At 36.7% G+C, this 135998-nt stretch overlaps 2 protein-coding genes and 1 long non-coding RNA gene across 9 annotated transcripts; 1 reads left to right on the forward strand and 2 right to left on the reverse strand.

Moving 5' to 3' along the window:
• Nucleotides 1-18108: 18108 nt before the first annotated feature.
• LOC134741881 (uncharacterized) lies at nucleotides 18109-20686 on the forward strand. The gene is made up of 3 exons (XR_010127909.1): nucleotides 18109-18170; nucleotides 19474-19539; nucleotides 20227-20686. It is a non-coding gene; the product is annotated as an uncharacterized LOC134741881 (long non-coding RNA).
• Nucleotides 20687-29352: 8666 nt separating this feature from the next.
• On the reverse strand, nucleotides 29353-85490 carry LOC134741612 (vascular endothelial growth factor receptor 1). 6 transcript variants are annotated; one of them, XM_063674458.1, is made up of 25 exons: nucleotides 85021-85490; nucleotides 70457-70804; nucleotides 70234-70349; nucleotides 67385-67553; nucleotides 64498-64646; nucleotides 63526-63685; nucleotides 62612-62723; nucleotides 61589-61773; nucleotides 60337-60491; nucleotides 59181-59463; nucleotides 58414-58569; nucleotides 57775-57899; nucleotides 56692-56863; nucleotides 55315-55575; nucleotides 53779-54003; nucleotides 51940-52096; nucleotides 49658-49749; nucleotides 48961-48993; nucleotides 48086-48240; nucleotides 44762-44884; nucleotides 42348-42517; nucleotides 41389-41533; nucleotides 39921-40110; nucleotides 37323-37573; nucleotides 29353-29685 (listed from the first exon to the last, which is right to left on the reverse strand). In XM_063674458.1, the coding sequence occupies exons 1-25, from the start codon at nucleotides 85070-85072 to the stop codon at nucleotides 29644-29646; spliced, it is 4026 nt and encodes a 1341-aa protein (XP_063530528.1). In that variant the 5' UTR covers nucleotides 85073-85490; the 3' UTR covers nucleotides 29353-29643. The 6 variants fall into 6 exon arrangements, with proteins under 6 accessions (XP_063530528.1, XP_063530525.1, XP_063530526.1 ...); XM_063674455.1 differs by lacking the exon at nucleotides 29353-29685 and having other exon boundaries at nucleotides 33478-37573; XM_063674456.1 differs by lacking the exons at nucleotides 29353-29685; nucleotides 67385-67553 and adding an exon at nucleotides 68309-68453 and having other exon boundaries at nucleotides 33478-37573.
• Nucleotides 85491-109536: 24046 nt separating this feature from the next.
• On the reverse strand, nucleotides 109537-130330 carry LOC134741592 (uncharacterized). Of its 2 annotated transcripts, XM_063674430.1 has the most exons (8): nucleotides 130190-130330; nucleotides 127630-127764; nucleotides 119677-119856; nucleotides 116733-116992; nucleotides 112384-115000; nucleotides 112087-112293; nucleotides 111691-111815; nucleotides 109537-110725 (listed from the first exon to the last, which is right to left on the reverse strand). In XM_063674430.1, the coding sequence occupies exons 1-8, from the start codon at nucleotides 130293-130295 to the stop codon at nucleotides 109919-109921; spliced, it is 4437 nt and encodes a 1478-aa protein (XP_063530500.1). In that variant the 5' UTR covers nucleotides 130296-130330; the 3' UTR covers nucleotides 109537-109918. The 2 variants fall into 2 exon arrangements, with proteins under 2 accessions (XP_063530500.1, XP_063530501.1); XM_063674431.1 differs by lacking the exon at nucleotides 119677-119856 and having other exon boundaries at nucleotides 130190-130327.
• Nucleotides 130331-135998: the final 5668 nt, after the last annotated feature.

Genomic DNA, 135998 nt, shown 5'->3' on the forward strand with positions numbered 1-135998 from the left:
CGTGTGAGAAGTTCAATTTCTCGAACTAGTGCTTTTTACTTTTTAGTTCCAAACTATACTTTCGAAACGCAGTAAAAATGTAATTTAGCGCGGAGCAGGTACCAGGGCCTCATGAGTTACTCGGAGGTGTCGTTGACCAACCCGCGCCGGGCCCGCGGCGGCCGCGGCCGGGGCGCGCACGAGTATGAAGGTATCGCGGGCTGCGGCAGCTCGCGTATCTCAGCTGTATAGGTACTTTTGGTTTTGGTTTGGTTTGGTGGTATGATTCTACTAATGATATATTAATTTATTATTTTTTCGCAATTGTATTAAAAAACGTCGTTTACAACACGTGTGAAATGTACTATTTTTGTCCATTTAGTTTATTTATTTTTTCCTAAATGACTGAGCCATGGGGTTTACTAGTATAACCTATTCAGGTTCATGTTGGTTGAGTTGGGTAAAAATATAATAAAGCTAACAAACTACTAGCGTAATTAGGTTGTTCGGCGAGTTCGTCGATTGTATTAATTAGGTGAGCATTCTAAATCAATGGAGCAACAAAGTAAACTTTCCAACGGATTACCTTTTTATTGAAACTTCCAATGAAATTAAAACGCTCCGCAATTCTTGGGTGTTCTAATTAAATTGGCAGCTAGTTCTCGGAGCGTCTGCTTAATTTGATAGTGTCGTTGATGCTCGTACCTGACCTAAAAGTTTATTTTCACCCTCAAAGGAGCGCGCTCCACAGTGTTACATTAAGAGAATTGTTTTCATCCTCGCTAGAGCCACTCGCTACGTGTACCGAAACACGGCTACATATTCTAAAAGACAATGTTTTTACGTAATATATTCAATGAGATTACATAGGTATTCATGTTTATTTTCAAATATTAAGCTGTTTACGTTCACTTTTTACCATATCGCTAAAGATAATTAATTATTACTACTATTACTATTACTATTATTATTAGTATTACTTTATATCATTTGAAACCTTACCGATTTAAATTAGGCGATACCTTACCTACACGCCGCCTCCGTAGCACTTAGACTCCAATGAGAACATCTTATTGAAACATATAAAAATAAATAGTCCTCAACAAATATTTATTAAATTCTAATTATATCACTAGAAATTAAGTCAATTTAATCAAATAGATACGATATTTTCCATGAATGATGCATGATGAATGATCAAAGAAAAGTTAAGTCAATTAGGTCAGGTACATATCGCTCAGCTAAGGGTAATCGAAATTAAACTATCGTGAGAAATATTTCAAAATATTTAGATCAATATGGTTTCACTCACTATTATATTTAGTCGCTTTTGGCGACATGTTTCGCCAAACCCAACATGAACAAACATGAATCCGAAACGTGTCGCCAAAAGCGAGTAAAAATAATAGTACTTATTGATCGAAATATTTCAGTTAAGGGTAAATGCATATATGTATTGCATATTCAGTCGTCAAGTCCTGTCGGTCCGAGTTCCATTCCATACAAAGCAGGTACCCTGTAGGAAACGGAAGTGTGAATTTAAAGCAGGGCTCAGTTTGCAACGCCTGCAGCGTGAATAATTTTAAACTTCCATTGTGATTTTGGAGCATGTTATCCTCTTGTAGTTTGTAGGCAATTTCATGACGTGGATATGAATTACCCAACTAACATTAAGCGCTAATTTTAAGGGATAGAAGAGACTTATATAAGCGAATATTTACTCTTTAGGTGTTCTTAGTGCTCTAAAAATAGGAGTTATAGCCGGCTATAGCCCCGTTTTAACCCCGGATTGAACATAAATTTTTATCACCATAAGATTTATAACAGTACAGTAGGGTTAGCGGATAAAAAAAAGAGACATAAGAGCGGTATAGTATAGTGAAGTTACAATAGTGGTAATTAATTCTTTAGGAGCTAGATGGGTTACATATAGGTGACTACAAACAGTTTGAGTTGTAGGGTGGTTCTAGAAAAACGATACTTTCGGCTTTACGCGGTACATCAGGGTTTCATTTTTACATAATTTTTTCCAGAATCAGTAAACAATCATGTAACACATATATTGATTTCAGGCAAAAAGAAAAAATCATGAAAAGGGTTGGTTTTGGTTAGTCTGCTCTTGCAAACATAGTCTTGGTTCCGTGTAATTTTTTTCATGGCATTACACCTGATTAAAAATTTGAATAAGTAGATTAAAATTGTGGCAAAGATGGATGGAGCAGTCTGTACTTTTGTATCAGGCAACACCATTTGGCACGATTGTTCCATGGGTCAAGTTAAACTTATCACACCTTACCCAAACGCCTTAGACCCAAAAATTACACCTTCCTACCCCTTGTACGCCGAGCACATGATAGGCGCGATAGTATCTCGCCGCGAGATCTACCCGTCTTCTAATCTTTTTTTTTTTTTGAAGCTGACTTGGGCTCTATTGCAATAGGGCAATTAGAGCGGTAGGACTGTGTGGGGGGATGGTAGCCTGGGGAAAATCCAGGACCCTTCCGCATCACACAAAACGGTTTTGCTACGCTGAAATACTCCTAAAGAGTTTTCACTCCAGCGCAGATCGGTTGAGCGGTCTCAATCCTGATCTGAGGCTGTAAAGAGAATACTAACTGTATGAATAAGGGAGGGACGGGTAGTCTATGTCGCTGCGAGATACTCTCGCGAGTCTCGCGCCAATCATGTGCTAGCCCGGCAGAAAGGGAAGGAAAAAATACTGCTCCGACGGCCCAGTCCACTCCCTAATTCTAACTGCTTGTATGTTATCATTTTCATATAAACTAATACGGGAAAACGTATGTTTACCTTACGTACCTCATCGTACTTAATGAAAAGGCTATTTTAGTCTATTTACTCCCGCTTTTGTAATAGGCTTTCGGCGGTGATAAATGTGAATTTAGCCTTCGCAAACTGTAAATTCCAATTTTCGTTCCTAATAGATAAAGTACATAAGTACAGTCACACATTACAGTCAACGGCAGATGAAGATTTTGTCAGATAATTTTGAAGATACCTACCTTACTCACGTACCTTCTGCAGCTGCCTTAAGCATATACCTAGTCATGTAAATATATCTAATTACGAGAATAAGGAAAAACGTACGCATAAAGGCAAGTTTATTTATCGACATTACGAGTATATTATTATAGGTAGGTACTTCGTCTATTTGGGTTTTTACGAAAGCTAATTAAGATAGCCATCTGATGTTTCAGCCCACAGGGTGAAATAATACCTCATTAGGATTGTTTTTATTTTCTCACGAGGTTTTCTTTACCTAAAAGCAAATGATAAAAATTATACAGGGCGGCTAAAAAATAAGTGCATTCCCGTTGCCAGGGAGGTTTTGGGATTATACTGCGCAACTTTTATCCTCCCATAGAAAATTGACCAGCCAAAATGTAAGAAAAAACCAAATTTTTTTTCGCGATTTCGGGGATGGTCCCATAGTAAAAGGTGCTCAGTATAATTCCAAAACCTCCCTGACAACGGGCATGCATTTATTTTTTAGCCACCGTGTACATTTCTTTAAATTGATCTGTCCCCGTCCCCGTGCTCGTGGGCTATTTTTTGTTGAGCTATCTGCCATAGGTTATCTGAAAAACTGATATAAAATCACATTTTATCAAAGAACCCAAAATGTTACGTACCTACATTGAAACTCAATATACTTGTGTTTTTCTATTACCCTTACGGAGTAGTCGGATAATTTAGGAGTATGCAGCACCTGGTGGACCTGACCGCGGGGCCGACACCGTCCTTCCAATCCCGGTCCTTTATCAGCAGCCGGTATCTAGAAAATATACCGCTTTCAGTTTGGTAAAATACAAGCTCAGTAATTCCAAACCTCGCTGAGTCAGCTACACACATTCCGCGTTGTTCTTGCTGTATATCCCAGGAATACGTAATTCCGTTAAACCTAAGCTTTTTTTTTCTAGAGAATATCTCCTAAATACCTTGCAAAATGCATTCAAAGAAAACCACGAATTGAAATAAGTTAGTAAGAGTCAGCATGTCTGTGAGCCGTTAGGCTGCGACTACAGGAGCCAGATTAGTTTAGTGTAGGTTGGTTATTAAATACCACGGCCAAATAATGTGCTAAACTACTAAAGATATTTTCTAAACGGTCATAAGATTTAATTTAGTTAAGTCCGCCATTTGTACTCTTTTTTTTTTGTGCAATAAAGTTTAAATAAATAAATTAAATTCACAGAAATACAAAATCAAACATGATTTAAGCTTTCAATTATTTTAAAACCGTAAAAAATTTCTCTCTTTAATTAAAAGGAGGTAGATTCATTGTGACAGTCTATTAGTACGCTAATAGTACCGTGCACAACTACAGCGTCACACAGTATTTTTTTACGAAGTAAGTAACTCGTAATAATTTCAGTGAAAACTACTGAACGTATTTTTATGCAGTTTTTACCTATGAATAGAGTTATTCTTGAGGAAGGTTTAGGTGCATAATTTGTTAAGGTTTTGTGTAAATTTGATAAAATATAACGATATTTGCTAATAAAGACAGAAAAAATATCACGCTGGCTAAGAGCTAATCGAAAACGCTGCCCACTCCGTTTTAAATAGATATATAACAACACAATGTATGGTGGAATTGTCTCTCTTTCATTGGTCTACAAAAAAGTCCGCGATGGTGTATGTATGTCTATCTTTTAAGGATTACTATACCCATTCTTATCTTCTACCAAAATATTTCATAATATTAATAAGTATTTCCAAAGTTATTTACATGGATACAGTATTACTAATTATCAAATACAAGTTCAATACTTTATTGATAAAATAACGTAATATACGTTAAATACGTTAGTTATATTAAGCATTTCATACAATGATACCATACACCATACAATTTAAATGAATATCTCAGGAGTAATCGTAAATTAAAGTTCCATTTTGAGCCATATAACTTGTATGAAATGTTAATGACACTAACTTCCGTTAGTTGCCTATTTTTACCACTGCATGCGCTGCGATCGCTTTACTTACCCCCACCATGCACTTAGCACGGTGCGAATAATAAATAGGCTACCTTATAACCATAGAGGAATTAGTAAGGATCTAAAGATAGAGTGCGGTACTGATAAATCAACTACTTGACGCTAGATGTCAACTACGAAATTTGCAAAACCCGCATTTTGGTAGGAAAACTGATGTATGGAGTTAGCTAGAGTGCTTCTTACTTATTTCGCTATGCTTATAACAATTAGGTATCAAAATACCTTATGACCATAGAGGAATAAGTAAGGATCTAAAGATAGAGTGCGGTACTGATAAATCAACTACTTGACGCTAGATGTCAACTACGAAATTTGCGAAACCCGCGTTTTGGTAGGAAAACTGATGTATGGAGTTAGCACTATATCCTTACTTATTTCGCTATGCTTATAACAATTAGGTATCAAAATACCTTATAACCATAGAGGAATAAGTAAGGATCTAAAGATAGAGTGCGGTACTGATAAATCAACTACTTGACGCTAGATGTCAACTGCGAAATTTGCGAAACCCGCGTTTTGGTAGGAAAACTGATGTATGGAGTTAGCTAGAGTGCTTCTTACTTATTTCGCTATGCTTATAACAATTAGGTATCAAAATACCTTATGACCATAGAGGAATAAGTAAGGATCTAAAGATAGAGTGCGGTACTGATAAATCAACTACTTGACGCTAGATGTCAACTACGAAATTTGCGAAACCCGCGTTTTGGTAGGAAAACTGATGTATGGAGTTAGCTAGAGTGCTTCTTACTTATTTCGCTATGCTTATAACAATTAGGTATCAAAATACCTTATAACCATAGAGGAATAAGTAAGGATCTAAAGATAGAGTGCGGTACTGATAAATCAACTACTTGACGCTAGATGTCAACTACGAAATTTGCGAAACCCGCGTTTTGGTAGGAAAACTGATGTATGGAGTTAGCTAGAGTGCTTCTTACTTATTTCGCTATGCTTATAACAATTAGGTATCAAAATACCTTATAACCATAGAAGAATAAGTAAGGATCTAAAGATAGAGTGCGGTACTGATAAATCAACTATTTGACGCTAGATGTCAACTACGAAATTCGTGAAACCCGCGTTTTGGTAGGAAAACTGATGTATGGAGTAAGCACTCTATCCTTACTTATTTCGCTATGCTTATAACAATTAGGTATCAAAATACCTAATACAAATATGCAAATATCTTAAAACTACGAGTATGGTGTACCTAATCATAGGGCCCAAAGTTTTGTTAAACATTAAATATAGCCTTTGTTTTCAAACTAACTAAACCAACTGACAAACTATCTATTTTCGTCAGAACTTGTCACCCCGTCCCGGAACCCGTCCGGTTTGGATCAATAAGGAATTTAGTGGCAGGAAGTGTGTTTTTAACTTTCATTACTTATTTAACTTGTTTGGAAACGGAATACGAACCCGGGCTTCCTGATGCTAATTAACTTGTAACTTGTAATCTTCTGTGAAAAACAGCTGTATTGGTCTTTATAAATTTGTTCACAAATAAATCAAAAGGCTGCTAAAAATAGTGACTATGCCATCGTACCTATGTAACTTTACTTTTGAGTGGCATTAACTTGAGACACTTCTAGTCTCGAAAAGTCTTTAGAAATCGATTTTCGCTCATGTCATCTCAGATATGGGTGAATATGGCATTCAGTTTGATGTCCTGAACACAAATATTATTAGATGACAAGCGCGAAAGTGGTAAGGGTAGTTGCTGTGATGTCATAATTTTTATTGCAATTTTTTTTTACGTATTTAAGTTAACAAAAACGCAGTCAAGACTTCAACCGTAGTTAATCACAATAACTTCTAAAGTTAGGAGTGGGGGCAAGCTCGGCTGAATTTCAACTTCCCATAAAACGGAGTTTCATTCTCATTTTAAAACTACGTGTTGGATTGTAATGAACATCAATTTATCAAGGAGATTGACAGTGACACCGCACGCTATACGGCAACGTTTTCGCAACATAATATTCTTATCCATGAAATAGACCCCAACAAACGACAGAAACTAATTCCAGAATGTTCGCAATTCGTGTGGCCGTATCCTAAGAATTAAATGTACCGTCGGATCCGGAATCGCTGAGTTAGTGCCCGCAGCCGGAACCAGGTGCCGCTGCTCTTACAACTCACTAATTTTGTAATGTTACGCTCAATTCCAAGTATTCCAACCCTACAAAAATGTGGTCGTGTCTTGACTATCACACTTTCTACATACCATACGGCGGTATTAATAACAAAACTTCCGTGAGGCACTGACATATTAAATATATAAAACCAAAGATAGATATAACTCCGTAATAGATGGATACAGTCTAAGGAAAAAACGTGCCTCGAAAGTCAAGAAAATTTGATTCTCGTTCAGAGGGCGCTACTAGCTTTGGCCTACTGTCGTATAGATGGCGTTGACGGTTTCGTTTAATATTTAACAATTTTAACGCATATCAGTGAAAGAACATGGGTCTAAATCATAAAAATAGTTAATGCAAATAAAAAAAATCATTTATCCATATTTAAATACATTTTATCGTATTTTTATAAATCTTCATTTTTAGTTTTAAAGTGTGTCGACAGATGGCAGTGAATTTACTGGGGTTACAAAATTTACCTACTACTCTAGTATAAGTTACTCTATGATAAAACTAAACGTGAGTGACCCGGTTAAATATATTTACCATATTATACTTTTGAACACTTAGCCAAAGATCATCGATTTTATTAAGCGATGGCACCAAAAAATTTATAGAGAAACGTAGACAGCTGTTATTTTTAGACTATTTCCATACATTATTAAAGTTTCGATTTTCGTTTTTTATCGACGATTGTCATCTAGGCCCCCTGACTTGCGTTATACAGGCTAATTCGAACGTGCACCTGACGTGCAACCGATATTAGAATGATATTGGAATCATATAGAGTTAGAACAAGAAAAGCGCAACGATTTTGATAGCACACGCAGTACACGTGTTATTTATGTCATAATTTCATAGAAGTTTGACGTTTAAAATAACACTTGCACTGCGTATGCTATCAAAATCGTTGCAGACTTATCTAACTCTAAGTTAGCTGTCATTCGTACGTTCATTTCCCTCAGACTTGTCTGAACAAGTAGGTACTTTTGTAGAATAACTGGTATAATTCCAATATTATTCTAATCAGTTTGATGTCAGGTTTACGTTCGAATTGGCCTGATACGCGTAAAGCCCGATAGCAGAGCGACATGACCTGCCGCAACGTTTCCAATGAGTTTATGCAGCGATGCGTTATTTTAATGACCGGCAAAATTGTTTGTACGCAGCTCTCTCGTTTAAAGACAACTGTGTGGCTACTACGAGTTTGGCACTGACATAAACTAACTTACTTTCTATGTATCTTGCTCGTACTCGCATATTAGTGAGAGCGAGATGTATAGAAAGTAAATTACGTAGACGTCAAGGGCCTGACACTCTTTGATAGAGAAAGATAATCTTATTGCGATTCCTATAAGAGGAAAGAGAAAATAGTGCCATGCTTTGTCCTTATCACCGACCGGTTTTTTTTTCATGGTCGGGTTATAGCAGCATAGGTAAGAGGCGATGGCGAAATACCGAAATGTATAAGAGTGAAAGAGAAAAAGGATTATGCTGCCATACATTAACCTGTCAATCAAGGGCCTGACACTCTTTGATAGAGAAAGATAGTCTAATTGCGATTCCTATAAGAGGAAAGAGAAAATAGTGCCATGCTTTGTCCTTATCACCGACCGGGTTTTTTTCATGGTCGGGTTATGGCAGCATAGGTAGGAGGCGATGGTGAAATACCGAAATTTATAAGAGTGAAAGAGAAAAAGGATTATGCTGTCATACATTAACCTGTCAATACATGAATATGTCTTTCTCTTACCCCTGGTCGCTCGGTTTCATGTCTATAACCACTATACACAACTATTATACTATGTCTATGGTAGACGTTAGCGTGTATGTCAGTTTTGACACTGTCAGTGACTCATGGTACGGGTTATATTATACTACTCTTTGGTACGGGTACTGTTTTAGAGTCGGAACATACTAACGCATGGCATTTGCAAATTTTCGTTAAAATAGGGGATGAAACTTCAAACTTCGTTTAAAGATATTTTATTGTAAAACAAGATGTAATTTTTGCGTTTTTTTTTAATTCATCCCCTAAGGTGGTGAAAAGGGTGTGGGGCTAAAAGTTTGTATCGGAAATTTTTTGAGTAAGAAATTTGAAACTTCGCAGACAGACACGATATTGGAAGATAAGTCATTTCAGCGTTTTAAAAAAATCATCCCCTGAGGTGTTGAAAACGGGGTTGAAGTTTGTATCGGGAAATAATATTTTTTTGAGTAGGTACCTCGGATACAATGAGTCTTCGTAGAAAATTCACCCTGGGTTAGTTAGTTTGTAAGGGACTTGAAATTTCGTGGGTAAAAACTTTATAAAACAAGTAAATGTATTTCATCGTTTTTGAAAATTCATCCCATAGGGAAGTTAAAAACGGATTGTAATTTGAATCAGAAACGATATTTTTTTGGTGAGGAACTTGAAGTTTCGTAGGTACGTAAACACAACAAGTTATAAGTAGGTAAACAAGAAAATTGAGTTCAGCGTTTTGAAGATGCATTTCCTTAGGGGGTTTAAATAGGGGGTTATAAATATCCTGGTATAGCACCATGCACGTATCCTGAGAGGTTTCATAATGGCAGCCATTAAATGTCTGCCTTTATGTAGGTCGGTGGCTATCGAATTTTTATTTGGCTGAGGCAGTGGATAATGGACGCTTTTATGCAAATGCAGATTTCGCAGTGCATTATATACCAACGAGATAAGCTGCATAAGCAAAAAGACTAGTACCACCAGTAAGACCAGTACTTTGGTTCTTAAAAGTAGTAATCCGCCCTGTAAACTCGCCATTTGCCAAAAATGTCCAAAAAAGCTAGTCTTTTGACCAAAGATTTATACAGCTTCGTAAGTCGTGAGGCTCCGTGTATATATGCGAAAATTTATCGCTAAAAAGAAGGTTCCAGAAATCACAAACGGCACGGTTGACGGTCGTTGTCGTTACTTTTATTAGAATCCTCAAATATCCATTTTTAACATGATCCATCCAAAAATGAAGAAATTCAATATGGCGGCCATTTGTTCCAATTTTGACTACGGATTCATATTAAGCCGCCTTTCGGGTCCTAAAATATATTTTCTATCATGGTCAGACCAAAAATGAAGATATTAAAGATGGCGGCCATTTATTTCAGTTTTGACTTCGAATTCATAATAAGCGGCCTTTCGGGGTTCTCAGATATAATTTTTCATTACGATAAGTAAGACCAAAATTTAACAAATCAGTTGGTGAACTATGTCCATTCTTGACCCCCGTTTTGTATTAAAAATTATTCCACACACTCTCAGATCTAGTAGTATATACCGACTAATGTTTGATAATTGCCACCTAATTAGCCCGGTTCTCTCGTGCATATCATCATTCACCAGACAACGGTCCGCCTACTCTATACCTACAGCACAGCTACGCTTTGGCCACGCATTGTTTTATTGCAAACGACCAGTAAGTATAAGAAGACAACTCATCAAATAGCTTTTGGTCCATAAACTGAAATATCACAAATTAAAATGTTTTCATAGAAAATAATTTAATTTGTTCTTAGAGCTTTTGGTCCTTCTAGCTACACCCCCTAGCTAGCCCCTTGATCGCTCCTGCTCATGTTAGAACTAAAAAAATATTATCCCCTAAACTACGCTTTTACCTGATTTCATTTAATTTAGAACAAATCAATCAAACTAAAATTATCGCAGAACAAACTATTTCGCTGCGCTCGCTCTTTCGATTAATCAATTGTCAACTATAAGTACTACGTCTTTTTATGATTAGAAATTTACCACCCTCAAAAGTAGTGTTAAATAACCTTTTCTTCCGAAATGCTAGGGTTCCTATGATACCTAATATTGCGGTACAATTATATGTAAACGACACTATAATTCAGTACATAGTTACTCAGATTTAATTTTAGAGTAAAAAGTTACCACTACTTTTGAGGTTATAAAATAACTAATCTGCAAAAAAAACGGGACAGAGGATTAGCTAAAATACCCTAAGTATAAAGCTTGCTCTAATTCATTCTTTCATTTTCAGTTTCAGCATAGAGTAACTTATACTAGAGCGGTACTGTCATAGTAAATTTTGTAACCCCAGTAAATTCACTGCCATCTGTCGACACACTTTAAAACTAAAAATAAATATTTATAAAAATACGATAAAATGTATTTAAATATCGATAAATGATTTTTTTTATTTGCAATAATTATTTTTATGATTTTGACCCATGTTCTTTCACTGATATGCGTTAAAATTGTTAAATAACAAACGAAACCGTCCACGCCATCTATACGACAGTTGGCCAAAGCTAGTAGCGCCCTCTGAACGAGAATCAAATTTTCTTGATTTTCGAGGCACGTTTTTTTCTTAGACTGTATCCATCTATTACGGAGTTATATCTATCTTTGGTTTCAGGTTGTATGATTATGTATGTATGTGCAACACGAGATCAAAGCAAGTGCAAGTGCAAAGGTTAACATCAATTACAACCTCCGCCAGTAATAGGCACCATAATAGGCTAGTCACCGAAGCACACAGACTTGCCAAGTCAGAGCGGTCCGTGTACATTTTAGGCCCCTCGATTTACAACCGCCTGCCTGACACTGTAAGAAATGCAACTTCCATCGCGGCGTTTAAAGCTAGACTAAAAAAGTGGCTGTCGCAAGAATTATTTTATAATTATTAAGATTTTTTTGATCAACCTATAATTTTGTAAATGCAATTAATTTATATACTTAATATTGTATAAATGTTATTAATATTGTGATATTTAAAATGTTGACGTGTAACTCTGTTATTAATAATAAATTTCATTTCATTTCAAAGTGTTTTGAGTGCCTCGCTACACTCAATGATTATATGAAATATTGAAGAAATTTTAACTTATTCAATACTTTTAAATAAGCTCTCGAAGCAATAACTAACTTTGCTCTCTTGAAGCAAAAAGTATCCTTCCTATATAGCACTAAAAGCAATTCAGATAAAATAGTTATTTAACCTGTTTTATTCAATTCTCAGATAAAAAGCGTCTTTGTTCCGGTACACAATGTCCTAACCTATTTATGAGGGAAACTCATGACAATGAACAACTATCTAGAAAGGTATGTCAATTGGAAATATCTTAAGCGTGTTCAAGTTATAAGCGCGTTTCCACATTGTTCGATCCGATATCAGTTGTTGGATGACCTTTGACCTTGAGAAAAGTTTTTTCTCTGTTCTTTTGAACAACAAACAATAAATAAATGAACACATTTAGTAGTAGCGCGAGCTACGCGCTAACGGCCCGGCCACGACATCGCGCGGCGGCGGCATCGGCAGCGGCGAGCGGCGGCCATAGGTAGGAACGAAAGGTCCGATCGCTGTATCTAGCTCGAACCTATGGCCGCCGCTCGCCGCTGCCGCCGCCGCGCGATGTCGTGGCCGGGCGGTAAGAGCGTAGCTGATAATACAGGAAAACCCGTATGTAGCGAAAAGCGCCGAAGAACCCGCCTAGCATGTGTTTATAGTAGGTATAAAAATATAAAAGGCTCTTTACAGTTTTCTTCTTTGTTTTCTTATCCGACATCCGATCGGACAGTGTGAAAACGCTCAAGAGCTTGACTAATTAAATAAGTATTGTTTTAAAAGGAGGATTTACGAGGGACCGCGGGAGGGGTAATAAAGAGCGACAACCATCAAGCAACCTTTGTTTTATTAATACTGTTACAACCTCCTTTAAGAGCCGCTGGCGACAATTAGACTATCTATCAACTTGATTGTATTTCATTTCATTGAAAGTTATTTTAATTATGTACAATTGGATATAGTTAGCAAAACGGGCATTGCGGGCGGCTAACGAGGAATTCAATTATGGTAGGAATAAGTACATATTGAAAGAAGGTACGAAACCCTCCATTTTGCATGGCCCGACATGCACATAGCTTTCGTTTAAAACCGCACTAATTTAGGAAATTCTTCGAAAAAATTGCGACTACCATCTGGCAGCAGTGTATTCCACAGGAGCGGCGGCGCGCGGTACAGCATCCAATAATGATGACCGCTTATGCGCTGTGTGTGTTGCACTATTGAGTAGGTATATATAATGTGTAACAAACAGGGCCTGATTTACCCACAGGCTAATAAGGCTAAAGCCTAGGGCGCAAGGACCAAGGGGGCGCGCAAGGGGGCGCGGCGGCGGCTCTGAGTTGAGACAAGCGGGGGGCGGATTATACATTGTCAGCCTAGGGCGGTCAGAACTCTGTCAGGCTCTGGTAACAAAATTAGTGGGAATCCGTTTAAGGGTATATTCGGTATCGTGTTCTGACTTCCGATTAGAAAAAAATAGATAAAAAAAAATTGACGTAAAAAAATTATGGCCTTTGAATGTAGACTTAGACGACCTGACCCATAGAAAAAAAAATTTTTTTCGGTCAATAAATGTTTTCTTCAACTTTTTCTTAATCAGATCACGATACCGAATATGCCCTTAAACGGTTCCCCACTATTTTTGTTACATCCTGTATACACATGTATTCTGAATTTACGATGGTATTACCCATCCTAACGCTCGACGGCCTCCTATAATAGCTTACCATATAATAGCCTAATAATAACGAAACAGGGAGGTCCCGGATTCGAATCCTGTCGTGCCTATTTTAATTTGTCATATTAAGACGATAGTGGATGACCGCTTCTCCCATTTTCCTCCCTGGATATTGTCATTATGGAAAAAATCTTACAGAATTTGATGTATATTAACCATAGGCTTATTTATACCCTTTCGTTTGACTTTTTTTTGATAATTACCTACCTATAATAATTATGAGCGAAACTTTTTTTAAAAAAGCTCCGGACTGTATCATACATATCGCTCATCAAACTGTGTAAAAATATTTTTAATGTTTAATGTCCAGAGAGGAACATGAGGACTAAGTTTGTATTATGAAGAAGATGTCGTCCCCTTTCCTCTTAAGAACAAAAACGTTCATATTGTGTAACAAAGAAGCCGACCATTTATATTATTCCTAGCTCCCATTCCTAATAGCTGGGCATCGGGCATGAGTAATTATCCGAGTTGAAAGTCAGTGAGACCGTAGATCAACTGCCAAAGCCAAACCCACAGCCCACGGATATTACCGTGAGACATTTAATTTTCTACGTGAAAGGATAAGGCGAGGAGAATTTCCCGAGCATCCTGAGGCATGCTCAAATTGTGTTTCGGCTCGCCATAAATAGAAGCTCTCGCGGAGTGCCTAAGCAAGCATGACATCGAATTGTTACTGGATAATTTTCTAACTCGACATGTAGCAGATTCAATTTCGTTTGAAATAGTTTGAATCATTCAAACTATTTCAAACGAAACTTCTTCATACACAATTACAAATCGTTTAGATCCATGTATATCATGTTTTAGCGTTAGCATGAAACAGTAACAAGCGTTGTCAAATCAAATCCGAGGCAACCATTTTTGATCGCGCTACGTCAATTGTGGTCACAGACGGTAAAGCTAGTCGCAGTGACAAAACATTTACTACACATACAAACAGTCACAATTTGGTTGCTATGTGCTGTAGCATTGTGAACACTTTGTGTCAAAATACGATATGGTTGTTTTGTTACGGAACTTATTCTAGATTATTGTAAAAGCAAGCATATCAAATGGTTAAAGATATATGTCCATTTCCATATAAACAGATATGTTATGCGGGCTATACTCACTCGTCGAGAGACCCCGAGACAGGCCGAGAACGAGTGTGTACATGCTGCTCCCTTCTCGTCTCGCGCTTGTCCGATTGGATCGGAGCCGTGCCGAGACTTTCGGCGAGAGGCTCTCGAAGAGTGTGTACAGCCGACATTACCGATCAAATTAGGCGGGGAAAAAAAAAAAAAAACAACAAACAAATTAGGAGGCGCGAACACGAAAATGCCAAATTTCGATGTTAGTAGGTATGTAGGTTTGGGGGCAAGTTGTTTATTTCGAGCTCGATTGTCACATATCTAAAATTGGTGATTTAATTACATAGCATTGTGATTTACATAGCATTAACACAATCGTTGCTTACTTATTGCATACCGGTGTGGGGCGGTGCTGCTAAATCCCACTTGCTTCCATTAGAACGTGTACAAAGAGCGATCCTAAAAGTTATGTTCTTTAAACCAATTAGATTTTGCACTAGAACACTTTACTCCATAGCTCGGGTCCTATCAGTCCGTCAACTTTATATTGAACGAGTATGTCTAAGACAGCACAGGTATGTCTCTAATCAAAGCGCACGTCGCCTAGGTGGACGTAGAAAACATAAGGTGTTCGACTCTGTTGCACACAACACGGCTTTTCATCGTCGTCAATTTACCTTCCTTGCACCCTTTCTGTATAACAAAGCCAACGAACGCTTAGACATCCAAAATAGTAATAAACACTACTTGATAAAAAATATCCGCAATTGGTTACTGACCCTAAACTACGCTGAAACTGAAAAACTCCTTGAAATTGTTAGGTGATTGGCTAGAATAATTGCATTTAATAATATATCATGGTATAGTTCATCGTACAAGCACGCACGTATACACACACACACACACACACTCACACACACACACACACTTTTAAGTAATTATCTTAGCAGTATAATAAATAATTGTAATAGACAAATAGTAAACATATATAATACAGATGAATATACTATAGCTGATAATGTCATATCATATCATCCTTGCTAAACTTTAAAATTGTATAAGTAACAGCGATCTGACCATCTGTATCTGTTTTTAACTTGTGTTCACAACCAACCTTTGCTGCATTGCTAGAACTGGCGGTGGTTTATTCCCTGATCCCTATAAGACAGGTTTACCTAGTTTAGGGCTCAGGACACTATTCCTAGGCTGTCTAACAATAGAATAGAATACTCCTAAAAATGTAATTCTACTTTGTAATAAGCTGCATTTTTGATACACAAATAAATCATTTTTCATTTTTCATTTTTTTTTTTTTTTTTCAATTTTGTCCTTGTGGCCGGCAGGTGAGATTGACTGATATTTAAATTATGACCAAATTGTCAAATTGATTGTCCAGTTTGGGGACTGGTTTTTACAATCGAAGCAATAGGGATCACCGAGACTATTTAATTTTTGCATCCACACCACACAATGTAATTGAGAAATTCATCAGATTGTGCGAAAAATTGCCCCGTTATTTTTTAAGGTTAAGGCCAGCCCAGGCTGGCCCTATTTGTACTTTGACAATCACGTTGACAATTTCGTCAGAATTTAAATATGCGTCGATCTCATCTACCGGCCACATGTACAAAATTAAATAACCAATTTTAGATTTATGGCGACAACCGAGCTCTCGAAATAAACAACTTGCCCCCAAACCAGCATACTAACATCGAAATCTGGCATTTTCGCGACCGCACCTCCTAATTCATCTTACTTATCGACATCATTTTATCGACATATACTCGTGACCATTTTTGATTTGCTATTCCTGGTATCATTTTATCTGTCAATCTCATGCCAATTTAGTTCGCCTGATTCTGGAGGCAAGATTCCTACTTAAAGTTGAAAGGCAGTAACTCTGTATGCATCGCATACCTGGGTACCACATTTTTCTTTTAAGTGAATTCTCGCGATATTCTCTAAGTCAAACTTATTTGAAAATATCGATATGAACAGCACTGGCCTAACTGTGCATTTTTTTTTTTCAATTTAGTTCGCCTAATTGTGGAGGCAACTTTTAACTAATATGATTGAAATAAAACTATGAATACGGATTATATCGCGTATATTGAATTTATAATACATCGCCGATCCGGTGTACGATCCCGATGTATTATAAATTCAATATACGCGATATAATCCGTTTTCATAGTTTTATTTCATAATATGATTCCATTATCATCACTATCATCAGCCTGTCAATTAAAATGTTGAGTGAAAACCATTAAAGCGACGATCCGATTTACGATGCACATTTGCATAGGGTAACTCGATGTACCTACTACATATATACAATATGAAAAACGAAACGCTAAAAAGCACTCAGCTACAGTTTTTTGCCCCAAATGGAAGGTAATCCTATTTTGGCGCCAACCTGGAGTACTATTCGAATGTATAACAGGACTTATTTAACCCCCAACGCAAAAAGAGGGGTGTTATATGTTTGACGCCAATGACTGTCTGTCTGTGGCATCGTAGCTCTCAAACGGATGAACCGATTTCGATGCGTTTTTTTTACATGAAAGCGAGTTTCCTTGCGGTGGAAATCGATCCAGCAGTTTGAAGAGTATCAGCTCTTTTCCAAAATTATTAATCTTTAAGTAATAAATATTCAAACCCTAATTATCTGCAAGCTGAACATGTAGATCATATATATAACTTTTCGCGGTTTTAGAATTGGTTCAGTAATACCTACCTAGTTCTTCAGTAGATATGCCCTAACCAGTAGGATCGGCAAACCGCAGCTCGCGAGCTACAAGCGGCTCTTTGGATTTGCAATTGGCTCTCCAAGACACTCAAAATCTTAGACATTTACGAGTCAAGTTTTATGGCTTTTTGAGATTCCTAAAACTAATGATTTCTACAGCACTTGGCTCTTGTCTTGAAACGTTTGGCGGCCCCTGTCCTAACCTGTACAATTTTTTAACAAATAAAATCTTAATGGGATTTTACCGAATAATTAAACAAGACAAGATGGCATTAATGAAAGAATAACAACCATCTTAAGATCATCTTATTTACCTTCGTTTTCAATCCTGCTGAATATTCATTAACTTAGAAGCGAAAACATGGCCTTTAAATCTTCACGTCCAGTTCACAACCATTGATGTTTGTTTGTTATAGTGAAGGCTGAAAAGCGTTACGGTCATCACATGGATGTATTTAAAAAGGTGGGTAGGTCGTAGTCAGATCAGTTGCTGGATAGGATAGTAATGATGTGTGCTGTAGACCAAAAGGTGTTGCTCGTTATGTTGGCGATGTTGGCACTAGCGTCGTGCGCCGACAATGGAACGACCACTGGCGCGGCTAGCGCCCCGACCACTCCCGCTGCGCCCACCACGAAAAGGCCACCCGTATGTATAGTTCGGACTATTTTAAGATTATGCTGTATAAATGTTATATAACATCGTGTGACAGGGACAGCATGATAGTATTGATAGTGTTTTGTCATGTTGTTGTCCCCAGTCACACGATGTTTATAAAATTTTATAACTGCCAATGTGGGAGCACCATTACAATTTTACTAACCTCAAAAGAAGTCGTAATTAACATTTTCTTCCAAACTGCTAGGGTCCCTATGATATCTAATATTGCGGTACAATAATACGTAAACGACACTATAATTAAAGATAGATATAACTCCGTAATAGATAGATACAGTCTAAGGAAAAAACGTGCCTCGAAAATCAAGAAAATTTGATTCTCGTTCAGAGGGCGCTACTAGTTTTGGCCTACAGTCGTATAGATGGCGTTGACGATTTCGTTTGTTATTTAACAATTTTAACGCATATCAGTGAAAGAACATGGGTCAAAATCATAAAAATAATTAATGCAAATAAAAAAAATCATTTATCTATATTTAAATACATTCTATCGTATTTTTATAAATCTTCATTTTTAGTTTTAAAGTGTGTCGACAGATGGCAGTGAATTTACTGGGGTTACAAAATTTACTATGACAGTACCGCTCTAGTATAAGTTACCCTATGCTATAATTGAGTGCATAATTACTCAAATTTAATTTTGGAGGTAAAATTTACCACTACTTTTGAGGTTATAAAATTTCTAATGTGAAAACAGAACACAACGTACCTACATTTTTGCTTGATACAATACTAATTTTTTTCTTAAATTTGAGAATCTTGATGTTATTTCTACTCATGCAGAATTATGAGCTCTAGGAAAATAAAAGCGTCCCAAGATTTTCATTTCCATTCCGGTACCATTTTTATAGACATTTCTATAGAAGTAACAAAAAAGGTAATATTTTGGGACAATTTTTTCCTCCTATTACGCAGCGTCTTACGTAAACGAACAACTCGCAAACGCCTTGCGCGACGCGGCGCGTCGGGCCCATGGCGTACGCGTTCGCAACGAGATCACCCACGTAGGACACTTCTATAGGTATCAAAGGATTGATTCACCCCGCGCCGCATCGCTTCGCTTTTCATTCGCGTGTTGTCTGCCTACGTAGTACGCTGCGTTAGGATCTTACCTCGTGATTTTGAGTACCTATAAATAACAAAAAATCCAACTAAATAAAAGTACAACTAAATAAAATGGCGTACCTACGGTATTGTGAAAGAGTTTTAATTGCGAAACATACCTTGAGACTTATGTTATTAATAATGTTTATGTGATTTTTTTATTATGCAGGTACTACAGCAACTTGCCCAGAGTGTTATCGATATACCCTTGGGGGTGGCGAAAGCGTGTAAAGACGTAAGTCATATACCTTCTACAATCTAGTTACTATAATTTTCAGTGTGTTAAAACGTCAGCGGCCCTGACGGGCACGGATACACTTTCTCCTGGGGAGGCACCGGGATGACATTATTTTAATGAGGTATACCTATTAATCGTACCTACAGAACCATCTACAGGCTGACCCAAAAATATGTTGACTAAGTTTTTTCTAATTATTTTAGATCAAAGATAGATATAACTCCGTAATAGATGGATACAGTCTAAGGAAAAAACGTGCCTCGAAAATCACGAAAATTTGATTCTCGTTCAGAGGGCGCTACTAGCTTTGGCCTACTGTCGTATAGATGGCGTTGACGGTTTCGTTTGTTATTTAACAATTTTAACGCATATCAGTGAAAGAACATGGGTCAAAATCATAAAAATAATTAATGCAAATAAAAAAAAAAACATTTATCCATATTTAAATACATTTTATCGTATTTTTATAAATCTTCATTTTTAGTTTTAAAGTGTGTCGTCAGATGGCAGTGAATTTACTGGGGTTACAAAATTTACTATGACAGTACCGCTCTTTTTAGATTGACCACAAACTATAATCCATTGGAATTAGATCAAGCGAGTAGGGTGGCTGTACTCTTGTGTGCTCGATACTTTATTACTTTATTTACCTATTTTATTATATGAACTCTTTTTTTTCAACAGGGAGCAGAAGCTTTTGAATCATTCTTGGACATCTTTGGATAAATCAAGATTCTAATCACTAAACAAAAAAAATGGTTGTCTGTAAATTCGGTTTACGGGCGATAATTTTGCGTGATAACGTCATAAGAAAACATTGATGAAAAGGCCGTAATGTTACCATGGAGATCTGTCCACAACGTTACCATGGAGATCTGTCCACAACGTTACCATGGAGATCTGTCCACAACTTTACCATGGAGATCTGTCCACAACTTTACCATGGAGATCTGTCCACAACGTTACCATGGAGATTTGTCCACAACGTGACACTTTTTCGTGCATTCTACCGGTGTTCATCGATTTATTTATAATAAGACGTTATCACGTCAATACATAACTGTTACATGTTTGCGTTTTATTTTATTATGTCTTTATTAATAATATGGTGTACCGCCTTTGCACTTGTTTTAAGCAAATACATTATTTATGACTATGCAAGGTGTTTATATTTTTTGTAATTTTTACTCTATTTTTATCGGTTGCTACTTTTGTGCCTTTACCTCTTGGAGGACATAACCAAACCAAACGGAGACGCCATGTCTGTAAATTTCTGTACAAAACAGTCTGCCGATTTTTGCGGGGGAGGTGCACGTCAAATGTATACGTAACATAAAAATATCCATACTAGATGTAAATTTCCATCACATACTTTCGAGTTATTTTATGTTCAAATTTTGAAAATGTATGCACAAAAAGTAAAATGTTAGTATCAAAATATTGTCTTCGGTTACCGCGATAGTTACTCATGAGATAAAACTATGAAATATATTGCGTATATTGAATTTAGTATACATCCCGACGTTTCTAACCCGTTTACGTTTAGTTATATGTATAACTAGCCTTAATATGAACCGATTTTGCACGTATTTATAACCAGCCTTAAAGTTTATAGTTTATTATGGTGTTATTTTTGTATGTACAAAGTGTTAGAACAATATACCTCCACCAATCCGAATATTAAAAAGTAAACCTCAATTTAAAAAAAATAGGCCAATACTTATTAGAAACCCAAAAACAAAGTGCTTAAACTTAACCCCACCTCTCACACCATTGCCTACCGTTACCTACCATGCTGCCTACCTATCGCTGCTTGTCCACTTGCGCTCACATCACATCTTATTATACTAAATTATTATCAAGTAAGTATAGCGAGCGGCACAGGATCAGTCGGAGTGGCGAGCCTTAGGGGAGGCCTATGTCCAGCAGTGGACGTCTATCGGCTGACATGATGATGATGATGATGATAATAAAATAACTATGTGTCATACTTTTGTACTCACATCGTTACTCGAATAATATGATCTAAATTCTATTTTTGCAAATATTTATAGTACCCACTTACACTACAAATATATATAAATATATACATACTATTTAAAAATCTTAAATCTATGAATACAAATAATTACATCAGGTAACTATTAGTCAACCCCGTTCGTTATCGCTCCCGGTGCAAAAGTGCCCATAATGCTCACGGCATTACCCCGCTGACATATATTGTATATATGTATATTCATACATACATTGACTAGCGCTACTCTAATCGTTCATTACTGTAGGTTTATTTAAGGTTCTGACGGAAGATCAGCGCTGCGGTCTCCGCAGTATTTATGCTGAGTCAGCGCCTATTCTTTACCACAACACATGAACCTCTACTAATATAAAATACGTACATTGTTAATTCGTTATTACTGCTATTAGTGTCAAATTGTATGTTGCCTTTTTTTGTCTTTAGTCAACTTTCTTTTTGTCTCTTGTTATTGTTTGTGTCACAAAAGCATGTAAGTTGTGGTTGAATAAAGTTTTATTTATCTATCTATGTATGTACGTTGCACATTGTAGTCTTTCCAAAAGTCGGGATGTAGTATACTAAATTCAATATAATCCGATTTCATAGTTTTATTTCATATTAGTATAAAATTACATACCTGATACACATTTATTATCCCGCGTTTTAATCAATATCTTCGCAGTAAAATCCTCCTGAATACAGCTTGAAAGTCAAACGTTTTCGTAAAGGGCGCGTAACGGCGAACCCGCGAATTAAAATTTGAAATGTCAAAATTCTGAGAAAGCGAAGTCGTATAATGTATTGCATCCCATAAATACATTTTAGGCCTTCCTCTTTCAAGACAGACTCTATTTTTCTCAACTACTTCCATTTCATGCTGTACTGTTGTTGAAAGTTGTCAGTCTTAAAAATAAATATCAATCACCTCCAAAAGTACCTTTAATTAATAGGACAATGTTATGATGGAAATTTCCATCACCGTGCAAAGTAGGGTTAAAAAGAACTCTTCATACCTATACTTACCTACGCATGTAATAGTTATGTAGTAGAAAGAATAGTGCATCGAAAACATCGTCTATAATACAAAAAAATATATTACTCTCATTGTTTGTCATGCTTGTTTGACGCCACGTTACGGTATTTACTGAAATCTATAAATGCGATGATGCTTGAGAAACACCCATTCAGTTGCAAAAAACACGATGTATTATATAGACCTGAAATTGTTGGTGGTTTTGCTGACATTGCTGGCAGTGGTGTCGTGTGCTGACAACGCGACCACGGCCTCCGCCACTAGCCCTACCACTGCCGCCACTCCGAGATCCTCTACGAGAAAACCCTCCGTAAGTATACAATACACCACATTGGTTATCTGTTGTATTGACTGGAATAGTTATTTGTGCAACAAGAGAGGAAAGTTGGTTTTTCTTGCGAGTGTTTATTTTGAGTCCCGAGAAAGCGAAAGATTCTAAGGTAGAATCTTGAGCGTAGCGAGGGACTCAAAAACACGAGATGTAAAATAATGTTGCTCTCGTGTTGCACACATAATTTTTCACCTCAGTAGTGAGAACATATTAAAGGTTAAAATGTATTTCGAATTACACAGAATAAACAGAAAAAAAAAGTATTATAATATTTTATTTTTTATTTTATTTATTTGGGGCATCAACAGCAATACGTACGATACGATACGATACGATACGATACGGGACGGGACCGGACCGGACCGGACCGTACCGTACCGTACCGTACCGTACCGTACCATACCATAAAAAAATGTAATAAAAGTATGAAGTTCATGGCCTTCACTAAATTAAAAAGCTACACTGTTTCACTCCCTGGAGCGAGGAAAGTCGCACTTTCCTCACTCCAGGGAGTGACGAAAGTAGGCTTGTTCGAGCTGCTAAGGTGAAAAATAAATACCATGTCGGCATAATACAATATTTTTATTTTTGCTGGCCTGTTCTTCTTACTTCCACCGAAGAGCAGCAGGGCTATAACCGCGAAAATCGAAGTTCGCAAATTGCGGGCATTTTTCTTTGTCACTCAAATTACGCCTTCATTGGAGTAAAAGAGAAAGATCCCCGTAATTCGCGAATTTCGGTTTTCGCGGTAGCCCCTCAGGCGCCTAGATCCAGTAATAAGGACAGCATAGCAAGCTACCTGCAAAGTTCCGTTAGCGCCAAAAATAGATATAACTCCGTAATAGATGTATACAGTCTAAGGAAAAAACGTGCCTCGAAAATCAAGAAAATTTGATTCTCGTTCAGAGGGCGCTACTAGCTTTGGCTTACTGTCGTATAGATGGCGTTGACGATTTCGTTTGTTATTTAACAATTTTAACGCATATCAGTGAAAGAACATGGGTCGAAATCATAAAAATAATTAATGCATTTAAAAAAATCATTTATCTATATTTAAATACATTTTATCGTATTTTTATAAATCTTAATTTTTATTTTTAAAGTGTGTCGACAGATGGCAGTGAATTTACTGGGGTTACAAAATTTACTATGACAGTACCGCTCTAGTATAAGTAACTCTATGGGGTAGATAGTGCTTTCAATATTTACTTGTCGATAGATCTCCTTGGCAAAGTTTCAATTGGATTAGTAGGTATACAATAATTATTATGAAGAAAAGATATGACAGCAATCAGATATAAATAATATCATGGTTTAAATATTGAGTTAATTGAATAGATATTATGTATTTATATTTTCAGGTTTTAGCCGATTTGGGCGAGAGTCTTATTGCCATACCTTTTGGTATATTAGAGGCAGTTAAATTTGTAAGTTATTTGTTATATTGTATATATTATATTTTGTTAAAATATGAATAAAAAAGTAGGTATGTAACAAATCCAAAATTCGTAGCTAATATCGATCGATTAAATATGACTTCAGCTACATTATACCTATACATATACAATCGACAATTATTGATGCTCGGAGTTCTGATCAAATAGAATACATTAGAAATGCCATTTTTAGTTATTAATGTAGTATGACATAGCTATACATATATGTACACTGTATATTATAATAGGTAATCCAGCAGTAATGATTAATATCACAAGCCCGACTCCTCAGTAATTACAAGTTACAATTTAATGTGTGTTAACAAAGTAGTAATTAATATTTTTATTTACAGGGTGCCAAAGCATGTCATGACTTCTGGGACTCTTTGTTAAATTGATAAAACATTAAGTTTTAAACTGTATTTTTATTTTTCTTTCCTCCAACGTATCAATATGGGGCTTTTCATCACAGAAGGGTCCTTCAAAGGTGAAGGGTGCTTCATGCGTTATAAGGTCCCTTTCATCTGAAATTCCAACAAACATTCTGATATAAAAGACCTTATTGCACATAAATCATAAGGACCTTTCTCTGATGGAAAGCCACATATAATACAGGGTAAATTTTTTACCCTTTGTCATATTTTGCGAGGTGATAATAGGTCATTGAGCGACTTTTATTTACTATGGGACCAAACTAACAAAGGTTGTCTGGAAGAGATCGCTTTTTAGCGATAAGACCGCCTGTTGTTACCTGGTTCTATTTTTCTTTAAATATTTCTTTGTAGTTTTACATGTATGTTAAATGTATAATTTTGGTGCAATAAAGAATATTTACTTACTTACTTACTTACTAACCCCGCAATCACGAAAAAACTAGCTGTTTCGATACATTTTGGCTGACCAGGGGGCCTGCCAAGATGCCAATCGTTTGTAGAAAACGAAACGAAACGCTACTGTCTCTATCACTCTTCCATATTAATGCGATAGAGACAGACCGAGTTTCGTTTCGTTTCTCTGCGAACGAGTGTCATCTTGGCTAGGCTCCCAGACAAGATATATACGATTTCTATGGGAGAGCTACATTTTTTTGCCATTTCGAAGCTGGTCCCATAGCAAAAGTTGCTAATGACCTAATTATTCATCTAGAAATTTTTTATTGGTATCTAGGGAAATGCCTAAGCCGAACACGCTCGTGGGCAAATAATAAATAGGTACCTAATATTTTCTGCCTACGTATTCGTCTGCATGGATTAATTTATGTTAATCACAGATATGTGGTTCTGAACCCGGGTCTGTCCTTAAATTGGACCCGGGTATGCCCTTAACTACGTCCATAACAGAGGTAGGGGCACTGTGAATGTCATATCGCGTTGTGTGGTAGGGCACAGCACAGCGGATAATATAATTCTAGATCTAGAGCAGGCCCCAACTGGGGAAGGACCTCCACCTTACAGAAAACCGCAGCCAAATAACACTAGACCCTATTCATATAGTGTTGTTTTCCTTCCGGTGATTAAGGTTGCCAGAGCTCAACGAGGGTGCGGGGTGTTAGGGTCGTCAACGCGCATGTTGCAGTTGTATGGAGTTGTAGGCGTCTATAGGCTACGGTGACCGCTTACCATCAAGCGGGCCGTATGCTTGTTTGCCACCGACGTACTATTTAAAAAAATGTATGAATGGTCAGCCTTTCATCTGAATCCGTTCAGCTATTCCACGTGGAACATACAAACGTTGATTAAAATAAATATTATTTCACTTATTTCATGCGATAGAATCTCGAGATGATAGCTGTGACATGAATAAGATCAACGCACTAAGAAAAATTAAGCGTGTTAAGGAAGCGAGACCCGGATTACTTGATATCCGGTCAAGTGCGGTTATTATTTTGCTACCGAAGTTGTGATCAGTAACTGACAACTGTTGTCCTTAGGTATAGGTACGCGACTTATGCGAGTGATGGATCTTTGTCATTCATTTTCTTTGTGAATTTCATTGCCATCTGATCTTTAGTATTCATGGTACAGTCGCCATCAGATATATCGGAGCGGCCAAGGTGCTCACAAATATCTGTGGCTTTCCATCACACAAGGGTTCATATGCTTCATGTGCAATAAGGTCTTTATATCAGAACGTTTGTTGGAATTTCAGATGAACAGGACCTTATTGCGCGTGAAGCTTAAGGACCCTTCTGTAATGGAAAGCCACATCTCAACACGCCTCTATTGTCAAGGCTAAAGTGCGTGTTCAGATTTTTAAACCCCTCGGCCGCTTATATATATCTGATGGCGACTGTACAATCAAAATGGTGTTTTAGGAACACAACATAGCACCGTGTAAAAAGTAAAATCGAAAAACTCAGAGCATATTTGTGCTAGCTCCTACTTCAAAATTAGAACAATTTTTTTAATTGTTACTCAGTTTATTAATGTGTTTCTGTACTAAACGACCTTAGACCTAAAGCGTTCAATAGGCTTGAACCGTTACTAAAGCTCTGTTTAGAATTCTCGTGAATAATTCATCAATCGAATCCAGAAATAGTTTTGTATAGTTTAATAAACTAGTAGTTCGCCCCGAAATATATTAAAATTTTTAGACACACGGAGTTAATGTAAACAAAGTTGTTACCGGTGACAAAAAGCTTTTGCAGCATTCAAGGTACTTATACTGTTCATATTTTCCATATTTATTATAAATCGTTTTATATTCTACTACAGGAATAATGACTTTGTTAAAAGGAAAATAAATTTTAACATAAAACATTTTGGAATATTAATGGAAAATAAAAAGCTACTTTTGCCGGGTAGTTTATTTATTGCACTGGTATCACTATGGAGATTCACCCGGGCGACCAAGTAGCGGGCCGCAAAACATTATTTTTCACTGACTTTCGAGATTGAGTGCTGCCGTAATCGCTTTTGATGGCTTTAATACAAACAATTTTAAACAAAGATAGAGTATGTTTTGTAAGTATATTGTAGTTTCAAAAAACTCCGTAATCTTTGGACCGATTTAGAAAATTATTATTAATTTGTATGAAATCATATAGGTAGTTTGAAGTTGGTTCTATTTTTGTCAGAATCCAGTTCTGATGATTGAATCCACGAGGAATTGAGGGAACTTCTCAAATTTAAAGCTGAAGATTCGACAGGCTCCTTAATAACATCCAAATTAAAAATTAAATAGAAGTCTACATATCCACTCTATATATTCTGTGGTCAAAGAGTTTTTCAATGAGGGCTATCGTTTTTTGCTCACCAGTTGGCGCCTCTGTTGATGGTGGTCCAAAAGACTAAAGAACAGCTGTCAGTCATTGAAGTGACAAGTGACATTTGACATTTTGAACTATGGAAAAGACCACCATCTACACTAGCGCCCCTAGCTGCGAATTCATACGTGTTAGCCCTCATTGCACGTTTTTGGCGAATCGCGAGTGCTCAGTTCGGGGCGACCTACTAGCATAATTAAATGTAAAGCTGTTTTACATTGAATTCAGATCAGTATGCCGCTCCAGTGTGCACCCGGGACATCGCTTTACGTGTTTAACGCTCTCTCGCTCTCACACCGGAGTCGCATCAGTGCAACCATATGTAAACGCTTCAAAAGTTTAAGAAAAGGTTTACTTTAAATAATTTCACGGTTTAGACTCACTTGTTTTAGTCACTCGCGTGACATGTGACAAACACACAACAACACAACAAACAAGTGAGTCTAAACCGTGAAATTATTTAATGTTAGTATGTCTCCCAACAGTTTAAATTCGATTAAGGTTTACTTTCTTTAACCTTTTCGACGCCAATGACGGATATATCGGCACTGCAAGTCCAACGCCAAAGACTGATTAATCCGTCACAGACCACAGAGCAACATAGACCTACGTGCATGTGCATAAAGTTAAATTTCAGTTTTGACAGTCCTAGTGACAGCTTTTGTGTTTGACACGGCGTCGAAAAGGTTGTTACTCGCAATGACCATATTGACCGCAATAATTATAAAGTAAAAAAAAACCGGCTAAGTGCGAGTCGGACTCGCGCACGAAGGGTTCCGTACCATTACGCAAAAAACGGCAAAAAAGTCACGTTTTTTGTATGGGAGCCCTACTTAATTTGTGTATTGATTTTATACTTAAGTGGGGATCCCATACTTAAGTGGGGATCCCATACTTAAGTGGGGCTCCCATACTTAAGTGGGGCTCCCATACTTAAGTGGGGATCCCATACTTAAGTGGGGCTCCCATTAACTCTTTTATTTGGTTTAATATACCTAAGCTCACATAAAATTAATATTCTTTCCTACCTTGAATTCATGTTCATGATTATTTATAAAAAAATCGTTCATAATTCATGATTCTTCATAAAAACTGTTTATTTATTTATATTTAACACACGGTTGTGATTTGGACACATGGAAAGAATGAGTGAAAGGAGGCTAACAAAGAGAGTGTATAAGGGAGAGGTAGAAACGGGAGTGGGAAGGGGCAGACCTCGGCGGACTTTCTCTGATCAGATCGGGGAAGTCCTGAAGAAAGGCCAGGTCAAGAGGAGGAGAAGGAATGTTATGAAAGTGAAGGAAGCGAAAGAGGTATGTCAGGATCGTAGCAAGTGGAAATCCGTGGTCTCTGCCTACCCCTCCGGGAAATAGGCGTGATTATATGTATATGTATGTATGTATGTATGTATGTATTTATATTTAAAATATTTAAATTGACTATCTTCCGCTGTAATGAACATAAGAAACTTAACATACCTACCAAATTAAAATACATATTAAATTTTATAAAAACCATGATTTCAAGAACAAATTGTCAAATTGATTGTTACTTCAGCAAGTACATAAATTGAAGTTGAAGTAATAACTAGGATTATTAAATATATATGAACTAATACGCACCCGTTTTATTTCTATTGTAAAAATAAACAACAAGCAACAACAAATTAGCAACCTATGAGTTGAAACAAATTCTTATTTAACTTTAACATAATATAATATTATAAAAACAAAATATAAACATCACTACGCCCTCAGTCAAAAGATCCTTTTGACTAGTCATTGAATATTCATTAACGACAACTCAAACGGCCTTTTGAACTACCAAGACGAATTACAATTTGTTCATGTACACGTCTGGGATCTCCTAACTCGTCATGGTCGGCCATTTCAAATATAGCGTCGTCACGGGTGTCAGGTGGTCCATATAAGAATAACCGCCGCGTCGATTGCGGCAGTATTACGGCTATGTATGTAGACCTGAAGATTCTGATCGTGGTGCTGGGGCTTATGGTGGCGGAGATCAAGTGTGCCGATAACGCCACCGCTGCCGCCGCGCCCGCCGCTGCGAGGCCGCCACCGGCAACAATCAAACACGAATCAGGAGTCAGTATATCATACGGCTATTTTTGTATTAAAATTGTATATTATTATCAATCATTATAATCCTGCTCATCTGTTAAGCACATAATTTTATCTACACACATCATAAATCCTCTATGATGTTGTCGAAAACCTCAAATTACGGCTGGCATAAAAATAAACTGTTTTGTTAGAACAAAGTTTTTATCCGTGAAAATGTTATTATTACAGAATAATAACGTCGATATTGATTTGACACTGGCATTAAAATTTAGAACATCTCTGAAAAACAAAGGAATTCAAATGCCGCAATGGCGGTCGTAGCACGCGTTTCCTGGACACATCATAGAGAGCTTATATTATATGTGTAGATAAAGCAGTGTCATGTAACTGTACATAATTAGGCTTTAAAACACACGTGTGATGTTTTTATGAAACTCGCTTTCGGCTCGTTTTATAAACCCATGCTCGTATTTTAATGCCTTCCATTATGTAACAGTCACATAAACTACTATTAGGTGTTAGTATGAAAATGGAAAATGTTAGTTTACTACTTACCTTTCTACGAGACCGCATGCGAAATAGCAAAATGCCCATACTTTTTCACTAAAACCACATCATCATAGCATCTTCATAATATTTTTTTTCGTAAGTACCTACTTAACATCATTAACTTTCTATTAACAGGCACTCGCAAGCTTTGGAAAAATGTTACTAGACATACCTTTAGGATTTGTGGAGGCATGCAAAGATGTAAGTAAAGTTTATCGAAACTTCTATGAAGAGAAAATATTTTAATACTTATTAGGTATTTCGTTTATAATATTCTTTTATAATAATTAAGTTTTTACAAATATCAATAATGTTCTCGTAAATCGTTTCAGGGAGTGGCGGCGATAGAAAAAACCTTTCTTGCTATAGTGAGAGGAATACTGTAAAACATTTAAAACTAGTCTGAAATATAAACAAATAAATTAATTTAATTCTAGGCATTGTGTTTCACTTGCTTTGGCAAGTTTCAATGAAAACGAATGAAAATACCAGAAGTGTTAAAAGCTTTTTTTATGCAAATGCCAGTTAACCAAAGTGAGACCGAAATTATCATAACAAACAAGTCGCCATAACAGCTGTAGATCAAATTGTCGCCATATTGTTTCGTCGTTGCTTCGAAGTCATACTGGATTTGTGTAATAAAATAATGTTAGAACATTTAACTTGTTTTGTGTTGTGTTACCCAGGTAGCAAAATGACGTAAAATGACGTCAGCGACGTCATAATGACGGCATTATTACGTCATTACGACGTCGCTGACGTCATTTGACGTCATTTTACTACCTGGGTAGTACTTTATGTCTTCTGCGATGACACGGTTAACGAAAAGCTACATAACAACAACAACACTGAAAAATCACAAACTGTAAATCAAACAAATAATGACAGACCAAGCGCACAAAATTCCAGTAATAATAATATCATCAACTCAGCGAGTGAGGTAAGTAATCAAAATTGCCTATCGACCTTTCATTGCTGTAATCTTTCAATCGTCTTATTAGGTCATTTCTCATAATTATACAGGATCTGATTTGCCTTTTCTGTATAGTATGAATTTTCTCAAATGATTTTTAGGCCTCAGACTCCAATCCGTTAAACAAAAGCCTTTGTTTCTTTTATAGAGAGGCGCCTTAGTCGCGTGCCGAGCGCGTGCCAAAACATCCATGTCGTTAAAAAGCAACTATCGTGATAGTATTAAGGTTCAAAATGTAACAGCTCGTTCTGAGATAACGAGTTTGGGAAATGAAAGACGATCCTGCCTGTGTGGCCTCAGAATACAGAGCTGCTACATACATTTGAACCATTTTACACGGTGAAATTTCATTTTAAACGAGTTTGTTTCCGTTCAGCCAGTAGCGGTAGCATTGGTAACCGCTGAACAAAAAAAACAAAGGCTTTTGTTTAACAGATTAGGGTGTGAGGCGTAAAAGTCATCTATGATACTTCATACTATATCCAGAAGTTAAGAAACCAAAGGGTACCAAATGAGAGTTAACATTCCGAATAGTTTTGTCAAATGTCCACAATCTTGAATAGTCAGGGTGCCTAGCCAAAGTGCCAATCGTATACGCTCCGTAGCGTAGCGTAGTCATCGCTCTCTATCACTTCTATATTAGTGCGACAGAGACAGTTGCGTTTTGTTCGCTACTTCGTTTCGTTGGCTAGGCACCCAGAACAGGTTTTAGGCGTTACCTATATTGCTGTCCTGAAATTAGGTTCTCTGACTAATTATCCTTTGTTTTTCTACGTGTGTTATGGGTTATGTCCTTATTCATAAACACGCTACAAGCCTCATTTTGGTTTTTATTAATTTCATTCTGACATACACGTACCTATTTGTAAGAAAGGGATACAACATAAAATAACATTAAGGCTTGTAAAATTTTATGAATAAGAGGATAAATTATTTATAGGCTCGATAGTGACACTTCGATGAAAACTATTAGTACTTAATATATAATACTTTATGACAATTATAATAAACACATATACCTACCAAAGATAAGACTTTTATTTATTAAAGGTAAGTATATTTTAGTTCTATTTTCAGGGACTAAAAGCTGTGACCGATGGAGCAAAACAAATTATAACCGGCGTCATAGAGGTTAGTCAAAACAAGGACCATTCACATTCATTTAAACTTGACACTAGTTATGAATGTTATGATCCTTTTGTTGTGTTGGGTAACTTAGGTATTGGTAAAAATTTATAATCTACATTAACTTATATACCGGGTGTTTCCTGTAACAGGAGCATTAAATTAAACTGGAAGCTGTACTCCTCAAACTGAACAACAACATCTTCGTCCACCCGTGAACAAGATGCATGTATAACTGCGTCGAAAAATCGGGAGCTCAAAAATAATACAAAAGGTAATCACGATCCTTATCCCGGTCAATATAGGTCTAGTGAAACTAACCGTGAATCATTCAAAGCTCTTACAAAACGTAATGTTTCATCTCATTGGCCGAAAGACAATGTGTTTTTAGGCAGTACATAATAAAGTTTGCACTTCAGTGCAGCTGTTAGATTACATACATAGGTTAGTTCTTTTAAAATAATAGATATAAAACTGAATTTAATATCACATTAAATTTATTTGAGTTCAGCAATTTCAGCATGGAATATTTTTATTTAGTTTTTCCTAAGACAATATTTAAATTTAACGATGGATATTTAAAAAAGGGGGCCGCTTTTACCTGTATTTTGTATTTAAGTACCTTTTGAATACATCAAACTAATTTGTATGGATTCGTCGATATATGAACTCAAACCAAAAACGGCCGTTTTAACTTCGGACGCATAGATTGACGAAACCATAGCCGTAACGTAAAAACTATTATAATGTAAGGTAGTAAAGGTACTTAAATACAAAATACAGTACCTAGCGACCCCCTTTTTTAAATATCTATCGTTAAAATTAAATAATTACAATTATTTAGCAGTGGCGCTAGTGAGCACGTCGTTGGGCTCTTAAATTATAAGAACATTATTTATAGCACTGAATGGTGGTCACAATACAGGATGGTCCTTATTGGCATAAATATATCATTGTATTATTAAAAAATAAATAATATTAAGGTCAATGTTAGGAACAGACCGTCTACATCCTCTTTCGTTGCTTCTAACTCAGTTTTGTACACACTTATACTAATTATCAGTCCGCCGGACGATATCAGCATGTCAGTTAGAACAAAAACTTATCGTCCGGCGGACTGGTAATCAGTGAGCCCTTTACAGAAGATCGGTACAGCAGATGGAGCAAAGCTCTTCCTTTCTGACTGTTTCTGAGGTATGTAACTATATAAATACGGTTCTTGCCTTATGACGGTCTCCCCATGATGACAAAATAAACATTTTACGTGTTATTTTGTAGCAATGTTTTAAAAATACAGGCTTGGTATTATATATAATAAAATATTTTGTAAATGGTTTTCTAAATTTAATATAGCTCTGTCAAAAAAAATACAGTATTAGACCTCCCTTATACCACATTAATTACGCAAAACACATACCTAAACACATCAATAATATGGCGCCCTATTAGTACAGGTTGTATTTAAAATTTAATAGTAAATGTATCTTAAGTAGGGTTAAGAAGTTTAATTCACCCACAATTCAAGTAATTCCATTCTGTGACGAAAATTACCCATATAAAATGTATGACTCATATTCATTGCACAGAGAAATAAATTACATTGTAGCTGAATTAACGTTCTATTAAGGCTTATACGAAGTAAGTCGCCATCAGATATATCAGACCTCACAAATATCTGAGCAATGACCAAGGGTGCGTGTTCCGATATTTTCGCCGAGGCGCGGGCCGCACCCATATATGTGGTATTTTCTATAAAAAGGGACCTTATTGTCGATGGCGCTTACGCCATTATAAACGATGCTCCGATATAAATATAATGCCGCGCGACGCTGTGCGGCGTAAACGCCATCGACAATAAGGTCCCTTTGCATAGAAAATGCCCCATATCTGATGGTGACTGTACAAAAAGATAATAAAGTCATCACAAAGTTGTCAGTTGAACAGTACAATTATTAATATTCTTCGAGCAACACCGGGAAGGGAGTCGGCATTCGCACTATTTCCCCTCTGCCGAAGCACATGCCCATGGCATGCACACAACTAGCGCGGTGCGTGTTGTGACTCATCCGTACACAACAAGAGATCGAGGTGTGCAAGATTTGTCTTTGACGTATGACGTAATTTTCTATGTATTTGTGTCGTCATTACAGATTGCATTTTGTGTGTAGTGAGTGAGAAGTGCGACTGTGTGCATGTTTCGCCCTACAGAATGGCAGAACGATTTGTACGGTAAGATATCGCTTGGGCTCCTCTCTTCCGACGTGTCGGAAGCCGGTGTTGCTTGAAGTTAATATCCAATATGGCGCATGAGATGAAGGGCCCAATAAACTATTACTTTCAATAAGCGTGGTGGATTTGGTTAATAATGACTACCATTGACTGTACCTAACGACTAGACTATGTCCTTAAATATAACAAGAGTGCTTTATCAATATCAATAACAACTTAATTATAATAAAATATGAAAATCTGTAACGTAAATTAAAAAAAAATTGTACATTTAATAAGTACTGCTACGCTTGAAGTTTGAGCGGACGTTGTTTATTTTTAATCTCACTTGTTACTATAGTTTGAATCTTCTCAAATGATTTTTCCGCCAGACCCTAATCTGTTAAACAAAAGCCATTGTTTCTATTGTGCGAGCGCGTAGCATTTGTGGTTGAGCTCGTGGCCATTGTGTCTGAGCGCGTGCCACGCGCTGAGATACAATGGCGTAAAAATCATTTGAGAAGATTCAAACTATAAATTAATACCGGCATCACACATGGATTCTAGGAGGCAAGTTGGACTTTGGCTGTACAGAAGAGATATAAAAATATAACAGTGCAGGATATTGGTCAAGTTCATGATCATGACCTGTTATTCTGACCATATCCACGCCTCTATGTAGGAAAATAAAAATTAAATAAAAGAGAGCCATAGATCGGAGGGCCTACCGCCAGCATAGAAAATTCTAAAAACTTTTTCTGCCTTTCTGTCGAACTTGCATATTGGAGCGATAGAGAAGCAGATAATAAAATATCGAATTTCGTTTCTCGCGGTAGGACCTCAGGGTACGAAATGTAATGACGACGGCGAAGTTAACGTTCTTATAATCATTATAACAATTATTAATTCAGTTCCATGCTCAGAAACTTAAGCACCTAAGCATGTCAATTTGTTCCATGCATTTCAAGTCAAACCCTTGTACTTACATTCAAATTATCCTATTTATTAAATAATACAAAAATATGTACTTTATTTTAAAGTATGGCGTAAGTAATGCAGACAAAGTCATAATTATAATTATGTACATACTTTGCAATACAGTTCCTTTAAAATTAATTTTAATAACAAAACTTCCATGAGACACTGACATATGAATAATTATATTAAACCGGGTCACTTGCGCGTATAAAGTGGGTGTTGTGTGCAACCCATCATCTGACAATAATGCCGAATACGAGGGTAGTTTCTCGTCTTCCCTGTTGCCGCCGCCGCCGCCGAGTACCGAGTAATCATCGAATTTATATGTTTATATACGTGAGTAACCCGGGTTAATATATTTAATTTAATATTTCCTTCAAAATTAAATTTAACTTTGGTTCATAAACAAAAATAGTTAGGTACAATAAGCCTAAAACATACGATTTTTGTATAATATATTAAGTCGAAATTAGATAAAACTTTAAAGGCAGACAAAAAGGTCAAGGCACTGAAAATAAGATTGCTAAAAAAGAAAAACTTGTTTCTAGAATACAACTTTTAAGAAAAAAGAAAAAGAAAGTTAAGTACATGCAATATTACCGATAGAACTTGTTAAGGCAGTCATAAACCTTGTGCACATTCGACAGCGGCCCATAAGAAAAATACTGGCCACCAATATGTAGGAATAATTGACTTATATCAGTTATATCTAAGGACAGGCCACGAATTCGAGCCAATCGTGCAGTCTAACACAACTACTTGCGACCAATCACGCGCGTGATGCGAACTCATCAACCAATCGCGTTGGGGCGTTACACTGTCACTGTACCGGCCCCATTCTTATTGCCCGTAAAGCCCGTCCTTAGATACATGTCAATGGTACGAATAGAAAACAATAGTTGGTATGACGTTTTCATTTACAAGTAGGTAAGTGAAAACTTTATTAGTGGTAGATCCATTTTATGAATTTCTATCCTCATCTGTTATTTGATTCATACCATAAATAACTAACTAGCTGACCTTCACGAGGGTTCATCATACATAGCCGTTAACCACTATACGAGTTTTCGCCCGGGAGGCGATTGGTCATGGAAATCTGTTCCTGGCCCGCGGTCTAAGAGATTGCTAAGAAAAAATATTTTTTAACCCGTTTTGATTACGTACATAGCCCATTTAGGAACACATTAGGCAACCCACTTGCAATATCTGTAACTAACATAAAATATGTTTAGTCTAAATCAAATCAAATAACAAATGAGTAGAAATGAATTGATCGCATCTTAGGCTATAATCTACTTTTTTTAATTGGGCGCTGATAGCAAGTACAGTCAGCACCAAATAAATTGTTACGGCCAAAGCGATATTCAACGCTGACTATACAAAGTGTTACTCCGAGCCGGTGGGATTTGGATTATAAATTTACACAATTCATCACTTGGGAATTGCATTAAGAGGAAAGTGGACCACCTAGAAGCGGTCCTCCACTATTACTCTTAAGGTTACATTTCAATTGCGATAGTACCTATTGTAGCGCAGCTTTACTGCACTGAAATTCTGTCGCAACCGGAATGTAATCTTTAAGAAAAAAAACTACTTACTGTTCTCATTAATGGTAAATAATGAGTTAAACTTCACTTGACTAGGCCATTTCCATTAACATTAACGTAATTGTTAGAAGCTATCGGTTTCTTATCTAGCGATGGGAAAGTGATGTACGTCGGATTAGTCACAGCGTTGTTCTGTGAGTTTTTGAGGTTATTCTTTTTAGTTTCTAATTCAAATACCTCATCGGTTTCCTCCTCGATGCGGGGGATCATATTGAGGTAGGGGGAAGCGGCGCCCTCGTGGTCGGAGTCGGAGCCGCTGCGCGCGCTGAGGTGGTTGAGGGAGAGCATGGGCGTCAGCTCCGAGCCCGCGCTGGCGGCGGAGGAGCGCCCGTCAAGCTTCCGTGCGTCGAAGTCGAACGTAGCGCCGATCCGAGGACTAAATATGCTCTGGTTAGATGCCGGTGTCATCGCTAGGTAACCCTCGTCATCTGAAATTTATGTTGGCTATTAAGAATTTCGTGGTCTGTCATTGGGGCATAAAACAATGTAGGTATTAATGGTGACACAAAAAAAATTAAAAGAGGTTATTTTATTTGTTAAATTAGGTACTCATGAAACTCAGCATAAAAATTCAGCACAGTGTAAATATTAATTAAAACGTATGGTTATTAAAACTTTCTGGTTTTCCATACTTCAAGACGGCTTCATCAGGGGCCCATTTCTCGAACGATATTAGACTAATATTATTAGTGTGTTGCTATGGAAACTCATACGATTTGACTGTTCGTGGACTAATAATATTAGTAATACCTTCCGAGAAATGGGCCCCAGGTGATCGTACCGTTTAGTAAGGAGCGTTTCGTGCTTAAAGTACCTACAATTGTCATTTCTGACTTCTGTATTGCTTTAATTAATGCAATGAATCCCATATAGAGCAAATGTAGACATGTGATCCAAAATAAACCAGACCGACTGGCCTGATGACCCATTAATAAAACGGGTCATCTAGCCTATTCAAATACCATAAACCACAAAACATTATAACGTCATGCAGCTTACTGTACTTCAGCGATTCAACTCGGGGACAAGAATTTTTCTTATGCATTAAGTAGGTACCTATATCTCCTCTACTATCAATTACATTTTGGATAGATAAAGCTGCATTGCGCTGCTCTTTCGTCATAAAACTAATATAATACTTTAGTAAATAGGTATTATTGTCTTTAGGGTTCCGTATTGTTAAGTAAGACTGGTCGTAGATAAACAAATACCTATGTTTTGTTTAACTATATTGTTATCTAGTCACTTATCTTAATTTGGGAAACCTATCCTATATTTGAGTTACTTTTTGATAGCACAATCACTTGTTAGCGGGCAAATATTATGATTTCAAAGACATTACATCGAAAACAAAAGTTATATTTATTATCAATTGTTAAGTAAGCTTGATAATGCTTTAATTTCATTATATTAATTGATTATAAAACTCTTGCAGCATTTGTTTCAAGTTATTTAGCAAAGTCAACAACCATGCGTCACACATCATTTACCCATCCTAATTGGTGCAGCTTATTCAGAACTCGGTATTTTCCGTATTTTCTAAAGAAAATTAAAAGGAAAAAATAAGTCTAATGATATCACAGTTGTTTTAGTCATGCCTGACGCTGGAAATAATTATTAGTTACGATAAAAGCTCAGATTACACAATACATATGAATTGCAAACGCTACTAAACATGTGGATAAAATATTAGTTGTTATCCTATCCCTGCACATATATTACTTTCTCGTTAATGATTAGCGAAATATTACTCAATGGAACAATCAAGTCATTAAACGTATTAAAAATTAAAGATATCTAATATTGATGTCGTTTTGACACCCCCTGGCACTCACTAAAATAACCGACTGGGTATCATATTACATCTCTAAACTTTTTTTTAGTAGAAGTATTGCGTTGCGAGACGGGCATCTTTTTACATGTAATGTTTTTGGTGGGATTTATTTGACTATAATAGCTAGAATGCTCTGAAACTTTGTACTTACAATACAATAAGGTATATCTAGGTCTGTAATTAGTTTATGTAGCTTCAGATATAATAGTTAAAAAAGTACAGCGAATTTAAGTTTTTCATACAAAATTTGTTTTTGCTCTTTTTTGTTTGTTTTATATACTAGAGCTATATAAACTAATTTCGGACCTAGATATACCTCACGTCATTGTATGTGCAAAGTTTCATTACAATCCAACACGTAGTTTTAAAATGAGAACGAAATTCCGTTTGCATGGGAAGGTGAAATCCGGCCGAGCTTGCCGGGGACTTAAGGTGCAAAGACTCGTGTAGTTCAATATTTAAACGGAGAATGAATTACTAGTACGTAAATATAGTCAAATAATTTAATTTCCTACCCATTTTGTACTTTATCACAGTGAAAGTAGTATGAGGTCTCTAGCTACTTTCATATTGCTTGTCACTGTGACCAGGTCGGAAATTAATTTTTTTGACTGTACTTATTTATTTAAGGTGGAATCACATCTATCAGCATGAAACCATATTTTAGCCGCATTCGAGCGGGTTCATGCTGATAGATGTGATTCCACCCTTAATTTCAGTTGATAGGCGTTGAAAAACAATGACTGCCTAAGCACTTAGTGTGACCTAGTTAGTCATAACTACGAACGCAAGTCAAGGTTCTGTTTTGTGGTACCCAGAGATTTTTTTAAATTTCACATTGTACATATCGACCCTATCAAGTCCGCTTCTTATGTCTACAGTGTATTAGACTCATTCTAAATAAATACGTAATAACGTACGTAGATAAGGCTATAACGTACCATGTTGCAACTGCACCGGGGTCGGCGACGGAGTGACGCCAAAGAAGAAGCCACTGGCGTCATTGGCGTAGTGGTGGGGGCTCGGCGTCACCTGGTTGTTGTAGTCGGGCGCGCACACTTGCACCAAGTAGTTTTCGCCGACGCGGTTCTCGTTCGTTTCGGCACACACCTGGTTCAGCTCTACGTAGTGCTGGAATAAACAACCCGGAATTCAGCATTGCAATAATGATGTTTTAAGAATTAATATCTGGGAGACCAAGCTTTGCTCGGAAAACATATAAAAACCTAAAAAATGCGCGTTTTCCAAGAAGTAAGACCTATAAGCTAGATCGATTTGTTGCCCCCGAAAACCCCCATATAGCAAATTTCATCGAATTCGTTAGAGCCGTTTCCGAGATCCCCGAAATATAAAAATATATATACATGAATTGCTCGTTTAAAGGTATAAGATTAGAGATCAATATGATCCCTGGCTCATTAGTCGATTTTATCGCGATGCAGTAAGGTTAAGGAATGGTTCAGTTTTCATCAGTGATCTAAAATTCGGCTTAGTTTTTCCGAATTGGAGGGTAGTGTCATTATTATCCCTCCGAACCTACCATTTTCCTACATTGATGCATGATTTTTGCTTTCTGCAAGTGCGTAAATATAAGTAGTTATAGTTCTAGGAATGAAAACAAGTTAGATCTTTCTTATCCACTAAGAATGACCTGATGGTCTCCTTTTGGTGGGCCGTTGTTCCCAACACGACCTCATCACACGATACAGACGATCATCAGATCTATTTATCATCTTCGTAAGCCCATTTATTGTAAACTTTTACCGAAATCTTTAGATCCAATTTCGGGCACAGATTTACACACATACCTAATATGTACATTCAAATATTGCTAGATAGAATTAGGAACAGTGTGATAAGGGAAAAGTGTGGACTGAGCGAAGATGTAGTGACAAAAATTGAGAAAGGTATGTTGAGATGGTTTGGACACGTGGAAAGAATGAGTGAAAGGAGGCTAACAAAGAGAGTATATAAGGGAGAGGTAGAAACGGGAGTTGGAAGGGGCAGACCTTGGCGGACTTTCTCTGATCAGATCGGGGAAATCCTGAAGAAAGGCCAGGTCAAGAGCACCCTAAACCGGCGAGCGTGTATGAGGAATGTTATGAAAGTGAAGGAAGCGAAAGAGTTATGTCAGGATCGTAGCAAGTGGAAATCCGTGGTCTCTGCCTACCCCTCCGGGAAATAGGCGTGATTATATGTATGTATGTAAATATTGCTATTCAATAGTATACTCCACTGTAGTAAATTTATTAAAACACAGTCATTCCATTTAACCTATGCTAAAACCTATGCTACCTATGCTATCTAACTTATGCTAAAAAACAAAACCTAAACCTTAAATATAAAAGACTTCCCAAGAGATAGTATACTTATTTTAATAATATGTTAGGGAGTTTATATGATACTTACATTACGCACGTTATCCTCTAAGAATGACCCGATGGTCTCCTGCAGTGCAGTGAAGGTAGGTCTTTTGGTGGGCCGTTGATCCCAACACGACCTCATCACACGATAAAGACGATCATCTGCGTATTGCGGCTTGCTGAGGCGATGGCTGTAAATATAATACATAATAAAAATTACTCTCCTTGGTACTTCTGTGTCGTCACTTGTAGGGTATGAAGGCCACTTAAAATTAACGACGTTTGGATGGGAAGGTGCAATTCGGCCGAGCTTGGCCGGGACTCTTAAATGCAGACAGGTTATGGCGTTAGCCTATTTGGTACATTATTGGTGAAGTTTTCCTGTTTACTGGAATGGGAATCATTTGTGGTTTGGAATTACAAATCGTAAGAGAAACCGCAGACCTAAATATTCGTACCCTTTCTACTCAGTCTATTATTGAAAGTGCAAATTCCTCTTACTTCCTCAAAGTTTTATTTGAATGTTTGTTCAGACTGTTCAGTCAACAATTGTTAAGAGCCTACTAATTCGCTTTAACTCAATTCTAATTGAATGACTTCTGAAGTACTGTGTGTTTCGTTAATGAATAAACAGGTTTCATTTTGGAACAGGAAGTGTATTGTCCCAACACAGACATAGAGTTTTTGACAGTGGTCAAAAACGGAACTTAACCTTTCGTATGCGCATGTCAACAAATTGCCATATAAATAGCAATCGTGACAACTTTTTAAGTTGAATATATATTTAGCAGATCTGCTCCTAAGCATACGAAAGGTTAAAAATGATTCAGACCGCAGTCACGTTTTCTCCAAAAAGTAACACTAACCACCAGCAACCAATCTTAACATTATATGGCAACAACTTAGCATGCTTAACTTTGGGGACATGCAGGTCCCCAAAGTTAAAAAAAACTGTACTTGCGTCTTACGCACTCCTTTAGTGTAAATAAAGCCAAAAGCCCTCACCCTTCCTGCAGCCGCTGCAGCAGGTCCTGTGGGTTGATCTCAGGATACGGAGTCTTGGCGAGAGAAAACAACTCCCATAGCACGATGCCGAACGACCACACGTCCGACTGCGTCGAGAATATGCGGTCCATCATGCACTCTATGGCTAGCCACTTCACTGGCAAGGGGCTCTGAAAAATGTTAATTACATCTTATTTTCCTTTTTACACACTTATTCCAGCAAGTCCAGCAGTATAATCTTGTAACAATAAGCAAGTTGAGAACATCTTAACCCTTAAATTTGCAAATGGACACAGCAGGCAAATTTACTAACCAGAACCAGAATCATTAGCACTATTGAGCTCCGAGGCGGTTTGAACTCACAACTTTCTACATTTTATGCCAATTTGCTAAGGGTAAAGGATCCCGAAGTACTCCCATCACAAATATAAATTAATTTGTGTTTTGCGATATTTAGTGCCCTCTACTGAGGAAGAGAGATGCAATATAGTATCCCATATTTACTTCAAAGTTCATTATCTTCAAAGTTCATCATTTAGGATCAAAGTTGAACAATTTTAGGCCAAAAAACTGGTTTTCTGGCCATAACTTATGTGCTAATTAGTTTAAAATTAAAACCTCTGACCAGTTTTTAGAGACGTCAAAGACGAACCTAAATATGTAGATTTCGTATATGTAAGATACACAGCAAACGAGATACCTACTTACGAAAAAAGTGTTTTTTTTTTAGACAAAGTATAAAAATCATAAAATAATAAAAACCCATTCATTTCTTTCAAAATCCGGTAGACAAAACTGGAGATATAATATTGAAGAATTGATAGCCGTTTGTCTTATAATTATATCTGTAGTGCAAAAGTAGGAGATACGATTCAAAACGGCAAAAATCGATAACCTCGCGGGGTAAATAAATATAATCATGAGCTCAATTATATTTTTGATTTCTCATGCGATTAAATCCCGTGTTAGTTTAAAATTATGAGTGAAAATCGTGTTAGTTTAAATCAATAATCACACATAAACACGCACACACAAACAATTAGGTATAAAACAATAAATTATCTAAGTGTGCCAGCAAAAGCATCTATAAAAACTTTAATGCTAAAGACTCAAGAATTAATACTGAGTCCATCACAATCTGCGATACTCATTTTCTTACTATTTGATATACCTACGCGTAGAGGATCCGCCGAAATTGTGTAATTACTTGAATCCAAAGTTCCGCTAGATAAATTTTTATTCAACTATTACAAGGTGATCATGAATTTACTCGAGTTATGGCTGGTCGTAACTCCCTTCGTAAACAAGCGGTGCGATAAAATTGAATCACGTTTAGAGCACGAGCACGACAATACCAGCGGTTAAGCAATAAATAACTCTATCGCCTGCTAGACACGATCAAATTAACCGGTACACAAAGATACTAAAACGTTATTGGCTTGTATTTATGAGGAACGCGAAACAAACATCATTTGCTGCCATGACGACAGTGAAAAAGCCCGATTCTAGTTTCACGTTTTGTTACGGTTTTTGTCTTGTCAGAGTTTCATACCCAAAGGGTAAAAACGGGACCCTATTAATTAAGACTTCGCTGTGTGTCTGTCCGTCTGTCACCAGGCTTGACTTTCACAGATGATGTATTTCTTTTGCCGCTATAACAACTAATACTAAAAACCATAGAGTAACTTATACTAGAGCGGTACTGTCATAGTAAATTTTGTAGCCCCAGTAAATTCACTGCCATCTGTCGACACACTTTAAAACTAAAAATTAAGATTTATAAAAATACGATAAAATGTATTTAAATATGGATAAATGATTTTTTTTATTTGCATTTATTATTTTTATGATTTTGACCCATGTTCTTTCACTGATATGCTTTAAAATTGTTAAATAACAAACGAAACCGTCTATGCCATCTATACGACAGTAGGCCAAAGCTAGTAGCGCCCTCTGAACGAGAATCAAATTTTCTTGATTCTCGAGGCACGTTTTTTCCTTAGACTGTATCCATCTATTACAGAGTTATATCTATCTTTGCTAAAAATAGAATAAAATAAATATCAAGTGGGGCTCCCATACAACAAACGTGATTTTTGCCGTTTTTTGCGTAAAGGCACGAAACCCTTAGTGCGCGAGTCCGACTCGCACTTAGCCGATATTCAAACCGTTTTAAAAACAGTTATGATACCTATACATATTTGCCCGGCCTTAATAATACAGCGTTGTGGACTGTAGAGTTATTTTTCGCTGAATGAACTGAACTGAAACTGGTGTCATTAGACATCCCGCACGCACTTATTGGTGCGCGTGAGATGCACTGTCAAGGTCGTATCATAACAAGATCAAAACCATAACAAATTAATGAATCAGAATTGGCCTCAAGATGAGGAGAACGGGAACTAACTACTTACGTTTTCTTTCTTCTGGTATTCGTCATTCTTGTAAATGCTTCTAGCTAAGCCGAAATCGCAAATCTTGACGACGTTATCTTCAGCTAGTAATATGTTCCTTGCAGCTAAGTCCCCGTGGAGAATCTGTAAACATGTCGGAGTAGATTTTATGTATGTGTGTATGTAATACATACATTATACACCGTGTACTTCAATAGTCAGACATACTTTAACATTACTTTATGGGTACCATTTTTTCATTACAATTTGGTTATTTTCTGGATCAAACTAAATTTATATCAATTTATTTTAGTAGCTTTTCGTATACATATAACGCCCTAGAAAACGCTACGGTATAACTTATAACTGACAATGAGTGGTGTTATATATTCTATTTATAAGTATGAATTTGCCTAGAGACTTTATGACGGGTATATTTAAAAAATATACCTATATAGTAAAGTAAGCATTACAAACATAATTAATCCTGTGTGTATTGCTTATAACTCCATTAGCTATATTCAGCGTTATTGTATGATGTGCCTAACCCATGAATTGTACCTACATGAAGAAAATGCATTTTTAGGGTTCCGTACCTCAAAAAGAAAAAACGGAACCCTTATAGGATCACTCGTGCGTCTGTCTGTCTGTCTGTCCGTCTGTCACAGCCTATTTTCTCCGAATTTACTGGACCAATTAAGTTGAAATTTGGTACACATATGTAAGTTTGTGACCCAAAGATGGACATGTAACGTAAACATATTAATTTTAAACACGGGGGTCACTTTTGGGGGGTAAATGAGAAAATTAAAAAATAATGTTTGTCAAACTATATCGTGTTATATACTAAATGAAAGAGCTCATTGTGAGAATCTCAAATATATTTTTTTTATAATTTTAAAATAAATAGTTTAGAAGTTATTCAAGAAAATAGGCAAAAAATGACATTCCCCCCCCCTTTATCTCCGAAACTAATGGGTCGAAAATTTTGAAAAAATACACAAAATAGATCTTTACCTATAGATCACCGGAAAACCTATTAGAAATGTGCAGTCCAGCGTGAGTCGGACTTAATTACTTACTTTTTGATCCGACCCCTACGGGTTTTTTAAAGACATTTCACATAAAAAATACATTGTTTAAATTGTGTAATGTACGGAGCCCTTGGAACGCGAGTCCGACTCGCACTTGGCCGGTTTTTTTGTAATAAATGAGAGTTCTGTGAAAAGCCTCTACAACAGTTTCGATTTAATTATAAGTTTAAAAAACTGACCATTTAATTATAAGTTTAAAAAACTGACCAACACTTATAGGTACACTTGTAGGTTTCATCTATATATGTACATAATACACGTCATATGCGCGTGTAATACGTATGTATAGCATCCAATTACATTGCGCTAGATATCCCAGCTCCACCAAACAAGCTGTAATAACATTTGCTACATAAATATTGTACGTAAGTAAACATTCATCCGTCTGAGATATTTGTATGTATGTTATAGTCAAATCTCAAGTCGCTGGCAATTCTAGACATGACCAGTGGCCTGTGGCCTTATTAACTTGGGCTTTGAATAAGGCCCCTGGCCACTGGTCATGTGGTTTAAGAAAGTACTAGTCAAAAGCCGAAATATGTTATTAATTTGGGCTTTGAACATATTTCGGCTTTTGACTAGTAATTTCTAAGAATAAGGTAAGACTTCTACTTGGGCAGTCCCCCTCTTTTTTATGTTCATGGCAAATGTCATGTTATTTTAACAAGTCGTTTTAAACTGAGCATAACTTCGATTGAAAGCCGCCACCGGCTATATTTCTGTGACTCATAATCATAAACAAACAAAAAAAAAACAAATCAGGCCGCGTAGCCAACATGCCAATCGCCTACGCTCCGTAGCGATCGAAACGCAACTGTCATTGTCGCACTAATACGGAAGAGTGATAAAAAGACACAAAGCGTTTCGTTGTCAAAGCGATAGCGATTGTCACCTTGGCTAGGCCGGCAGAGCTTCAATCTGCAAATTAGTTTACGTAGGTACGGTAAATGTTACGAAACACTCATCATCATTTCATCTTTCATCGGTACCTTACCTTAAGTTTAAACCTAATGTGTCCTCTGAAACTAATAACGGCTCACAAAATCCCGATTCAAGCTTTTTATTTTCTTGGGTTTGACTGCCCAAGTTGATTACTTAAAATTGAGTTGCATTTAGGCTTTGCCTGAGACCACTCGTCAAATATGAGATTTAACTAGTTAAACCTAGCAGCGTCGGAAATTAAGGGTTTGACTACGACACGTGTGTGTATAACTGTATACCTACCTATCAATGTAAGTAAACATTTATCTGCCTGAGACATTTGAAAGTGGGCTTAAAAAGTGCTAATAAATTCTTAAGAGGTCCTAACAGTATAATTCAGTGTTGAATAAAACATTGAAATTGTTCTACGCGTTTTACGAGAAACATTACGGCAGAGGTCGTTACAATAAAAGATAGTGTTTATTATTCTGAACCTTTTTCATGATTGAAAACGACAAAATATCTTCTAGAATTATATGCTCATTGCCAAGGTATAGATGATCAATGTTGCTTATTGTTGAAATAAATTTAATATGTTCATGTTAAATTTAAGATGATTGAGTTGATTGAATTTTAATTTTAATATTTTAATGTAATTTAGTACTATAGTTTTAATGTATATAAGATTGTATCTTATTTATTTATTTTAAACTTTATTGCACATAAAAAGTGTACAACAGGCGGACTTAATGCCATTATAGGCATTCTCTACCAGTCAACCATAGGGCTAAACAGAAACGCGTCAAGGTGGGTGCACTGAGAGAAAAAAAAACAATAAAGAAACGTAACTTTTGAGCGAAGTAAAACTTCAAAATATTTATCAGTACGGGTTTTACTCACTATTATGACATGTTTCGGATTCTTTGGGAATCCATCCTCAGGCACGAGTGTCCGCGGCGGTTGTACGTCGTCCACCGTGAGTAAAAACCGGACTGATAAATATTTTGAAATATGTCTCACGATAGTTTAAGTGCGAAGTAAAACTTCTACATGCATAATATAATATATCATCTTATATGTGATATATGGATTCCGAATTGTCCGAAATAAATGTTTTTTTTTATATATTTAAATAGGCAGGTGATTATTTACTAAGCAGTAGGTATGACAGTGTAAAGTAAACAATAAACTACTCGAAGGTTAGCTGGAAGAGATCCCTTATAGGGATAAGTTCGCCTTTGTACTTCCATTACTGTAATTTATTTTTGTAAACCTGTGTTGTGTACAATAAAGTGATTACTACTAGTACTAAACAAGGTTTGAAACTCACTTTCATGTTAGCAAGGTACTCCATGCCCCTCGCGATCTGGAAGGCCCAGGCCAGGAGGTCGCGCGAAGTAAGCGGCCGCGGCTTGCGCCCCTCGTACACGTAGTCGCTCTCGTAGTTCGACCGCCACTCTGGCTGCACGTAGCCCGACTCCGATACTGAATGCCGATAATTTAATAATTCATAGCTCCTTTTCACGGAAATTGAACAAATCGGAAAAGAAAACAGAGTAAGTAGAGTAACAGACAGGCGGACAGCAAATTGTAAAAGTTTCGTGTTTATCTGTGGATTTCATTTTTATTTTATGCATGCTAAGCAACCGTAGCTTTTCTTTAATTCAGAGACAAACTAGAGTCGGCGCCAACTGCCATATCATTCGATATCAAGTAACTTGCGATACTTGTCATACTTAATACTTCATTTAGAATAAAACGTCATCTCGACTGATATTAGAATAGAGATCAAAACAATTTTTTTTGTTTTTCAGATGTTTGGAATTTGAATGTTATTATACAATCGATTTTGTTGTAATAATGAAGCAATATAATATTGTCTTCGGTTACCGCGATAGTTACTCATGAAATAAAACTATGAAAACGGATTATATCGCGTATATTGAATTTTTTTTTTTGTAATTTTTCCTCAGTCACCCGTTGACCACGAACGCTGTAAAGGGTTCGAAACGTCGGGATGTATTATAAATTCAATATACACGATATAATCCGTTTTCATAGTTTTATTTCATGAGTAACTATCGCGGTAACCGAAGATAATATTATAAAAGAGAATATATAAACATTGATGATGTCACCATATCATAAAGGAATATAATATAAGGAAAGTTGGTGCTACACCGTTTAAACAAGTTCACAATTTACCTTTTTCAAATTCCGACTGTGGTTTAGGCTTGTCTGATAAGAAATAATTAAAACAGTTAATATTAGGTAAATCATCTTAACATAGTTAAAGAAATCCGTCCAGTATCCTGGGCTTCAGGGTGTAGAGAATCATCAGTACTGATTTCCTATACCATACCCTAATTTCTAGTTAAGTCGCAGTCGAGTAAAATGTTGATATTAGGGTAGATTAGATCATATACAAATGTATGGACATAAGTGGAATCCCTATTCATCCAAGTTTCATATCAAGAGAATGTCCCCTGGAAAAGTATAAGCGCACAATCTGCATTCAGCAAGTATTTTCTACAAGAATATTAAAAATTTTCGCAAAGGTATGTAGGACTTTTTGTGTAGAATTTAATAAGCTTGAATGTTGGCTTACACCATATATTCATATAATACGTAAATTCAGAGTAAAATACGAATTTTTCCAGGAAGGCACACATTTTCCAAGATGGCTGCGGTTCCTCGCGGTCCCCAAATGTCAAATGGTGTGGATATGAAACAGGGACCTTTAATTAGCACAATCGTAATAGGACAAACTGCGAAATGTCCAAGAGATTTCGCAGTCCAATTTGCAATTTGGCAATTTGTCCTAGTCCAATTATGCTATTAACTAACTATAACTAATGCGTGTAGAAATATAATTATAAACGTATAAATAATTATATATTACCTAGTCTTCCTGAGCGATTACTGGCAGCAGTGTTAAGGAACGTGTGGTCTGTTTGTTGTGTCTGATTCGTATTCAAACAATCCGAAGTCATACTAAAACAAAAACATAAATTAAATTAATTTCAATTAAATAATACAGTTTTATATATCAAATATCGAATATAACACCTTAAAACTCTCGCGTTTTGTACACATAATTAATGTCATTAACCGGTCTAACGCGATTAAATTTCATTATTTTACCTTTTTTCCGACGTTTTAGCTAGGTTGCACTAGCTGTGGTCACGGAAGACTGACGTCCCAGCAAAATGTCAATTGAGATATTAGTAAACAACACTAAACTACCCGACATCAAAATCGCGTTAGCACCGTTAATGCAATTAATTAAATATCGAATACTTTATTTTGGCTTTCATTTCCTAGGTATTTTTAACCAGTTACCTAAATTTTTACCGCATTAATATTTTCAGTTTTACCGCAGGAAAGACGAATGTACTCGTAAATGACGTACAAAAACTTAATGGTGGGAATATCTTAGAAAGAAAACTAAGCTTAATTAGTTGAGACAATCCTAAGTATTAACCGAACCTTATACAATTTTAAACAATTTCTTGTATTTAGCAGAACCGTCTACCTACTAACGATCTGGCAATGCTTGAAAATCTTGAAATCAATGAAAACTGCCTGGTGCTAACCCACCTCTCTACCAACGAAAATACGGAAGCTTACCCCAATAAAGAGAAGAACTTTAATTAAAACGTTTTTATACTGCTCAGAAAACAAATAGAGATTTTTCTAGTTAAAATAAATGGTTACACGACTAGGAAAAGTTATCTCTATAGAAACCCGAATCGAAAATGAAACAAATCATCCTGCATACCTTGCAGGGGCGTAGCTAGAGGATATGGCGCCCGGGGCAGTCACCAAATTTGCGCCCCCTGACGACTGACAAAAGTTTCCCTGGTGTTGCCTTTTGCCCATTTTGCCCCCCCCCCCCCCTCCTACCCTTTGGATGGCGCCCGGAGCACTTGCGCCCTCTGCCCCCCCCCCCCCCTAGTTACGCCACTGATACCTTGTGATACCGGATTTTGGAAACGTCTAAATCCGAATCTCGTACTGGAAGTAGGTATCAAATGTACCAATTAAAAGCGTTGACGTCGATTTTAATACTACAGGTGTTTTCTTTCCTGCTGTTTTTGTTCAAGCCTCCACACTATAAATATAAAGTTAATATTAAACTTTATCTAGCAAAGCTTCCTTCCTTCCTACGTCCTAGTTTATAACTCTTATCTAATAATTAGTCACTACCTATTATGTCATTTGTATTGTGCAGGAAATTGTTGGAATTTACATCGTATTTTCAGTAAAGGAAAAAAATCATCAAAATTATGCATTATCCGGATTACAAGGAAGCAGAGATAGAATAGAGATACCCAATCTTAAGAAGAAAGAGGACGACCGCTTCTCTTCGATTTTTTAAATTTCGAGTAGCATAATAAAGGACTCTCATTATCTCTGCCTATGCTCTACTGACAAACGGCTCTTGCCTAACTATAGTGTTATTTGATGATGCTGAACCAAAGGAAAATAAAACAATATTTACGACATAGGTCGACAGATAATTAGACATTAGGTACATATATGTATTTACAAAAACGGGACTTTATCGCGTAAAGTTAAATTTTAAAAATACCTCCGACGTTTCGAGGACGACATTGTACCCGTGGTCTCGGAGAAGAGAAGACTGACTAAAGTTGACATCAACATCTTCTATCTGCGCGAGTTTTACGAACTAGCCGCACTTGCTCTTGTTTATCAAATTGAACGTTTTGTACACTAGGGATGTCACTCGGTCGACAAACAACACTCACTATTATTGGTTTTCAACCGGCGATATTCGTTTTCGCTTACATTTGCTAATGACTGACTTCCATGTGGTTGAGATCCTAAAACCATCGTCCCGATTGATATGACTGTTTTTTTATTTCAATTGTTTCCCGATTTTTTCGGCTCAAAGTTCCCCATTATTCCTGCTGGGTTTCCCCGCTGCACTGCAATGGAAACCTGCTGGACCAGATACGACCCAAAGCGAGGACCGCAGCCCCACTCGCGCAAACGACGCCCTAATTCTTTAAAGAAGGCGCGAGCCGCTGAGCCCCAGGGCCCTGCCGTCTCAATAGCTACAGGCAAGTCAATAAGCTGATTCTAACGCGGAGTACTTCGCGTGCCGCGGACTCCGCTGCTAACAAAGTGAAAACATAACATTATAATATCATATCATACCCGCTGTCGCCCCCGCTGCAGGAGAAGGCGCGGTTGACGTTGCCCTGAGCCTTCTCCTTGTTGTCAGTGAGCTGGTCGATGAACACGTCCCGGTGCCGCTGCATGTAGTTGTGGATGTTTCCGAACTTGCAGAACTCCACGATCACGATCAGCTCACCTTACATAGTCATAAAAAGGTAAGTTGGACTTTGGATGTTCATTGGGGATATTACTTAAGTGCACGCAAAATGGTTCAGTTGTCGATAAATAATTTACCAGGCCGCGTAGCCAACACGCTAATCGCTAACGCTCCGTAGCGATCTCAACGCAACTGTCACTGTCGCACTAATATGGAAGAGTGATAGAGAGACACAAAGCGTTTCGTTGTCGAAGCGATAGCGATTGTCACCTTGGCTAGGCCGGCAGTTTCTTGAACAACTTGTGTAGTGAATTGGCGCAAATTATATTTCGTCAACTAACAGAATGAAGTCGTGTACACAGAGTCCAAGTCGTGTACACGATTCACACAGATACACAGTGTGTACGCGATTTTGAAAATTTGCTTATATTTGATATGGATGTCCACGAATCTGTCCAATTCCTAAATTAATTAAGGGCCGTACGGAACTCCGAAGAGACCGATTCAAAGTCATAAATTGATCTCAATTTAAGGCGGTTCCCTGAGCCAGAAGGTGAAAAATCTCCTTATATGATCATGTTTTTCTAAGAGGCGTTGATATTCGTAGACGTGAAAAAAAACAGTTTTTGTCATCACACGTCAGCACATCTCAATCTTGCGTATTTATTGCTGCGGGCACCATGTGCAGCTAGTAATAACTTATTCATAACAACCATAACACATTTTAAGAATCTGAATAGGTACCAGTTCAGGCAAGTTTATCTACTCGTATCACATACTTCTCAATCGCACCGGAAATTAAGCTTCACTATTCCAAACTTCCGGGTACAGCAGAGGCATTTTTTCGTTATTTTTTTAACTAGTCTTTGTTTAAAACAAAGTAGGTACATGGTTCGATAAAATAAATGAGATAGAAAACAAAAAAGAATCTTTTTCCAATCTCAACTAGGTACAAGTACAATGTACCTAACTATAAAACTAAATACCTATACCTGTCGCCTCGAATGATGGTAAGTGCCTATAACAGTTCCTTTAAGTCTCTTTTGGTAAAAAAATATTGGTTAAAAAAAGTTGAAGTAATATGATTTTACCGTATTTTTACTGCTTATAAATTTCTAAAATATAAATAATATATATTTCTAAATAAATTAATGTGCCAAACTTCCAAGAAAATACGACAGACATCAGAATAAATTCCGGGTTCATTTGTTTTTTAGTAACTTTAATCTCAACTAGCGTGAATAAAACAACGGATTGCACTCCGGGAGTGCCGGCAGAAGTGAAAACTTGAATATTGTATTTTACTACATAAATTATAGTACTTTTATACTGATCATTAAAGCAATTCGTGCAAAATTATTCCCTAACCATTCCAAAATATCAATCACTTCAACAATATATTCATTTATTGCGCTATCGTACACAAACATAACAATTCATATTACATTAAAAATTTAACACTTCAGAACTTTTACAATTATTTAACATTAAAAAGATTATCTCACATAAAAATCTACTTCCATCCATAATTTCGATCAGGTCACGTGTCCGGCTTACGAATTTTCAATATGTCGGCGAGGACAATAGAAGAGAGTCTCTTCTATTGTCCTTGATGTCGGTCACGTCACCTGTCGCGAGTGCACAAAAAGTGCACAGCGGCGCTGAAGAAGAACTCACTTCAAAATTTGCAAGTACCTAATGTATGTACCTCTGCAACTTACGTTTTCCAACATTTTTGGTGCACGCGCCCAACAAATTGACAATGTTGATATGCTTCCCCAGGTGCACCATAATTTTGAGTTCGGAAGCGAGTGCCTTGATGTAGATATTGTCGGCAGTTTTCTTAACCATTTTCACCGCGACAGTGGTACTGTCTTCCGCGTTGATAATGCCGCGCGCATCCGCCTTGTATACCACACCGAATGCGCCTGCACCTAACTGGGGTCCTATAAAATAAAAGCACGTATAGTTCACAAGATTTAAATTTGATTGGCTAATTTTCGTCAATATAAGTAAATTGGTTCTAAATATATACTTGAACTATAATGGACGCAGGGACATAGAAAGCTAGATAGGTCTACACAACGTCGGGTGAGATACGTTTGTGCCCTACGCCATTTACTTTAGTTTGCAGGAGAGCGAAAAGAAGAAAAAAAATATTCTTCGAAAAGTTTTACATTTAGTAAATATTGAACGCATTTATCATTTAGACACATATGTTTACTATTTATAGTACCATACAAATATTTTGAATATAGTAACGTAGTAATCATGAAATAAAAGCATTTTTATTATTGCCATATCCGTTTTGATGAGTAAATCTTAAACGTACAATGACATGACACAGAAGTTTTGGATATGTCACACTTGTGATAATTTTCCGTTAACAGAGTATAAATTTTCCTATAAGTAGTAATATGCAGATATGGCACAAGATTTTTGAAAAATAAGTTTTTTAAAAAACCGATTACTGTCAATTATAGCATATTTTTTGTTATCTTAGGAATAATTAAAAATCGATTTTGCTCAAAAATGGATATGGCACAAACGTATTCTCAGCCGACAGCATTGCGTACGGATGTTGTAAGTCTTATGTGTTTACTAACTGCTTTTAATTAATATGTGAGTACGTTCCTAAGTTTTTGCTTGTGTAGGTATAAAAAGACCAACAATAGATTGCAAAATGTTGAGGATGGTGAATTTGATTAGTAGGTATCAAATATTTAATATCTTGTTACGTCTTAACATGACGTCTAATCCTTACCCAAAATGAAATATTTGATGTCTTGTTACGTCTTAACATGACGTCTACTCCTTACCCAAACCATTTATACCCTTTTTTACGCAAATAAACTATTCTATTCTATTCTATTCAAAATCAAATATTTGATATCTTGTTACGTCTTAACATGACGCCTACTCCTTACCCAAAATTAAATATTTAATATCTTGTTACGTCTTAACATGACGTCTAATCCTTACCCAAAATCAAATATTTGATATCTTGTTACATCTTAACATGATATCTACTCCTTACCCAAAATCATATATTTAATATCTTGTTACGTCTTAACATGGCGTTTACTCCTTACCCAAAATCATATATTTAATATCTTGTTACGTCTTAACATGGCGTTTACTCCTTACCCAAAATCATATATTTAATATCTTGTTACGTCTTAACATGGCGTTTACTCCTTACCCAAAATCATATATTTAATATCTTGTTACGTCTTAACATGACGTCTACTCCTTACCCAAAATCAATTTTTCCACTGGGAACTCAAATTTGTCGTCGTAAGGCAGTAACTCAGCCTGTTCGTCGATGCCAAGCTCTGGGTTGAGCGACTTGGGCGCCCCTTCCTTGAAGTACAGCAGGCCAGCGGCTGCCAATTCTTTTCTGAATCGCTTCTCTTTCTTTATCTTCCAGCATAGGTACAATACCAGTAGTACCAGTGCCAACATTATGGCTACTAGGATGCTCAGGTATTCCCATTTGAACCGTGACTTGAGCATCGCTGTATGAAAAATACAAGAAAACGTTAAAAAAAAATATTCGACCACGGTGTTTAGTGTTCCGTGCAAAACTTTGTTTTGCCAAACGGAACACTTATTTTTAAATAAAAACCGCAACCGGCTAAAAGTTTAACCTTTATTACCATTTCCAAAAAATCTGCCAATCGGTACTTATGACGTTTAAATGAACACGACGCGATACAATATTATGTACAGTTAGCAATACTATTAGCTTAGCACCTTTGCGTACAAATTTATATGCAGGGGGGGTACTTTTTATCTGCAGGTGACTGTACCAAAATAATACCGGGAAGAAAATGTGCTGTTTTTCGTCACTTTATTTATTTTATACACTGTGTGTGGTTTTTTAACTCAGAGTACAAACCTGGGTGTAACCTCGTCCTGACCACCATACTCAGTTTAAGCCATTAAAATTTAAACAAAAAAAATTGAAAAAAGAGTTGATTTTTCTTTGTTTCACGTTTACGTTTCACATTTTCAGTATAACCTCAACCTATCCAGGCTTTTCATTAATAACTTACTAAAAATAGAATATCAATGTCCCTTTATTTATTTATTGAGGAGATAACACAGAAAACATACAAGGGATGAACATAAAAAAACGAACGAGGTATTCTAGCGAACTCTGTTTAGAAGATATTCAGTAATTAATTTAGAAGATATTCAGTAATTAATTTAGAAGCTATTACGTATGTTATTGGGTACGGTACGGCAAGTATAGTAAAATTAACAAACCATGATACTAACATTACATTAAAATACATCATCTGTGAAAATCTCAATTGTTCTAGCTATCACGGTTCATGAGATACAGCCTGGTGACAGACGGACAGACAGACGGACAGCGGAGTCTTAGTAATAGGCTCCCGTTTTTACCCTTTGGGTACAGTGGGTTGGGTAAAGTGTTAATCTAAGTTTTTATTTTATTTTATTTATAAAATTATTTTGCAGTCACGTTTTAACAGGCACTGGTATTTTATATAATACACATTCCGATATTCCGGCGTTTCCCTTGAGATTCGTACTATCGAGGTTCCACTGCAAATATAAAATTTGCATACAATATAATTAAGTGTGACTTGTGTAGATATACTTACTTACAGTAACCTGGTACATTTTTGAAACCCTAGATGTACCACTTGTAGCCACACATTCGTAAACTGAATCATCGGTACCATTTTGCTTGAATGTATAGGTTGAATTTACTGTGCTATAATTCAAAGAACGTGTGATAACATTATTATTATTGCTTCCTATCTCAATGTCGTCCTGCAAAAAAGGAGAGAAATGTGTTTCAAATTATAATTATGTGAAGTTTTGCATTATAACTCCAATATGTAACTTATACCACTTTGAATATGACTCAAGAAAAACTATAGTTCTGAGCAAATGTCACAGATAACATAACAGAGCGAAATTAATGCTCCACGATTTTCAGCTAAAATTGACTATTAGATTTTGATGCCATAAACATCTTCCAGATAAACGAAAACGTTTATAACATTTATAAATAAATTCTGTTCACTAAATTTGTTTAGAACACACGCTCAAATAACGACCAATGTTTTGTTAACAAAGTAAAGATTGTTTAAAATCGCGCTTATCGCTACAAAACAGGAGCCCAATTTCAATTGAATAAGAAACAGCAGGTGACATGGCTTTAGACGTGACAAATGTAGGGGTCTATACCTAAAAACTCCTGTCACTTTCTCAAATCAAATTGGTCCCAAGACGTACTGCTCAGCGAGCTTAGCCATGCCATGCCATTCGTACATCGACAATCACCAAACAAAAAATAATAAAATTAATCTTTAAAAAAAAGTAAAACCGACTTCAAAAATGATAAAATAAAATATTATCCCTTTTTATATATGCTAGCAACTGAAACGTTTAAATTCGGTCGAAGCCAAATAGTTAAAATACTGGTTATATACTTACTGGTTCTTTCTATCAAACTACACCAGGGGTGGCATCCGAGTTTACGGTTGACTATTTTAAAATTTCGCTTGGCACCGACTTCAAACGTTTCAGTTGCTGGCGTATATAAAACGGGATAATATTTTATTTTATCCTTTTTGAAGTCGGTTTTACTTTTTTTAAAGATATTTTATTATTTTTCGTTTGGCGTTTGTCGATGACAGAACAGCTAGATAAAGCTATGTGAAAATATAACAACTTACTTTATACCACGTAATAACAGGCGGAGGAATAGCTACTGCTATACATGTGAGTGTCACATCATTAAATGGTATCACCTCTTTCACGGTATCTTCAGCAGGAATTTTTATTGATGCTGCGCGAAGGCCTGTTCAAATTTAAATTGGATACACGAATTAATGGCAAATGTTTTGTACTTATAAAAGTTTTTATGTAAATATGAAATTAGTGCCTAATCAATTCAATCAAGGACAACAAAATATATGTATTGTATACGTACGTACGAGTATAATTGTAAAATAAAAGAAGAGATTGTAAATAATTTATTATGAGAAGGATATGTATATTATGTATTGTACATATGACAACTTAAATAACAACCTTATAAGCTAGTTGAGTAATATAGTGAGAGACTAAGTACTGCTATTTTTTTTTTCTGTAATTTTAAAATTAACTTTAGCATTCATTTAAAAAGTCAGTAAAATAAAACCGACCGGCGCGGCGCGGCATGTCGGCATGTGCAATAAATGTATAAAATTGTTCACATTTACCCTACTCGAGTAACTCACTTAATAGCAAAGTACCTAGGAGTGCTCGAAAAGCGCGGAATCGGCACATGTAAACATAAAACTAAAAATAAAATTACGTTTATTTTACTTCACCTGCAACTACAACGGAGATGGTTTCTGTGCGTTCTTCGCCAGTTACATTGTTATATCCAACGCATGAGTAATTGCCAGTGTGACTTATTAATGCGTCATTTATTTCCATTTTTGCGACAAGAGACATTGCGTTAGTTGAATGTTCAAAGACGGCTCCTATGTTACATGGAAAAAATAAAACAATGTATAAATGTGACGTTTTCAAGCAAAAGGGGAGGTACTACATTGTCGCTTACCATAAGGACGAAATTGGATTGTATCTTTATACGAATAACCTGTCAGAGCGTCCTTATGGCAAGCGATAATGTGGTACCTTTTGATTGAAAACGACACAAAATAACTAAAGAACATATAATAACACATATCAGAAAGCTTTCAGGATGCATATAGAGTTCCTGCGTTTCAATTTTGAGTAGCAGGTGCGAGATACGAGATTTTTTCAAAGTAGTCACGATATATAAAAACCGGCCAAGTGCGAGTCGGACTCGCGCACCGAGGGTTCCGTACTTTTTAGTATTTGTTGTTATAGCGGCAACAGAAATACATCATCTGTGAAAATTTCAACTGTCTAGCTATCACGGTTCATAAGATATAGCCTGGTGACAGACAGACAGACGGACAGACGGACGGACAGACGGACAGCGGAGTCTTAGTAATAGGGTCCCGTTTTTGTTTTTACCCTTTGGGTACGGAACCCTAAAAAACTGTTGGAGCACAAGTAGTCACATTTTACGGTACACTATAAAAGAATAAAAAACAACTCCAACCTGGTATTTCTTCGTCGTTCGGTCCCTTCCATTGGACACTCGTGAAGTCATACCTGGAGGCTAGACATCTTAAAATTATAATATCCCCTTCAGAGACTTCCTTTTTTTCTCTTCCCTCATTTTCAATACCAAAACCACCTTCTATCTCGTCAACAAGAAGGGTTTTAGTTTTCTGGTCATCCCCTTGGGTATTCGAGGCTCTGCAAATGATTGTGCCCGGTGACTGAACTGGTAAATCAAGTGTTGAAGATATTTTATATTCGGATTCTTCTTTTACGGAACCCTGAAAATATGCATAGGTACTTTTAGGGGCCGCGGCAAGGTGAGTAAAAGATACCTTAAGGGCTTAGTGCTTACATAGAGTGGCGATATCTTAATACTACATTCTAAATCTACGCTATACAAACATTATCCTAACTGGATCAGCAAGTGCACCAACGTATGTCTAGTTATCGCCACGCGCTTATAATATTCTGCTAACCGTAACAGCCGGCCTAGCGAAGGTGACAATCGCTATCGCTTCGACAACGAAACGCTTTGTGTCTCTATCACTCTTCCATATTAGTGAGACAGTGACAGTTGCGTTTTGATCGGTACGGAGCGTAAGAGATTGACGTGTTGGCTACGCGGCCTGTACTATGTTCGTTTTTGGATGCGCTTTCATTTAATGGCTCATGGCCCAGCGCTGGACCAGCGAGATGGCCATGCGATGGTTATGGCTCCTCAACACGAGGGCCCAGCGCTGGATCAGCGAGATAGCCATGCGATGATTGAGAGCACGCACTATGGAATGGGGCGCGTGTAGATGCGTACGCACTATCGCTGGCCCACTACCTTTGATGTGCGGACGAAAAACCGACACCGTGGCCATCCCATCGCCATCCCGCCGCGCCATAAGCCATCCAACACCACTACCCTCTCTACACGCTGGCAGGCGTGGCTCACTCCGCGATTTCGTCGCGTCGGTACAAGTACATGCGGCCCACACCAATTTTGGTGTCTAGCCATAGTAATTGCCGCGCACCGCTACGGAACGGACGCCTGCTAGCGCTTGCGCCACCTTGCTTAGAGAGTGAACCTTCTGTACCTAGTACTATTATTTATTTTGCGGCTCTGGCCCATCTTAGTGGGCCAGTATGTATAATGTCAAACTTACTTTTAAAGGAGTGTCGAGTTCTCTGTTTGATTGACTGTCTATAAAAGACCACTCGACGTTTGGTAATGGATAGCCGGTCACTTCGCACACTAATTTAATTTGTTGTCCTTTTAGTTTTCTTCCTTCACTTAGATGGAATGTGACTCGGGGAACATCTGCAATATATAATATACATTTTATTTTTTATTTTTAGTCCTCGATTGCTTACCTACTGCGGCTACTGCAGCCAGCCCAGTTCTCCAATAGTTGCCTACTCGACTACTTCGCATTTTGTTTTTTTTATCAACCTCATCCTCCATTTTATATCCGGTCATGTATATTTTGACGACCGGTCTGGCCTAGTGACCTTAGTGAGTGAGTACCTTGCCTGTGAAGCCGATGGTCCTGGGTTCGAATCCCGGTAAGGGCATTTATTTGTGTGATGAGCACAGATATTTGCTCCTGAGTCATGGGTGTTTTCTATGTATTTAAGTATTTATATATTATATATATCGTTGTCTGAGTACCCATAACACAAGCCTCATTGGGCTTACTTAATCAATCTGTGTAAGAATGTCCTATAATATTTAACATTTATTTATTTATATCCAATTATCATATGGGATGTCTTTTTCAGAACATAAAAATAATTAAGTTGTTAAAATACACAAACACTGACAGACTCCAAATTTTGATGCCTCAGCAATCTGCTATCCTTTTATACTAGCCCCGGGAAACTGTATTAGCTTATAAATATGATGCGTCAGTTGCGTGATTACTTTTTTCTATAAGCACTATCCATACTACTAGATCCTAGATCCATACATAGAATATTACAGGGTTCTATGTTACCTACATTTTCAAGATAGTTGAATTTCGACTTAATGTCACTATGATGAACTTCAAATTTCATTTCGATAAAAGTGAAACATAGAACCATGTAATATTGGGGCACCGATTTGACAGCTTCGGTGGAGGCCAGTGTGGCGGATCAAGCGATAAAAGCTTAGAAAGTTATATCAGTTCTCTGTCACGGAAGTTATTATTCTTGATTACCTACAAATAGTTTATTTTACAAATACAAATATTTTATTTTGGTTTAACATTATGATTCACTTTACATAAAAGGCTGGAGTCTCCCATTAAGTATAACAATACTTGTGACGGGAGAGCCCGCTCTTCCATTAGGAAATAGGGTACTTAACAAACTGTACTTAACTTAATTAATATAATTAATGTACTTAACTAAATTACCTATATCTCAACTACTTACCCATCACATTTAAATGGTTGGTCAGTCTTTGAGTACCGTTAGCATTAGTTGCTTCCACTGTATAATCTCCTGTGTCAGTAATGTCCACATCATTAACAATTAACACGTGTAACATTTTTATTCTTTTATTTTGTTCTATTTTGTACTTAGTGCCATTATTAATTCTCGTGTTGTTATTCTTAATACTGAAATTAAAATAACATGTAAAATACAAACTAAGAAATAGAATTTTCATATAATTATAATTAACTCATAATAGGCATGGGTGGATACAATTATGTAGGTTGAAAGGGATATAAAGAAAATTAGAAATAGGTAACAAAAAAATTATGATTTGTGACTAAGACATAATAATTAAATTGAATTAGTGTTAGTGTCGTTTCCACAACTTTTCTCACAAAGCGGCTTCCATATAATCAAAGTTTCGCTCTCGTATGACTCTAATAGAGCGAGTAGAAGTGTTGTATGTATAACTTCTAATAGCTACATAGCTAGTAGGTAATTATAACATGAAGTTTATATTTGAACGAAATATATTTTATTCGGATGTTTGTTACCGTTATATCATGTTACAAATTTCCGTTATTAAAGTATCATGTAATTGCTTAGAATAATAAATAAAAAGTACAAAAATTTGCTCGCGTAAAGCTAGTGAGCGAAACGCGCGAAACGTCACGCGTTCGACAGATTAGTTCACATAAGTGTCATTAGTAGCAAACGTCAGTTGGACCGTCCAACGTGTGACGTCATCACGTTCTGTCGAATTCGCGCCAAAAATTATGAGCGTTATAACCGACACTGATTATTTTTTAATAAAATAATGTGATGGTTTACAAAGGTATTTTTATTTTTTTTGCGGTGTTCAAACGATACAAATTATGATTACAAAAATTAAAAAAATCATGCATGGAGCTAATTGTTTTGTATAACAATTTTCATGTCTCATGTTACTTGAAAATGTCGTTTTAAAACTTATTGCCTGGCAACGGCAAAGTTCTTGGGACTTAAGCTATAGGTACTTACAATTTGTATTCTGGTGCAGGGTACCCATCGATTTGAAAAGCAAAGTTAAACTGTGGATTTGATGTGGTCGCCTTTTCTGGCCCATATCGTTTGAGTTTCAAGTATGGTGTCTCTGTAATTATTTATTTGTTAATTTAATTTAATTTAAAACGGTAAAAAAGGGATACAAATTACAAATTAAATTACAACTATAGCTTACAAATAAAAAATAAAACTATACATTTACAAAAACAAACCGCTCCCTGCCGTTCCCGGTGTAAAGGTGCCCATGATGCTCGTATGTCACTGATTTCTTTTTATTTATTTATTTAAACTTTATTGCACAATATGACAAACATAGTACAAATGGCGGAATTGTAGTACAGTCGAAGGCAAAAATATCGATCCAGACAAATGGCATAAAAATATATGAACACGACTTTATTGTCTTAGGTGTAAGAGCGTACACATATTTTTGAAACTTTGGCAATGTATATATATTTATGCCCTTGACTGTACACAAAATAATACTAACAAGATGGTCACAGGTAATAACGAATTTAATAAAAACTTATTTATAATTTTATTTTCACAAGCTTTTTTTAACTTGCCCTGTTAGTATGTATGTTAGTTAGTGATAAGGGTCAAATCTTGGAAGCTTTGTTTGACCCACTTCCCGATATACAATTGAGCTGAAATATTGCATAAATATGTAATAGGATGACACAATGCAATATTATGATAATGGAGCTGATCTGATGATGGAGACATGTAAACTCTGGGAACTCTGTGATAAAATAAAAGCAAACTTATTGTGTTTAGGGTTGTTAGAATTGTCTAGATGGAAAGAAAAGTACAGTCAGCGATAAAAGTTTGTACCAAAAATTAAATTTTTGCCGAAAACTTATTTTAAAAGTGTAATAATTTGTATTTACTAAGATATATCATCTTTTGCGTATTCGTCGATATGTCACTGATTCCTTTTCTCGCTTCGCAAATATATTCTCCAGCGTCGTTTTCAGTTGCATTTTTAACCCAAATTGCTCTGTATAGGATGTCTGTATGGATTTCATATTCGTTGGACTTCACATCATCCTGAAAATAAGGTAGCGCGTAAAAATGTCTTCACTATAATATTAGTCAATTTGTGTATATAATAAATATAATAGTCCTATAATTTGATTTATTTATTAATTAATTATTCACAACGTTATATTCAAATGGGACAGTGAAAGAAAATCATATACCTACGACTCAAAAGATGTTTTTTTATCATATAATATTAATTTATTCATACTATGAGACTATAATTTAATATACTTTATTGTAACCATGGTATTCATACAATTGTTATAAATAAAGTTACAGAATCTCATGGACCTTGATTAGGACTAAGACATAGTAAATATATCTAGGCCGTATACAGGGTGTCCCTAGTCATTGGACAAAGCCGAAATGTACATATGCATTAGGGTATATAGAACCAGTACACAAAGTATCATAACAACTGGTGCAGCGGTTACGAAGAAATTAACAAATTTAAAAATTACGATTTTTTACTTTGGAGCAGCCTGTATGTCTTAGTAGCTCCTGAGGTCATCTTCATAGAGTAAGAAATCTTCTTCGACCTTTTTGATCATGTTTTTTTATTTATTGACAGTAATAAGATTCTGACTTTTGACAAAATGTCGAAACACTGCTAATGCAATACAGTATGTTTCTTTTTGTTGTCGATTACTGAAAATAAGTTTTGCTTTAAAATTAATTTTTTTAATATTTTGTTTTAATTAAAAAAATATTAACATTACAGTATTCCTGAGAGGTAGGTAAACCTACGTGGGATTTGAGGGTTTGTCCAATGGCTAAGGACATTTTCATAACATAACACTTAAAAACTACAACCATACCTCAGATAAGGGCCGTGGAGTTATCCATCTCAGTGAGATCGCATTGTTGACAGTGTAGTTGACAGTACAATTCATAAATATTGTCTCACCCGCAAGGAATCTATTATCTCTGGTTACTATTTGTGGTTTCACCGCATCATTTGAAACAGCTGCAACGTAATGCGTTTTAAAAAAACATAACACATAGACAATTGGTGCTTACATTATTTTAAACTGTAGATAGATACAAATTATTTTCTTTATTAAAATAGTTTCTTCTACCATTTTCCAAAGAAGGGTCATCAAATGAAAAATACCTCGTTAAATAATTACTCGTAACTCGTGCTCTGTTGTATAATCATAAACGTAATTAATAATTCCTGATTTTATAGCATTAATGGTTCCGGACACCATATCTAGTTTAGTTTTATTTGTTTTTTTTTTTGAGAAATGTCATTCTTATATCGTAAAATGGAACACATTGATTAGCGACAGGGTAGGGTAGTTTTTCGAATGTTTTTGACGTTTATAAAAAGCCAGTTGAAGGTAGATCGAATTGATGGCTGCTCATTCTCGTATGTGCAAGCTCGTTCGTCGTGATAAACCCAAAATGTGTTAAAACTGTCGATTAGTGTGTTTAAAACCCTCGCCGCAGCCACTACAGCTTCAGCTCGCCGTTGGAGAGTATCGGTACGGGTGAGTTGGCTTTCGATTGATTGGCTTTCACTGGCTATAGATCGTTAATTTCTCTCCAAATACAATTTCCCTATTTCGAGGGCGATTGTACAAGCATTTTTAAGGTGATATTGGATGACCACTGCAGCAGCAGCGTTTTCGGTTCATTAACGGGTCTAACGCGATTAAACATTATTTTACCTTTTTTCCGACGTTTCAGCTAGGTTGCACGGGTAGATAAATTTATTTGTCTACCCCGAACATTTACATAAACTAATGTCGGGTAATAGTCGGGTAGTTTAGTATTATTTACCAATTATCTCAATTGACATTTTGCTAGGACGACAGTCTTCCGTGACCACAGCTAGGTGCAACCTAGCTGAAACGTCGGAAAAAAGGTAAAATTATGGAATTTTATCGCGTTAGACCCATTAATTACTTACATTAATTATGTTGAACTTTGTAATAAAATCGGCAATAATGCAGCAGCAACATTTTAGCTATCATCGGATGTGTGCGCGGATGTAGAGTTGCGTGTCTATACGTGTGGTGGGGGTTTAAAATTGTGATGTCTCCCCTCAACTTTTTTATTGACTTTTCCTCGGGTACTACACAAATTTCTGTTTTGACATTTTGCTGGGACATTTGTTACCGCGACCTCGTGGTCGTAAATGTTTCGACGTAGGTTACACTGGTCGTCCAGTGTAACCTACGTCGAAACGTCGGAAATAAAGGTAACAAAATAAATTCGCGATAGACCCGATACAAATATGTCTAAAAATATGTGTAGGGATCATATTTTACTCAAAACGCGAAAATTGTAAATGTTTTAACAACATTTTTATAGAAAAACTGAGATAGCTTTCATGAATCTACCTCTTACTAAAGTCATAGTTGCGTGTTTCCATTAATTTACTAGCCGAAATAGTAAAGCAAATTCATTAGTAAATAAAAAACCGGCCAAGTGCGAGTCGGTCTCGCGCACCGAGGGTTCCATACTTTTTAGTATTTGTTGTTATAGCGGCAACAGAAATACATCATCTGTGAAAATTTCAACTGTCTAGCTATCACGGTTCATGAGATACAGCCTGGTTACAGACAGACAGACGGACAGACGGACAGACGGACAGCGGAGTCTTACTAATAGTGTCCCGTTTTTACCCTATGGGTACGGAACCCTAAAACATGACGGACAGAAACTGCACGTTGACCTCGCAAAGTATATAGTGAAGGGTTGATAAAGTTGAGTTATTTTAATAGGTATTTTCACGATTACATTTCACCTTGTTGACCCTTTTTTAGGTTAAGGCCATAAATAATATGAAGGGTACACGGAAAGAACATGTCTAGTAACTTTTTTCGGAAAATTAGATTTTCATTTCAAAATGTAGAGCTCTTAATGAACTATTAGTTATATCTTTTGCTACCACTGTATAATATATGTAACACACTGTATAATATATGTTACTAGACATGTTCTTTCCGTGTACACTTCATATGCAGTAAAATATAAGTTGTCTATTCTGCTCCCGAAAGTTAAGAATAGTGGAACCCAATTAATGATTGTTTACATTTAACTATATCGGTTACAACCAATCTTGGCGTAATTTTAGGCTGTCTCAATTCGTAGACATTTATTTCACCAATTTACTTAACTTTTGTGTACAGAAAAACATTAGAACCTAAATCTCTGTATAACCCCCGTGTATAATTACTATAACAACGTATATTTTATATTAAAGAGCTTTTGTATAATTATTTACGTCTTTATCTAGAAATTTCTACGACTGTGTACCTATTTTATTAAAATCGTATTTTAAAAGGTTTTCCATTATCTCCTTACCCTCGTTGATGCCACCTATATAAAACAACCGAAATGTTTACCTACTTCAATTGTTTTCCATCTGAGCGTTACTGGTAATGATCCCAACATATACTTACTTTTATAACATATACCTACTTGAGTCACAAGATAAGTTAAAATATTAGTAAGGCTTATTATTTGTGCACAGACAAGTAAAACACAGAAAGTACAGAAACACACCAAAGAAAGTAAAATGAAATTGAAGGAAGCAAGAAGCAGGCGACATGAAATAGATTTGTCAAACAAATAATTAGATTAGTACGACAACATACACAGAACAAAAATTAAAACTGAAATAAAACCACCACACCATGCTACCTCAAGTAATTAAGTCATCTCTACCTTACAATCAATTTGGGTATGACTTACTAGGTAAACGTAAATGAATGTAGGCACTTTTCCGAGAGATATAGGCGCCGCGACGCCCTTCGCACGTGTAAGTGTAAGTGTCAGTCTTACGCACTTTCACTAAAAACCCAATCTTGTTTATTCTTACTATCTTGCTTTGATTCGATTTCACCTGCTGTGTCTCATTCTTCTATCGTCAATAAATCATGTATAGGTTAGTATCGTTGTACATTTTTACAGAATAAATAATGTTTTTCAATTTTTAACAAACTCAGTGACTAGGTAAAATAAAGTTTTTTTCTTTTATTTGTTTTACGTATCTGTTGGAATAAAATGTGTTCAAATTGAAAAACATATCGTAAACTCTTCCACGAAAATGTAAGCAAACAAACATTGTTTTGTCACTAATTTGATGTGCCATATTTTATTCACTCCTTTGTTAAAAAAAGAACAAAGGCAAATTTTATAATAAATTTAAAAGTGGAAAAATTACTGCCTTGGGTGAGACTTGAACTCACCAGAGGCCGTGAGTTCAAGTCTCACCCAATCCAGTAATTTTTCCACTTTTAAATTTATTCTAAGCTTAATAGCATCGATCGCAGAAGTTTCTGCTTGTTAAAAATAATTTTTATAATATCAAAAAATATGCAAAAAATGGAAACCTAATCCAATAAGTTCTTGTGTGATCAAATAAAAGCGTCTGACAATATTCTCTACAACCCAGGTAGCAAAATGACGTAAAATGACGTCAGCGACGTCATAATGACGGCATTATTACGTCATTACGACGTCGCTGACGTCATTTGACGTCATTTTGCTATCTGGGAAGGAGGTTTAACGTTACTCCAAAAAAATACCGTATATATTTACTCTCACAACAATAGCCATTTTCGTGCAAGAGTACTATTGTAAGTAAAATAAAATTAGCACATTTTAGACACCTACTTATATCCAAATACACTTTTGTTTGGTTTCGTAACCCGTTCCTGCTAAATTCACATATCAATTCTGCCATCGGCTCTAAGTCCACAGTGTCGGTTGTATCTAAGATGTATCCCATTTTAGCATTATATTGACTCATAATGAATTCCTGTGTATTAATGATGAAATGACCTTTTAATGAAAGTGATTACCATGCTATTGAGATTAATTTATCTAGCTAAAAGCTATTCTTTCGCCCTTCATGGTATCAAAGTATTTATCATGCAAGTAATTAGTATAATTACAAAATATTCCATTAAAAATTACATAGTTTTATACAAAATCAGCGATCATTTATGTTTGTATTGTACAGCAAAGGCGTGATCATTCTCTGTTAATATTTAGTAGGTAACTTACATGCAAATGTTGTAAGAAACACGAACATATTTAGCTACGTCAAATTAAGCCGAAAATGGGCGATCTGCGGAAATAATTCGTGTAGTTTTGAAAATTGGTACAGTTATACCTTGTGGTGTACAGATGAACATACTAAAAGTCCTCAGGGGTGGGGGGGGTGCTAAGGGTGTAGGGGGGGTTGAAGATACCTTTTTTCTGATTTTTGCTCATATCTCGAATATCTGTACGAATAGCATTATAATTACTTCGGACAAAAGATTCTACATAATTTTTTCTACAAATTAGGTCATATTCATTTTTACTCTACGATTAATACTTTACGAGGTACAGGATATTTAAATTAACAAAGAGATAAAAAATAGACGATTTAAGAAAACGTCGTTTTTTCGTAGTTGTTCATCATAACTCAAATGTTTAGATGAGAATAAGCAAGCTTAGTTACCTACTGATCAATTATAAACATAAACGGCCAACATCATGTCGGGCCATGCTCAGTGTAGAGTTCCGTGGTTACCCATCCGTCAAAATATACTTTTTGCGAAAACTCAAAAACGGCTTAACCGATCAGATTCGCTATAGTCTTCCATGAAATTCTTTACTAAGCTCTACTTTCACGATTTTTTTCATATTTTTTGGACTCGTGGTTCAAAAGTTAGAGGGGCACTCACAAACATAATTTTTTTCACCGGAAATATCACGTTGATCAAAAAAATGTTCTTAAAGACTCATATTCATTTTAAAAGACCTATCCAATGACACCCCACACTATATGGTTGAAGCGAAAAAAAAATTCATCCCCACTTCTCGACCATGGTCTAACTTTTGAACCATGGGTTCAAAAAATATGAAAAAAATCGTGAAAGTAAAGCTTATTAAAGACTTTCAAGGAAAACTATAGCAAACCTGATGGGTTAAGCCATTTTTGAGTTTTTGCAAAAAGTATATTTTGCCGGGCGGGTAACTACGGAAGTACGAAACCATACACTGAGCATGACCCGACATGCTCTTGGCCGGTTTATTTTTATTTTTTATCAGCAGGTGACTCAACTTGCTTATTCTATACAAAAAAATCAGTTATGATGAACAACTACGAAGAAACGACGTTTTCTTATGTCGTCTATTTTTCATCTCTTTGTTAACTTAAACACCCTGTAGCTCCTAAAGTATTGACCGTTGAGTAAAAATAAATATAACCTAATTTGTAAAAAAATTATGTAGAAACTTTTGTTTGAAGTAATTATAACGAGCAAAAATCTGAAAAAATATACCTTCAACCCCCCCTAAACCCCCAGCTCACCCCCCCCCCCCCCCTTTAGTATGTTCATCTGGACACCACAAGGTACAACTATACCAATTTTCAAAACTACACGAATTATTTCCGCAGATTTCTTTAATTTTCTTGGGTTAATTGTTAAATTATTAAGTCTTCCCACTAAAAGTTAGAAAACATAATTTTAACTTGGAATAAATACTCTAGTGAACTTGATTAAGTACGCAACTATTGTACTAATAAGTCTAATTTATATACATACCATAGTTAAATTAACTTGTACGTCAGGAAACGTGGGTCTACATTCAATAATTGTCTTGGCACCAGGTTTCACCACATAAACGATTTCTCTCATTGGCGCTATTAAATTTTGCGAATCTAAAATCACGACATTAATAAATTGATTATCTATCCTATTTGCTAAATCAGTCGTTTAGAGTTGGTTCGAATACGAATGAGACCGATATATAAAAAATTGATCTCACCATTCACGTAGACGTACGTATATGAGATGTGTTCATTGTTGATTGGTTCTTCGACTAGATCATTAAATATTTGCGATGGGTCGACTTGATCGTCGTGACAGGCGTAGTAGCCGACAGCGAAGGGATCCACACTGAACAGATCTAACGCTATTTCGTGCTCGTACTCGTTATCGGACGGAGCCACCTTTCGCAGTATCTTTTTAAAATCCGTGTCTTCGTCCTCTGCCGCTTCTTGTATTGTAAAATTTATTGGCCTTTTCCCTTTACAGTGAATGGTATAGTTTTGTTTATTTTGCAGTAATATTTCGTTAGAAGACATAATAATAGGACCATTTATTTGTTGAGCATCTGAAAATGATAATCAATCTCATTTCGGTACTAAAAAATTACAGGCCAAAACTTTCAATTTATTTATTTGCAAATACGCTTTTAAAATTGGTAATTTTAATAAATATGTCAATGTGAGGTATGACTGTGATCGATACGTAACATATTTAAATAGGTAGGTAACTATATAGTTAGTTTCATATTTTGTACGATTATATATTATGGAGTTATACGAATGCGCCACCGACATACTGATATAAAAATATTAGGGTCTGAGTGAAGGCTGGAGCCCTTACGCAGCGCACTACGTAGGCGAACAACACGCGAACGCGAAGTGAAGCGATGCGGCGCGGGGTGAATCAATCCTTTGATAGCTATATGTATAATAGAAGTGTCCTACTCCTACGTGGGCGATCTCGTCGTGAACGCGAACGCCGTGGGCCCGCCTATAGTTCAAAGTTCAAATATACTTTATTCGTGTAGGCCTAACAACAAGCACTTATGAATGGTAAATAATATGTACATATATGTATCTTAAGCTAATTATCAGAGCAATATATTGAATTATTATACAGATAAAATTTAATACTAAGAATTTCACAAAAACATAGTCAAACATAAAAAAATTGTATTTAAAATACTAGTCTAGAATGTTTTACAAAAAAATCTAAATCTCAAAAAAACAACAAAAGAAGTACATATATTGGATTATCCATTTTTTCGGATTATCCATTTCCTAGTCATTAATCAAATATACCTAATAAATAATTAATGATATAAAATTAATCCCACGTTATTTTATCATTCATGTAGTCTTGTGTGGTATAATAAGCTTTAGAAATAAGTTTACGCTTTACATAATTCTTAAGTTTATTAATTGATAATTCAATTATAGGTATCAAAGGATTGATTAACCCCGCGTCGCATCGCTTCGCTTCGCGTTCGCGTGTTGTTCGCTTAGGTAGTACGCTGCGTAACGTAACTAACGTTACGCAACTTGCGATTGTACAGTCGCCACCATATATTATATTGGAGCGTCCAAGGTGCTCAAAAATACCTGAACAAGCACTAACGGCTTGACAATAGAGGCGTGTAAATTTAATGGCAACTATACTTTGAGCGGCGGCACAATTAACGGCGATGGCAGTTGTAACGCGAGCTGGTAGCCACTCGTGGCCTATCCGATCCATTAATTAGCGTTGCGCACGTAGGGCGCGGCGCGGGCGCGGTCTACATTCGCCAAATTAATCCTACAGGTTCAACAAATGAACTACAACAATTGGTCATATCAACCTCCAAAACAATTACCAATTAAGTGATTAAATTCCCGCGGTGCTAATCGATGAGAGGTCATCACAATAAGTGACAGCAGTGACGTGTTTGCGAGCTAAATGACGTGTGTCTAGACACGTTGCTAGGTTCTAATTGGTAATGTTATCTACCTTCTACCTACTTAACAGAAGAGGTATAGGTGTAAGTATAGGTAAGTATAATTAACTTAAAATCGGCTATAGTATTTTTCTAACTTGGTGTCAAATTATAACCTAAAAACGCCAAATCTCGCAAAATTGTAATCCTCGAGCTCACTTGGTATTTAGAAAAGATAGAATAAGATATGTAGTTCTTTATTTTAGGAGACCAATGTACTTATTTAAGTTAAGGGTATATTATTGCCAGTTGCACCAACCATACTTAACAGACTGATCAACATAACTCAACCGAGTACTATGAAAATTCGTATGACAGGCGGTTTGGTGCAACCGACCCTTATTCATAAAACTTAGCAAAACGTTGTTATATTTTGCCACTTTCTAACAAACACAAATGTCACAATGACAGATAAGGACAAACGATTATCAAGGGCTTCTTAGACTTGACTTGACGGGCGTTTATGAATAACGCCATATGTCGCGTAAAATTAATTTCCGTCGAATATATCAAAAAGTATTCAAATTTAAACTTAAAACCCTGTTCATTTTATTCGTATCAATTGCAAATAATGAAAGGAGGCTTACCACAAGGAAGTTCGTACACTGACCCGCCTGTTCCTATTTCTATCGCACGCGCATAATTATATTGCTATCCTGGTCGCACAGTGTCATTGACCGCTGTCAGCATGATATGGACAGCAATAAAATAAAGCGCGAGCGGCAGATACGAACAGGCGGCGGATCAATGAACCCTCGTACTAAGCGTACTTTCTTTAGTCTTCAAACATGTTTCAATAATAATATAATAACGTGCTCGTCGACATCACCATCCCCATAATGAGAATCTCGTGAAAGCCGAGAAGGAAAATTCCAGTAAGTACCTAGACTAGGCTCACGAGATAACCGCCATGTGGGATGTTGATTCGACGATCATTGTCCCGATAGTCGTTTCAGCGAACGGTCTCATAGCGAAAAGTCTCGAACAACACCTTGAGAGCATCTCGCTAGGCTGGATCAAGGGTCAGATGCAGAAGGCGGTGGCCTTGGACACGGCGCGGATTGTCCGCCGGTTCCTCTATCTGCAGCCTTGACCACCGGCAGCTTGGGCCCTGCCCGCTGCCGAAGGCACCGTAAGCTAGGTTTTTTATGTGTTTACATGTTTTATGTATTAGTTTTGTACGTGTTTTTGTATTTTACTTCGATAAGTACTCATGTTATAAACAACCTAACTTAAGAAGAAAAATAAATAAAAAGTATAAAGCCCGGTTCACATTTGTCTGACGTGTCGTGTTGTGCGTGTTGTTGTGTTGTATATTATTATATCGTGCATCAGACAAATGTGAACGCAACCATATTAAATGTATGAAACCGATATGCGTCACGACACAACACAACACGACACGTCAGACAAATGTGAATCGGGCTTAATAAAACGATACAGTAGATTTTTCTTAAAACAGTATTCAAGTTGACTTCAACAACCTGTTTATTTCATTCGTATCCAGTGCAAATAGTTTATAATAATGTTTCAATAATATAATAAAACGATACAGTTAATGTTTCTTAAAACAGACAGTATTAAAGTTGCCGGTAATGTACCTATTATCTTCTTTATAAGCCGTGTTTGTTGCTAACAACCGGATGGTCCGATATGAGACCGAGCGAGCATCCTGCAGATGCTAAAATTATTGTAGAATTAGATATTTCCTTTCATAACCAACAGTGTAGTAAATTGGCTTTGTATAAATAAGTAAGTATAAAGAGGTAAAATAAGTTATTATTTTTTGTATGCTTAGATTTTACATTTATGGCATTTTGTACAATTATGTCAATAAAAATATATAAAATAAAACCTTGTACCAAAAGGTTTTAGGAAACGTTGGTAATTATTGGTATTATTAAGTAGGTATAAGGATGACTCACATTAGACCGGGCCGTGTCCGGGCCGGAGCTTCCGGCGCTTACTTTTCTATGACATGACAGGTGATCACGTGATGCTTTCCATAGAAAACGAAGCGACGGAAGCTCCGGCCCGGACACGGCCCGGTCTAACGTGAGTCATCCTTAACTTAAGTTTTTAAGGTTTAATTAATTTTTTTGACTCGCGGGACATGTTTCGGAGAGCCTATTCGCGTTATCTCAAATCTAATAAACCGTTGATAATTGTTTGTCACTATCTGGTATTTCGACAACTGTATTAAATTTGATAGCAAATTAAAAAACATAACCGAGCTTTGCTAAGTTTTATGAATCTCCATTTTCCAGCATTAAAAGTGCTGACGTTACTTACATTAATACTTTGTGAATTAAAAACCGATTGGTTCTTTAAGAGGCTTATCAAATAAATGAAATTTACAAAAAAAATACTTCCATTTACACCATTATTTATTATTAAACGCATTCAATTAAAAGCATCGCGCGCGCAATGGAAAAATACCTAAAATAATCCTGTTGTCTTTGTATACGATCGTACCGAACGTAAAGCATAGATCATACACTAAGATAGGTAGGTATGTAGACTTTACAACTCATAACATTGATCCAAGTTGAGAATGACAACGAATTTGTCTCAGTTGAATATGACAGGCTAGAATAAGATATTTTCTTTTATTATTTTTTATTTTCTTTATTTAGAAACAAACAGTCTCTTATATTAATAAGTTGTTACAATATAGGGTGATAGACTTATAGATATACAGTTTCCTAAAAAAGAGTATGAAAACCATATGACTTATATAAAATTAAACTAGAAATAGAAATTCTAAGTTGTCAAATCATTATTACAAAAATACTCTTTCATTTTAACAAAAATAAAACAAAAAAGGAAAAATAAAACAAAAATGGATAAATTGTAAAAACAGACAAAAAGAGGCAATTATAGTTAATTATCTAATTGAAGCCTATAAATACACTTTAAGGTCAGTCGTTTGAAGGTACAAAACGTTTTATTGAAAATATCTAAATTGTGAAATTTATCATCATACATGCTCTTCTAATGAAACCGTTTCTAGCGTCGCGTATGAAGTTCGACTACGGAGAATATAAAAGAGGTTCTTCTTTCTACATGCTCGCTCACAACGACGGGGTACCTACTCTAAAGGAAAGACATTTTAATAACTCAGGGGCGTCGATAATGTTGTTAATGACTTACTTGATATAGTACGTTATCATGGTATTACATGAAGTACTATCTAACAAATTCTCGTATCTTCGTATCAAGAACAGAAATACGTAAGTTGTATTCGAGTTACCATGAAGTGGGGTAACTGGAGACAGAAGGATAACATTAGTTTTTGAACTGATCTAGCTACATAGTTGAAAAGCTGACCCTGCAGAATTACGCTCATAGATCCTGATTCAATGATAGTAAAAAGTGATTTAACCCCACTTGACGGTAGTACAAAAGTGGGAAAAATCATATTTAAATTGACCTTAATTGATGTGGGACAATAAGGTCAATAAAAGGGCAACTGTCAACTGTTCTGACATGATACACGCGATAAGAACAAGTTCGGAATAACAGTTTTCAACAAATCATGACATGTAGATTAACTGTTAACTGATAAAATATTTAACTGATAATGATAAGATATTTTTAGTTTTTGGCCCTAGATAAGGATAATTGTCGTATTTATTTACAAATAGAGCACCCGTATACATCAGTATAATAAATGATAGTACTTTTCGTCTATTGTCAACCAGAAATAAATTGTTTCTTTTAACTTCACTTAGGAACGGCATTCGGTTCGGACTACAAGAATTCGAACTAGATATGACATCACCATCAAGTCATAGTTCATTCCTTGCACACCAATTAAGTACAAGTACAAGTGGGATGCACTGCAGTTAGTGTCAAATCGATATAAAATCAAGTTCAGATTTGTAAAGTTCGAATGCCGTTTCAGGGCGTTTCAGCACACATAAGAGAATTTCACAAATAACATTTCTAAAAAAAGAGACTTAATAGGTACTGACAAATTATTAGTTTTCTGGACATGAAGATCTCTTCTAATATTACTTATAGCGATTTCAATATTTTTTATATTACTTAACTCGGAAAGCATAACTGCTGACGAAGGTCATAAAATGAGGGCATTTTAACCTGTATCTTTACCACGAGTTTTACACTGACATATTCGCTAGCGACTGCGTAAACTAACTCACAATGTATCTCCCTCGTACTGACATTGGTGCAAGCGAGATACACTGCGTTTGAGTTGACGCAGTCGCTTAGAGTTTAAGGCCGCGTAAAACTCAAGGTGAGGGTGTTTTGTTTGGAAGTCAGTCCTTACTTGTACTTTACACTTCTTTTACAGTCAACATCAACAACTCTTAACATCTCTGTTAACATTAATTAAAACATATTACTTACTTATAGTAGGTATCTGTATCAAACTGCACCATTGACGATTATTCTGGTAACTAAACTAAATTATAAGGACCGGGTGCCTATAGGGAGATAACTAATCTGAATAATCCAACTCGAGAACAAATCAAATTATTTAATTAAGAGGCCGGTGTCGATTTTAGTCGCAAAAATGTAAAATTGATAGATTTAGTCCGTGAATTTTTACACCTTTTGTTACCTAATTGAAATAACAAGTACTGGTTTCTATTAGCACGTCTTCTTATCTTACCTTTTATTAGATCAGTTTTTTGAAAACAGACTCACTAAATTAGTAATGTTTGCTTTTCTGATGGACGTTTAGGTAAACGCGCGTAAAGCACTGATTTTGTCGCTATTATTTGTAAATTTCGTAAAGTTTGGACTGCTAAACATGGTAATTTTGTATTACACATATCCTGTACTTGACGTTTATCAGACCACATTTTTATTATTATGACTTTGAAGTAGTGTAAATGAAAGTTAGACGAAATCAATTTTCTCCAGAAATTACTTCAAAACAAGTGACAATTTCTCTGAAAATCGACTTAATTTTAACGTAATTTTGATACTTAAACAATTTACAACATTTGCTGAAACTATTCTTATACATCAATTTGTATAATTTACCACCATGATTTTTTTATGATTTTTTAAAAACTGCCCCTTCTCTTCATGCATTACCGGTGACGCACGCTCGCGACCTTATTATTAATAGGCAAGATGAGAAATCGTGCTAATATAAACCAATACTTGTTATTTAGATATTACGTAACAAAACGTGTATAATTTCAACGACTAAATCTATCAATTTTAAATTTTTGCTCCAAAATCGACTACGGCCTCTTAAATATTTTGGCCGCCTCAGCCACCGGTGGACTTGGTCACTTTTTCTTTTATAGAATAATGCCATAAAATAAAAAAGTTAAGAGATCTCCGACTAAAAAAATATATTTTCTATAAGTACTTGGCCTATTTAGTTTAGGTAAGTTAACGCATTTACTGCCAGGGGGCGTGGCCTAGGAACAAACTTTTATGACGGTGAACGCACATGTGCGTTGGGGGCAGTGAATGTGTTAACGAAACGACTAGGTATAGGTACCTATATATTATTTATTTTGTTTGTGATTTGTACAGTTTTTGCTTTTTTGAGGTATGCAATAATTGTATTGTATCGTTTTTAAATGAGAAATTAGTATTTATTAAAAAAAACTGTCCATTGTCATTTATGCTTTATTTAAAGCTATATTAGGTAGGTACCTACCCATTTAAAATCGTTTAAAGAAAAAATTGTTTGAAAATTTTTGTCGAATTAAAATTACAGAATATAGGTATCTGTTATTATGTATAATGAAATTGAAAACCAATGAGTATTTTTAAAATATAATGATTCATGCAACACACTTTGGTTCTCAGTAGATCCAATACCATTTAAAACTGATGCAGCAATCCTTATTTGGAATATACTATTAATCGTAATGAGTCATACGGAACTGAGATTCCCTTAGCAAGTGATAAATTCGAGAAACCATTCATGCATGAGTCATCTCAAAGACGCCATCGCCGTACTACAGTCTACTCTACCCACTACGCATAACAGACTTAACAGCCATTGGAATACTCGTTCGATTTTCAACCGTATTCTCGAGCAACAAATTGCAAATTCGTACTAATTTTATAATGGCTGTTACGGATATAATGTAGGGTAGTGTACAGAGCTGAGGTGGCCCGGCTGTATAAACAAACATCTTACTCATACATCGATGCATAACGACCGAGCCATACCATTTCGAATGTGCAGTAGAGGCCCTGCCGTGAAAAACGAACATCGAAATTCCTCCCTATCGCTCTAATATGCAAGAGCGATAGAGAGATTACAGAGGCAGATAAGAGCATTTCGTCTCTGTGGGGCTACCGCGAAAACCGAAATTCGCAAATTGCGGGGATCTTACTCTTTTACTCCAATGAAGGCGTAATTAGAGTGACAGAGAAAAATGCCCGCAATTTGCGAACTTCGATTTTCGCGGTTATACCCCTGGGCTCCAGCTTGCTGTGTAGACAGACACAAGTGTACACACGCTGGTTGTAACATGGCGCTATATTATGTGAGAGGGCCATTAGTTTCGAAGTGACGTCACGATGGCCACATTTGCCTTTATTATCTCTTTTGCACGCCTAACAGCAATTAGCAGTAAGGGGTCAATGTATGAAATCGTTCATGCTAGGAGACAACCCTCCATTCTCACTTGGGAGCCTAACCAAGATGGCAAACGTTCATCGAAAAACGCCAAACGAAAGGAAAAAATATAAATATGAAGATGCTGCGAAAAGTTATATGACTACCTATTTCCATTACATTATTTAAGTTACCTTTCATTACTTAAGGTTAGCTTAAACGAACTCTAACCATCTAGTTAAACCCGTTAAGGGCAAAAAGGGTTCTATTTGGTTTTGTTAATCCTTTTTACGTACAACTGATACAACAAGTTAGCACTCGCCAAGCGTCCTGTCAAGCTGACCATATTATAACCCAATTGCAGTTGAAACAAAGTATCCTCAGATCGAATTGTGATTATGATATTTACTATTCGATTTGTGTATAACCCAATTGCAGTTGAAACAAAGTATCCTCAGATCTAATTGTGATTATGATATTTACTATTCGATTTGTGTATAACCCAATTGCAGTTGAAACAAAGTATCCTCAGATCGAATTGTGATTATGATATTTACTATTCGATTTGTATCGAGCAAACTTTATGTTATCCTGTAAATCCCACGTAAATAAAAGTAACTTTAAGTTACACCTAAAAAAATTACCCGCTCGCAACTATCCATTTACTCTTACTGATTCTGGATTCGTTTACTACTAATGTTAATACCGGATTACATAATGTTAACTTGATAGAAATCAAATCGAAACCAGTAATCGACCCGGGCATACTTTGCCTTAAAGCGCTGTCTAACTATCGTTTATTCCCTGCGTGGCTATCAAAATTACGTAACGCAGCGTCTTACGAAAGCGAACAACTCGCGTACGCGAAGCGAAGCGGCGCGGCGGGCCCACCAGGTCGCTCACGTAGGACACTTCTATAGGTATCAAAGGATTGATTCACCCCGCGCCGCATCGCTGCGCGTTCGCGTGTTGTTCGCCTACGTTAGTACGCTGCGTAAGTCAGTAGCAAGCTCACTTATTAGTACGTATACGTACGTAATTATCATTAATTATCACAGTAAGCTCAAATTCTATTTCACGATAATGGGGGCAAAATTGAACGCTAGGTGTGCAAGTGGGCAAATTTGCTTAAGAATAACAGTGTTATACCAAAACCTTTCCTGGTTTAGTGACTATACGTCATTACTTAATGTAATAATGATGCAATGATACAGGGTTGTTAGCCGCATCGAAGAAATATTATTTGCGCTGATGAATGTTATCGCTCGAAATGGCTTGACTATCATTTTACGAAAGGATAATAAAACCATTTACACCCGGTTTTGCTTAAAGCGTACTTGAGTTAAACAATTTTGATCCCCGAAAGCTGCGTCTCACGTAAGCGAACAACTGGCGAACGCGAAGCGAAGCGGCGCGGCGGGCCCACGGCGTTCGCGTTCGCAATGAGATCGCCCACGTAGGACATTTCTATAGGTATCAAAGGATTGATTCACCCCGCGCCGCATTGCTTGGCTTCGCGTTCGCGTGTTGTTCGCCTACGTAGTACGCTGCGTTACTCTTCTACATGCTTATTTCTAACTTTTCTAAGTTTGTGTTTCCAAGTTTTCAATGCATAGTCCATTAAATTGAATGAAAGATTCAATCTAAAAACCAACGCAGCTAAATATTAGATCTGTAAATAAGTATTATATCTAAAGAAAGGACCCTTACCACAAATAATTTCGAACATTGACCCGCCTGTTCCTATCTCTATCGCACGCGCATAATTTTATTGCTTTTCCGATCGCACTGTGTCATTGACCGCTGTCATCATGACAGGGACAGCAATATAACGACACTCGAGCGATAGAGATAGAGATGGGATAGGTACAGCGGATCGATGTACGATATTTATTTTTTTAAACTTTATTGCACATAAAATTATAAGTACAAATGGCGGACTTATTGCCATAAGGCATTCTCTACCAGTCAACCACTGGGCTAAAAAGAGATGGAATGGATGGATGGATGGGAGATATTCCTCGCGTTAAGCGTCCTTTCTTTACTTCATTTCGTTATAATTATTATAAAAAGATGCGATTCCATTGCATAACAGATGTTTATTTTATTTCAAAGTAAATACGAATGATACGATTTGTGTCGAAAAAAGGATATACGTATAGTAGTAGTAGTAGTAAAACTCTTTATTGTACAAAAATAAACATAAAACACGAGAAAAACGCATCATTTGTACAAAGGCGAACTTATCCCTTAAGGAATCTCTTCCAGTTAACCTTTGAGCAATTGAGGGAGAGTTGGAGAACGGTAGACATCAAAGCTGTACTAAACGTCATAAAAAAATATATTTAGTTTCCTAAAAGACAGGTAAACCTAACCTACAGTATATAGCATGGGCAATGTATATGGGCATGTGTATTTCGTATATACATTGTGGTAAAAATTTATGGGCCCTGGAGGGAAAGTACCTTAAAACCTTAAGCTAGCTCATTTTACTTAAAGGAAACATTGTTTTATTTGTAAAAAGAAACAAAACTGCATTCATATATTTTTAATTTTTGAAGTAAAACTTCTTTAGGCGCGACTAGAGGGTAACTCAGATTTTTTCTGACGAAAGTAAAGCTCAGTAGTGACACACGCACAATAGGACACACGTCAAAGTGCCAACATAGCGATAAACGTCATCGTCAAAGAAGTTTTTCTTCAATCGCGCGTAAAGATTACACGCACACACTTTTGTTTTTTTTTTTCTTGAGTAGGGTACTAAATATTTGATTTTAGGGATATTTTGTATGACAGACGAGTGTAGGACCTAATGTTTCTTGGAGAAATGTTATCATTGACATTACTGTATCGACTAGTAAAGCTTGTCCCAGAAAAAAAAAACATTATCATTTTTAAAACCTATTTGTTTGTCTCTGTCTAAATTAATGATTATTTTGTATGAAAGAAAGCTGAAGACTTAATGTAAATTTCATTTCTATTGTTAAGGCTATAAAGGAACTACATAGTCTACATACTATTATGATAATAGTATAGGTAACCTTTTGTCATGACGTAGTAGAATAAAGCCCGGTTCACATTTGTCTGGCGTGTTGTGTTGTGACGCATATCGGTTTTATTCATACATTTAATATGTTTGCGTTCACATTTGTCTGATGCACGCTGCGTCAGACAAATGTGCACGCAACCATTTTAAATGTATGAAAACGATATGCGTCACGACACAACACAACACGACACGTCAGACAAATGTGAACCGGGCTTTAGGAATTCTCTAGCGTGTAGTGTAGATGTTTATTCCTGTTATGATATCCGTATAAAATATCCTTCCCATCAATTATTCATTTGATAGTACAGTCAGCATCTAAAGTAGCGAATCAGCCGACGCGTCAAAAGTATCTTCCATGTTCCCACATTAATCCTCATTTAATAAATAGTCCCCAATAAATCATATTTTTAGTTTGACATTTTAATTTAATTTGACTGCGCGTAACTTTGTCATCGTACATATCGACCGTCATCGTCATACTGAATCAATATTGTCTGCAATATTATTTATTTATTTATATTCATTTATTTATATAAGATGTATTTATTTATGTAAGAAATGATAAAATTATTTTCAATTGTACTTCTGAACTAAAGGAAAAAATAAATAAATAAAATAAAATTTATTTATATTATGATGCATTCAAAAAGTCACTAAGTGACTTGATACAACTAGGGTCAAAAACCATGCAGGTATCTTTCACCGTGACAGCTCATGCATGACGCCAGTGTCACAGAATAAATAATAGTATTATCATGTTTCTCATCAAGACTGCTACGCAAGAATGAGGGTAGACATGGCGCTGTCTACACAACTTTGACACCCACCCGCTATCTTCAGTCACCCGTGAACATGATGCATGTAACTGCGTCGAAATATCGGGAGCTCACAAATAATACAAAAGGTAATCACGGTCTATATCCCGGTCAATATAAGTCTAGTAAAGGGGCCCACTGACTATCAGTCCGCCGGACGATATCGGCCTGTCAGTTGTTCGGAACTGTCAAATTTTTGTTCTAACTGACAGGCCGATATCGTCCGGCGGACTGATAGTCAGTGGGCCCCTTAAGACTGCTACGGTTCTCATTCTCAAACTATCAAAATAGGTAGGATAAATAAACTACATGGCCATAGTAATTCAGTCAAAACAATTTTTGCTCCTCACGTTATGAATTTGATCTGGATTTGTTATATCATGTCAGTGTCTAAAGTGACGTTTCTAGTTGAAGAAATTTCACTTTTGACACTGGATTAACTTATGGATATACTCTGTCACAAACCCGATAGGGTTTCACGGCACTTTTTTGTCTGATGTAATGTAAGATTTTAATATAGAATAAAAAAATAATATGGACCATAACAAATCCAAATCCTGTTATTACAATCAGAATACACCTCCAGAACTCGCGTTATTTTGTGCGTCCATTTCTAGTCTAGCGGTCATTATCATTACTGTCATTAGTATGCGCTTGAACATTACGCGATCTCGACCTCTTTAATTATAATTTAACCCTTTTTTACGAAAACAACGCACACGTAAAAGTACCTATTATAAATACCTATAGAGTTTTATAAATTTTGTTTTGGTGTCTATAATTTAATTAAGTAGTGAATACCTACAGATAGTGTAACTGGTTTTAGGGTACTAAATATATATACCTACTTATAATGGCATTCTACGTGCATGATACCTAATTATTATAATTTCGCAATTAATAGATTTGGCCAAGACTCTAAATGTGACATTTTCAACCAAAAGGTACCACATTGTCACTTGTCAATAAGGTTGATTTCAAATTAAAGCTATATGGAAATAGCGCCTTATTGACAACCGACAATAAGTACCCTTTTGATTCAGAATGGCACAAATACTAAACGTATATATTACAATATTTTTAAACAAAAATGGACACTTAGCGATCTACATACCTACTTAATTCATTTTCTTATTAACTAATAACTAGATATTTCTTATAAGATTCCGTAACTAATAAAAAACTGTATGTATGTCGGTCTGTCTGTATGTCCGCGGCTTATTATGAATAACCCTGATTAATAACCCTTGATTAATAACCCTGTGGGAACACACTACATAAATGAAGATATACATATATATACATATATATACATCGATTGACACCGTGTGCTGAGGCTGAGAAACAGTGAATGAAGATATACATATATATACATCGATTGGCACTGTTTCTCAGCCTCAGCACACGGTGTCAATCGATGTATATATATGTATATCTTCATTTATGTAGTGTGTTCCCACAAAATCACTACTGTGCAACTATATCAGCACGTGTTGACCTGTTGACTTAAGGATGTCTCACGTTAGACCGGGCCGGGGCCGGGCCGGAGCTTCCGGCGCTTCGTTTTCTATGGAAAGCACCACGTGATCACCGATCAGCCGTCATAGAAAATTACATGTCGGACGCCTCGGCCCTGGCCCGGCCCGGTCTAGCGTGAGTCATCCTTTATACGATTCTAAATAAATAGCCACTTATATGCATAAACTACTAGCTATCATTATCATATTTGTTTCAATTAAACAATAAGCTGTACCTACTGGACACTTCCTCTACTCTGTGTCACTTATATTACCTACCTACTCCGCGTAATTCCTTTTGACGCACATGAATTCCTACGAATAAGTATTTCACACTCTCAGTAAATGTGGAATTGCAGGCAGGTTTAGCATGAACTATAGAGTTATGAAGTTTCTTTTCTAGTATTATAATTAACAGTTTTTTGTCTTTATATATCATTTTTGTATCGCAAGTGTGATGAAAAACATTGTGTGTAACTCGGGGCGTAATAATATTGCAAACTCGAGCCTATAAATCGCTCCGGCAAGCTCGTTTGCAATATTTAACTTACGCCCCATGTTGCACAATGTACTATTGTATACCTACAGCTGACTGACTTAACGCTGTGTCGTGTTAGCTACAAAGTTAGTAAAGTGCAGGTAATTCATGTTACAACATTGTTATCTAAAAGTCACATTAGGAAAGGCTTTGGAATATAAACTGATATAAGTAGAACAAGGTGCATCAAGATTTCATGAAGGTGTGTTAATATTTAACAAGTTTTATAATTATAAGTGAAGACTGAAAGATCGAGGGATAGAAGTTGCGTGTATTAAACATTAGAATTTTCAAATTCTGCATTATGAAAGTAGTTATGGAGTCAAACCTGATATAATAAGAAGAGAGGCGACCAAACACCAACCCAACATGTCGGTCATGTTGGAACCGCTAAAGTGTCGCCTAGAAAGAAGTCGCCAAACTTATCAATCCTCTTTGTTTACATCGTAACTTATTCAGCTCGCATACATGGATTGAAATGCCACAAATGCCACAATCGTAATCACGACGCACAGCTGTACGGTAACGTACACATCTAATAATAGAATCACAAATTCCACAGACTTAAACGAATTAAACACTAGAACTATTTTAAACACTTTTATATTTCACTGATTCGCCTCGATTTAACCGATACGGGTTAAGTAAGTTTGAAAGTGTCAATGTGAATCGTTTACATGTTAAATTTGTAGCGTAAACCACTTTTTATAAGACAGAAAATGCGAAGTATGTTGTTGTTACGAGCAACGAGATGTGGTTACTGTGAATGACGCGGCCGGCTCTCGGCGCGGCGGGACCGTAATGTCCGTAATGTTGCGATTGTTGCGACTTGCGTGGCTCCGTCCTCGCCACTAGGAACGCACACGCCGGCCGTCGCCGCAGCGCGATGCTCGTGCTTCCACTATCAAGCCCAGATAACATAAACCAACGACAAAATTACTTTATCACATGCGAACGAATTGAGATAACGTTATTATGTACCGTAAAATTTCTAAAATCGGGTATCGTGTTCGATAAGTTAACGCTGAACATAGTGATTATGATCAAATTACTTTTTTAATACCTATAGAACCGGATTTAATTATATTGTGTTGAACAACAACATAAAAACGTTTAGATATACAAACGACATACATATATTGTACTGTAGGTATTTTTTTACCTAACTGCATTATTTCACCTGCGACATTAAAATTATATATTAATTACATACAAATTCCTGCAATGAAAAATTTGCAATACATATTTAAAAGAAATTGAATTTAGTATTTGTATTGTATGTTGGTCATATTTGGACCACGTCAATTAACGCACAGCTTACGTTACAAGGTTTATTTTAGAACGTAGCATATTATGAGGGAAAAAAATATTTATCAAGTAAATTTATTATAAAAACAAAAAACCCGACTGCTACATATATTTGAAATTGTCTTATCACTAGCTTTCGTTTGCTACCCATATTGCTATGGTAAGAAAAAAGACAAACCCCCCCTCCCCCCATCCCTTTTTTTATCTATATGCGGGCACCATTTTCCAAATGTATATAGCCTGTGTCACTACCACAATTCTGACGAATTCAACGACACCACATATATGTCAAAAACCGTTCAACTCAGGGCTCGGAACCGGTATTTAAAAAAAAAACCCCGAAATAGCCCAATATTTTGAATTATTTTATGCTCATTAAGTAGGACTGAATCATGTATTTAGGAAACAATTTTGCATTATTAAAACGTCCCATTAAAAATGAAATTATAAACAAAAGAACGAAAAAGAACGTAATAATACCGGTATTTTTGTATGGAGCAAATACCGGTTTCCGACCCCTGGACTCCAACCATTTGGGCTATATGACGTGCCAAAGAAAAAAGGCTCGAAAAATATTAAACCTCCTTCTGACGCAGAAGACGGTAGAACTCTAAGTTAGTTACTTATCAGAAAAAAAAACAGATTTTTCCGCAACATGCTTTGGTTTAAAAAATATTTATATATTACACTGCTTTTATTTGTACTTGATGTTATGATCATTTTCACGGTTAAGTTTAATAACAATGCATGGTTACCATGTAATGACAAGCATTAAAAAGTGACAAATCAAAACGAAGTTTCCTTCAAAACGAGTTTTTTTTATATAATAATATAAATAAATGAAAGACATTATCAAAGTAAAGTTCATGTTAAGATTTTGAATTGTATTTAATGTTTGTATAACACAATGTAAACTCCATTTTAGTTCCTAATTAAAATTGGAGTATAACCATTACGTCATTGTTTTACCATATTGTCTAGCTAGCGCCATATGCAAAACATACGTTCGTTGCTACAACATTCAATCAGCTCGTATTGTAAATAAGATAACATATTGTTTGATTATTCTACCTTTTAGTTATTACAATCAGAAATGTAATATTTTTAGGATTCTTTCTTCTTCAGTCGGTCCCTCAATACTGAGGATCGTGACATCATGTCCTTCTGCTGAAGACCAGGTTCCTCCATAGGGTTCTGTTCCTCGCCAAGCGCATGGCCTCGTGCAGTTTTAGTTGCATAGGTGCCGTAATTTGAGTACACCATCTAGTGGGAGGAGGGCCCTGAGGTCTCGTGCCTTCAACTTTGCCCGTCATTATTACTCTTTCCAGGCTATCCGGAGAACGACGTGAGAGGTGTCCGAAGTAAGTAAGCATTTGGTCCTGGCATATCGTTGACAGCCGGCGTTTTATGCGCAACTCTTTTTAGGATATCTAGATCTCAAAAACTGTTATCCATTTCTGTTTACATTTCGATAGTGTTATGATAATGATAATGGAACGGATTAGTTTCATATAATAATAAAGTTATAAACACCAGGCCTTTAAGGAGAAACTAGCTCAGTTTGTTTTGTTGTGTGATTGTTGATACCTTTATATTTATAACATGTTACACAATTTTGACAATAATAGTTATTTGTTATACAAGGGTGCAAAGTTGTATTTTACCCGCGAGTGTGGAATTGAAACACGAGCAAGCGAAAGGATTCTATAGTTGAACCACGAGCGAAGCGAGTGGTTCTAAAATAGAATCCTGAGCGTAGCGAGTGTTTTAACAGACGAGAAGTAAAATACATTTGCACCCGTGTGTAACACAAAACTTTTCCCCTCACTATAGCGAGGAAAGTGCAACATCCACAGGCGTTAGATCATCTTCATCGACTGGAATCACTCATTTTTTTACGATATTATAACAAAAAACTCTGGAAATTCTGTACTTTTACGTAAGAAGTTTTTAAGTAAAATTTTTGTTGACAATGTTGACATTTCTGACGTATGAAATGTCAATGATGCGTTTTGAAATTGCATCGACTCAACTTGTGCGTTCAGAATTATGATCAACATCATTATAAAAGAAAAAAGGTTTTTATGGAATTTTAAGGTTTATGACTTAAAATAATTAAATAAAGCTAAATTTGGTATTTTTTATTAAATACGCAAACCATTTATTTAATGATAATTAATATCGAACAAACCATTATTATGAGCGTTTTACGTTTTGTTATCTGTCAAAAGCTACTTAAACACGCTCCATCCAAGGTCAAATTACTTTCCCCACTAGTGGATAAAATGCGTTTTTCCCCGCTTGTTTTAAAGGATAAAAGACGGCTTTCCGAGCTAGTGAGGGGAAAAATATTATCTTATCTTATCTTATGACATAAGTACGAAAACTATGCGGGCATCATATACATACTTCAAAATAAGATTTATAGGTCCACCGTCTTTAATTTTCAGGACAATCAACTAAAAAGACGACCGGCCTGGCCTAGTGGGTAGTGACCCTGCCTGTGAAGCCGATGGTCCTGGGTTCGAATCCCGGTAAGGGCATTTATTTGTGTGATGAACACAGATATTTGTTCCTGAGTCATGGATGTTTTCTATGTATTTAAGTATTCGTATAAGTATTATATATATCGTTGTCTAAGTACCACAACACAAGCCTTCTTGAGCTTACCGTGGGACTTAGTCAATTTGTGTAAGAATGTCCCTATAATATTTATAATATTTAAAATCAGTATTTAATCGTTACCTACAATCGAGAAGTAAATTATGTACACGTTTATATAGATATTACTAATTCGTTTTTTAGTTTTTGTTTAGCGTTTAGATAATTTGTTACCGTAAAAACCCGTTTTTAGTGAAAACGCGTTTTTACTAATTAAAACTTGTTTACCGTCAGGCCTCGATGAAAACTAGTTTTAACTGGGATTTTTCAGTCAAAAATAAACGAATTCAATTGGCTAGTTTTTAACTAGTTTTCACTAGTTATTCAAATTAATTTTAGTTGAAACTAGTTTTGACTGGAGAAAACGCGTTTTCATTAGTTAAAATTAGTTTTAGGGTATTCTGCCAGAGTCGAAAGATAGGTGCGACGACAAGTGAAGCGAGAGCGAGTGTTTAGAGCCACTTTATGTATTTTATAATGCTAACTTAGAAAAAAATATGTGTTACAATTATAGTCTTGTAAAAACTAGTTTTTACTGAAATACATTTTTGAACAGTTAGTCAAAACTAGTTTTCACCTAGGCATTTTACGAAAACTAGTTTTGATTTGACTGAAAACATTGATTAATCCCCGTGTGAATACGCGTTTTCACTTAGGCAATTCCTACGGAAACTAGTTTTAACTATGGAAAACGCGATTTCAACATTTTTAACAAAAATTATTAGGTACATATATAAAGGGGCCGACTGACTATCAGTCCGCCAGACGATATCGTCCTGTCAGTTACATTAAAAATTTGACAGTTCCGAACAGCTAACAGGCCGATATCGTCTGGCGGACTGGTAGTCAGTAGATAGGCAAGATTACATAGGCAAGGCACCTGATTTATTTTATTTTCAGGGTTTTCCAAATTGGAAATCATTATTAAATTTAGTTAAGTTGCTAATTATGTTTTATTTATTAGTTTAAAAAAATGCTGTAATTATTTGATACCCACAAACCTTAACTTTTTCATAATACCTATTTATTTCATGCTATCTATATTAAGTTTTATGCTTTTAATAAAAATTCCAGCAAACTACTGCGTTAAGTGAAATTAATGGAATTCATTACGTTATTAGCAACGTTACACGCAATTTTCATGAGTACCTATATGCATACCTATATGCTTACGAAGTGTTACTATATGTGGTTTTCCATTACAGAAGGGTTCTTATGCTACAAGTGCATTAAGGACGTTGCCATCTGAAACTTCAACAGAAATTCAGATATAAACGTCATTTCTATCTGAATTCGTCGTCAGAATTATGGATGGTATAGAAAGGATGCCAATCTCTTATGGCAGAATTGTTGCAAAAGTGACCGCTTTCAGCTTTAAACTCAGAATAATGACTAAAGCAAAGAAGCCGGGCAAAAATAAAAGCTTGGTAAAAGATATCGTATTCACAACACGTTATTACTTTTTGTCTATGAGTGAGTGAGACAACAATCCGCAAGTTCTTTCGTTTTTTTCAGTATTGTCATAAGATGAACTGAGGCAAATGTCAAATGGTCCTATGTGGTTCTATAATATAATCCAGCCAAATAAAATATAAGTTCGTTATTTCACAGGTAGGTGTCAACTGTAACAACTTGACATAGTCGTATTATTTTAGTTGAAATATTTCGGGATGTTTCAGCGGTCATCTTGGTTTATTTTAATTATATTGTTGCTATTCCTGAAAGATTGTTGGAAAACGTGTTAAGTTTTTATTTGTTATGGTTTGAAGTTCCCTTTGTGATAATGTCTTGTGTGATCGAGGGCTGTAAATCGCATACAGGAAGAAAAGAAAATACGCACGAACCGATAACCTTTAATCGGTGAGTTTTGTTCAATTTTGAAGAAATTAATTTATAGGACCTGACCCTAAACATAGAAATCGATATATTGTTTATGTAATTATTACTTGCATTCAAGTCTATATAGATTTTTGCATAAATTTTCGAACTTTTCTGCTAAGTATGAAAGGTTATATTTTTGGCATAGTGATGTATCGACCTCAGATCAATAACCTATCGACATTTACAGCTTTCTTATAGTTTGGCCCAGGACTGTCTCATTTTAATTGATGAGTACAGTCAAGGGTTTAAATATATATACATTCCCAAAGTCTCAAAAATATGTGTACGCTCAGACAATAAAATCATGTTCACATATTTTTAAGCCATTTGTCTATCCGTCCATCCATCGATATTTTTGCCTTCGACTGTACCTATAGTTTTCTTTGTTCTTACTTACTGACAGATTGTGTTTGCCAGACTATAGTTTAATACTAAAAACCGGTCAAGTGCGGGTCGGACGCGCGCAACAAGGGGACTTTTTAGTATTTGTTGTTATAGCGGCAACAGAAATACATCATCTGTGAAAATTTCAACTGTCTAGCTATCACGGTTCATGAGATACAGCCTGGTGACAGACAGACGGACAGCGAAGTATTAGTAATAGGGTCCCGTCTTTACCCTTTGGGTACGGAACCCTAATAAAAAGACATTAATGATCATTGATGAATGTTCCTTTTATTAATATTGTTGGTCACAAAACTCAACTTTTTATTTCAGATTTCCAAAGGACGAGGAATAGGGGATATTACTGCAATGTTCTGCCACCAGAGTGCAGCACTAGCTTTTTTAGTGCACCGTATCGTAACTTATTCATACTGTACCTTTAACAGGTTTTTGACAAGTTTTCAAGGGACCTACCGGAAAACTCGAATCCGAAATTTCGTTATCTAGCTGCCTCTTTATCGCTCGAATACGCAAGAGTGACAGAGATGTTAGATAACGAAAGTTCGATTTTCTTGTTTCGCGATAGACCCTCAGATTGTGATAGTGGCGCCACCTACGCCGAGTTTCGCGTAATATTCCCTATTATTAAATAAAAAAAATATATTACACGAACGTTTTTTTTTTCATTTCCTATTTGGTACAGTCAGCTGCAGAGAAAAGGTACCCCACGTCCATACTAATTTACAGAACTTTGTATGCAGGGGGGGTGCCTTTTCTCTGCAGCTGACTGTACATGACTAGAAACTATACTTAGTCTTTTAGCATTAGAAAAAACGGTAAACCATTTCCACGTGTCTTTTTATTGACAAGTTTTTTTATAAATATAGCAATATTTTACTTATGAAAGCAAAAGTATGTAAATGATCGTATATTATATTTGTTGTGACTTATTTTCAAAGTGTTTTTCGATAAAACGACACGTTAAGATCGCTCGCCTTCTTTCTAATGATAAAAAAACGTGAGGTATAGTTAGACGGTTCTGAGTGGTAGACTGCAAATGAGATAAAAGCTATATTAGGTACATGCATTAATCCTCATATCAGGCGGCTCTTTGATTCCAAGGATTGCATAATTTTTATACTTTTTAATGATCATTTCAACGAGCCGCCTGCTACAGATTTCTTGAAATTGCCGCGTTTTTTCAGGTTCAACTTTCATTAGCCAGACTATTATCAATTTGCCAATTTCGTGATTATTCTTTTACACGGCACATAAACTTATGCATAATTTATCGATATAAAAAGTCGACACAGTCACATCCCTAGCAAATTATCAAACTTATGACACAGTACGTAAATGAGAAATAACAAGCATATATGCATCTCTTTTCGGCACATTATTTAATTCGTAAGGAAGTAAAGTACGGGTATACATATTTGCGAAGCATTTTTGCCTGACTTCTATGCTTTAGTCATTATTCTGAGGCTTTAAATAATAGTTCCTAATCTCTCCGGTGGCGCTAGTTAAGCTCTGGGGCATGAGTATAACATGAACCAACAAATAACCCGACCAAATTACGTAGGTTGTTTTTGGTAGTATTTCGGTATATGGTGGCGCCGCCTAATTACTGTTTTTTGATGGACACTTTTCATACATAGAGATTTGGCTCCTTTATATAGTCTCCATGGGCAGAATTTAATCGTTATGTTGTATCTTCTTGCTGTGTACCTTTTTCTTATTCAACTATTTGTTCATTGTATGTTATTGTATGTATCTTTTTTTCTTGTCTGTTACCTTCCGTGATTTTTCACACCTGATGGTCTCATCGGAAGATCGAGACATCGTGGCACTTTAATCTTATTTTATGTTTTCTTTTATATTATGTAATGTCTTGTTTGTTTGTGCTTACGAATAAAATCTTATTCTATTCTATTTCTATTCTATTATTGTAGAGGAAGTATAAGGACCCTTCTCTGAAATGTGTGGCTGAAATTTAAAAGGCCATATGAACTGTTAAACGTTGTACGATACACGTGCGAATTTACTATTTTTCGCACTTGTATCGTAAATAACCATATGTCCCTACTGTTAAGGTTAAAATTTACCCTTACCCTATCTGTACCACACCGAGTACTGGCCTCCGCAATACAGGCTTGCCTAGTGCGGGGACCACCGATACCGAGTTAGCATCGCATGTTAAGATAAGTTTCTTACATAGTAAATTAGTGAATAAGTCTGTAAATATAGGTTACTTAATAAGTTTATTGTACCTACTTATCTTAATTAAATATTTTTTCATTTTCATTTTCTTTTGGAAACATTGGACTTCAAGATATTGTTTTAGTCTCTATAGGTACACTGGGTACTAGGTACAGACGGGAATGTGATAACTGCGAGCTGCGTTCAAGGCAATAAATTAGTAAGAACACAAGGAACTTTTTGTCAAATTATCGATCGACACGAAACTCGCAACACCCTTGATACCCTTGAGCGACAACGGCACAACTACCTACCCAGGTAGCAAAATGACGTCAGCGACGTCATAATGACGGCATTATTACGTCATAATGACGTAGCTGACGTCATAATGACGTATAAATGCTACTGGGGTAAGGTCAGTTTATACCTACAGACATTGAACGTGCCGTGGCAGACGAAATAATATTCTTATTTACACTGTCTAATAAACGCATTCATGTAGGCAGGGGTGTAGCTAGAGGATACGGCGCCCGGGGCAGTCACCAAATTTGCGACAGTTTCCCCCTGACGATAGACAAAAGTTTCCCTGCTGCTGTCTTTTGCCCATTTTGGCGCCCCCCCTTGGATGGCGCCCGGGGCACTTGCCCCCTCTGCCCCCCCGTGACGCCACTGAATGTAGGTATATCGTTACACGGCCACGCAGACGCCGTCGCCGACGCCGACAGACAACAGTAATGGTGTTCCTACATTGGATGTTATTAAAGATGTTCTATAACATCGCGTGACACGGACAACATGATAGTATTGGTATAGTCCCTGTCACACGATGTTACATAATATTTTATAACAGTCAATGTGGGAGCACCGTAATAGAAAAACAACAGTACGTATCTCCAGGTAGCATTTATACGTCATTATGACGTCCTTTACGTCATTATGACGTATAAATGACGTCATTATGACGTCGCTGACGTCACTTTGCTACTTGGGCTGGCACGCTAATGTCTGTAAATACCTATAAATTGACCTTTAAGGGGCCCATCACTGATTATCAGTCCACCGGACGATATCAGCCTGTCAGTTAGAACATAAATTTGACAGTTCCGAATAACTGACAGGCCGATATCGTCCGGCGGACTGGTAATCAGTAGGCCTCTTTATTCAATAAGGTATAGTTAACAGATGGTCTCTTCCAATGACAAAGGCATGAATCTACCACACAGGTCTTTGGTAAATAAATTGTGATTTTCTAGTAGAAAGTCTGACTTTTTGGACTAAATCTAGCTTCATATACCTACTATTTCATTTTTAATTAATTACTTAACATATTACAAATTAACTTCATGCAGCCAAGCCTTCACATCCAGTCCGTAAGTCCATAACTACTTCCTACCAACTGCTTCAGTTGAACGGTAGACCTTCAGAATGTTTTACCTTACCAGCGTTTTACGTAAGCAAGCTGACATTTTTATTCTCCGTCATCAAATCATACAAACTTAAATAGAAAGCCTCATTCACCTACATTGTGGGTAGGTATGAAGTAATAGAACTAAACGGAGTTAAGGTGGCGTGGCACCCACTCAGAATTAAAAAACCGGCCAACTGCGAGTCGGACTCGCGCACGAAGGGTTCTGAATTCTAAAATGTTAGATTAATCTATATTGGACCGCGAGCCAGGCGCAAATTTCGTCAGTCATCGCCTCCCGGGCGAAAACTCGTATAGCGGTTAATGGCTATGTATGATGAACCCTCGTGAACGTCAGCTGCCGCTCCGTTGGTGGGTTGAGGAATGGCAGCCACCGAAGCGCGTAACACGGTCTTTCCACCGCGATACAACCGGCTGACGATTTGTTTTATTAACAATAGCATCTAAACTATCATCTAACAAAGTATCAAACGGGAGGCGATGACGCCGATGACTGAAAAGAATTTTCTTTTTTACATGTTCATGTGACCAGCTGACGGTCTTTCCACAGCGATACAATCGGCTGACGATTTTGTTTATTTACAATAGCATCTGAACTATCATCTGACAAAGTATCAAGCGGGAGGCGATGACAAAAAAAAATTATAGACTTTATTTGCTGCCATTCCTCAACCCACCAACGGAGCGGCAGCTGACGTTCACGAGGGTTCATCATACATAGCCGTTAACCACTATACGAGTTTTCGCCCGGGAGGCGATTGGTCATGAAATCTGTTCCTGGCCCGCGGTCTATATGTTTGTTTAGTTTAGGTTACTTTATTTACATAGTTATAGTTTAGTTAGCATGTTAAATTTAGAATTGCTTGTATTAGTCATGTTATTGTCTCTATGTAAAAACATAGTTAAGGAAGAGCGGTGTCTCCCGACCGACACAGGCATTTTTATGCTTACTGGGCGGCTCCATCGCTTTAGTTTAAATCATTTTGTAGTGCTAATTTATTAAATAATGAATTTTTAATACAGTTGCTCAAAAAGTGGTACTTTTTGTGGCTGCGTAGCGTGCGAGAAGCTCAATTTCTCGAACTAGTGCTTTTTACTTTTTAGTTCCAAACTATACTTTCGAAACGCAGTTAAAATTGAATTTAGCGCGGAGCAGGTACCAGGGCCTCATGAGTTACTCGGAGGTGTCGTTGACCAACCCGCGCCGGGCCCGCGGCGGCCGCGGCCGGGGCGCGCACGAGTATGAAGGTATCGCGGGCTGCGGCAGCTCAAGTATCAAGGGCTGTATAGGTACTTTTGGTTTTGGTTTGGTTTGGTGGTATGATTCTACTAATGATATATTAATTTATTATTTTTTCGCAATTGTATTAAAAAACGTCGTTTACAACACGTGTGAAATGTCTTTTCACACTAGTTGTAAAATGTACTATTTTGTGTTTGTATTTTGTATATCGCAAAAAACGGCAAAAAAATCACGTTTGTTGTATGGGATACCCACTTCAATATTTATTTTATTCTGTTTTTATTATTTGTTGTTATAGCGGCAACAGAAATACTTACATCATCTGTAAAAAATTCAACTGTGTGTGATGGCCTGGTCACAGACGGACAGACAGACAGACGGACGGACAGCGCGAGTCTTAGTAATACCCTTTTTTACCCTTTGGGTACGGAACCCTAAAAATGTATGGAGTGACGGGGATTTATCCGTGCCTGATTGGAGCGCTTTGTTTAGAGTTTCTACTTATTTAAAATACGATTGTTTACATTATGTTACTCTCAGATTGAATTTCTCTAACTACTTATAAGTACTAGAATGAGAAAGCTGTCACCTCTGTCAAAGATATACACCTACAATCTACATAGTTAGAAACTTAGAAGCCCTTCACCTTGGTAACGGTAGGTCAATGATCTCGTAATTTTAGATCACGCTCGCGACGGGATCTGTACATTCGATTGTAGATCTATTTCGAGTCAAGTGCCTAAGTTAAATTTCATTCTGTTTAATAATGAAATGGACGGTAGTTACTGTACTGACGCTCTCAGAATTGTGTAGGTGTCAGGAGCAATTCTTGTATATATCTATCTATTTACGTATTTCAGGTCTCGGAAACGGCTCTAACGATTTCGATGAAATTTGCTATATGGGGGTTTTAGGGGGCGAAAAATTGATATAGGTATCTCTAGGAAAACGCGCATTTTTGAATTTTTTATGTTTTCCGAGCAAAGCTCGGTCTCCCAGATATTTATAATTAATTGGTACAATTGTTTTTACGTAGAGTTATTATAAGTTTAAATGTTTACTCGTACTTATATTAGAGTATGTAATTGTAGAGTCAGACCAAGCTCACTTGCCAGCGATTTTGATAGCACAGACTGTGCAAGTGTTAACATGATATTTTCATAGAAGAATGACGTTTAAAAAAACCGACCAAGTGCGAGTCGGACCCGTGCACCGAGGGTTCCGTACTTTTTAGTATTTGTTGTTATAGCGGCAACAGAAATACATCATCTGTGAAAATTTCAACTGTCTAGCTATAACGGTTCATGAGATACAGCCTGGTGACGGACAGACGGATAGACGGACAGATGGCCAGACGGACAGACGGACAGCGGAGTCTTACAGCGGTACAGAACCCTAATTGCACTTGCACAGCCTGTGCCATCAAAATCGCTGGCGTGTTAGCTTGTTTTGACTCTATGTGCATGTGAATCTGAATAGGGCATGTAGAGTATGTACTTGTACTGTATTTCTGTGTCTGTTTATGTCTACATACGTCACATGGCCATACGAGAAGCAACTTAAGGTAATCTGGTCTCCCAAAATAGACGCCTCGTCATTCTCTTTGATTGGTGTCGCAGATTTTTTGTAGTGCGTAGGTATTTTCCTGTTGGTTGATTTTGCTATTAGTTTTTCTACAGAATAAGTACCTAGTACCTACATTAGTTATCTATAACGTTGTTTTTTTCGTTGAAACGTTACGATCTGTTTATGATTATACCACTACCTTACAGAAAACCGCAGCCAAATAACATTAGACCCTATTCATAGTGTTGTTCCTGCCGGTGAGTAAGGTTGCCAGAGCTCAACGAGGGTGCGGAGTGTTAGGGTCGGAAACGCGCGTGTAACACGTCTGGACTTCTGGAGTTGCAGGCGTCCATACGCTACGGTGACCACTTACCATCAGGCGGGCCGTATGCTTGTTTACTACCGACGTAGTATAAACAAAATGATTTTAAGGAATAATCTTTATTTTATTTATATCGTGCACCCGGTTTTCTCAATAAAATATAGTTTCCAGGATTAATGATACTTCAATTGCTAGAATGTCTCCCAACCTGCTCCATAACCTACATACAATATTTAGAAATACTTTCCCTTATATTTTTAATTCAGTCAAGTACCTTGTGAATTTAGCAACGTAATTCAACAAATTGGTCATAATGACAATTGCCGTACGCAAGGGCACCGTAGGCTATGCCTCTCGAATGGAAAAGGGTGAAAGTGTAATCTAACTTTATAAGCAGTTAGTACATTTCACTCAGTGTCGGCTCCGTGTCCGTGTTAACTGATCATCCTTAAACCTTATTTCAAAGACAATAAGGTCCATGTTCAGTTCAAAGTTTTGATGTTAGTATTAGTACTCGAACAGCCTTGAACTGTCGCGTGACGCTGTTTTAAATGTCGCTCTGTTCCTTCGCAAACCCTCCTAACTCGCCTACTATACCGACAAACACCGGTCATTTTATTAGTCTCTTTCAACAACAACAACCCCCCCCCCCCCCCCCCCCCCTCCAACAGCCTGAGCCGTGAGATTAAAAAGGCGTTTGTGGAGGCTTATGAGCTGTTTGTTGAAAAGTTAAAAGCCTTTTTAATTGATAAGGGAATTCTACAGTAAATTGAACATTAAAGATATTGAAATTGTTCTTGATATTTCAACCCCAAAGGGCCACATGCACCATTCACTAACCCGGGGTTAACCGGTTAAACCTGGAGTTACGATGGTTGCCAGTACAATATGACACTGAGTTAACGGTTTAACCGCTTAACTCCGGGTTAGTGGGATGGTGAAAGTGGGCCTAAGGGTGTTCAACGGGGATGTAGAAACTTGGTAAAAGGGCATTATATAAAATAGGCGAAAACTGATATCACCGTTTTTGAAAAATTCATTCCCTAAGTTGGTGAAAAAAGGGTTGAAAGTTAGCTTTGGGAACTAAATTTTTTGTTAATAGTGAACTTGAAATGTCGTCAAAAGACACAATAATAGAAAACAAGAAAATGATGCTGAAGCAATTTTAGAAATTTATTATTTATTAAGGGAGTTAAAATGAGTTGAAAGACATATTAAATATATTAATAACGGGTCACTCACGTGTTTTAAGTCGAAAACGCTCGACATGTTTCACTCCGTACCGAGGAGCGTCATCAGGAGCTTGCGTCGACGGTGACGGACCGGCGCAGACTCGACTTAAAACACGTGAGTGACCCGTTATTAATATATTTAATATGTCTATGTCTCACGGAAGTTGAGTTGAAAGACTTGAAAGTTTGCATATCGGAGCGAACATTGTTTTTAAACAGTGGACTTGAAAATCTTCTTGAGGGATTTTTTTTTCAAAATATTTACCATACAATAACTCACTCTTACTCTCACTCTCTCTGAGGTCTTGCACTGGCAACACCTCATCACAAATCTAGTGCGTATGGTAAATCTTTTGCGGTACGAGCGGTTCAGCTTTGGAATGAGTTGCCTGCCTCCTTAAGGAAATCGCGGTCCGTCGCATCGCTTAAGGGGCAGTTAAAGAAACTGTGGCTATCGGACCAGAATTAACTGTTTGTGACTATAGATATATAATTATTATATATAACGTAGGTATTATATATATATATTTGTTACGCTATTACTTCTAATTTTTATCTTATTTTATTTATTTTCGCCCTCTTTTATAAATTTATTGACTTTCCTCTAAATAGTCTATTGTACGCAGTGCTATATTTGTCTACCGTTCTTCATCAATTCTCATCCACTCAAAGGTTAACTGGAAGAAATCCCTTAAAGGGATAAGTTCGCCTTTGCACTGCCTATTTCTGTGCCATATTTGTGTTCTGTGTTTTGTACAATAAACAGTTTAATACATACATACATACTTCGTAGGTTGTGACAGTCAAATCTCATGCGTTGTATAATTATTATTATCTTTTGCTGCATAATGTTCTATGCTTATGTACAATATATAACCAACATACAAATAAGGATGAAGTATGAAGAAATACTTATCTTAATTAGGTAAAAAAGAAAAAAATATTGACAGTGGTAAGTGTGGACGAAGATATTGGTATAAGTAACAATATTTACTATCAGATGATTGATGATACTGCGAAGCAATCTATTATTATTACATTCATATATGTCCGATACACGTGGCATTGTAATTGGATAGGTAGGTATTTATTCGTAATCTTAGGTGCATTACCAATAAGGAAGGCTCGTTATAACAATATAGCATGTTGGAATATCTGGGGGCCTAGTCATGATGGCAATCGTACGTCGACATACACCAAACAAATAAAAAATGTACCGAGACGGGATCGGGATGACCATATGTTACGAAATTCATGTGACTACTTACATTATTAAATTTATATAAGTCCCCGGCAAGCTCGGCCGAATTTCACCTTCCCATACAAACGGAGTTTCGTTCTCATTTTAAAACTACGTGTTGGATTGTAATGAAACTTTGCATTATACAATGACATGAGGTATATCTAGGTCTGAAATTCGTTTATATAGCTCTAGTTTATAAAACAATCGAAATAGAGCAAAAACAAAGTTTTGAATGAAAAACTTAGATGTTTTTTCTTTACTATGATATGTGAAGCTACATTAACTAATTTCAGACCTAGATATAGCTTATCCTATTGTAAGTACTAAATTTCAGAGCAATCTAGCTAGTCGTTTTAAAATGAGAGCGTAACTACGTTTGTATGGAGAACCGAGCTTGCCGAGGACTCTTAACCACGGTGAGACGTCATTGGTTAAATAGTTAAAGCGTTTCGTAATGAAGCTATTGTAGTTAAGTCGGGAACCCATAGTGAAAAGAATGTGATTGTACTTAGTAGTATAGTCTACGATGTTTTAATTCAACCATTAAAGTCGACGAATAGAAAAAATACCATAATTACTCACAGTGCTTATAATATACTAATTCTGAGTGAAGGTTGTAATTTAATTAAACTGCTGAACATACGGCTAAGTAATTATTCCATTGCAGTAGTAGCTAAGCCCGTCAGTCACCTTGTGAATTGCATTCAATTATATGTACCTCTGATTAGCGGCACAGTTCATTAGGGACAAATACTCATTCGGTTTATTGAGGTCGAAGGGGAGGGCTGTGTCAATCAGTCAGCGTCGACACACTTCATTAGGTCTTGGGCCTTTCAACCAAAACTTCTGATTTAAACACGGAGAAACGGATTTTACTTTGATTTTCTACCTTGTTTTAGTGTTACAGCCAATATTACCATGCCTACTACGGGGTTTTGGGTGCGGAATGTTTAATACTCTGATATCTAATACTAAAAATAAATAATAACCGCGGAGTATGAATCTTACAAACATACGATTGGGCGACGTTTTTTCAAATACATATTTCGCATGGAAAACCGTAACGGCTTATAGTTTTCCAAACGTTTTGCTTGTTACGAAAAAAACTGGTTTACATTATGTATGTGTCGGCGGCAGATCGTAAAACCGCATCGAGATATTCCTAGGCATATCATGAAACGCCGGCATTTCGTGATCTGCCTAGCGATCACCAGCCATATCGTGCAAACTTCACGGGGTGATATTCCTAGGCAGATCATGAAAAGCCGGCATTTCATGATCTGCCTAGCGACCACTAGCCATATCGTGCAAACTTCAAGTTGTGATATTCCTAGGCAGATCATGAAACGCCGGCATTTCGTGATCTGCCTAGCGATCACCAGCCATATCGTGCAAACCTCACGGGGTGATATTCCTAGGCAGATCATGAAACGCCGGCATTTCGTGATCTGCCTAGCGATCACCAGCCATATCGTGCAAACCTCACGGGGTGATATTCCTAGGCAGATCATGAAACGCCGGCAATTCGTGATCTGCCTAGCGATCATCAGCCATATCGTGCAAACTTCACGGGGTGATATTCCTAGGCAGATCATGAAACGCCGGCATTTCATGATCTGACTAAGAATCTCTCGATATGCCCGATTTTACGATCTGCCGCCGACATATGTATGCTTAATATATTATTCATATTTCCGACCTAAATATTATCTTTACAAATAGGCAAAACACATACCTACATTTCCCAACTCGTATCCGTTAGAATCATTTTAGACGTCACTGAATTGATGTTGTAGTATAAATGAATCGTTAAAATTCAGGCCGGTTGGGGAATAGCAAGTCGCTAGCTAATCTAATGGTGTTCATTGCGTCAGAGGATCATGCTACTTTAGGTTTACGTCACAGGGTGGGGTTGTGACGAAAAAAAAACGTGATCGTTATAAATAGTTACAAAGGGTGGCAGTTTGACACAGGGTATGATTTAATTAACTAAATAATTTTAAGTTGAAATTAGTTATTTGTGCAACAAGAGAGGAAAGTTTGTTTGTTCATGTATAATTCTATTCTGGAAACTTTCAGCAGGGCTCGACAGTCATGCGAATGTTTAGCGAGGTGTCCCAGATTTTATTATGCGACACTGTTTAAACTGCAGCAACAAATACTAAATGACGCAACGCTGTTGTTTACTTGCTCTTGCGCTAAACTTCACAATTATTTTATACTCTGATTTGTAATTAGATTCCAAAAAACTAACCTCACTCAGATCCTTTTATTTTCGTAATAATGGAAAATATGTAAAGAAGTAAACTCAAATTTCCCTTTTGCATACTCTAGCGTTTAAAATAAATATAGATCTATCCTTTTAGCTTTGTTTAGTTTCTTAAAACATACGGAAAAGAGAAAAAGTGAGGTTAGTTTTTTTGGAATCTAATTACAAATCAGAGTATAATAAGATCAGTTTTAGTGTTCCGTGCAAAACTTTGTTTTGACAAACGGAACACTTATGGGAACACTTCGGTCTTGCAAATCAGTTAAATGCGTTTTTTCTTAAAAAAAAACCTTTTCCTCTTTCAAAGTCGTTTAAAAAGAGGATAGTGGACGACCGCTACTCTTTACAAACGTAGTCCCCATTTTGCACTCTAGATATTTACATCATAGAAAATGTTTTACACAATTTATTGCATATATTATTATACTAACCATAGTTATGTCCATGTTATGCCCCTTTGTTTGTTTTTTTTTATTTAGAAAATCGAGTAACTAAATAGGTCACTAAAAATTGGACGTCGTAGTCGTCATGCGAATTGATATATGCAGGCTTTTGTAGTCGCGCTTTTGTCGCCTGTTCTGTCCTTTGATATACCTAATAGGTACCTAAACTTCGACGTCCAATTTTTAGTGACCTATTTAGTTACTCGATTTTCTAAATAAAAAAAAACAAACAAAGGGGCATAACATGGACATAACTATGGTTAGTATAATAATATATGCAATAAATTGTGTAAAACATTTTCTATGATGTAAATATCTAGAGTGCAAAATGGGGACTACGTTTGTAAAGAGTAGCGGTCGTCCACTATCCTCTTTTTAAACGACTTTGAAAGAGGAAAAGGTTTTTTTTTAAGAAAAAACGCATTTAACTGATTTGCAAGACCGAAGTGTTCCCATAAGTGTTCCGTTTGTCAAAACAAAGTTTTGCACGGAACACTAAAACTGATCTTATTATACTCTGATTTGTAATTAGATTCCAAAAAAACTAACCTCACTTTTTCTCTTTTCCGTATGTTTTAAGAAACTAAACAAAGCTAAAAGGATAGATCTATATTTATTTTAAACGCTAGAGTATGCAAAAGGGAAATTTGAGTTTACTTCTTTACATATTTTCCATTATTACGAAAATAAAAGGATCTGAGTGAGGTTAGTTTTTTGGAATCTAATTACAAATCAGAGTATAAAATAATTGTGAAGTTTAGCGCAAGAGCAAGTAAACAACAGCGTTGCGTCATTTAGTATTTGTTGCTGCAGTCTAAACAGTGTCGCATAATAAAATCTGGGACACCTCGCTAAACATTCGCGTGACTGTCGAGCCCTGCTGAAAGTTTCCAGAATAGAATTATACATGAAAATAGAAGCGAGTTTCTTTTACCTTTACAATAAAGTAGCTTCTGCCCGCGACTTCGGCTGCGTAACTTTCATGATACTCATTTATTTATAATAATATTTCATATTACACGTCATAATTGGATTTACATAATATATTCAATTCATTCAAATAATCATTAATTAAATTAAAGTAAAATAACACAATATAAAAATGATTAACACATTTCAAATTTCCAATAATTATTATAAAAAAAAAAATATATAAATAATAAATTCCACCTCCTTTTCCACCCCCTGAAAGGATGGTTTCCGGGATGAAAACTATGCTATTTCCTTCCCTGGACTCTCCGTACGAAATTTCATTTAATATATCGGTTCAGCGGTTCAATCTTGAAGAGGTAACAGACAGTGAAAATGAAACATTAAAATAATAAAAATACGGAACGCAGGGCAGCTCGTGGCGAGCTGTTGGGGAGTAGCGACCCCACGTACCCGAGTGGTAATGGGGTGTTCTATCACCCGAAGGAGGGCGGGGTGGTACTGGATTCTCTGCCTCTGGCTTGCCTCAGCCGGCCGTTCAGAGTGGAGTCGCAAGAGCTGCGTTCTCGAGGTTAGATGTGGTAACGTATATGTGGCGAGTTGGATATATATTTAATCCAGTCTAGTCCAGTGACACTCTCTACCTTTAGCACTCCCACCGGTGTTGCTCTTGAAACATCCTAGATGTCGCTTTTTGTAGCGGCCTATCTTGTGAAGGCGAATTTATAAGGCAGGCGTCTTGTTTCATATCCCATAGCTCATATTCAGCTCATCGCTTTCACTCAATTGCGCTTTTATTTTAGATTCCATCAATTCTCAATAGTCCCTTACACTGGCGGGTGCTGCCTCTGCGTGCGTCCCATGACACGGGCGATGGCAGCATTCGCTCGGTGTACCCCTTACATTTCATTATTAAATTGTCAAACTACGTGTCGGCTTCGGCTCCGCGCACGCTTCCCAAAGGTAATTGTTCCGTGATGGGAAAGACAAATACCTATATGATAGGCTTTCCAGCACTTGCATTTGACTTTTAATGACCATCTGTTTTTTACTTTATATATATTTGGTGTTTGTATACCTGTAGTACCAGTCTAATTATTTGGTATATTGGCATATGCTGTGATGGCGTATATATTTAAATATACGGTTAAAATAAAGTTACTTCTTCAATTATTTTTTAAATTATAACCACCCAAAAGAGACTTTAGCTTTTCAGTTCGCAATATTCAGCAGTCGTGTTTTTAATTTTTTAATTAAATAATTTAATTTACTATTTTCATTGTAGACGTTGTTAATAATCAATTAATCATTCATATAAAACATAGAGTAACTTATACTAGAGCGGTACTGTCATAGTAAATTTTGTAACCCCAGTAAATTCACTGCCATCTGTCGACACACTTTAAAACTAAAAATAAATATTTATAAAAATACGATAAAATGTATTTAAATATGGATAAATGATTTTTTTTATTTGCATTAATTATTTTTATAATTTTGACCCATGTTCTTTCACTGATATGCGTCAAAATTGTTAAATAACAAACGAAACCGTCAACGCCATTATACGACAGTTGGCCAAGCGCCCTCTGAACGAGAATCAAATTTTCTTGATTTTCGAGGCACGTTTTTTCCTTAGACTGTATCCATCTATTACGGAGTTATATCTATCTTTGATATAAAATAATAGAAAGTATTTATTTGTAAGAAATATAAATATAAATTGTAATAGCTTCCAACTAAAATAACAAAGGATAAAGAAAACATTCCAACGCTGCGCTTAAAAACACTTGTAATTAATTGTTATCATCTTGACTCAACAAAACACAAAAAAAACATTGTTTTATCTGTTTCTTATCCTGTCTTTTATTCAAAACACAAAGACTACAGTCATTTGTGTAAGCGAGATGGAAATATTACCATTGTCCAGTTATCCACACACATTCCGTACCGGCTTCCGTTCATAATTATCACTTAAAAACATCCGCTCGATGATAAAAAAATGTTTTTTGTAACAAAATATTTATATTTCTATTCTGGACCCTGGAGACTACATTTTACCATATTTTTTACCGACGGGTTTTTCCGTAATGCATATGTAAATTGCTTCATATAAGAAACACCTACGCCGCGACATCAATTTATTAGAAGGATTATCCTCGTCTATAATCAGAATCACTCTACACGGTGTTTTCTTAAGCCCTTTAATTTCAAGGTTACATTCCTGAGCTTTAATTAAGTAACTTTCTCATAGAAACCGGTATTCTAACTAACTCCATTTTGGAGATAATGTTTTTTTTTATAAGGCCCCCTACGAGCGTGTACACTTGCCTTATAGGGCCTGTTTACATATTAATTAGTGTTTAGTATGAGTTTATACATGTGCTACTAAACGCAAGTACATACTACGGACGATCGATATTCGAAATGTCATTGATATATTTCATAATTTTCAATTGTTTAGTAGATTTAAATATAATATCCGAGTTACAACAATGCTATTAATTACGTTTTATAAAAAAAAGTGTACTATGCCATTCAGTTTGCTTAAATGTACTTAACCATACCCAGAAACAAAGATAGATATAACTCCGTAATAGATGGATACAGTCTAAGGAAAAAACGTGCCTCGAAAATCACGAAAATTTGATTCTCGATCAGATGGCGCCACTAGTTTTGGCCTACACTCGTATAGAGGGCGTTGACTGTTTCGTTTGTTATTTATAATTTTAACGCATACCAGTGAAAGAACATGGGTCAAAATCATATAAAAATAATTAATGCAAATAAAAAAATCATTTATCCATATTTAAATACATTTTATCGTATTTTTATAAATATTTATTTTTAGTTTTAAAGTGTGTCGACAGATGGCAGTGAATTTACTGGGGTTACAAAATTTACTATGACAGTACCGCTCTAGTATAAGTTACTCTATGCCAGAAATTAACGTAGCCGGAGTTTAAAAAACTCCATGCTTAATGGATGCTTGTTGGATGTGGGAGGAAAATATTGATAAAGCTTACGATATACATAGGAGCCATGGCGTTCACAAATATCTGAACAAAGCCTCTATTATCAAGACGTAAAAGTGCATGTTCAGATATTTGTGAGCACTGTATGTACGATATTTAGCCACGCCTTGTTTAGAATGTTTTTGACCAACGCCAAAATTTTAAAGGAGAAAGGATAAAAAAACATTATAAAAACCTAACTTAGTGCCGCCAGGTGGTCAGGGCCACAGAGAGAAGAACCGACGTACTATATAGGGTCAGGTTTTTGATAGAGAAAGATAGTCTTATTGCGATTCCTATAAGAAGTATAGGAGGAAAGAGAAAATAGTGCCATGCTTTGTCCTTTTCACCGATCGGGTGGCATCATAGGTAGGAGGCGATGGCGAAATACCGAAATTTATAAGAGTGAAAGAGAAAAAATCCTATGCTGCCCAAATTTTATATGAATATTCTTTCTCTTACCCCCGGTCGCTCGGTGGCGCGTCTATTACTTGTATATACTATGTCTATGGGTCAGGTGGGGTAAATATAAAACACGGGTAAAAATAAGACAGGTTTTAACACTCAAAAACTTATTCTACTTACTTCCTATTCTATTTAAAAAGAAGCTTTGTGTGTAGACATCATATTTCATATTTCATATTTGTATATTCATAATAATTCATATTACATGTTTTTTTTAAGATTACATTAAAAATTTAATAAAAAAATAACAATTAAAATAAAATTAGCATTATAAATACAATAATTACATTCAAAATAAAAATTTACAATTACATTTTTAACAAATTTACAAATACATCTTTTTAAATGGAATAGGAATGAAGTAAGTAGAATGTTTTTGAGTGTTAAAACCTAAAGTCTGATTTTTACCCGTTCTTATTTACCCCACCGTCCCCACCTGCATGACCCTACGCGCCGTGTCCAAGATCACCGCCTTCTGCATCTGACCATTGATCCAGCCACCCAGCGAGAGTCTCTCTAGGTGTTGGTTGACTCTTCGCTATGAGACCGTTCGCTGACACGACTATCGGAACAATGATCGTCGAGTCAACATCCCACATGGCGGTTACTTCGTCTCGTTCCGTTCGTTCCGTCGTAAATAGGGGGTATTAGGTACTGCAATGTTCTGCCGCCAGAGTGCAGCACTAGCACTTATCGTGAAGTAACTTATAAATACTGTACCTTTACCCCGTATGCCTTTGTCAAAAATGAATAGGGAATATTACGCGAAACTCTGCGCAGGGGGCGCCACTACCACAATCTGAAGGTCTAGCACAAAACAAGACAATCGAAATGTCGTTATCTAACATCTCTGTCACTTGCATATTCGAGCGATAAAGAGGCAGATAGCGAAATTTCGGTAGTTTCTCTGTAAAGAAACCGCCTTGGTGCATCAATGACATATTTTGTTATCTTTGAAAACTTGTCAAAAAACTGCTAAAGGCACAGTATGTATAAGTTACTCTATGGTTTACTAAACGGGCTACTGCTGCACTCTGGTGGCAGAACATTGCAGTAAAGTACCCCCCTAGATTACAGTCCAAATTGTGTGGTACATGTAGGTACGTATAAGGCATACGAAAGGTTTAACAGTTTTTTGACAAATTTTCACAGATAATGAGGGCTATCGTTTTTTGGCTCACCAGTTGGCGCCTCTGTTCAATCAATTTTTAGATAGTATGGTTCCATCGATACTGTCGATGATTTCGCCAACGTCAAAGTGGGATCCACGTGGGATCGAATTAATATTTCTTGATTAAAACATATCGGCCATCGGCCATAGCCAGTGTATGGTAAACAATAAAATTATGGGCCTCTAGGGCTCTAGCCAGACACGGTTAAAGGTAGAAATACCAAATGCTCTTAGAGCACGACGTTGTTCGGTGGTTGTTGTAGTTGTCTCGTAAAACCGATAGCTGGATTTTACGAGAAGCACGTGGACAACCGGCCGTTGACTCCAAAATGGTGGTTAAACACGCTTTGAGATTAATTCTCCATTCACTGCACACTACCACATTAGATTACTGTATAATAAAGCTATCGATATTACACATTAAACAATATTTATGAGCAAAAAACAAAGGAATTAATCACGAGGCTACTATCAAGATGGCGTTTGCACCGGAAGTCCCGGCGCCTCTGTTGATGGTGGTCCAAAAGATTAAAGAACAGCTGTCAGTCATTGAAGTGACAAGTGACATTTGACATTTCGAACTATGGAAAAGACCACCATCTACACTAGCGCCCCTAGCGGCGAATTCATACGCGTTAGCCCTCATTTGTTACGAATAAATATGGCATTGATGCATCAAGACGGTTTGTTTACAGAGGGTATAGAAAGGGCCTGCCGCGAAACCCGAAAATCGATATTTCGTTATCTGCCACTCTATAGCTTGAATATGTGAGAGTACTATAATTGAGGACATATTGAGGTAGATAATGAAATTTCGATTTTCGTGCTCCGCGGTAGGCCCTCTGTTTGTGCTAGTGGCGCCCCCTACGCGAGTTTTGCGTAATATTCCCCATATCATGAAATGTCTATTTTGGTAACGGAAAGTTTCAATCTCCATACAAAAATATGAGAAGTTTTCGAAATGTTTCAATGTATATTTTGTCAATTTTGGAAACTTTCCAACGGCACGTCAATACCTATTAATGCTGGTTTTGCCAAAAATTTCAATGCTCAGTTGTAGGTTGTAGTAAGGAAATAAAACAGTGAAAATTATTAAAAACTTTATTATAAATAAATCTGAGATTTTCCAATAAATTTATAATTTTAGTAAGTAACAATTGGTGAGTATAAATTAAAGACATTAAATTGTGTTTAAAGGTACTGGTAAATAATAGACGTATATTTTCTATCTCAATATTGAGAAATTTGATAAAATTACATGTATTTATTTTACAATTAAGGGATGTTATAAGTAAATTCTTAGTTTTAACTGTTGGGAGCACTTTTACGAAGCAAACGAATATAAAGTTAATTTATAAATGTTGAACTTAAATAATTCAGTAGCGGTTTCCTTTTAAGGTTGAATCGGTTTTCCATATAAAGGAAATAGGTAGGAAGCTATATAGGTATCAATTTAGTAGTATCTAGCTTTACTTAGCGCCGACGTCACGCGATGTGACTGCAGTCGCAGTGCGTGTGACTGTGGTCGTTGCTTTTGCCGTTTTCGCAGCCGCACCCACTTTTCTAACGGTTGTGGTTGTAGTGGTCTTGGCGATGCCCCCGTTTGCGAGCTGCTTCACCTCAGTACCCTGTCGTACCTCCTCGGTAGATGTTTGAGTTTTCTCATGGGCGCTCTCGTTCTTCACATTCTTTTGCATGCTCTGTTCGAAGCCATCTCTCTTAATCACCGCCTCGCTTGTCTCCTGCGAGCAGGATGCTCCGCGCTCTCCGCTGGCGTCAGTTCTCCGCACGCCATTTACTACTGGCACGACGTCACTATTCTGGTAATGCTCCAAAAATCCAGATCCATCCGATTTGTCAATAGTGTAAGAGTTTCGACGAATAGGTTTTTCCGGCACCCATACAATTTCCTGCGTCAGGGTTTCTACAACGGGCTCTTGAGTAACTGTAGAACTGATGTCACTTTCTGTTCGGATCTGAGTTACTGGGGTTCGTGTTCGTTGAATGTACGTATTAACTTCGTGCGATTCGTTTATGTTTTGAGACGAATTGACATCCGACTCGTTTTGTATAAAATTCCTTATTTTTTGTACGTCGTTATTTTCGCTGACAACATTATTCTGGAAAGTTGTAGTTTTCACTTCAACAGTTCTAGAAGTTTGTTGTAGATTCTGTGTGTCGCTTGTATCACGAATTGTCTGTATTGGTTTTAATTGTCCCAGTAATGGGGAATGTTTTATTCCGAAGGTTATTTGTGGCGTTCTGTTCAACTGCACCTAAAAAATAAGTTAATTTCAATTAATTTAGGCAGTAAGTACATAGTCAGGACATATTTTGCTAGGTAAAATTGATAACCACATGGAAATCATGGAATTATGTATATGTGGTTTTACATTTTAGTAAGTTGATGTAGATATTCATATCATATTATATACTATCATATCATATACTATCATTGCACGTGATGAAAGTGTTCGTGATGTGATTGTTTGTGTTGTTGTCTATAAGGTATGGGTATGTAATATGGGCCTTGTAACCTAAATAAAATTATAAAATAAATAAATAAATTTCATAAAAATTCGTACGTTGGCTACATAAATTATATTATAACGTTTTTATTTTATACATGATTAATCTTTGGAAGGTTGGTTAAGACCTTAAATAACTGTTGCAGTGCTACCTAACTGGCAATTCCCAATTTACTGGTGGTATATTTTTGATCTCAATGATATGCCCCTGGGTATTTATATTTTCCCCGCAAAATAATCTTTGATTGTCTAAGATGTATAGTCTAAATCTAATTAAAATAAAAAACCGGCAAAGTGCGAGTCGGACTCGCGCACCGAGGGTTCCGTACTTTTTAGTATTTGTTGTTGTAGCGGCAACAGAAATACATCATCTGTGAAAATTTCTCTATCACAGTTCATGAGATACAGGTGACAGACAGACAGACGGACAGCGTAGTAATAGGGTCCCGTTTCTACCCTTTGGGTACGGAACACTACAAATCATATCCTGGAACTTGACAGCTGAAGGAGGTCGCGCCACATAATTTATGGTATTATGGTAACTGAATTTTCAAACGTCAACTTTTGACTACGAGCAACTACCATGCAGTTACCGCATCTATCTACATTTGCTGTCAAATTAGAAAAACGAATTTTGCGTAAGACTATTTCACACCCTATAAAATCAATGGCTGATTGGCTTGTCGTAAATAATTATTCTGAATGATTCGTACCTTTTCCGGTGAATATGTGCCAGGCGCGGGCACACGGACTCTGTCATCGACCGGAACCTTGTGCCGGCCTGATATCGTGTACACGGGAGCGTCTAATACAGACGGTATCCGGTAACTGTTGGGTGCTGAAAATACCAAAAGATCACAAATAAAATCGACATTTAACCATACATAATAGTATTTCGTACATGATAGGTTTCCATGCCACCACCCAGGCCCAAATGGAATCTCCAACCGCGGCGGCAGATTGTCAGAATTTCAGTTCGATACGCAACGCAATGACTTCCAATCACTTCCAAAGCAACGATTTCCGTTTAGTGGCGTGTCCGTTCTGTGCTTCTACACCTAACTTTAACATGAAGTTTAAAATACAATTCATAGATTTAGAATGCCTACCGGGAGATTCAGCGAACTTGGACGTTTGAATCTTAACTCCAAAGGTGTATTGGGGCGAGTAGGTCAGGACAAATTTGGTCGCTTTCTCCGGGCTATAAGCGCCGGGAGCAGGGACCTTCAAGCGCTCATCTATTGGCTCCTTGTGCCTGCCTGATATGGTGTACAGCGGCGTTTTCACCGGAGTCGGGATTGTGTACACATTCGGAGCTGTAATAATATTTATAAACTTTAATATTTTGAATATATGTAATATTAGAAAATCGTAAAGAACTTAAATCAAATAAAAATTATGCCTACCTGGCGTGTCAGGAATTTTCAAAGCGTCCGTTTTAATCCTAAAGGTGTACTGAGGAGCGCTAGGTTTCATCAAATTAGTAGCCTTATCTGGGTTATACGCATTGGGAGCGGGAACATTGTCGGTCTTATGCGGATTGGTCTTAATGCGGAAAGAATACCTTGGCGCATTGTCTAGTAAAACCTTGTCAGCTTTCTCAGGATTGTATGCAGCAGGACCAGGAGTGTCCACAATTTTTCCATTCTCGACTTTAGGTCTAAAGGTGTAAGATGGTGATGTTTCGTGCAATATTTTATCAGCCTTGTCTGGATTATAGGCATTTGGAGCAGGAACGTCATCATGTTTTTCTGCAGGTCCTTTAGTACCAAATGAATACCTTGGCACACCGTCCAACATGTAGTGATATTTGCTCGGATCGTAGGCATTAGGCGCCGGACCATTTTCTGGTATATGAAGGGGTTGCTTGTCTCTAAAGGTGTATGAGGGTGAGCTTTCAAATACTAAGTTGTTGCCTTTATCGGGGTGGTACAAATTAGGCGACGGAGTATTGTCTGGTAAATGAAGGGGTTGCTTGTCTCTAAAGGTGTATGAGGGTGAGCTTTCAAATACTAAGTTGTTGCCTTTATCGGGGTGGTAAAAATTACAGGCTGGGTTGTTGTCAATTTTCCCTGGTTTACCTTTCGGAGCCATCGTATATTTAGGCGTTTCATTTAAGATTTTAGGGTCGTACGCGTTCGGAGCGGGTACATTTGAAGTCTTTGTATCGTGACCTTTGCCGGACATTGTAAACTTTGGAGAGTTATATGGCAAGTTAGGGTCGTATGCGTTAGGACCAGGTGTGTTTGAAATTTTTCCATCCGGACCCTTGCCGGATATTGTATACTTTGGAGAATTACTCGGTAAATGTGGATCATAATTATTGGGAGCAGGTGTATCCGAAACTTTTCCGTCCGGGCCCTTACCGGATATAGTATACATTGGAGAATTACTTGGTAAATGTGGGTTGTAGTTATTTGGGCCTGGCGTATCTGACACTTTTCCGTCCGGGCCCTTACCGGATATAGTATACATTGGAGAATTACTTGGTAAATGTGGGTTGTAGTTATTTGGGCCTGGCGTATCTGACACTTTTCCGTCCGGGCCCTTACCGGATATAGTATACATTGGAGAATTACTTGGTAAATGTGGGTTGTAGTTATTTGGACCTGGCGTATCTGACACTTTTCCGTCCGGGCCCTTACCGGATATAGTATACATCGGTGAATTACTTGGTAAATGTGGGTTGTAGCAATTCGGACCAGGCGTGTCTGATGGCTTCCCGTCTAATCCCTTTCCAGTCAAACTGAACTTAGGAGTATTAGGAAATAAATGAGGATCATATGAATTAGGAGCAGGACCATCAAACGGTTTTTCTGGATGCCCTTTACCTGCCATTGTATGTTTTGGAGTTCCGTCGGGTAGGTGAGGGTTATATGCATTAGGACCAGGTGTCTCGGGATATTTGCCATCATGACCCTTGCCATATAAGCTGTACTTAGGTGTACCATCCAATAAATGCGGATCATATACATTGGGTCCCGGTGTGTCACTGGGTCGGTCCATAACAGGCTTCGGCCTGAATGAATAAGCAGGCGAAGAGTCGTGGAGAAGCTTATCTGCTTTATCGGGGTTGTACGTATTTGGCGCCGGTATATTATCATGTTTTGGAGAGGCACCTTTCCCTGCAATAGTATACTTTGGAGATACATCCAACATGTGCATTGATTTTTCAGGAGCATAAGCATTTGGAGCAGGAACATCGTCGGTTATTCGCACCTGGTCTTTCGCTCTGAATGTAAATGCAGGAGATGAGTCATGAAGCAATTTATCTGCTTTATCCGGACAGTAAGCTGTTGGGCCTGGAGTATTTTCGATTTTGCTTTCTGGGCCTTTCCCACTTATGGTATATTTAGGAGTTCCATTTAACATCTGCATCGACTTCTCTGGGGCATAAACATTAGGAGCGGGAGATTCACTGCGGATAACCGTTTCTTCTTTTATCCTAAAAGAATAAGCAGGTGAGCTCTCATGTAACACTTTATCGGCTTTTTCTGGAGTGTAGGAGTTAGGAGCAGGCGTCTCAGGAAGTTTTGAATTAGGCCCTTTTCCAGATATGGTGTATTTAGGGCCTCCATTCAGCATATGCATAGAATTTTCTGGGGCATAAACATTAGGTGCTGGTGTTTGTTCAACTTTATCCACAACGTCTTTAGAACGCATAGTGTAAGAAGGAGAACTTTCGTGCATGATTCTATCAGCTTTTTGAGGGTTATATGTATTGGGGGCTGGGGTTGAATCGTGCTTTTCTGAAACACCTTTTCCTGCTAATGTATATTTTGGTCCACTCTTGAGTGAATTGAGAGCTTTTTCAGGAGAATATACATTAGGCGCCGGCGCGTCACTTGAGATAGTGACCTCAGTTTTGGACCTAAAGGAGAAGGCAGGTGATTTTGCTCGTAACAATCTGTCGGCTTTATCTGGCGAGTACGCATTAGGAGCAGGAATTTGATCACCGTTTTTAATCTTACATCTGCTCGAAAAGGTATGCTTATATGTTTTTGATTGTTGCTGTGTAGAATCCTGAAACCATAAATATAGTAACTGAAACATGATATATAGGTGCTATTGATACAGTTACAGTACTCTATACTTTCGATTTATTTATATACAAAATAAATTGCTGCTTCAGGTTGTATGCTATGCTATAGATACTATTGTGGTGTGTGTACTATTTGTAGTAACTAAAACAAAAGGAGTCAATGTTACATAATACGAAACAACTGTACCTTTAATAATGTTCAGAGCATCATCATTGATTCAGCCTTGTAAGTAAATAATTCTTCCATGACTGTATCATACTTAAATTTACTTTAATTGTTCTTGATAAATTAATGCTAAAGTAAACATTGACTAAATAGTACATATCAGTTTCAGCAAAGATAATTTTTAAAAATAAATTAAACACCAATTCCAAAATCAAGTATCAAAGAAAGCAAACGCTAACTTATCTTAAACATTCACAAATGAGATTAATGAAATGATGAAGTCAAGCCAGTTACGGACAGAGTTAAATGACGGAGATCTCTTCAGGAGCGGGGTAGTAGGCTGCCTGGCCCATGTACTGCGAGTGCCGAATGCCGAACGTGTGCGCCGGGGCCCAGGGAAGATTCACGCACACCTGTACCCAGCCCAGTGATAGATGGTTAGTGACGAAGCTTCATGTCTAATCTAAACTACATTCTCGCAGAGCAATCGAAAATAAATGTTTTTTTTATCAAAAATGCCTGCAAACGATAACAGGACGTTGAAATAAAGGAAAAGTGGAAAATTCACTGTCTCGGGCGAGATTTGAACTCGCGACCCCAGAATGCCAGCCCGGCGCTCTACCAACGCTACCGAAATTTTTAAATTTTTCCGTTATTTCTTAGAAATTTAATTCTTGCAAATCAAAACAGTTGATTTATTTTTAAGTCATTCTGAACGGTATGTTTTCAAGGCTAATATTGCTCTGAAGAACGCAGTTTAAAACACAGTTTTTATTACTCAAGCAAAACAGGTAGGTATGTTACTTTTGTTAATACGCATATGAAAGTTGTTTTTTATCCATGCAAAATTATAACAGTTTAAGTTATGTCAGAAAGAGTTGCATATTACAATATCATAAACCTCTCTTAACACGCTAGTAATGTCAACAGGACGTCATTGTTCAGGCATTGTAATCTTTTTAATATGAGGGTATGCCGTTTCGGAGCAAATTCGGAGGTAGATTCAACACCTCTGACTGTCAATCACTTCGGCTCGGGCGCGGCCTGCAACGCATGTTCCTCTGTGAATTAATATTTCAAAAATTCGGTATTTCGGTGGTGTTTGCGAACAATCAGTTTACAAGGCGTGTGTGACGACCTCTCAAGGCCCTGTAAGTGCTAGCTGAAGAAGGACCAGGATCCCCTAAATCATCATCGTGTGCTCAAAGGTTAGTGGCTATCCCATATTGGTTGATTGCAATGCCTGTCCAAAGTTTAATATGCTAGGGAACCTAGGACCAGCTGAGTTATCGAAGGGTTCATAAATACGTGAACAGTCATTCGTCATATTTTTTCTATTTAGAATAAAAGTACTTGACTCCCTTCTCACATATTTCGTTTAGTTATCTTATCAGACCATCACCGTGTGATTGGAGATAGGTAGAAGAGAACAATTTGAAACAGAAACGTGTTATAACAGATAGTAGGCATATTTCGTGACTTATATCGCTGTTAATACAGTTAGTGAACACTACCAATGACATGATTTTGATCAGTGAATCAATTACCTTCTCAGGACAATAGACACCAGGGCCGGGTATGCCCTCAGACGGATGCCTGAGCTCTCGTCGAGGAGCCATGGTGTAAGCAGGCGGTCGCTTGGTGAGCACGTTTACTGCCTTGTCCGTGGTGTAGGTGCCCGGGCCAGGCATGGGCGTCTTGGACTCGATGTTCTTCGGGCGGCCACAGATGCTGAACGCTGGCGCTGCTTGCTTGCTGCCTTCTTTCGCCTCGCCGAGGACGGGCGGCATTGAGTAGATGTTTGGTGCTGGAATTTGAAAGAGGAATTGGTTTTTTATACAAATTAAGGGATGTTTATTTATGTATCCGATGATTTAAAGAAAATTAGGGATGTGCAGTCAGCATAATTATTAGCTTAGCAATACAAACATAAATGCAAGAGTGCTGAGCTAATAGTATTGCTGAGTGTATATTTATTTGCATCAATCAAATTACAACCGAGTGATTTATTAATTAAGAATGCAGTACCTTTCCATCACAGGTACTTAGTCACTTCAATGTATCCAACACTGGCTTCGTTACTCTACTACTTTAATTTGGGTAAGTGTATATATTTGTTTATATTTTTATGTGTTAAATACTGCGCGAATATCGTAATTATTTTTGTAGTATAATTTATAAAACAACTAACGAACATTGAAGTAATACTTCCTACATACCATAGAGTAACTGATACTAGAGCGGTACTGTCATAGTAAATTTTGTAACCCCAGTAAATTCACTGCCATCTGTCGACACACTTTAAAACTAAAAATGAAGATTTATAAAAATACGATAGAATGTATTTAAATATAGATAAATGATTTTTTTTGTTTGCATTAATTATTTTTGTGATTTTGACCCATGTTCTTTCACTGATATGCGTTAAAATTGTTAAATAACATACGAAACCGTCAACGCCATCTATACGACTGTAGGCCAAAACTAGTAGCGCCCTCTGAACGAGAATCAAATTTTCTTGATTTTCGAGGCACGTTTTTTCCTTAGACTGTGTCCATCTATTACGGAGTTATATCTATCTTTGCTACATACATACTTACAAACAATGTCAAGATGGAAGGAATATGAACACACATTTTAAAGCATGAACGCCAAACAAGGCAATTACGTCAACAGCTAATTTTCACCTTTCGCTCAGTCTACACATATCATATCATTCATATCACGTCAAAATAAAGGCACGCAACGATGTGCACGAAGGGCTCATTAAATCTAATAACTATAATATGGATGTAAAGGTTCCATCCATTCCATCAGGTTTTCTTTTTACTAATATCCAAGAACAAAATAATTAGTAAGGTCAATTTGAAGAAGACCGGCGTAAAATGTATTGCTGAGACCATAAAAGGACAAAAACTCTCGTATTTCCTTTCTGACTGTGTCTGAGTGACGTCATTCAGAAAGGAAAAGCTTTATTCCTTCTGCTCTACCGACCTTCTGTAAGTTGAATAAGTGTACAAAAGCAATAGCAATAAGCGACGATAGAACTTGTAAAGCAAACGGTATTCCCATAAAGATGTACCGAGGGACCACATTGACCTTAGCTAATACCTAGAGTATTCCTCCGGATTGTCGCTTAGACGCTTACATAACGCTACCTACTTATTCTTACTGAATATTTAGGAAGCCCATTATGGGTTTATCTTATCTAATTATTGTGGAGGTAATAAATGTTACATAAGTTAAAATAAACGCGATTTGATGGAATACTCCTCATGTGCTTAAATTGAATAAAAAATAAATACAACTTCACTCAAGCTACTACTCAATATTAAATTGAATTCCTCCTGTTTAACTGAGCATAAAGGTTGTATATGATTATGGATGAACTGTTTCAATACGTGTGACTACCTAGTAAAACCATCCACAATTATACTACTTAAATCTTTTAAATTCATCTGAAAGCGTATTTGTCTGTACGTAAAAGCTCCTCTCAGTAAGTATGGTATTCTCACATAATATTACACATTCCAAGCAAACGATTTAGCATAGGGGTTTCCAAACATTTTTGTTCGTAACCCGGTTTCCGATGAAAAAAATCACGCATACTTTTAAATTGTGTAGTGGTAGATAGCACAAAAAAATATGAGTTTTTTCAATCTCTACCTAGGAGGATATAACCAATCGGAGTAGCCATTAACAGGCTTTCCCCTCTGTCGAAAATAGTCGGTCAATGGTCATACACAATGTATGCACTGACGTTTATCTGACATGGCTGTTTTGACGTTACGTATACATTTGACGTTCCCCTCCCCCGTAAAAATTGGCAGACTTTTTTGTACAGCAAATTACAGACAAGGCGTCTCCGTTTGGTTATATCCTCCTAGATCTCTACTGATTAAACTGCTGCCGTCTTGCTACGTCTCGCACTATTTAGTTGACAACTATCATTTAATATGTTCGCACGAACCGAAGTCATACTCATTTGTTTAAGATATATTGCTATACGAGCTGATAAGCACCTACAAAAAGTTTGGTTATGTATACATGTATTGTTTATATCGTGGCCTGATCATAGATTTTGATCACTTCATAAAATGCCATTTTAGAATTGATCGCTTCATGATAGGTTAGGTTAGACTTTTTCATAATGTGGCCAACCGATAAATTCATGAAATGATTACCACATCATGAAATGATCAATTCCAAGATCTAGCTACTACGAACTTATACATATAAAAAGTTTATCTGAAAGCGTTCTAATGCATCAGATTTGAAATTATAAAATGTACTTACACTCTACATTACAAATAACTACACTACAAAACAAAAATAGTCAGCACGGCGGTGATCGTCTTCACATCTTACGTTTCTGAACGTATTCAAAGCAATCTAAGAAACAGCAACTGTGAAACATGTGAAACTACAAAACAATAATCGAGCTAATTAGTGTTCAAATGTGTTATCAAACTCCAAAATCTTTCGATAGACCTGGCGTCCTAGACTGTGCTTGCGGCATGCTCACACGCAAACCAATGGAGAAGGCCGGTGCGTGGTCGAGCACGGCGCGCGCGGCCCGCTGTGGCTCGTAGTCGCACGGCGCCGGCGTCGGCGGCACGCGCGGCGGCGGCCAGCGCCCGTGCAGCGACGCCGCCGGACCCACCGACCGACCTGACGTCCACTCCAGTACAAACACCGAACTTTACGTACAACTGACGGCTGTTGTATTATTAGAAGAGTGGGAATGTGTAATCTTTGCTTAAAAAGTATTGGAGCAATTATCTTCATACGCGTTATCTCGCACTTAAGCTAAAGTAGATGTACAAAAATGCAAGTGCGATAATCATCGACATTAGAAACAAAATTTAATTAAACGTGTGCTTGACTGCTTGCTTTATACAGATCTTATTTAACTTACACCATTGTTTAGGTACAATAGAACTAGTAGAAACAAATAATCCATCATATTTTTTCTGATAATTTATACATTCGCATAATTATTTTTGATTTTTAAATTGCTAGCCGTTTTTTTTATTACGTCACTGTGGGACGTAAGTACCTTTATATATATGGTCGTCATGATGATACAATCATTGTTTATATGATATAAAGTCTAATTTCACGAATTTTCAAATGAGTGCATGCAAAAACTAGCAGTATAATAGATTGTTTGCCGCTACTGTATGTCCGAATTGCTATGCGTATCTATATCCGATTGTTATATAAGAAATTTAAAAATAATGTCCTAACGAACACCGAGACTATGTGAAAGAATTCGTTGCCTTAGAGCCATGCACTTGCACCATCAAGGGTTAGCCACTAACTCGGAGTTAACCGTTAACACAGGTTTAAACTGTACTGGTAACTCCGGGTTTAACCGGTTAACCCCAACCCCAAGTTAGTGGCTAACCCTGGATGGCGCAAGTGACCCTTAGTGAGATTCCGGAATCATGCGCACCCACGCGGCGTAGGCAGTTTGTTGATCAATTAATTGTCAATCAATTGCTCCTAACAACAATATACTCGACGTCTGTCGTCTGTTCATGTTTAATGTGTTTAACTACACCAACACTAAAATAACAAAATAACTTTATGTGGCTTTCTAACTAGCACGTTGGTAAGAAAAGTTAAAACAATGCCTATACCTCTATAGCTAAGCTGAATAACATAAAAATCATTTTTGACAAAATCTATTTATTTATACTAACTCTATATTTACGCGATATTCAACAAAAACACGTAACCAATTCTAAGCAATATGTTTAAAAAACAAGTATACAAATCCAAATCCAGGATACAACCTGCGATGTTAGATTAGCATTAGCAAAACAGATGTTCAAGTCGTATCAAAGCAAGCAATTTGTCAACAGAAGCAGTACCTACACCTAACACTCACGCGAATAATCTCCCCCTCTGTGTAATCCGGTTAAACACGACACTGGTGCAGACTGAGAGCACGGCTTGTTATTGAGGCGCGACCAACTGAGACCGCATCGCAAATTCCGAATGAATCGAATCCAGCTAAGGCTGTATCCGCGCCTACGCAGCCTCTGACTCAGCGCCGATCACCTTCGTTCATACGGACTTATTTGGCGACATCGTTCCAATGTTATGATCACGCGAAAGCGACCTTTTAATCTCCAAGAATAGTCAATAATATTATAATGATCATTGCCTTCGAAGCGGCCTCAATTTCTTTCTGAAAGTGGCGACAACCTGCGACACCTACATAGGTATCACAGGTTATGGTTGTGCTTGACTTGTAAAGTAAAACGGGATATAACCACTTTTGTCAACGATGGACGCTTGCGCCATCTGCTGCAGTGAGATTCTTTACACATTTTAAATGCATGCAATGTTAAATACAATTGATTCGGTTTATAAAATAGCGGTTAACCGATGCCATATATGACACGGTTAAATTTGAATAATAACACAGGTGCCTATTTAATAGGATTTTGTAAACTCAGTTACCATGAATAATGAATTACCTACAAGCGTATGAAATAAAACATAAAACAGCATGTTTATGTTCTATTCAACGCAAATAGAGATATCAATTGAAACCAAACCTGAATATTGACTCAATGAATACTCGTAGGTACCAATTGTCGAGCCCACGCGAGTTATTAGGATTACCAACCTAGGTGCTTCTAGGAATAATAAATGATTGTCATTTGAAACTCGAAGGTCTATTATTATTCACCTAATAAAGGTTTAAGTAACTTTTAAAATGAGTAATATTATCAAACCGCAGTGAAATATTTTGTCATCATTATTTGACACAGCTGTGTCGCGATGTGATCATCGGTCGTTACAAAAGGGAATTTTTAAACACTCGATTTGTTTACAAACTTCGCACATTTTACATTATGTTTCGGCTTAGATGTCACAATTATAAACACATATTTAATTATAAACGTCTTACGTTGCGTTAAAATCAACCATAAAATAAAAATAGGTAATACACTTTTCGCATGTAAACCATAATCATCTCAATAACTGCGGAAATGCCGGCGGCGCCACGGCATAACATAACGCCGACGGGGCGCAAGGTCGTTACCTAAATTAATTCAAAGGGACGAACGTAAACACTGCAGAAGATGTCGTTTATGCTAATAACACTGCAGTCGTGACCTACATTGGCGGGTTGGATGTGTGTCGCAGAATGAATCACAAATTAATGCGAAATTCATAAATAAACTTGTCAAATTATTTACGAATATGTTAGTAAATAGGCCATATATACGGTATGTCTCAGACCATGGGGCTTTAAATTCGGGGCTCGATTCTACTCGCTAAACTGAGCTACTTTTACTGTGGGACCAACCCTAATATCGCGAAATTATTTTTAGTTTTTCCATAGAAAACGTCGACATCTGATCAGCCAAAATGTATGAAAAAGCCAATTTTTTTTCGCGATTTTGGGGTTGGTCCCCTAATAAAAGTAGCTCAGTTTAGCGAGTAAAATCGAGCCCTGAATTTAAAGCCCCATGGCCAGAATCATCCTGTATTTTGTGTGTAATCATGACAAAATACTTGTATAACGTGATATATGGCAGATTAATTATTTTTAAAGCATTTGTGACGTTTTCAACCAAAAGGTACCACATTTTCGCTTGTCGATAAGGTTGATTTCTAATTGAAGCTATATGGAAATAGCGCCTTACTGACAAGCGACAATAAGTACCCTTTTGGTTGAAAATGGCACATTTAGTTGGGCAGATACAGTAAGCAGAAGTTGCTAAGCGGGCGAGGTTGTATTAAAAATAAATGGAACACAATTTTCATTATTAAGAAAATTAATATCAGGTCGTTTTGAAGAATTCATCCTCTTGCAAAGTTACGTAAACGCCGTCCAAAAAAATCCTATAGTTATTATACAATCGTTCTGGTCAACTTTACTGTCCCACACAAAGTTCGGCTTTGCAAGCCATATCAGAGCTCACGTTCGAAATTAGCCAGGTTCGCCGTTACATAATGTTAAAATTAAGTTGTTGGACAAAACATCAGTTACTTTATGATGATACATTGCTATTTCTGTAGCGTGACAATATTAAGTTCAAACAATGTATAGGTAGTATGTTGTTACAATGACGTGCATTGTGGGATTGCATACTTATCGAAACACAATATGTTACTTCTACATAGAAAGTGAGAAACTGCATACCCGAATTTAAACTAACTTAGCGGTTTCACTTACGTATTTTTAGTCACTCGCGCGACATGTTTCGGAGAGCCTAGGTCTCCATTTTCAAGCACTAACAGTGCCTGAGTGAGTAGCGGTCACGACGGGCGGGCGTCACGTACTGTTATTGCTTGAAAATGGAGACCTAGGCTCTCCGAAACATGTCGCGCGAGTGACTAAAAATACGTAAGTGAAACCGTAAGTTAAACTGCATACCTAAAAATCAATGTTATTTTATTAGGAATATTTGGAACAAGATCTCCAAACATTTTCGAGCTGAAGAACCGAACACTGAGTGCCGCACCGTCCGTTTGAAATAAGAGCCATGCCGTCCGTTGGCTCGTTGGGTGGATGACGTTCGTAAAATCACGGGGCACTTTTGGATGAGACTAGCCCAGGACCGGGATAAGTGGCGTACACGAAGAAAGGCCTATGCTCAACAGTGGGCGACTAAAGGCTAGAACGATGGTAATGCGTAATGACTAATATTAATAATGCAAGGTCGAAGCTATGGTACAAGAATCAAATGCACTTAACATGTCGGTAACGGTAACGCTGTAAGATGATTGCTCAATATATCAACAGCCGTCAGTTTGGAATTCGTTCACACCTCAGTAGTTCGTTGACAATCCCGACGGGTGTGGCTACCGTGGCTACCGCTGCTCACAGTTGTGTCATACTCTAGCTAGCGAGTCGTGACTGATGTCACGAGCGATTCTTTCTTAAGTGATTGACTTCGTAGCGCCACTTGCACCATCCCACTAACCCAGGGTTAACCGGTTAAACCTGGAGTTACCATGGTTACCAGTACAATTTGACACTGAGTAAACGGTTTAACCGGTTAACCCCAGGTTAGTGGGATGGTATAAGTGGCGCATAGCCTAGTAAAGTCCAATTAGATTCATAGAAAACGTTGTCTAGATTCGTGTCGTTTTTGATATTCATGATAACGTCTACAGGGGCCCAGCCAAAATGACAATCGTTCGCAGAGAAACGAAACGCTATCTGTCTCTATCGCACTAATATAGAAGAGAGATAGAGAGACAACAGAGTTTCGTTTCGTTTTCTGCAAACGGTTTTCATCTTGGCTATAGTCTTTTTCAATCTAGAAAGGTACATAGGCTGACACATGTTTTGACACATGTCAAAAAGCAATAATAGGGTTGTGACAATGCAAATTAGAAAAGATTTTTTTACGATTCTCGATTAAATCTGCTAAGGCCATGTAGTCGACTCTATTGGTGATTATTTGTATTTTTAAGTAGGTACCTAAACATACCTTCACAATGAGGGCTACCGCGTTTAATTTCGCCGCTAGGGGCGCTCTGCCGTGTCAGACGTATCTCTGCTATCTCAAAAAACACAGTTTTGAGTAAATCGACTTTAAAGTTTTTGGTGAGCGTGAAAACTAATAAACTCATATATTTCGTGAGTTTATTGAGTTAAGTCATTTTTAATATGTGTTTTGTGTTTCAATAGACGTGAAGAATAATATTTCTTTACTTTTTTTTTGTAAAAGTACATAGTTTTTGAAATAAACGCATAAACATAGTTTGGCGTAACCACTGTTTCATACATTTGGTGGTTGCGCGTAACTATGTTAACTTAAAGTTAGATGAGTTCGTTGTATGAGCGCTCATACTATTTCGCGTGGCCACGGCTCGCGGGCTTATTGAGGTTTTCGTTTATCTAAAGTTAGAAGACTACATTGTATCAACTTCTAGTAAAACGTGTAACCAGGGCATGGGGAATATTGAGGTGGTCACGCGTAGTTCTTTTATCTTAAGTTGTAAGAGTTCGTTGTATTAGTGCTCCTAGTAAAACGCGTAACCAGACTACACAAGATAATCCATTTTATAATGTGCTAACTCACATTACATACAAGGAGCCCGATTTCCATCAGTCCTTACATCATTGGTTATAAAGTAGATCAATCGATTGGTGGAAAGAGCCTTATGTTTAATAGCGTATGCTTGTATTGCATGTATGTATGTATATGTGTATGTATGTATGTATGTATGTATGTATGTATGTATGTATGTATGTATGTATGTATGTATGTATGTATGTATGTATGTATGTATGTATGTATGTATGTATGTATGTACGTATGTATGTACGTATGTATGTATGTATGTATGTATGTGTGTGTTTGTTTGTATGTACTTTATCTAATATTTAATCCCAGTAAGTGTAAAAGGCGGAATTAACGGCAGGTCAGTTACTCCAAAAAATTTAACCGCCATAACAAAAAGGTTCTCAGTTTGACCCGTATGTTTGTCCGCGATTATCTCGTGTTTGGCTGAACCGATTTTGATGCGGTTTTCAGAAAAGTGTTTGTTACATTCTGGAGAAGGTTTTAGTATACATAGAGCTGAGCTGATGCTGAACCCTGGCTGTACCTAGTGGAACTCAGGTTTGGTGCAACATAAGCACACGCTGTTTTGGTCATCTAACACGTCTTAATGAGCACTTGGGGGAGCAGTACCCAAGATAAAGCTGATGTTGAACCCTGGCTGTACCTAGTGGAACTCAGGTTTGGTGCAACGTAGTCAAACGCTGTTTTGGTCATCCGACACGCCTTGATGAGCACTTGGGAGAGCAGTACCCAAGATAGAGCTGATGCTGAACCCCGGCTGTACCTAGTGGAACTCAGGTTTGGTGTAACATAGGCACACGCTGTTTTGGTCATCCAACACATCTTAATGAGCACTTGGGAGAGCAGTACCCAAGATAGAGCTGATGCTGAACCCTGGCTGTACCTAGTGGAACTCAGGTTTGGTGCAACGTAGGCAAACGCTGTTTTGGTCATCCGACACACCTTGATGAGTACTTCGGAGAGCAGTACCTAAGATAGAGCTGATGCTGAACCCCGGCTGTACATATTGGAACTCAGGTTTGGTGTAACATATGCAAACGCTGTTTTGGTCATCCAACACGTCCTAATGAGCACTTGGGAGAGCAGTACCCAAGATAAAGCTGATGCTGAACCCTGGCTGTACCTAGTGGAACTCAGGTTTGGTGCAACGTAGGCAAACGCTGTTTTGGTCATCCGACACGCCTTGATGAGCACTTGGGAGAGCAGTACCCAAGATAGAGCTGATACAGAACCCCGGCTGTACCTAGTGGAACTCAGGTTTTGGTTCAGGTTTGGTGTAAATTTATTGTGGGTATTAGAAGATACATAGTAAAAATATTAAGGTCAGTTACTCCAAAAAATATATTCAGAATCAGAATCATTAACTATACGTGTCTATGTATTTGAAAATAACACACTCCGTAAAGTACTTCATAAAGAACTCATTTTAAAGACTAATTTATCATATTTTGAACAAACAACAAAAAAAACACCGGAACGCTAACTTAACCGGGTCAATATTACGTACGTAATCAAATGTAAATGTGACGTTTTCAATCAAAAGGTACCACATTGTCGCTTACCATAAGGACGAAAATTGCTTGTATCTTTATACGAAAAACCTGTCAGAATGTCCTTATGATAAGCGACAATGTGGTACCTTTTGCTTGAAAACGACACAAATAAACAAATACACGTGGCAAGGAGCGACGAGCTGCTCCCTCCGCGCCCCGCCCCCCGCCTCACCGCGAGCCGCCTATCGCCGTACTACCTGCGTGTGGTTACGCGAAACTATGATAACTCGAGATAGTAGATATCTAGTTTGCCGTAAAAAAACTGCGAAGAGTTACGCATAATTATTCTAACTTGTGTTAGAAGAGATACGCATAACTCAATGTCAAAAAATTCGAAAACGTCTATCTTAAAACATGAAATATCTCAGTAACTAAAGACATTTTTTGAAATTTTGTTTAAATATTATGTAAAGGATAGTGTCTAGTTTCATTTTGCACTGGTTAGGCGTATCTCTGCTATCTAAAGATAGCAGAGATACGTCTGACACGGAAGCGCTAGTGTAGATGGAGGTCTTTCAAAATGTCAAATGCATAGAAGTTTTGGGGGTTTCAAGCTATTTTATCGGGAATTTTCACTCCTTATTCATAATTGTGGTAAATCTTTGTCCATCTTTGATTAATCGTGGTAAACAATAGATATAGACTCAATAAATGTGACGTTTCCAATCAAAATGTACCACATTGTCGCTTACCATAAGGACGAAAATTGCTTGTGAGTCATTTGAAGTAATTGAACTTGAGCGAAAAAGTCTTCGAACCATAAGTAGCTCTTGAGCGTCTACGATCTACGATCACGTTATTTATATTATAAATAGATTACGAACCTTTGGCGGTCATGCCTTCTGTGTTGTAAGAGGCCGGGCCGGGGCCTGTCTTGGAGCTGAAACCCGGAGGATCTAACTTGTGGCCAAAGGTGAATGCCGGCGCTCGCGCCTTCCGAGATTCCGGAGGTGGCTTACCTGAAATGCCGTAATATTCGGTAAAGGGCTAAGAATTTAAATTAAGTTACAATTTGAACTCTAAAACATGCTGCAAGAATTCTGTACTAGTGTCGTCGAAATGTATCAGTAGACTTGCAAATGCTTTACCATAAGTGCGGTAAACATAATGCGAAGCGCAATAACAGTAAAATTATTAGCGTAATTTAATAATAATCAGGCAAAGGCAAAAAAACGATAAGACAACTCGAATGCGTTCAATTTAGAATATCACCAAAATATTAGAGGACGATTAATTTGTATCACCTTGATCAGGGTCAATGTTTTTCGCCCACGCGCGTTCCTAATAACACCTATTAGGTCCCAACTACACAACTTAAGAGGCCGTAGTCGATTTTGGAGCAAAAATTTTAAATTGATAGATTTAGTCGTTGAAATTATACACGTTTTGTTACGTAATATCTAAATAACAAGTATTGGTTTCTATTAGCACGTTTTCTCATCTTGCCTTTTAATAATGAGGTCGCGAGCGTGCGTCACCAGTAATATATGAAGAGAAGGGGCAGTTTTTAAAAATTCATCAAAAAATTATGGTGGTATATTATACAAATTGATGTATAAGAATAGTTTCAGCAAATGTTGTAGATTGTTTAAGTATCAAAATTACGTTGAAATTAAGTCGTTTTTGCAGAGAAATTGTCACTTGTTTTGAAGTAATTTCTGGAGAAAATTTAATTCGTTTAACTTTCATTTCCTCGAACTCTAAGTCATATAACAAAAATGTAATCTGATAAAGGTCAAGTACAGAATATGCATAATACAAATTTACCATTTTTAGCAGTCCAAACTTTACGAAATTTATAAATAAGAGCGACAAAATCAGTGCTTTACGCGCGTTTGCCTAAACGTCCTTCAGAAAAAAAATCATTACTAATTTAGTTTCAAAAAAATGATCCGATAAAAGGCAAGATAAGAAGACGTGCTAATAGAAACCAGTACTTGTTATTTCAATTTGGTAACAAAAGGTGTACAATTTCATCGACTAAATCTATCAATTTTACATTTTTGCGACTAAAATCGACACCGGCCTCTTAACCGAGCGAACTAAATACTGATTATATTCCATACGTCATATAAATAAATAAATAAATTGCGGCTGATAAATGAGCGCTGCAATGGTCAGTTTTTTTATCTTTCGGAAGGAAAGACGCGTGAAGTCAAACAACATCGATGTAATGTTGCGATGATGTCACGTTTGCGTTGTTTTCAATATATGTTCGAGTGCGAGGCCAGTGTTTACCGTTTACGATAATCTGGACAGCCTCGGCGCGGCGGGTGATGTCAGCGGCGCGGGCCCGCGGACAATACTGTGCCGAAACTGGCGTATACACAAAAGAGATGAGAGTAAACCTTATGTAGGTACTTGTAGTACTTGTACACAAACGTACTATCTCAATAATTGACAGCGTATGAGGCGAACAAATCATACGACGTTAAATAAAGTACTATGCTTATTTGTCGTAGGTACACTATTAAACATGTTGGTAAATAATATACGGAAGTAAAAAAGATCTGAACAAATTTTATTATACTTAAATGGGAAAATTATTCATATGAATATGCTCGGTTTACCTACCTAAAAAAATTGAGTGCTACTTAAAACACCTTGGCTATGTAAAGTGACTACAGAAAGAACAGAACTGGCATGCCAAAATTACCGTAGGAACGTATGCGAAACTGATTTATGCAATTTATGCATCCAAAAAAGTTTCCGTTACTATTAAAATAAATATAAAATGATTACGCTATTAAATGAAGTAATAAAAAAAAAAATTTAAACGGATGTTGCTCGAGTATATGTACATATTAAATTAGGTTTATTATATTTACATGTTTTGGTTGTAATGTTACAATGATGTAATGATACAAGCGAAAAAAGAAACCTCAATTGTTCCAATTAAAATTCTCAATTGTTATATATTATATATAGTATATATGTATATTATATTTGTATATATGTGATTATATGTTATTTTTATTTTATTTTTGCTGTTGTTTTTGTAGCACCGCCCACAATTTCTCTGCTTAGCCTTAAGGTTGACTGGTAGAGAATGCCTTATGGCATTAAGTCCGCTTTTTGTACTGTAAGGTTTTCTTTTGTGCAATAAAGATTAAATAAATAAATAAATAAATAAACTATGTGCTCAACTAAAACTACGCAAGCTCTACGTAACAACTAACGAAGTGCTACATAAAGAGGATCTATGTATGAAATAAAACTATGAAAACGGATTATATCGCGTATATTGAATTTATAATACATCCCGACGTATTATAAATTCAATATACGCGATATAATCCGTTTTCATAGTTTTATTTCATGAGTAACTATCGCGGTAACCGAAGACAATATTAGGATCTATGTACTTAAAACCATGTAGATTACCAATGAGTGAAGGTAAAGAGACTACAGCGGGGCCGGGACTAGCGGACTCGGCCGCGATGGGGCCGCGGCGCTTAGTGGGGGTCCAGGGGTTCTGGCGCACGCCCATGCCTTCCTCGCACGGCAGCGACTTCCACGTCGACGAAGTCTGCTGTAGCGAACTACGCCGTTTTTCGTGAACCTGGTTTTACCACTCGTTTAATAAGATAGTAGGCGACCGCTTGTACGTATAAAAGTTCTTAGTAGTAACCATAGAGTAACTTATACTAGAGCGGTACTGTCATAGTAAATTTTGTAACCCCAGTAAATTCACTGCCATCTGTCGACACACTTTAAAACTAAAAATGAAGATTTATAAAAATACGATAGAATGTATTTAAATATAGATAAATGATTTTTTTTATTTGCATTAATTATTTTTATGATTTTGACCCATGTTCTTTCACTGATATGCGTTAAAATTGTTAAATAACAAACGAAACCGTCAACGCCATCTATTCGACTGTAGGCCAAAACTAGTAGCGCCCTCTGAACGAGAATAAAATTTTCTTGATTTATTTTCGAGGCACGTTTTTTCCTTAGACTGTATCTATCTATTACGGAGTTATATCTATCTTTGGTAGTAACATAAAAAAAACAAAAGAAGCTGCGCTTTATCATCAAATTGAGTAAAATAGAGAGGAAAATAGGGACTACCTACGTTTGTATGGGGAAACGGTCGCGTGCGGTGGCCCACTTCCACTTAAGGTAACGACAACAACGTATGCGTCGTCGTGATCTCTCTTGCAGTAACAGGTAATTAAACATTCGACTGCATGCCTAAGAAAGATCCTTAAAAAAGATAACCTTAGTAGATACATCAACTTTTTAATAACTTTTATGATATACTGAATATGAACGGTTACTCTAAACACCATCAAACTATTATTCTAATAAGTTCTAACAATATGTTCTAACAAGTGTCTCAAACTCATCTAAAATGTCATTTAAGGCGTAATTAAGAAGGCCTAATATCATATTTATTTCCGCAGGGCCCTGAAATTGTTGAGCGTAATAAATAAAATCTATACTACAGAATACATACTTAGGTTTTAATTAAGAACTCTTCACTTTTATAAACACCAACATGTTGTAGATTTGATATAGGTACACCTATTCTACGACAAAGACCTAAAATTAAAATTTTTCATTTATTTACCTAGTATACCTACCTGTATACCTATTACATAAGGCAGTTTATCTTTATTCTTTATTCATCTTTATTCATTTATTTATTTTTTATCTCATATAAGCTTACAGTAGTAATATTACAGTTTGAGTTTCATAAGAATTAAAACAATTATAACACCAAAATAAACCATTGTAACTTAAGTGGCGAAACGTGACCGTCTTATTTTTTATTTATGCAGATAATTTTACAGTTTATATTTAGTATAAAATAAATCACGTCATAGTAGCATCTCATATTTAAACGTGACGTTATTACTTACGTAGCTTCTCTTATTGGAATAAATTCCTAAAAATGACTTGTTTCGCTGGTTTTGTTTCCTCGTAAATATAATATAGGTACATTCGATTTTACGTTCATAAAATAGATAGATAGATAAACCATTTATTCGTTTGCCACAATACACACATATTAAAACAGAAGAAACACAGGAGATACAAAAAAGCAACATTAAGGTAAAAAACAAAACTTAAAAAAATAAACCGTAGAATTGCTGTGTGCGTTGCAGCAAAACAAAAGGGTTCTGGCTCAGTTATACACTCCGCTCTTTCGAGCGAAGCACTGGTAATTCTGCTAGAACCCAGGTCACTATCAGACTATCAATGTAGAAATTATAATGTTATAATAGTAATGAATATTTGGCCTATTTCTAATAAAATTGCCATTATAATGTCTGAATAGAATAGATGTGTCGTAGGGATGTATAGGTGTGGTGAGTGTTGGTGCGTATGTGTAGTATTAACAAATACAGCTGTAGTGAACGTCCTACAGACTACATCCGGTATTCTGTAACTAAATACTGTCGCAGACAAAAACAATTTTGATAATTAGACGTATATATGTGATTCATTGCAAAACAAACATGCAAATACATACATATAATGACAATCTCTTTCCATACTTCTACACCTTCTATTTAGATGAATAAATTGACACAATTAGTGATTACTTTGAAGCAGTAAATTACACGTTAGTAGTTATATTAAAAACGATTTGCACAAGGTTTACAAGGCATATTATACCAAAAGAATTTAATTAGTAAGTCCCTCATGAGGGAAAATTATTCAAAGAATCGTCAATTGCCTCTTAGTCATTTTATTATAAGAGTAAAACAAAAAGGCACCTACACAGTCGACGTCAAAGACATGTCGCAGGCAAATTATAAGAATCCTGGCTTTGTTTTCAGATATTAAGAAAAAAATACACTGAAAGAACGGCCCCCTTTCCTATACTCTATATATGCACTTTAACGTCTTGATACTCTTGATAATATTTATTTATTTTATTTATTACAATCAAATGTAAAAAATTACAATTTAACAAAGCTCAACAAAACTGTAATTAGTTTGACTGTGGAGTCAAGTATCAATCTCTTTTTACACTAAGTTCTATATTTTAGGTATATTAAGTAGGTAACATATATCACAATTTGGAGTTACATAATCTAATAGTTACATGAAAATATAGTTTAAGTAAGTAGGTATATCCAGGATGCTCTATAAGGAAGACAATCGCTTATAGCGCATCAAGGAGAAAAAAATTTAAGCTATTTTTAAAACTAGTTTTTTTGGATTCCAAGACTATGTCCCCGGGCAAAGTGTAAGTAATATAGGGTACAGTAAATATTAGGGTACACGTTTAAGTAGTAACAAGTAGTAAATAGGGGGCTTTGTTCTCAGATATTTGTAAACACCTTATATACCTATCTGATGGCGACTAGTCTTTCTGTTCTCTCACTCAGTAAGTACTTGGTAATAAAATAAGTACCAACCGATTGCTGATGCCCGGGCGGCGGCGGCGGCGGCGGCGGCGGCGGCGGCGCAACACTTGACATTTTTTCTTCAATTTGTAATGGTTGCCTTACGATTATAATTTATACTAGTTCAAGATCGCGTTTAGATTTTTCTATATACCAATAAAACATTTGATAAATACTAAAAACTGTGTAAAAATATGTAAAAGTATCTATTTACGTTTGACAAATAAAAACGTATACGTCAAAGTCCTTTTTCAAAGAGCTTGATTCGTTTTCTAAAGCGTTTCACCGATAAGGATTTATTTATTTATTATTTTGTTGTTTATTATTCGACGACGCGAGAGGTATAAGTAGAAACATAGACATTACAAGTAGTTATAGACGCGCCACCGAGCGACCGGGGGTAAGAGAAAGAATATTCATATTCAATTTGGGCAGCATAGGATTTTTTCTCTTTCACTCTTATACATTTTCGGAATTGGTCCCATAGTAAAAGTTGCTCAGTATAATCCCAAAACCTCCCTGGCAACGGGAATGCACTTATTTTTTCAGCCACCGTGTATTTTACTTCACGGTTAAAATTTCTACTAGCAAGTTATTGAATCTATCCTGTCATAATCATAACATGTCTGTTTGGCCCAATGGTTGCTGATAGAAAATGCCTTTTGGCATTAAGTCCGCCATTTGTACACATTTCATTGTTTGCGCAATAAAGTTTAAATAAATCCATCATTAGTTTAAGTAAGTAATTACCGATTCATTTATTTTTCAACCACTATATATAGGTATACCTACTTTTATAGGGCAACGGTTCTGTATCTTTTTGTATTTTTTTCTTGTACATAACTTTTCAGACTTTATAAATTGGCGATGAGGCTTAAATTGAGGTTTTGTTCTTCAGTCTTTCAGACAAGGTTGCACTACGTATTTCTAAAGGCATTGGGACAATTTGAAATCTATTTCAACAGTAGATAGTTCCTTTTTCATCGACGTTCTCCTCATTTAAGGACGTATTAGGATAAGAGTATTCAAAATACGGCCGATGCGTAAGATCTGTCCACCTGATTATGTCGTAGTCGCACTAACAATATCCCTATTCGGACTTTAGAAAGCTGTTCTACCCTTTTACGGTTAGTGTGACTTGTACTGCCATAGTAATAAGGCCGTATTGCTGCAAGAGACTGGTATGAATATTCTTAATACCCTGTCAATACCAACCTCATGATTGATTTTCATTTAATTGCATTGAGATAGAGATAAACTCTATCCCTAGTCTTCTCTCGAGTCTCCAGAGCATTTACTTACATTCACATATAAGATAATCTCATAGATCATCATAGATAAGTACAGACTTATGATTTATTTGTGTGCGTTGTCTTTAGATGTAGGATGTAGGTGCCTAGGGCTAGCATTTTTAAAATTCTTGTTTATCTTTATAGGTACCTACAACAATAATACGTATAGTTGACATTTTTTAAGCTGACCGACTAAGGGGCCCATTACCAGTCTGCCGGACGATAGCAGCCTGTCAGTTGTTCGAAACTGTAATTTTTTTGTTCTAACTGACAGGCCGATATCGTCCGGCGGACTGGTAATGGGTGGGCCCCTTTAGAGAGCTCATAGCAAAGAGTAGTATAATATATAGGGCTCATAGTCTTAAACAGTCAGTTTAAAAAAAAAACAATTATAACTATGGTCATAAAATTTCTCAGATGCTGACATTCTTACTAGACAAGAGACAGGTACAAATGTAAAAAGACTAATAAAAATAAAATAAGTACCTGTACGGCTACTAGCGATGACTTTTATCGTCCTTGGCATGTAAAGGTTAACGTATAAAATGAATATAATTACTAAGGATATTAAAAATAGATAAAGCGGTACAATAGGTCCATGTTTATTACTTAATTTATAAATGCAGCTCAACAAGACACCTTCCCCACCCACAGTGTTGATGACGCGCCATTGTCTGCCCAAGTGCCCACATTGACTAATGACGCAAACTATGATTTATTAATTTATTATATATACTTAGCCTTTCCCCTTGTCAATGATTTACTGAGCGTTTCTTTTTATTGCCATTTTTTGTCACCTTTTTTGCCACTTGTGTTATTTTTAGTCACGATCAAGAGCTCTTTTCATCCTTATAGGAGAAAAAGTGTCCAAAGATGTCCATAAATTTTTCAATCTTTACTTTTTGTTACCGTTTTGCTGCAGCGAATTGTGAAATGCTAATAAATATATATCGACGGTATAACGAGGTAGCTGAAAGCTGAAAGAAAACTTCAGTGCCAGGACGTGCGAGTCTCTGTCGCCGTGAAAAATGAATAAAATTGTATTTGGGCCAGTCGAGTTGTCCCGCCGTCGAAGAATTGCGAATGTTCGTTCTATTTATAATTAACTAAGGCTTCACAACTTTGTTATTTTTACACATGACTGCATAAACGGAAGACAAGATGTTTTTGGTACATCTCGCGCCTCCGCCTCTAGCCTTGTCGGTAGTAACGGAGCAGGAGGTCCTGGGTTTGAATCCTGGTTAGGGCATTGTGATTTAATATGTGTTCAAAACGCGAAAATTTTAAATGTTAGATGATTAAGACCGTTTTTTTTCTGACAAAGATGTAGCAGATAACCTAGGTGATCTGATTGCTTGTTGTAAATCCGGTAACCTTAACGGCCGCCAACCTCGATTCCCTACAACTACGTAGGTGGTGCGCTGACGTGCCCAAAATGCGCTCGAGTATTTAGCAAGAAGACAGGGTACGTGAGCCACCTAAGGGCGCACCAGAGAGCGGATCAGCTACACGGTATTCGGGTAATAACGCGAA

The sequence above is a fragment of the Cydia strobilella genome, chromosome 5 (assembly GCF_947568885.1).
Source record: "Cydia strobilella chromosome 5, ilCydStro3.1, whole genome shotgun sequence".
Lineage (NCBI taxonomy): Eukaryota > Metazoa > Arthropoda > Insecta > Lepidoptera > Tortricidae > Cydia > Cydia strobilella.

Coding starts and splice junctions, on each gene's coding strand:
- LOC134741612 (XM_063674455.1), bottom strand. CDS start 85,072: ATGACCGACATGTTGGGTTGGTGTTTGGTCGCCTCTCTTCTTATTATA. Junction 67,554..70,233: donor TACAAGTTAATTTAACTATG/GTATGTATATAA, acceptor TATTGACGATAG/AAGAATGAGACACAGCAGGT. Junction 62,724..63,525: donor GCAAAAGATGATATATCTTA/GTAAATACAAAT, acceptor AAATAATTACAG/AGACACCATACTTGAAACTC.
- LOC134741592 (XM_063674430.1), bottom strand. CDS start 130,295: ATGGGCGTGCGCCAGAACCCCTGGACCCCCACTAAGCGCCGCGGCCCC. Junction 127,765..130,189: donor CTCTTTACCTTCACTCATTG/GTAATCTACATG, acceptor ACGGCATTTCAG/GTAAGCCACCTCCGGAATCT. Junction 115,001..116,732: donor GTGTCTATTGTCCTGAGAAG/GTAATTGATTCA, acceptor TTATGGTTTCAG/GATTCTACACAGCAACAATC.